The 143,448-nt window shown below is 45.3% G+C and overlaps 2 protein-coding genes and 2 long non-coding RNA genes across 7 annotated transcripts; 2 read left to right on the top strand and 2 right to left on the bottom strand.

The window, feature by feature from the left end:
* The first annotated feature begins 36,247 nt into the window (after positions 1 to 36,247).
* On the top strand, positions 36,248 to 93,357 carry TMEM255A (transmembrane protein 255A). Of its 2 annotated transcripts, XM_030305154.1 has the most exons (10): positions 36,248 to 36,439; positions 43,110 to 43,252; positions 53,353 to 53,415; positions 56,234 to 56,323; positions 62,365 to 62,433; positions 63,721 to 63,792; positions 64,206 to 64,294; positions 74,092 to 74,254; positions 81,446 to 81,589; positions 90,974 to 93,357. In XM_030305154.1, exons 1-10 carry the CDS (start codon positions 36,382 to 36,384, stop codon positions 91,130 to 91,132), a joined length of 1,050 nt encoding a protein of 349 aa, XP_030161014.1. In that variant the 5' UTR covers positions 36,248 to 36,381; the 3' UTR covers positions 91,133 to 93,357. The 2 variants fall into 2 exon arrangements, with proteins under 2 accessions (XP_030161014.1, XP_030161015.1); XM_030305155.1 differs by lacking the exon at positions 63,721 to 63,792.
* On the bottom strand, positions 85,491 to 88,861 carry LOC115507058. Its single transcript, XR_003966547.1, has 2 exons — positions 88,738 to 88,861; positions 85,491 to 85,853 (listed from the first exon to the last, which is right to left on the bottom strand). It is a non-coding gene; the product is annotated as an uncharacterized LOC115507058 (long non-coding RNA).
* Positions 93,358 to 94,214: 857 nt separating the features above from the next.
* Positions 94,215 to 101,851, bottom strand: ZBTB33 (zinc finger and BTB domain containing 33). Its single transcript, XM_030305153.1, has 2 exons — positions 101,668 to 101,851; positions 94,215 to 99,195 (listed from the first exon to the last, which is right to left on the bottom strand). Exon 2 carries the CDS (start codon positions 99,191 to 99,193, stop codon positions 97,175 to 97,177), a length of 2,019 nt encoding a protein of 672 aa, XP_030161013.1. The 5' UTR covers positions 99,194 to 99,195; positions 101,668 to 101,851; the 3' UTR covers positions 94,215 to 97,174.
* A 5,779-nt stretch (positions 101,852 to 107,630) lies between these two features.
* LOC115507377 lies at positions 107,631 to 139,662 on the top strand. 3 transcript variants are annotated; one of them, XR_003966625.1, is made up of 5 exons: positions 107,645 to 108,081; positions 113,082 to 113,183; positions 128,275 to 128,349; positions 129,346 to 129,475; positions 139,418 to 139,662. It is a non-coding gene; the product is annotated as an uncharacterized LOC115507377 (long non-coding RNA). The 3 variants fall into 3 exon arrangements; XR_003966627.1 differs by lacking the exon at positions 139,418 to 139,662 and having other exon boundaries at positions 107,631 to 108,081; positions 129,346 to 129,481; XR_003966626.1 differs by lacking the exon at positions 113,082 to 113,183 and having other exon boundaries at positions 107,659 to 108,081.
* The last annotated feature ends 3,786 nt before the right edge of the window (positions 139,663 to 143,448 follow it).

The raw sequence follows: 143,448 nt of genomic DNA, 5'->3' as shown, positions 1-143,448 counted from the left end.
GAACTTCATCCCTAACTCTCCTTTTAATCATTAGCTCGGCCTCTTTCTTAGTCTAATCCTCTTGATCACGAGTCCGAGACCTTTCCAATGGTATGTCAAGTCTTCTGTCAATGTCCTTCCCCGGGGCAGGGGGCAAATGGCGATCAGCTTCAGGGGAAGGCACGAGGGAAGAGGTCATTACCTGTCAGCTATTGCAACAGGTCAAGGGAACAGAATAACCCTTTGGAGAGAGTGAGATTTGGAAGGAACTTTCAAACATGGCAGCAGGGAGACTCTCACAAGAAGGGAAGAGGAAGAAGCTATGACGACTGCAAACATGAGCCCAGGCACCGTATCTGGCTGTTCACTTCTCAGGACTGGATCCAGGAGGCCTTGGGAAGTCAACAATTCCTAACTTGATTCCAGAGGGGAAGGATGATGTAATGGAAAAGCATAGAATTTGGACTTTGGGGGCACTGGGGTGGCTCAGTCGGTTAAGTGCCTGACTTAGGTTCAGGTCATGACCTCGCAGTTTGTGGGTTCGAGCCCCACAGCAGGCTCTGCACTGACAACTCAGAGCCTGGAGCCTGCTTCAGATTCTGTGTCTCCCTCTCTGCCCCTCCACCACTTGTGTTCTCTCTCTCTCAAAAATAAATAAACATAAATAAATAAATAAATAAATAAATAAAATTTAAAAAAGAATTTGGACACTGACAGTACAGTGTACTTAACTAAGTCTAAAATGAATATATTGACGTGACTCCTAAAAACAGTGAGAAACTTAGAGCACTAGAACTACAGTCACTCCTTTCTAGATACTTCTCCATTTCTAAAAGTTGTGAAATATTCTTACAGATTTTTTTTAACATTTATTTATTTTTGAGACAGAGAGAGACAGAGCATGAACGGGGGAGGGTCAGAGAGAGGGAGACACAGAATCCGAAACAGGCTCCAGGCTCTGAGCTGTCAGCACAGAGCCCGACGTGGGGCTCGAACTCACGGACTGCGAGATCATGACCTGAGCCGAAGTCGGCCGCTCAACCGACTGAGCCACCCAGGCGCCCCTCTTACAGATTTTTAAATAGATTAATTTTTAGGCTCACAGCAAAATTGGATGGAAAATACAGAAAGTTCCCATATATCCCCTGCCCACTCCCCCACTATCAACATCCCACACCACAGCGGTATGTTTGTCACAATCGGTGGACCTACGCTGACATATCATTATCACCCAAAGTCCATGGTTCAGTTTACACTAGGGTTCACTTTTGGTGCTGGACATTCTATGCATTTTGACAAGTGTATAATGCTGTGTATCCACCATTAGGGTATCATGCAAAATAATTTCACTGCCCTAAAAATCCTCTGTCTCCCTCTATTTATCCCCACCCCATCCCTAACACTTGGCAACCACTGACCTTTTCACTGTAGCCATAGTTTCACATTTTCCAGAATGTTACATAGTTGGAATCATACAGTATATAACCTTTTCAGATTGGCACCTCTAAGCACATTCATTCATTTAAGGGTCCTCTTATGGCATGAGAGCTCATTTCTTTTTAGTACTGATGACAAACAAATTTGATACATAGAATATTATTGTGTAGCCTAATGAAAAATGTTAAAAAGCTAACACCATAGGGAAACCACTGTGGTAGGGTCCCCTCCCTATATGGAAAGGAAAAAAAAAAAAACCTCAAGGCAACCTGGTTTTATGCGTACGTGACAACATCCCTCATGACCTTGTAACATGAGACCACTTAATCAGACTGCATGTTTGTATGTTACCATAAATGGGAGACAAGGAAGTAAAACATATATTTAAAAAAACTACGCCAAGTGGCGTTCGGGGCTCAGTTCTTCGGATACAAATCCAACTGAGTGGTGCCGGCACGAATAAAGTTGCTTCCTGGAAAGCAAAGCCTCGGGGTCACGACTCTCTGTGCAAGAACCCTGCTACACCACTGCGGAGGTCAAGAAATAGAAGATTGACAGCACTCAAGAAATAACCTTCTCCCCATGTGAACTTCTAAAAGACACTAGCTGGAATCTTCAAAATATCAATAACAAGAAAAGAAAAGTTGGGAGGTGCCTGGGTAGCTCAGTTGGTTAGGCGTCCGACTCTTGGTTTCGGCTCAGGTCATGATCTCATGGTTTTGTGAGTTCGAGCCCCGAGTCGGGCTCTGCGCTGGTAGCATGGAGCCTGCTTGGGATTCTCTCTCTCTCTGCCCCTCCCCCACTTGCACTGTCTCTGTCTCTCTCTAAATAAATAAATAAATAAAGTTGAAAGGTTTGTTTGAAAATTTTTTAATGTTTATTTATTTTTGAGAGACAGAGAGAGCAGGGGAGGGGCAGAGAGAGAGAGGGAGACACAGAATCCAAAGCAGGCTCCAGACTCTGAGCTCTCAGCCCAGAGTCCGACACAGGGCTTGAACTCACAAACTGTAATTTTCGGTGCCCCGAAAGATTTGTTTTAAATTAAAGAACTCTGGGGCGCCTGGGGTGCTCAGTGGTTAAGCGTTCAACTTCAGCTCAGGTCGTGATCTTGCAGTCCGTGGTTTCGGAGCCCTTATGGGGCTCTGTGCTGACAGCTCAGAGCCTGGAGCCTGCTTCGGATTCTGTATCTCCTTTTCTCTCTCTGCCCCTCCTCCGCTCACACTTGGTCTCTGTCTCTCAAAAATAAACATTAAAAAATTTAAAAATAATAGTAAATTCAAGAAGTCTAAAGGGACAAAGCAACAAAATGCAACATGTGAACCTTGTTTTGTTATTGTCTCTACTCACCCCCCAAAAAAGATTAATAAAAGACATTCTTAGAGAAATTTGAATATGGCATGTTTATTAGGCGATACTATAGAATTATGTTAATTTATTCAAGAATGATAATAGTATTGTCATTATGTAGGAGAATGTCCTCAATTTGGGGAGACGCATGCTGAAGTATTTAGGGATAAAGCTTCCTGATGTCTGCAACTTATTTTGAGATGGCGCAGCAAAAAATATATATAGGCGTTCCACTTCCAGCATGACAATGTGAGGAGCTCTGTGGACCGGCTCTCTGATGAAACTGCGGAAAATTATGGAAAATATACATGCAGTCATTAAATCTCTCTAGAAATGGTCCCAAGGACATACAACAAATTAAGAAGCATCTATTCAAGAAAGTCTACTAAAATTTGGTGAGAACACGGAGTATCTATAGTATTTGAGCCACGACCCATTCCCTCCATCTCCCTTTCTTTTTTTTTAAGTTTATTTATTTATTTTGAGAGAGACAGAGCACACGGTGGTGGGGGGGGGCAGAGAGAGAGGGAGAGAGAAAATCCCAAGCAGGCTCAGCGCTGTCGGCGCAGAGTCCGACGTGGGGCTCGAACTCACAAAAGGGTGAGATCATGACCTGAGCCCAAACCAAGAGTTAGAACCTTAACTGACTGAGCCACCCAGGCGAAGTTTCATCTCCCTTTGTTAGCTCCGTGAGGACAGAACTCCACCCGATTGGTGCAGCTGAGGACATAGGGCTCCCCCTTCTCCTAGTTCCCCGTTGGAGGGCTGTTTTCTCCGGAGGGGCAAGAGGTGAGTGTTTCTCATCTGGCCCTTAGCTACCTGTTGCTGAGGCTAGGATCCAATGAGTGTGGAAAGGTACAGGCTTCCTTCTTCCACCTACCCCCCATGTGTGGGGTGGAGGCCTCTATCTTGGGCATGGTACCACTGAGAAATATGGAGATCCCACTCACCCCTGCGCTGGCTTGTGAGGTGGTGCTTCTGTGCTGGGAAAAGCAAGCCTAGAAAACTTGAGGCTATCGCTCCCCGTTCCACTGAACACTAAGCTTCTAGAATGGAGGTGCCACTCAGAGAAAAGTGCACCATTATCTCCACCCCCAGCTCCAGAGCCGTGGATCAGAGATTTTGCTCGGGGGAGAGAAGCAGGCCATAAACAGAGGGCTCTGAATGTCTTCCCAAAGGAACTGACTTCATTTGCAACAGTGTAGAGAAGTTCTAGTTTGAAGGAGCTCTCAAAGATAGTGGAGGTTGTTGGACCGCCTAGATGGCTCAGGTTGAGACCAGAACAGGAAATGAAAGAAATACGAAACAAGGAACATATAAAGAACTCTTAAAAGTCAATAATACAAAGACAAATAACCCAATTAAAAATTGGGCAAGGGGTTTGAATAAATATTTCTCCAAAGAACAAATACGAATAGCCAATAAACACATTAAAAAGGATGCTTGACATCATGATTGATCAAAGAAATACAAATCGAAACCACAATGAGATGTCACTCATAAAAATGAGGATGACTATACGGAAAACTCAGAGGGGCTCCTGTCGGTTGAGTGTCCAACTTCAGCTCAGGTCACCATCTCGCAGTTTGTGAGTTTGAGCACCACAAGGGGCTTGCTGCCGTCAGCACAGAGCCTACTTCGGATCCTCTGTCCCCTTCTCTCTCTGCCCCTCCCCTGCTTGCACGTTCTCTCTTTCAAAAATAAAATAAAGCAAAACATTTTAAAAAATTAAAAATAAAAAATAAAAGGGCGCCTGGGTGGTTCAGTCAGTTAAGCATCTGTGAGGTCGTGAACTCCCGGCTCATGAGTTCGAGCCCCGAGCTGGGCTCTGTGCTGACAGCTCAGAGCCTGGAGCCTGCTTCTGATTCTGTGTCCCTCTCTCTCTCTCTGCCCCTCCCCTGCTCACATTCTGTCTGTCTCTCTCTCAAAAATAAGTAAACATTTATAAAATTTTTAAATAAAAGTTAAAAAGTCAGATAATAACAATTGTCAAAGAATTGGTAAAACTGGAACACATGTACATTGCTGGTGGGAATGTAAGAGGGTGCAGCCGCTTCAGAAAACAGTCTGACAAAAAAATGGAAAAAGATTCCATGCTCCTGGAGAGGAAGAACAAATATTGTTAAAATGTCAATACTATACAAAGCTATCTACATATTCAATGCAATCCCTATGAAAATAACACCAGCATTCTTCACAGAGCCAGAACAAACAGTCCTAAAATTTGAAAAGACCCCAAATAGCCAAAGCAATCGTGAAAAAGAAAACCAAAGCTGGAGGCATCACAATCCTGGGCTTCGAGCTGTATTACAAAGTTGTAATCATCAAGACAGTATGGTACTGGCACAAGAACAGACAATCAGATCAACGGAACAGAATAGAGAACCCAGAAATGGACCCACAAATGTATGGCCAACTAATCCTTGACAAAGCAGAAAAGAATATCCAACAAAATAAAGACAATCTCTTCAGCAAGTGGTGCTGGGAAAACTGGACAGCAACATGCAGAAGAATGAACCTGGACCACTCTCTTACACAATACACAAAAATAAACTCAAAATGGATGAAAGACCTAAATGCAAGACAGGAAGCCATCAAAATCCTCAAGGAGAGAGCAGGCAAAAACCTCTTTGACCTTGACTGCAGCAACTTCTTACTCAACACGTCTCCAGAGGCAAGGGAAACAAAAGCAAAAATGAACTATTGGGACCTCCTCAAAATAAAAAGCTTCTGCATAGCGAAGGAAACAATCAGCAAAACTAAGATGTAACCAATGGAATGAGAGAAGATATTTTCAAATAACATATCAGATAAAGGGTTAGTATCCAAAATCTATAAAGAACCTGTCAAACTCAACACCCCAAAAAACAAATAATCCAGTGAAGAAATGGGCAAAAGACATGAATAGACACTTTCAGATAAAGGGTCAGTATCCAAAATCTATAAAGAACTTATCAAACTCAACACTCAAAAAAAACCCAAGTAATCCAGTGAAGAAATGGACAAAAGACATGACTATTCATGTGTGACTATTCACACTTCTCCAAAGAAGATATCCAGATGGCCAACCGACACATGAAAAAATATGCAACATCACTCATCATCAGGGAAGTACAGATCAAAACCACGATGAGATACCACCTCACACCTGTCAGAATGGGCAACATTCACAATTCAGGCAACAGCAGATGTTGGCGAGGATGCGGAGAGAGAGGATCTCTTTTGCAATGTTGGTGGGAATGCAAACTGGTACAGCCACTCTGGAAAACAGTATGGAGGTTCCTCAAAAAGCTAAAAATAGAACTACCCTATGACAGCAATTGCACTACTAGGTATTTATCCACGGGATACAGGCAGCTGTTTCAAAGGGGCACATGCACCCCAATGTTTCCAGCGGCACTACCAACAATAGCCAAAGTATGGAAAGAGCCCAAATGTCCATCAACGAATGAATGGATAAAGAAGATGTGGTATATATACACAATAGAGTATTACTCAGCAATCAAAAAAGAATGAAATCTTGCCATTTGCAACTACACGGATGGAACTAGAGGGTATTATGCTAAGGGAAATTAGTCAGAGAAAGACAAATATCATGACTTCACTCATATGAGGACTTTAAGAGACAAAACAGATGAACATAAGGGAAGGGAAGCAAAAATAATACAAAAACAGGGAGGGGGACAAAACATAAGAGACTTTTAAATATGGAGAACAAACAGAGGGTTACTGGGGAGGGGGTTGTGGGAGGGGGGATGGGGTAAATGGGTCAGGGGCACTAAGGAATCTACTCCTGAAATCATTGTTGCACTATATGCTAACTAACTTGGATGTAAATTAAAAAATAATTTTTTTAAAAAAGAAGAGAAAACAGTTTGTCAGTTCCTCAAATGGCTAAACATAGAGTTACCACATGAACCAGCCATTCAACTCCTAGGGATACAACCCGGGAGAAATGAACACACATGTTGACACATAAACTTGTACACCACTGTTTATGGTAGCAGTATTCATAATAGATAAAAGGTGGAAAAAACCCAAATGTCTATCAACTGATGAATAGATACACAAAATGTGATATATCTATATAATGGAATATCATTCAGTCACAAATAGGAATGCTGTACTGTTACAGACTGAATTGTGTCCCCCCAAAAATGTGTATGTTGAAAACCCTGACCTCCAATGGGACTGTATTTGGACACAGAGCCTTTAAGGAGATAATAAAGATTAAATAAGGTCAGAATGGTGGTGCCTTAGTCTGATAGGACTGGCAGCCTTATAAGAAGAGGAAGAGATACCAGAGAAACCTCTCTCTTTCTCTCTCTCTCTCTCTCTCTCTGCAGGCACGCAGAGCAAAGGCCATGTGAGGACCCAGCAAAAATGCAGCCATCTGCAAGCTGAGGAGAGAGGCCTCACCAGAAACCAAACCTGCTGGCACCTTGATCTTGGACCTCCAGTTTCCAGAACTGTTTGAGCCACCCAGTGCGTGGCATTTTGTTATGGCAGCCCAAACAGACTAATGCAAGGTCTGACACATGCTACAACATATATGAAACTTGAAAACATTATTCTAAGCGAAAGAAGCTAATTGCAAAAACAACCACGTATATGATTCCATGTATATGAAATGTCCAGAATAGGCAAATCTACAGAGACAGAAAGTGTATTCGTGCTTGCTTAGGGCTGGGAGGATGGAGGGATGGGGAGTTAATAGCTGAAAGTATGGAATTTATTTCTGACGTGATGAAAATGTCCGAAAATTGAATACGGTGATGGCTGCATGTATCTGTGACGATACTAAAAACCATCGGTTGTAGACTAAAAATGGGCAAACTGTATGGGCTGTTAATTGTGTGTCAATAAAGTTGTTAAAATATATATATGTAGGGGTGCCTGGGTGGCTCGGTCGGTTGAGTGTCCGACTCCTGATTTCGGCTTGGGTCGTGATTCCAGGGTTGTGGGTTTGAGCCCCACATTGGGCTCTGTGCTGAGCGTGGAGCCCGCTTGAGATTCTCTCTCTCTCTCTCTCTCTCTCTCTCTCTCTCTCTCTTTCTTTTGCCCTCTGCCCCTCTACCCACTCATGATCTCTCTCCCTCTCTCTCTTTAAAAATAAAAAAAAAAATAGGGGTGCCTGGGTGGCTTAGTCGGTTAAGCTTCCAACTTCAGCTCAGGTCATGATCTCACGGTCCGTGAGTTTGAGCCCCGCGTTGGGCTCTGTGCTCAGTTTAGAGCCTGGAGCCTGCTTCAGATTCTGTGTCGCCCTCTCTCTCTGCCCCTTCCCCACTCACACTCTGTCTCTCTCTGTGTCTCAAAAAATGAATAAACGTTAACAAAATTTAAAAATGAAAAAAATATATATGCATGTATGTATACACAGAAGGATATAAAACAAATACCAAAATGTTACCAATTATTACATCTAACTGGAGGGTGCGTGAGTATTAATTGTGTTATTTTTTTTTCAATTTTTCCTATGTCTGTGAAAATATCCATAATAAAAAATTGGAAAAAGTAGAAAAAGTCCTCCCATGTGTGCCTTCCTCATTGCTCCCACCTTTCCTCTTCCAAGAAATAACCAACATCCTAGCTTTTGGATTAATCATGCCCTTACTTTGCTTTATAGTTCTACCACCTATATATGATTCCTTAAACAATGTTTTTCAACTTTACTTGTTTTTCAACTATATATACATGGGGTCATACGGTATGTAATATAATTGACCCTTCAACAACACAGGGGTTGGGATGCTGACTCCCTCTGCAGTCAAAAAATCCACCTGTAACTTTTGACTCCTCCAAAACTTAACTACTAATAGCCTACTGTTGGTTGGAAGCCTTATCAATAACCAGAACAGTCGATGAACACATATTTTGTATGTCATGTGAATGATATACTGTCTTCTCATAATTAAGGTAGAGAAAAGAAAATGTTATTAAAGTCATAAGGAAGAGAAAATACACTCACAGTCCTGTACTGTATTTATTGAAAAAATCTGCATAGAAGTGGACCCGTGCAGCTGAAACTCATGTTGTTCAGGGGTCGACTGTATTTGTTCTTATCTTGTTTATATCATTCTTATGTTGTAAGGTTCATTCATGTTGTTGAATGGAACTGTAGTTAGTTAATTTTCATTGCTGAATAGTATTCCATTGTATGGATATATTACAATTTTTCATCTTTTCTACTGCCTGCTGACCAACATTTTGGGTGACTCAAGTGTAAGGTCTGTTAATGCTGCCAAAAAACTCTCGTATGTGCCTTTTGATGAACACATGTACACATTTCTGTTGGGTGTATAACTAGAAGTGAAATTGCTGGGTCACAAAATGTATTCGCTTCAAATCTCCAAGATAGTGGCAAGCTTCTTCAAAGTGTTTCAATCAAATTATATGGCTCAGTCGGTTAAGTGGCTGAATCTTGGTTTCAGCTCAGTTCATGAACTCACGGTTTGTTGTGTTTGAGCCCCATGTCGGCCTCTGAACTGCTTGGGATTCTCTCTCTCCCTCTTTCTCTCTTGCCCTCCCCTGCTTGTGTGCTCTCTCTCTGTCTCGCTCAAAAAGTAAATAAATAAACTTAAAAAAAACATATTTAAAATGTAGCCATTCTAGTGAATGTGTGGTAATATCACATAATGGTTTTAATATGCATTTCCCTGAAAAAGTTGAGGACATTTTTATATGTTTATTGGTCATTTGGATTTCCACTTCTGCAGAATAACTGTGACTTTTGGCCCATTTTTCTCATTTTCTTATTGTTTTCCAGCAATTCTGTAAACGTTCTAGGTCCTCGAACTTTATTTGCTACATATATATTGCAAATACCTTCTGCTACCCTGCGGTTCAGTTTTTAATTCTCTTAATGGTGTCTTTTGATGAACTGTTTAATTTTATTGTGATCAAGGTTATCAATCTTTTCCCTCTATGGCTAGCAGTTGTATGTACTGTGTAAGAAGTTATTCACTATCCCAAAGTTGTCAACATAATCATGTACATTTTATTTTATTTTTTTGAGAGAGAGAGAGAGAGGGCGCAAGTGAGTGAGGGGCAGAGAGGGAATCTCAGGAGGGGCAGAGAGAGAGAGAGAGAGAGAGAGGTAGAGAGAGAGAGAAAGAGAAGCAGTGTTCACCCGAAGCAGGGCTCGAGCTCACCCGATTTGGGACTCGATCTCACAAGCCCTGAGATCATGACCTGAGCTGGAGAAAGATGCTTAACAGCTGAGCCACCCAGGTGCCCCATCATGTACATTTTAAAAGCATAATTGTGCCCTTTAAATTTAGGTGTATAATCTACTTGTAACTAATTTGAGCGTATTAATTGAAGGGCCCAATTTATTTCAGTGTTTCCATGCGGGTACCCAATCATCTCCCCGCCATTTTTGAAAATAACCATCTGTGCCTCTTGGCTATTCTTTGAAGAAGAACTCACCATCCAGCTGCCAAGAGAGCAGTTAGCGGTCAGCCTCAAGCTACAGCCCGTTGGAGATCTGCTAAAGCATTTAAGCAGAAGCCAGGCTCCTCCCAGGCAGCCCCTGGCCAGTGACTGCGTGGGGAGGCATACTAAGACCTGATCCCTTTTGCCCAGTGAGCAATTTCTCTAATGGGTTCTTCCAGATGCCAACACGTTCACAATTCGAGGTTCTCTGTGACCCATCCTCCTTTCTCTTCCTTTTTAAAAAATTTTTTTAAATGTTCATTTATTTTTGAGAGAGAGAGAGAGAGAGAGAGAGAGAGAGAGACAGAGCATGAGTGAGGGAGGGGCAGAGAGAGAGAGAGACGGAGGGAGGGAGGGAGACACAGAGCCCAATGCGGGGCTCGAACCCATGAAGAAGGGGTCCTCTTCTGATTTTCAGACATCTAGCTGTGTCCTCACCTGATAGAAGGGGCTCGGGAGCTCTGTGGGGTCTCTTTTATAAGAGCACCAACTCCATCATGATGGCTCCATTCTCATGACCTAATCACCCTAAAGACCCCACCTTCTAATATCATCACATTGGGCATGAGGATTTCAACATATGAATTGGGGTGGGGGTTATAAACGTTCAGATCATAGCAGCTCCTCAGACAAGCATTGCCAGATTTAGCAAATAAGGATGACAAATAAAAAAATGTTTTGGGGCGGGGTACCCGCGTGGCTCAGTCGGTTGAGCATCTGACTCTTGATTTCGTCTCAGGTCATGATCCCAGGGTCATGGGATCAAGCCCTGAGTTGGGCTCCATGCTGAGCGTGGAGCCTGCTTAAGATTCTCTCCATCTCTCTCTCTCTCTCTCTCTCTCTGTCTCCTTCTGCCCCTCTCCCCAACTCATGTTCTCTCTCTCTCTAAAATAAAAATGAAAAAAGGTTTCATGGGATATACTTCCACTAACAATTTAGCCGAAATTCTAATTTAACTGGGCATCCCACTGATTATCTATACCCCAACCCTGGACCTCTCTGCACCCTTAGAACCTGCACAAGTGCCCCACCCCTTCCCTGACTCGGGGAGTCAAGAGGATCAATACAGTGTGGTCCCTAGGGCGCCTGGGTGGCTTGGCCAGTTAAGCATCTGACTCTTGATTTCTGCTCAGGTCATGACCTCACAGTCGTGAGACAGAGCCCCGTGTTGGGCTTCGTGCTGGATAGGGAGGCTGCTTAAGATTCTCTCTCTCCTTCTGCCATTCCCCTGTGCATGTGCTCGCTCACTCTCAAAAGTAAAAAAATTAAAAGAAATGCAGCATGGTCCTTAGGGCCAAATAGATGGACAGCCAACAAAGAGATAAAAATATTATATATTTATATGTACACAGGAGTCTGAGCAAACTATGATCCCTTGCATCCCGGACCTGAGTCCCTGGACCTGAGTCAGTTTTCAGACCTAGAACCCCTTGTCCGCAGAGGTGGGAAGTTCCCCAGAAGGAAGGACCCTAAATCACTATGGATATTATACACCATGGTCTCAGCTCTTCTCCAAAGGGATCTAGGGCCATATATGTGGGTGACTGTACACTGGAGAAAGGGGAGCCATTTCGAGGACTATTGGACACTAATACTCAGCTCCACTAGACCTGTAGACCTACCAGGTGGTCATTTCTCTGGTCACTGAGTCTTCATTAGGATTGACATACTTAGCAGCTGGAGTAACCTCCACATTAGGTCTTTGTCCTGTGGCATAAGAGCTACGATAGTAGAGAGGCCAAGTCCACGACTCTGAAGCTGCAGCCCACAGCTGAGATAGTAAACCAAAATGAATACTCCATCCCCTGCCCCGGAATGGGGTGTAGCATAGATTGGTGCCACCCTTAAGGATCTCAGTGATGAAGCGATGGTGTTCCCCATTTGATACACCAGTATAGACCCTGAAGAAACTGACTAGGACTTGAACGATAACTGGAGATGACTACAAGTTCAAGCAGGTAGAAGCCAATCACAGCTTCTATGACAGTCATGGTACCTTCACTAGAGCAAATGAATTTGGCTTCAGGTACACGATAGATGGCCATTGATGTGGCAAATGTGTTCTTTGCTATCTCAATCAAGAGAGAGAATCAGAGAGAGCTCGCATTCACGCAGAATGTATAACAATATGCGTTTACAGTTTTGTTCTGGAACATGTTATTTCTCCTGCCTTCTGTCATAACACAGTTCAAAGAGATCCGGCCTCTCTGGACATCCGCAGAACATCACTCTGATCCATTGCATCGGTGACCTCACTGTGCTGATCGAGCGGGATGAGCGAGAGATGGCTAGCACTCTGGAGGCCTTGGTAAGACACATGTGCTCCAGGTTGTAGGAGATAAAGCCTATAAACATTTAATGAAGTTTTTAAGAATCCAGTGGTCAGGAGCACACAGGGAAATCCCTGCCAAAGTAGATGACAAATTGTGGTGTCTTGTAAAACAAAGCACAGCACTAGGACGGACCATTTGGATTTTAGAGCAAACCACTCCATACCTGGGAATACAGATCCACTCACTCGGCGCAGTCAGGGGCATGGAAGTCTACCACTTTTGAGTAAGTCAAAGGGCGGTAAAAGCAGCCCTGATGCTTAACTCGCACGATCCAGCAGACCCCGTGGAGTGGGCAGAGTAAGGCGTGAGAACACACGCACTGGAGAGTTCCTGGCAAGTCCCGGGTACAAAACACGGACTGCTGTTACAGAATACGGACAGGGCGAGATAGGGAGGGAGCTTACGTAACCAATTTGGGCCCTTCTTGGTACTCTTTTGCCTTGCTCCGTTTTAATTGTGAATAGGCGAGTGCAGCAGCCCCAAACTGAGATATGTATGGTTGGTTACTGGGGCTCAGGTTTCTCAGTAATGAGGGTTTTACCCACTTCACCATGTAAGCCGCCGGGACCAGCAGAGGTGATAGCCGGGGGCAGGAGGAATTTAGGATGGAGACAATTAGGGAGGAGATAAGGGATTCCGGTTGTAGTTCTGAGACCACCTGCGGCAGTGGGAGCTGCAGTTTGTTTTCCCCACTAGCCTCTCCCTCTTCTAATTGTCACTCGGGAAGAGAGGCCTATGGGAAAACGACAAAAACTTGTCCCCAAATATGCACAGAGAAACTGATGTGCTCAGCACAAGAGATGGATTGTGGCAGCCACGGAGGACCTCCCCTTGAGAAAGAGCTCGCCATTCAACGCGGAGTGAGTGCTACATCCTGGCAATTCTGCCGGATGTGGGACTCCTCTACCCGGTAATCTTTGCTCTAGAGCTCCCTGTTGCACTGGCCAAAAATTTAGCAAGTCTGAGGCTCCTACTACACAATCCTGCTTCCTTCCCTTTTATCTTTCACAGGTGATACCCACCCCACTCCCAATAAACCTCCTGCATTTCTAGCCCCATTTCAACTTCTGTTTATCAGAGGTCTTAAAACGACACACCATCCTCTCTCCATTTCCCCGCACCATCTCTGTCATACAAGTCTCCATATATATGGATTGTTCTAGGGCTCTCTTTTGTCTCTCTGTGCCGATATTATACCATCCTGTTTACTATAGCTTTATAATGTGTCTGATATTTGGTTAAGTAAGTCCTCTCACTTCTGCCTCTGCTTCTTTAAAAGTGTCTACGATACCTCTTGTATTTTTCTACGCATTTAAAATTTAAGGCGTGCCTGGGTGGCTCAGTCGGTTGAGAGTCACTGCTGTCAGCACAGAGCCTGCTTCGGATCCTCTGTCTCCCTCTCTGCCCTCCCCTGCTTGTGCTCTCTCAAAAATAAATAAACATTTTAGGGGCGCCTGGGTGGCTCAGTCGGTTAAACTCCAACTTTGTCTCAGGTCATGATCTCACTGTTTGTGGGTTCAAGCCCCATGCTGGCCTCTGTGCTGGCAGCTGGGAGCCTAGAGCCTGCTTCAGATTCTGTGTGTGTGTGTGTGTCTCTCTCTCTTTGCCCCTCCCCCGCTCGTGCTCTGTCTCTCTTTCAAAAATAAACATTAAAAAATAAAAAACAAAAATAAATATTTTAAATAAACATTATAAATAAATAAAATTTAGCTTTTAAGTCTCTCTCTCTCTGTCTCTCTTGTCTCTCTCTCTCTCTCTCTCTCTCTCTCTCAAACACATACACACACAACATTGGGGGGGTCGTGACTGCAATTTCATTGAGTCTGTATTTGAGCGAATTAACATCTTTACAATATAAGTTTTCTAATTTATGAATAATGTATATCCCTTCTATATATCTACGATGTCTCTCAGGAAAGTATTATAGTTTTTCATATAGAGGTCTTGCACACATTTATTAGATTTTTTCCTAGGAATTTTTAAAATGTTTTATTTTGAAATAATATCAGTCTTACGGAAAAATTGCACGGGTACACTCTGTACCCTTCACAGACACAGATTGCCCAACTGTTAACGATTTATAACATTTGCTTTCTGTTCCCCTATATATGTTGCTGAAACATTTAAAATTAAGTTGCGGGCTTGATGCTCCTTTACCTCAAAATAGGCATTTCTTATAAACAGAACTTCTCATATATAACTACAGAACAATTATCAAAATCAGAAATTAACATTAATAACAGACTATTATCAAATGTACTCATCTTAAACTTAAATTCACCAATTGTCACACTAGTTATCTTTAGGGCAAAAAGAAAAAAATCTGGTCCAGGATGCAACCTAGGATCACACATTGCATTTAATTGTCTTTTTAGTCTCCTTTTAACCTTGCATAGTTCCTTATTCTTTTTCTGGACCTTGACTTGTTTGTTGAATTTATGTATTTATTTTGAGAGGGAGGGAGGGAGAGGGAGGAAGAGAAAAAGGGAGAGAGAGAGAGAGAGAGAGAGAACCAGTGGGGGAGGGGCAAAGAGAGAGGGGACAGAGGATCTGAAGCAGGCTTTGCACTGACAGCAGACAGCCGGATGCAGGGCTTGAACTCACGAACTGTGAGATCATGATCTGAGCTGAAGTCAGAGACTTAATGGACTGAGCCACCCAGGTGTCCCTGGACCTTGACTTTTTAGAGAGTACAGGCCATTTATCTTATAAAATGTCCCTTAATTTAGATTTTTCTGATGATTTCTCATTATTAGATTTAGGTTATTCATTTTTGGCAGGAATACCAAAGAGTGATGCTGTGTCTTTTATAGTGCATCACATCAGAGATACATGATATTGCTTTGTGCTTTTGCTCATAATGTTAATTAACTTCAACCATTTGGTGAAGGTGGTCCCTCACAGGCTTCTTTAATGTAAAGTTACATTTTATTCTCTGTAATTAATACAGATCTTATGGAAAGATACTTCAATACTATATAGATATTCTTTTTCTGATTATACTCTCATCCATTGATGATTCTTGCCTGAAATAAGCACAGAGCCTGCTTGGGATTCTCTCTCTTCCTCTCTCTATGCCCCTCCCCACTCATGCTCTCTCTCTTTCTCTGTCTCTCTCTAGCTCAAAACAAATAAATGAACTTAATACATTATAAAACAAATGAAATAGAAAGTACAAAGTTAAAAGGGACAATAAGAAAATGACAAATTCAACAAAGGGGCTTGACAACAGAATAGAGCGGGCAGAAGAAAGAATCCATGAATTTGAGAATAAGGCAGTTGAGATTTTTGAATCTGAGGGGCTGAAAGCAAAGTGATCAGAGCCTCTGGGACCCGTTGGACACAACCAAGCATAAACACAATGAGACACCCAGAAGGAGAGGAGAGAGTGAATGGGGCAAGAGGTACAGATGAAGAAATAATGTCAGAAACTTCCTACATTTCGTAAAAAAAGAAAACGTGAATCTACGCACCCAGAAGCCAAACAAAGGAGATTTTCCAAGTAGGAAAAACTCAAACAAGATCCACACCTAAGACACATCATAATCAAACTGTCAAAAGACAAAGACAGAGAGATCATCTTGAAAGCAGCAAGAGAGAAGTGACTCATTAGATAAAAGCGTCACGCAAAGAAGATTAACAGCTAATTTCTCATCAGAAACCAGGGTGCCAGAAGGCAGTTAGATGACTCATTAAAAGTGATGAAAGAAAAAGACTGTCAACTAAGAATTCTATATCCAGCAAAAGTTTTCTTGAAAAATAAAGGAGAAACCAAGACATTCCCAGATAAACAAAAACTAAGAAAATTCATTGCTGGCAGCCCTGACCTATAAGAAATGCTACAGGGAACTTCTCAGGCTTAAGTGAAAGGACACTAACTTGAATCCACATTAAAAGAAAAAAACCTGATAAACTTAATTGCATAGGTAAATATAAAAGACAATGTAAGTGTGGTTTTTTTCTTTGTAACTCCTTGCTTTAATCACCTCCTCTTCAACGCTTTGGTGAAGAATAGATTCCCCAATGTAGAATGATGGGGATGGCCAAACACATGACATCTGACACTGCGTAGATGAGAAAGCCAGTGGTCTACTAGTCACATACGCTCACAGGCCAGGGGAGGAGGGCACCACATGCCGTGCAGGGAAACAAGGTGTTTGCTCTTGAGCACAGAGTGAACAAACAGGGTCTGTGGGAGGCAGACTTTCTAGTGTCAAAAGGGTGAGGTGAATCTTGGTTCCCACAGAAGGGTGTGATTGGCTTTTTTGAATAATTCTATAGGCTGGCAGGAAACTGAGGCCTGCTGGTCAGGGATGAGCAAGAACTAACTGTGCCAGGTCCCCATGATCAGAAGTTGTTTTGTTTTGTTTTGTTGTTTTGGCTAGGGGAACTTATCCATGGAAGCAGAGTGGAGAGGTGAACTTGTGGTTAGTCTATTTGAGGCTCTCCTGATTTTACCAGCTGTCAAGGCAGCACTTAATATTAATTTTAGGACTGGCATCACACATGACCCCTTGAATGTCTTATCGGTTTCAATCTTGGTTATGACTGAGATTTTTAGAGAGTAGATGCCTCCCTAGGAAGTGAAGTAAGTACTTGACCAGGAGGAAAAGGGCCACATGGTGAAATGATAGTTTTCAAAAACTTGAACTTTAGAGATGCCCCCCTTTATGGCCAAAAAAGGCATTTGAGGGACCTGTGTGGCACTAATGCAGGGAGTGCATGTCTCCAGGGGCCATGAATTTAGACTAATCAATGCCTGTAGCAATAGTGACACCCAGTGGGGGGGCCCATTTGCCACTCTGTAACTTAAATAAGAGTTATCTGAGGAGCCCACTATGCCTTTCAATTAAACCAACTTCCTGGATCCTAGAGGGAAAATTCCACTGAAAGTCTTCTTTTTTTAAATGTTTATTTACTTTTGAGAGAGGGAGAGAGAGAGAGAGAGAGAGAGAGAGAGAAAGAAAGAGAGAGAGAGAGAGAGAGAGAGAGAGAGAGAGAGAGAATGAGCAGGAGAGGGGCAGAGAGAGAGGGAGACACAGAACCTGAAGCAGATCATGACCTGAGCCGAAGTTGGATGCTTAACCGACTGAGCCACCCAGATGCCTCTGAAAGCCTTCTTTAAGAGACTTCATTGTGTATTCTGAGAAGTGAAATGAGTGTCCTTGTCACTGGCAATAATGTAACTACAAAGGTGATCAGGAATATCCTGGTAGGGCCTTGTATTGTGTGTGGCCTTAGTATATGTAAGAGACATGTGACCTTCATTCATATTTTGCATATCTGTGAGGCAAGAGATTCCCAGAGTTCTTCACTCCAAAAGAGGGTGACTCTTGGGCAATGGCCCAAGGGTTTCTTAAAAATGTGCAAATGATACTATTTGTTGGCCAGTTTTCCAGTGTTAAAATGACTACCTAAAGTATGTCCAATTGTGCTGACTCTTCAGTGCCATGCTTTTCAGGGACATTCTGGTTAAGGGAGGAAACCCAGCAACATTCTACTGAACTCCATCATGTATGACGGTGCAACGCCATCTATAAAGTGTATGAACTCCCACTGTTGGTCACTCAGTTGATCCTAAAGGGGTCTCTAGGTAGCCAGGGGTCTGGGAGAAGGTTGACCTCCTCGAGCATCATGGCATCTGGCAAGTGACAGAGGATAGAGAAGGTCATCCTTCTGTATGTGGGATCTACTAGAGGGCCCAGGTTTAGCTCTATCCTGTAACAAGGAGGTCTCAGTGGCTGTAATGTGCTTATGGAGTGCTGCTTCCATGACCCAAAGCATAATGGGCAGCTGGGTATAGAAGGCCACAGGCTTAGGGACTGTGACAGCCTTGATTTTCAGGCTCACTATGTGGCCAGCAGTTGTTGCCCTAATAGTACATAGTGCAGGGCTATGAAGGGCAATTTCTTATATTAGAGGCCTATAGACACCACTTATGGTCATCATAGGTGGCCCAGAGATTCCAGGAGGTATGGAAGGACGTTGCTAAAGCTACAGTGACGGAGTCTCTGAGGACACTCTTAGAGTGCTTGTTGATTTCAATTTGGACAGATTCTGGAGCTTTGTGTTGGAGACCGATTCAAGGCAAAATGATTTGCATGTAACAGCATCAGTGAGATTAAGTAAAATCTGTGAATGAAGGCTATGGTCGGGGCACTTGGGTGGTTCAGTTGGTTAAGCATCCAACTCTTGGTTTTGGCTCAGGTCATGATCTCACGGTTTCGTGAGTTCGAGTCCTGCATTGGCAGTGCTCACAGGGCGGAGCCTGCTTAGGATTCTCTCTGTCTCCCTCTCTCTCTGCCTTTCTCCCATTCTCTCTCTCTCTCTCTCTCTCTCTCTCTCAAAATAAATAAATAAATAAACTTAAAAAAAAAAAAAGAAGACTATGGTTTTTCCAAAACAACAACAAAATACTAGAGGATGTTGGACTTGTATTAACATTGTGGGTGCTGAAAGGGTCAGCAGCTGTTTTCTTAACTGCCGGAGATGGAGTAGCCCTCAGTATACCAAAGAGTTTTCAGGAATGTAACAGAGGTGGTGGAGCCTTGACTACGTGTGTGGCAATGGTCTGTCCCCTTTTTGTGAGTTCCTTTACCAGTATTTGCATGTCGTTAATAAATGTGTCACATGAATCTCCTTGGAGGAGGGTGTCATGCATGTCATGTCATATCTGTGTTTCTAGACAGAGGTGGATGCTGTTAGGATCCCGGATCTTGCCGGCAAAGATGGTGCATAATGGCAAGGCTGCTGAGGTATCCCATGGGTAGCCTGGTAAAAGATGTATTGTTTCCTTTCAGAGAGGAAAGCAAACAGCAGTTGAGAGACTGTTGAAACAGACACCGAGCAGGATATATTATTCAAATCTATAATAGCAAAATATCTGCCAGTTGCTGAGTGGATGGAGTCACTAATTCCAATAGTCAGTGTCGGATATGGGGGTCTTAATGGCTGGGACCACAGCACTGACGTACGGTGATTCACTGTGAGGCACCGATCATTCTCCTCAGGTTTAAGACCAGGCCAAACTGGGATGTTAAATGAAGAAGCAGTGGGGATACTCACCCCCTCACTAATTAGATCTCATATCATAACTTTGAATCCTTCAGGGCCCTGTTTTGAGTTACACTGGCCCATTAACTTTTTAAACTGGGGAATCCATGGCATCTCATTTAGTCAAGCCAATTTATAAGGGCCGAAGACTTTATATAATTTTAATTTATTACTCAATTGGGTCAGAATGTTTGTGCCCCCTGGAGGATAGTTTAGGGTCATGGGTGCAATGACCATGGGAAATTTTGGCAAAATACTAATTCTGATCGTTAAGGTGAGGCATACCTATCTGTCCTTTATTTTATATTCAGTAACTCCCTTAAGATTATAGAGAGTACCTTGTTTAAGTTTAATGGGTCCCCAGGTATAACTGTAATTTGAGTCCCACTATTGATCAAGTCCATGTAGGTTTGCCAATTGGTGCATTTAAGCAAATGTGGACGTTAATTCAGAACCTGTGTTGTAGAGGCGCAAAAGTCAATCAGTGCCCTTTAGTCTTTTTGCTGTATAAATTCTTTTAGGAAATTTTGGATTTCCAGTAGTATCAAAGTGCATGCCTTTGTCTTGATTTAAGTTTTTTCCTTGCAACCCTGAGGGGTGAGTTCTTTGTTGCAAAGGAGGCATAGCAGAATGGCATAGCAGGAGAGCACTGGGTCCACAATTCTGGTATGGCCCGACTTTTTTCCCCACAAGGGCTTTCCTTTCCCCCCCTATTTTTCTCTCTGTAAAAATTCTCTCACAGTAATTTAGATTTCCAGCCAAGCAAAGCCTCCAATTTTAGTTTCTGTTTCTGTCCAATCACCCGTGATATGGACCTTCTTGGTGGTTAGGGGGAAAGGTTCAGGGGCCCTGGGGCCTGCCTCATGGGCAGCTGTCTCTTCCTCCAGGGGATGCCAGTCAATCTTTCCAGGGTTGAGGTCCACAACCAATAAAATCATTCTGTCTGTGACCTGAATGGGCTCCATCAAGTCCCATGACTGCAAGATTAGCCCTTGGACCTCCTGGTGGGTGGCAGGGCTAGGCAAAGCTCAGGCACACTGGCTAGGGATTGTGCATGGGGAAAGCAATTAAGTACAAAATACTCCTTCCCATTTGTAAAAGTCATCAGTACCTGGGCCGTGGGTCACCATGGATGTGCACCTCGGTATCTTTGGGGGGGTCAGGAGATCATATGCTACAGTAGCAAGGGAGGTAGCAGCACAAGAGAGAGAAGCAAAGATACTACCCTTGTCTAAACAACAATGACCGTTAGGCAACCGGGGTGCCATGCTTAGTTCTCCCCAGGACGGCAGTCTCCTTCCTTTCCACAAACCTCACAGAGAGGTGTCCCCAGGCCCATCCTGGCAGCGCACAATCATAAACAGGTTTGCACGGCTGCCCAAGCAGCCGGTGACAATAACCAGGCTAGACACAGTAACCAGAGAGCGATAGCTCCACTCTTGGTAGTCAAGTGCCAAGTGATTAGGATACTGTGTGTGCTGTCTTCACGGGCAGGAGGCCCAGCGCCCACCTGCCAAACCCAGACCAAACCCAATGACACGTCAATTAGCAACAATTCTTGTTGTGAGGATTAGAGCATTTAAACTTTTTTAATGTTTATTTATTTTGAGAGAGTGAGAGAGCATGAGAGCGTGCACAAACGGGGGAGGGGCAGAGAGAAGGAGACACAGAATCCCAAGCAGGCTCCACACCATCAGTAGAGCCCGACACAGGGCTCGAACCCATGAACTGTGAGATCATGACCTGAGCCGAGATCAAGAGTCAGACGCTTAACCCACTGAGCCACCCAGGTGCCCCAGGATTAGAACATTTAGAGTAAGAGCTACCGATACGTGGCAAAGACCACACAGTGCCCTGTAAGCCAAAGAGCAAGTCCATTAGCAATTGACAACTCTGTCCCAGACAGCATCCGCCATATCATGGAATCTGTTAATTAGCCATAAGCAGTGAATTAAAACTAACCAGGTGTCCTTGGTCATGGTTGGTCTATCCTCTTCATGATGCCAATTGTTTTGATCACCTCTTCTTCACCCTACTGATGAGGGAGGGATTCCTCCCTAGAATTATGGGGATGACTGAACACCCATCACCCAACACTGGACACGTGAGCTTGGCAGCAGTTTATTACTCGCATATACTGACAGCCTGAGGGAGGAGGAGGACACTGCATGTCACATAGAGCCACAGGCGGTTTGCACTTGGGATCGGGATGTACAACCAAGTGTTGTGAAGGGCAGGCTTTGTAGTATCAAGAAGATGGGGCGATCCCTGGTTCCCATAAGAGGATGTGATTGGCTTGTTGAAGTAATTCTATGGGCTGGCAGGGAACAGAAACCCACTACTCAGGGATAAGCAGGAACTGTGCCTGGTGTCCATGATAAGGAGGGTTGTTCGGCGAGGGGACCTTATCCATGGAAACAGAGTGGGGGAGGAGAATTTGCAGTTAGGCCACTGGAGGCCTTCCCAATTTTACCAGATGTCAAAGCAACATGTAATATTAATTTTAGACTGTGTGCCACGTTCCTTTTTTCCCTTTCTGACTCAAAAGACAACTGCATAAAACAATCATGATAAATCTGTGTACATGGACATACAGCATAAAGATGTAACTTGTATGATAATAACAGCACAAAGGATGGAGGAGGGAATGGAGCTATCTTGGAGCACAGTTCTTACATAATATTGGCATTAATTTCAACTTGATTTTTATAGGTGAATGTATTAATTGCAGTCCTCAGGGAGACCACTAAGAAAATAACTGAAAATATGGTAAAAGAAATGATAAGGTAATCAAAATGGTAGACCAGAAAATAATGCATTTAATACAAAATAAGGCAGTAGTGGAGGATTTGATGAACACAAAAGACATGAAATAGAAAAAACAAATAGCAAAAGAGCAGACGTAAAATTTACCTTTTTGGTAATTAAGTTAAATCCAAATAGATTAAACACTACTATCAAAGGGCAGAGATCGGAAGAATGGATAAAAAAGCATGATCCAATTATATGCTGTCTACAGGAGACGTGCTTTGGATTCAAAGATACAATTAAGTTGAAAGTAAAAGGATGGAAAAGATGTATCATGAAAACGGTAACCAGAAGAGAGTTGGAATGGATAAACTAATACCAGACAAATTAGACTTTAAGACAGAAGTTGTTAGTAGAGGCAAGGAAGAAGATTTGATAATAACAGTGAGGTCAGCAATTCAGGGGGATACAACAATTATAAATATATACACACCTAAAAACAGCCCAGCCCCATATATGTGAAGCAAACTCTGTCAGAATTGCAAGGAGAAATAGACAATTCAACAACAATAGTTGGGGACGTTACCGCCAACATTATAGAGATTTTTTTTTAAAGAAGTGCTATAAACAATTGCATGCCAACAAAATTAGACACACCAGATGAAATGGAGAAATTTGTAGGAAGACACAAGCTGCCAACGCTGACTGAAGGGGAAATAGAAAGTCTGAAAAGACAGGTACAAGCAAAAACATAGAATCAGTGGTCAAAATTCCCACCAGAACAAAGCCCAGGACCAGAAAGCTTCGCTGGTGAATTCAACCAAAAGTTTAAAGAAGAATTAACACAATCCTCCTCTTCTCAAGCCAGAAACCTAGAAACCTTCCTTGATTCTTCCCTTTCCGTCACCCCTCCTCCAAGTCTCCCAAGTGCTTAGCACAATGCTTGGCACACAGTAGGCATGTATTCATCTATTCAATGAATACTGAGCTACCATGTTCCAGGAACTGTTCTAGGCATTGGACCTACAGCAGTGAACAAAATAAGTCCCTGACTTCACGGGCCTTACATCGTAGAGAATGGATGAAGGAGTCAATCTTGTAAAACTTAAATCAGGCACCACTTCACCCATCTCTCCTGCCTGGGTTAGGAAACCCTTCCCAGTCCTTTCTCAGAATCCAGCATACACTTTTACCACTGCATTTAGTTTTCTGTGCTGAAATTATCTTTCTTTCTTTCTTTCTTTCTTTCTTTCTTCTTTCTTTCTTTCTTTCTTCTTTCTTTCTTCTCTTTCTTTCTCTTTCTTTCTTTCTTTCTTTCTTTCTTTCTTTCTTTCTTTTTTTCTTTCTTCCTTTCCAAATCTCTCCCCCCCCACTTAGTTGTGACCTTCTTGAGAGCAGGATCTGAATTTTAATTATTTCTAGCATCTGGCGCATAGCAAGTATTCAACGATGGTTTGTTCTGCGCTATTCAAAGCGTCTTCTAACTTTGGATACCATCTCCACCTCCAGACATCGCCAAACACATACCAACTTAATGTGTCCAGGAACACTGGGCAGTGTTTTGTTTCTCCTGGATCCCAGATTCATTTCATACGTGGGGCCCCCGGGTGGCGCCTCAGGCAAAGTTTAGGAGTCTTTTTTTTTTTTTTTTTTAAGAGCAGAAATCCTTGTTTTATTTTTTTGGCTTCTCCCTTTTTTATTCGAGATGCCCGTCTCTCTGTCCCTCTCTCATTTAATCGCCTGCACACAGGGGAGTGTCCACTCCCCACCCTGCACATTGTCCCACTGGGGAAATCCTTCCCCAGGGCCAAGAGACGGAGGAGACAGGATGGCAGGTGCACTGACCTACCACGAGGGCAGCTTTTAACAAAACAATGTTTAATGTTCATTTATTTGTGGGAGAGAGAGACAGACAGAGAGACAGAGAGAGAGGGAGAGAGAGAGAACGAGTGGGGGAGGCGGGAGGGACAGAGAGAGGAGAGAGAGAGAATCCCAAGCAGGCTTCATGCTGCCAGCACAGAGCCCGATGCTCAGCTCAAACTCACAAACCGTGGGAACATGACCTGAGCCGAAGTCAAGAGTCAGACGCTCAACCTACTGAGCCACCCAGGCGCCCCAATGAGGGCAGCTTTTTACTCCAAATGTGGTGGCAGGGAGGTGGCGCTGACAGTGGCTGTATTTTTCCCACTGCTTCTCCCTTGACCTCTTCCGTTTCCCGTTTCTCGCTCTTCCATCAGGGCCTGGGAGTCATGAAGTACTCCTTTCAGCTGCCCACCGAGAAGAGATGGCTCAGCCCTTTCTCTGAGCTTAGAGAGGGTGGCCGGGGCACTGTCCTTTGGATCCTTTTGGTCCTGAAGGGTCACCCTTTCCAATGTAAGCTGGGACTTCCATGTTTCCAAGCACTGCCCTGGGTCGGATCCCCGTGGCGATGCTACAATACGCTTCGCAGGGGTTTCGTGGACGATTTTCAAGCTCGGGAACAAAGATCCACAAGAAATTGTGCCTGGCTCACCCAGCCTATCCCTACCACTGGGAAAACACCTCACATCACACATCCTGTTGAGGGAGGCCGGGTGCCCATCAGCTTGGGTGTAAAGCGCATTGGGTCATTTGTGGCGGCCGTGGTGACCGTGGCGTGACTGTGGCGGCCACCTCGGGCTCTGACTTCCTTACCTGTTAGAGAACGTAATACTGACTAGGGAATTTTCGCAGGTCGGTATAATAACCCCTGTGCTTCTGATGGAAAAGTAGGCCAAGAAGGGTTAATTAGACCAGGGGACTCCAGTCATTTTGTGAGGAGAGGCCATTTTTCATTCCATTGAAGCCTTGAGAACACCTCTGGGAGGGAGAGGGAGCGGGAGGTGGGGGGGGAGAGGTGCTTGTGCGTCGGTGTGAGTGTGTTGGAGGAGGCTGTCAGTGAAGGCCTTGAAGCCGGGGAGGGGCAGCTAAGAATGATGGGTCTGAGGGACTCCGGGAATGGGTACTCATGATAGGAGGGGGGTTAAGGGAGCAGACCGGAAAGACCCTGGAGGTGAGAGGGAGGCTGACAGTAAAGGTCCTTGGGGTGGGGAGGAGCTGACGATCTGACAGTGATGACCCCACACAGGAGCCGTAGACGGGCTGCTGGTGTTTGCTGCACTCCATGACTAGCTCATCCAGTGTCCCACTCGGGGCCCCCTGGGCCAGACTAATAATGTACGTGCCCCACTACAATGCCAACACATCAAACAAGCCACCATTAGAACAGGATCATTTTCCTCCAGGCAGCTGCTTGCTGCAATCATTCTGCTGATTAAATTTCATTCTGGAAAGTACTGCACAGACATTAATCAGGTGTCACAGCCACTCCATCCTATAGAGCCAAAGCCTCTCTGACCTTTAAAAACACACCAAACAGTTGCTAGAACACATCTCCCTAGGGAGGACAGGTCCTCAGGCCGGCCCTCAGAAATACACGCTGTCCTCGCCCCCTTCCAACCCATCTTCTTCTCCCCTGGAGACAGAAAGGGGTAACCGGGACCTTTCTGACATGTTTGCCTGGGGGACTCTGGTCAGTCTTCAGCCTTGGTGGTGCCAGCAACCCCCTACATCTGTGGATTTGAAGTCTAGAAGGGCTTTCCCACCTCAGAATAGCTTCCCCACTGGCCTACTGCATGGCCTGACATTTTCACTGTAAGAAAGCATTCCTTCCAGTTAAAACACCGTCATCTCCAGAAATCCTCTGTTCAAACAAAAACAAAATAAAACTGGTTTATCCGGAAGAAAGAATCCATAAACAATAATGGCACCTTTTATAATCACGGAGCACTTTTCCTTGCTTTCCATGTATTTGGCCATATGCTATCTCATTTCATCATATATCAGCCCTGTAAGGAAGATACTCTTATTTTCCCCATTTTGCAGCCGTCAAGATGGAGGCTCCGAGACATTAATTGATTTGGTCCAAGGGCCGGGGCTAGAAAATGGTCTTCTGATGCCGGGCCTTAAGCGCTCTCTCTCACCCTGACACAAATGACTCTTGGCAACTGAGAATTCTAAAAAGAGATGTGTTTTGACGGGGAGTGGGGGTGGGGGGGCAATGGTTGAGGTCACCACCAATAGGTCGTCAAAGGAAAAGCCTTCAGGGGCACCCGGGTGGCTCAGCTGGTTAAGCGTCCGACCCTTGATTTCAGCTCAGGTCATGATCTTAGGGTCGTCAGATTGAGTCCCGCGTGGGGCTCCACACTGGGCGTGGAGCGTGCTGGAGATTCTCTCCCTCTTTCTCTCTCTGAAAAAAGAAAGAAAGAAAAAAGAAGGAGCCAGAAGTCATGGTGGGGACAATGAGCCCTTGGATAAGAGGAGGCAGATTGGGGGGCAGGGGGTGAGGTGCAGAAATCAGCCCGGTCTCCTTCAGTTTGGGTGTTAGTATTTGCGCCCCCTCGTTTCTTTCCCTCAAGCCCGTAGGTGGCACATAAAGAAGTGGAGCGAGGCTGGAAGCAAGTGGAGGACGGTAAGTCATGTGTTTCGTTCCCTGGGTTGGGCTGCCCTTGGTGATGGTGATGTGTACCGGCAGTCTGCGGCCGCCCACTCTCTTCAGGCAGGGCTCATTCAAGTCCAGGACATTAGCATTAAGACGGAGCATTATAACACTGTATCAGTAATGTAAGACAGTGCCCTGTCCTTAACGCATAATGTCGTTGAAAATGCAGAGTGTGGCAGACTGCAACTTAATTGGAAAGGATGCCTTGGACCATTCGGGACGCTACAGAACATTTGGCATAGCCATTAAAAACTGTTCTCCAGAGCCCAGGAAACTAATTGCAAATGGTTAGGTAATGCACAGCTGATGGAAATAAGACTTCCCCTGAAATTGATTCCATGGTATATGTACGGGGATGTTTACTGCAGTATTGCTTGTAACCATGAAAAACCAGAACTAAATTCAATGTTCAACCATGGGGGGGAGGGGTTGGTTAAATAAGCCTGAGACATTCACACGATGGAATGTTAGGCAGCTTCGGGGGAAAAAATGAGGTAAATCTATGTATACTGACATGGAAACATGCCCATGAAATAGAATTGTTTTTTTTTTCTTTTAAAATAAGTTGCAGAATAAGAGTTATAGTTTGGTTCCATTTTTGCTCACTACCTATGTGTGTAAATGTGTACGTGTGTACTTATGGGTACTTGTATATGCGTAGGAAAAATGGAGAAGTCTGGGAAAATAATACAGCAGATTTTTAACAGGTTACCTCTTTAAAAAAAATTTTTTTATGTTTATTTATTTTTGAGAGAGAGGGAGAGAGAGAGTGAGCAGGGGAGGGGCAGAGAGAGAGGGAGACACAGAATCCGAAACAGGCTCCAGGCTCTGAGCCGTCAGCCCAGAGCCCGACGCGGGGCTCGAACTCACAAACCGCGAGATCATGACCTGAGCCGAAGTTGGACACTCAGCCGACTGAGCCACCCAGGCGCCCCAGCAGGTTACCTCTTAAGAGTGAAATTGGGAAAAGGGAAAATACTTTCACTTTTTAGTTTATACACTTCCGTGATTGAAATCGAGGCACGTGTTTCATTTCTGCAATTGTTGGCTGTTCGCTAAAGGAAGGCAGGCTTTCTTGGACAACGCTTCCTCATTACAGCAGGATTCTGCGCTCCTGGCAGGGCTGAGAGGCAGGCCTAGAGTTAGGTGCGTTTCATCTTCAACAGAACTTACGGCTCCAGCTGAACCGCAAAGCTGTGTTTCTTCTAAACACGAAGACACTAAAATGCAACCTTACCAAAGGAATCCAACCTAATAAACAAAGACGCTCATTTTCTCTCTCTCTTTACTCTGTCTTTCCCTCAGATTCCACCCACCCACCCCACCCAGGGCTGAGTTCCTTTTATCTTCCCAGACAGGTCAGTGTCTCAGAAAAGCTGTTCCTTTCAGGCAATCCACAGAGTAGACAGCCCCCTACCGGTGTAATTTCAGGGGCATAGAAAGAGCTGGACCAGTAAGAGTACTTGCCCACCTGCCAGCACCAACAAGCTTTAATCACACAAAGAAAGAGAAGTACAAATTCCCTTGAAAGAGGTGACACATTGCCTGAAACTTGCACTCAGACAAGGAAGACTGAAAGCAGAGCTGTGTGTGTGTGTGTGTGTGTGTGAGAGAGAGAGAGAGAGAGCGAGAGACAGAGACAGAGATGGAGAGACAGAGGAAACCAAAGCAAGTGGGTCCTGAGCGGCCGAAGCACATGCTGCAGGGAGGACAGAGTGCAATTTACGAAGCATTCACACGTTTAATTTGTTTATAAAATACAATTTGGAGGGACGCCTGGGTGGCTCAGTCGACTGAGCATCTGACTCTTGATGTTGGCTCAGGTCACGATCTTGAGGTTGGTGAGTTCGAGCCCGGCGTCTGGCTCTGTGCTGACAGTGCTAAGCCTGTTTGGGATTCTGTCTCTGTCTCTCTCTGCCTGTCCCCCACTCGTGCTCTTTCTCTCTCTCTCTCTCTCTCTCTCTCTCTCAAAAATAAATATTTTTAAAAGGTAGAATTTGGAGGGTTTGGGGGGCTATTTTTAATAATACATGCTCACTGGGGCGCCTGGGTGGCTCAGTCAGGTAAGCGTCCGACTTCGGCTCAGGTCATGATCTCACGGTTTGTGAGTTCGAGCCCCGTGTCGGGCTCTGTGCTGACAGCTCAGAGCCTGGAGCCTGCTTCGGATTCTGTGTCTCCCTCTGTTTCTCAGCCTGTCCCCTGCTCGTGCTCTGTCTCTCTCTCTCAAAAATAAAATAAACACTAAAAAAATAATAATACATGCTAACTGAATATATTTGGAAGGTACAGAAAAATATACGAAAGAAGGTAGTCACTTGTAATTCTACTACCCAGCATTGACTACAGTAAATATCTTCACGGTTTTTCCTTCTGGTTATTTTTCTCTACATATATATGCAATTTCAAACAAAATTGGGATCAAACTATACAGCCTACTTTTTCACTCATCATCATGGATATTTCTATGTCCCTAATATTTGAAAACACAATTTTAATTTTTTTTTCAACGTTTATTTATTTCTGGGACAGAGAGAGACAGAGCATGCACGGGGGAGGGGCAGAGAGAGAGGGAGACACAGAATCGGAAGCAGGCTCCAGGCTCCGAGCCGTCAGCCGGGAGCCCGACGCGGGGCTCGAACTCCCGGACCGCGAGATCGTGACCCGGCTGAAGTCGGACGCTTAACCGACCGCGCCACCCAGGCGCCCCTGAAAACACAATTTTAATAGCTATACAACATATGCACCTTTTGGCTGTGGTACCATCTAGTTCATCATACCCTTAATTTGGGACATTTCAGGTCTTTTCCAATTTTGTCCTTATTATAAATGACATTGCCAGGGACATCCTTGCACATAAATCTTAGTCCAGATTTCTCTTTCCTTAGTACAGATTCCCAGAAGTGGAATTACTGGGTCACAGAGCATAAACATTTTGAAAGGCTCCGTGGAGCAGTTTGAACTGGGAGCAAACCTATGGATTCCCAGAAACTACTGAACACAGAAACCCTCTCCAGCGCAAACCTGAACCAAACAGTTGGACACACACACCCCCGCCCGCGACGATGCCACATCTAATTGGGTGTTTAATGGATGTTTTTTGATGGGGATACGGGGAAAGGATGTACTCAGCTCTGTAATTAATCAGAGGAAGGAAACGGGGCAGTTACTGCTTAACTGAATGCTATTCCGCTATCCCCACCAACCGCCATCTCTGGCAGTAAACCAGAACATCCGAACCGTGAGACCCACAGAATGATCCCCTGACCCATTCCTGTGGGCTTAAGGCCACTCACTCCCATCTCCTGCCCTTTCCCCGCCCTGATGAAAAAGAAATAAATGTGGTGAATTTTTCTGTATGGATTTTCCTTCAATAAATAGTTTACTGTATAAAATATGGTAATTATATTTACTCATCGACAGGTTTTGCTCTAACCTTAACATTTGGTGAATATTAACCTCTGTTAAATTTATTCTAAAATTCAAGCAAGCATTATTTAGCCTTTTTGAGTATCAGGATTTCCCTAGTGTGTTCACTGATGCGCGCATTATTGCTCTCTGTTGCTGTTTTATGCCTTCAAATTAGGAACGTGTGAAAATCTGTGGAAAAACAGACTTTGATCTTAGAAAGAAACCCTCCTTTCTGTAGTAAGAAACGGATGTTTTTCTGAGCTTTCCTATCAAGAATTTATTAGGAGCATGTATATATACCTGTAGCATTTGGACGTTTTTGTTAATGTTTCCAAACAATGTACTTTGAAACCAGAACCATTTCTCTGTATTCATTTTCACAGAATTCTCCGGACGCTCTTCATCACACATTAGTGATCAGAAATGAGTCGTAATTTCCATTCCTTGCCCATAAGGGCTAAGTAGGTGTCGTAATATAAGTTGAGGGGAGTTTTATTGTGCAAGAATGAGCTACTGTTGGGTTTGATTGATTGAAGACGGACTTTGATGCAGTGTATTTGAAAGCTACTAAATGCAACTTACAAAGCTTAACAAAACACATTTTATTTTGTATTGCAAAAGTTCACTTTCAAAAAGGAGTATTTCATATTCGAAACAAACAAAAGTAGAAGTATGCACGGAGAAAAAAATCAGGAAAAAAACGCATTTCAACCCGTAAATTGTCATCTCTGGGGAGTAGAGTTGCGGGGGAGAGGGTAATTTGCTGCATCATGTGCCTCGGCAGTTTGGAGAATTTTTACAGTGTCAGGTTTTATTCCAGTAAGCAGGAAAAAAGCAACACATGAAAAGGGCCATCTATTCAACAGGTGTTTAAGCCCCTACTACGTGCGAAGCATAACTAAGTGACCATTACAGAAATTTTGAAAGCTACAAAAAAAGAAGACTTCAGGGCATGTGCAACAGAGAACAATAATGACTACAACAATGAAAACAACTAAGCAGTTGGAGGTTTCTCGGGTTCTTGTGGACTGTGATGCAGTGTTGCCTGCCTACTGGGACTGCTCTCAGCCTCTGGCTCCTAGATCTGTGGTTCTCACCAGATGCCTAGTGCCCAGCTGACCTCCGATCCCGCTTCCTGACTGGTCCTTCCCCTCACGGGCTGTAACCGGGTGTGTCTCAAGTGCTAAAACATCTCCTTTGCAAGGTAAAGCCGAGAGAGTGTGAGGATCCAGGCATGTGCTGATATTGGGAAGGGACTTTGCTACAAATACTTTGGAGGACAATTTGGCCATATGTATTAAAAGCCTGAAGAATATTCAGACTTGATGATAAAAATCAGGATGGTGGTTGCTTCTAGGAGGGTTATTGGCCAAGAGCGGGTTCAAGGGAGCCATCCAGGATGTTGGAAAGGTTCATCATCTTGATCTGGGTGGGGGCTACAAGAGTATGTATGTGAAAATTTATTGTTATGTGTACTTAATACCTGTGTATCTTACTGTATGCATGGTGCTAAAAATGTTTTGTTAGGAAATATATGTGTGAAAAAAAATTAAAAGGAGCGCCTGGGTGGCTCAGTCGGTTGAGCATCTGACACTTGATTTAGGTTCAGGTTGTGATCCCAGGGTGGTGGGATTGAGCCCCATGTAGAGCTCTGCACCGACAGCACAGAGCCTGCTTGGGATTCTCTCTCCTCTCTCTTTCTCTCTGCCCCTCCCCCCTACCCTACTCCCACTCACTCGCACGCACTTGCTCTGTCTCTCTCTCTCTCTCCCAAAATAAATAAGTAAACATTAGGAGCATCTGGGTGGCTCAGTTGGGTAAGCATCTGACTTCGGTTCAGGTCATGATCTCGAGGTTTGTGAGTTCAAGCCCGGTGTCGGGCCCTCTGCTGTCAACACAGAGCCTGCTTCAGACAATCTGTTTCCCTCTCTCTCTGCCTCTCCCCTGATCGCTCATTGTCTCTCTCAAAATAAATAAATAAACTTTAAAAAATAAACATAAAACAATTAAAAATAACATAAATTTTAAAAAAGAAAATATATATGTGAAACTTTCGAGCCAATGATTCTGCTATAACATTATATCCTACAGTAACAAAAATGCAAATGTTTAGTTCATTGTGTTCCTTATAAATGTTAAAAAACTGGAAACCTCTGAAGTATCTGATAGCAGGGAGTGGTGAATAAGTGTTATTCCATTCATTTAAAATCATGTTATCAAAACGTTCTTACTAGTATTGAAAAACACTTTTAGTGTGTGGTAACTATTGTGTTTGGTCACTAGGATAGGAAGAAATCAACGGCAAAGTAAATACAGGTACCAGCGTTGTTCCCTGGTGCTGTGGTGATTGTCTTGGTACCCAAAGAAAATGACCAGCTGATGATGGGAACCAGTCAAGCTTCGGGGGCGAAATCACAACATCAACCATGGTTCTCCTCAGTGAAGATTCAAACAGCTGAATGCCAATACCTTAGGCATTGACCTAAGGTAGTCTGGTGGGTCCAACTCCAACCTCAGTTAAGGATGTTTGGACTCTCTGAGGTTCTCCATTATTCCGAAGCTTCTCTCTGCCCTTAGTCAACTCAAGTCTGGGAGCTGAGTGGTGGGTGGTGATAATCAGGGTGGAGAGAGAATGGCTGGGATGTATCTATGTCTGTGTGCATTTGTGAATACTTGTGTGGCCACCATCCCAAGTATGTGCGAATGCATTTATGTGTATGTAGCTGTGTGCACGTGACTCCTCTAGTTCACGTTTCCCAAATATGGAATCAGGAAGGCCCTACAGTAATTTAGTGAAACTGATCATCAAAATAAGGAGGTGATAGAGTAATACGGCTATTCCCAGGGTAAATGTGTTAGAGACACAGAACCATCTGGTATTTTTCTAGTGGTCCAAAGGCTCCTGGGGAACGCTCTCACCATTGGTTTGAAGAAGATGGAAATAAGCAGGCTGCGGCCCCACCGGCAAACGTTTCCTCATGCTATGAAACAGTTTGCAACCTAGGGCAACTGTACACTTGATTAAGCTTGCAATGAAAAGGATTTATTTTAAACCATTTTAATGATCTCTTGTTTATCAGAAGCTAACCAAGCAGTTTTATGGTAGCCTTCGCTGCCATGAGAGACCCGTTCCTTCATCTAGGTGGCTTTCCTATTGGTAAATTTTACTGTGAGCCTATTACTGTATAAAATCTACACGTGTTTTGACATGAGAAAAATCAGGATGGAGCCCATGCAAAATTGCCTCTTGCTTTTTAATTGTCCAGCTCATTCTGAGTAAAATAAACTTTTTCTTTTTTGGCGGAAAGGGGGTCTTTGTGCCAGGCTTGGTTGAAATGTGGGTTGCTTTTTTTCTTTTCCAAGCTCCCATTCTAGTCCCTCCCCTTATCCCAGATCCTCTGTCCAAATAAGCACACCATCTCCAGGGACAAGACCGCTACTGCTCTCTGAGCTGTGGCGGCTGCCATTGTCACTGCTACTGGTCTCAAAGTCATCTTTAACTTGACTGAGAGCCTGCTGTGTTCCAAGTCCCATAAGGTTCCCCAAGAGACCGTATGAAGGAAATACACAGTGTGCAAGTTCTTTTAAGTAGCTACCTCCTCTAGTACTTTTTAAAATAGCTTTTAATTTTCACGCAGGCTTCGGGAATACAGATGTGGATAAAGCAAGCTCCCCCGCCTTAAGGGTACCTCACTCATTTCTGGCTTTGATTATAAAGGTCAATTGATGGGCAGTGCACTAAAGTGAAAAGGCCTCAGTCTGTCCATCGAAACCAGCAAGGTGACAAGTTTCTACTTGGCTTCTTTAGGGATCTCCAGCTGTGTGGTTGCCATAGGGGAGCCAAAATCTCTAGAGAATGTGCAAAGCCGTCTTTTCCAGCCCGTATAAACCCTCTTTTCTTCAAGGCTACTTTCACAGAAACAAAATCAGTTAGTTATGAAGTACTCCTGAGAAACCAATGCTGGTTGCAGGAGACCTTCACATGTAATGTATGAGATACTTAGAGCGAAGGGGGTGGGGAGAGGTAAGTAAACACAACTGAGGACAAACATGGCAAGAGTATAAACACAGGGCTTCTCCTCTCTCTGCCTTTGTGGAGCATATGGAGATTGACACAAGCCAAGCATGCCTAAGACACACACCTCTACACCAGTGGGCATCTTGTCTCTATCTGGGACATATCTCACACATTTCTAAACCACATCTATAGCCTAAGGCTGCTAATAATACCTGACACGGCATTCAGCCTGGCCCCTGGGGTGCCCAAGTTCTTTACAAAGGGCTTCCTTTTTAACCTTCAGGAAGTGTCTTTTCTTCCTTTGGAAGACGGGAAAGGGCAAGGGCCCTTGGTTCCATTTGGTGGATAAGGAAAGAAGGCCTCGCAGTGGATTAGCAAGCCAGAGCTGGAAAGAACCAAGTTCTCTTCTTCATCCCATCTCTCAGGAAGAGTTTTTTACTTGTTTGTTTGTTTGTTTGTTTGTTTGTTTGTTTTGGCGGGAGGACCTGGAAAGAGTGTTGTCACAATCATCAGGGGAGGTGGTTGGAAGGAGGCCTGGCGATCAGAACCTGGGAGCTCTCACGGGGACAGAATGGATGCCTTCAAACGGGAAAACAGATAAATTCCATAAGAGGCCAGACCCACGGGGGTCTACTTGCCACTGTTATCGTCTTCTTCACTTTCTGGCCTCATTCTGTTCTGCTGCTGTTTTGAGACCTCAAAACCGCCCTCTGGGCTGACAACATAGTGACTGGGGTCTAGTGGGGTCTGGAAGGACTGGTTGGGAAGGACTTTGCTGTCCTCCAAGATCAGGGCCATTCACACTTCACCCTCAGTTTCCCTTAGGACCCCCCCCCCCCCGTGGATTCTGGCAGGCATGGCTTGTTCATTCTTTCCAAAGTTCCTTGTGTTTTCATCCTGTTGCCCTTCTTAGGGCTAATGAGTTACTTAGGTTTCCAATATGCTATACAGAGTAATATTTCTTTTCAGCTGCCACCATAGGAAGAACACTAACCTGGGAGTCCAACAGATCTATGTTCAAATCCCACCTCTGCCACTTACTGGCCTAGTGGCTGCAGGAAGTGTTCATCCCTTCTCGGAGATGCAGTTTCTTCATCTGTAGAATGGGAGTATTGATACTTCCTCTTCCTGCCTTGCATGGCTCTTGTGATGAGAAAATGAGATCATCGACATAAAAGCATCTTGACCAGAAGCACAAACCGGGGTGGTGCTGATGCCGAGTCATATTTGCTTTAGCTGAAACTCCTTCTAGCTCTTAGGGGGCTGTTGGTTCTAGAATTCTCAGATCTGGTGAATAAGGCTGTGTTCCCTCTCTCCATCTCTGCATAATTTTATACACGCTGGTCACATCCCTTCCCAGCCTTCATCTTTCTAGACTAAAGAGTCTGCGTTTGTTTAATCTATCTTCATATGGCAGCCCCCTCTACCCTCCCCCATCCCCTTGATTGTAGAGTGGCCCTTCTCTGGATCATCTCCAGCTCCATTATGTCATTCTGGAAGCACTAAGACCAAACCTGCACAAATGTGTGTGTGTGTGTGTGTGTGCGTGCGCGCGCGCGCGCGTGAATGTGTGTGTGTGTGTGTGTGTGTGTGTGTGTGTGTGTATTCATCAGCCCTGAACCTCTGACTCTGCCCCCTCCACAGTTATAAATCCTAGAACAGGATGCTTGCCCAAGACCCTCTCTCCAAACTACAGAGAAGGCCGGTTGGCCCCAGGCTGTAGCCTCCCCCTCTTTCTCTGCGCAGCCCTGGCCCCAAGGGGCTAAAACGGCTCCCTGTCTGGCTTGGGAGGCTGGGAGGTGGATAACTAGGATGGGGGGGCCGAGGGGGAGGGGTGGGGGGGTCTTGCGCAAGCGCACGCCGCCGCTCGGACCGCCAATGCTGCTGCCTCCCGGAGCAGAGGGAGGCAGAAGAGGAGGGAGGGAGAAGAGGGGAAGGGAGGGGGAGGCGGCACTTGGGCTGCAGCTCGCAACCAGAGGCAGTCTCTCTCTGCTCTCTGGAGGGACGGGGAGCGGCAGCCGCGGAGTAGGATGCTCTGCGGGGCGCCCTGAGCCGGGGGCGCGTGAAGCAGCTTCGGGGGCCGGGGCCACAGGGCAGCTTTCACCATGCATCAGTCCCTGACTCAGCAGCGGTCCAGCGACATGTCCCTGCCCGATTCCATGGGTAAGTCCAGCCGCCCTTCCTAGGGGCGGCGGCAGCTTGGGGTGAGTGCGCTGCCCTCTGGACCACAAGCGCCCCGGCCGCTCCCGAGAGCCGGGGAGCGGGAAGCGGGGCCAGGTAGGGGGTCCGAGCTCCCCTGCGTCTGGGTCGCCGACCAGAGCCCCAGGGGAGCGGCCCGGCGGGGGCGGGGGCGACGCGCGGAGACTGGAGCGCCAAGCTTGCGTCGGAGTATCCCTGCCCCGGAGTGCGGGTGTGTGCGTGTTTGTGTGCGGGCGCCGACAGACTTGCAGCTGGTGGTAAATTCCAGCTGTCTGGAGATCCAAACACTTCCCTGCAACCTGCGCCCTCGCTTTCCATTCGACGCTCCCTCTTTGCAAAGTCCCCGTCACTTCTAAGAGCTCACGACTAACGACAATTAGGAGAAGCAGAGTCCTCGCCCCCTCCCAACTCTGTCGAAGCTGCCCAGAAATTCAGAGCTGCAGTGGTGTTGGTGGGGGCAGACTTGCACCTCGCTGGTGGGGGGGTTTGCGCAACCCTGGGGGATGGGCGGGGGGGGGGGAGGGGGGTTCGCGGGAGGGGAATTCCTAAGGAATCACTCAAGACAGCCCAGCCCTGCAGTCTGCAGCGGCAGGATCAACATTCCTTGAATTTGATTCCTGTTCTGCTCCAAATGCACGGAATGTGCGTGAGTGTGAAAAAAGAGGTTGGGGGGGGGGGGAGAGACGAGTGAGAGCGCGAGAAAGAAAGAGCGAGCGCGAGCCCGCGCATCTTCTGAAGTAGCGCTTTCCCTCTCGGGGTGGAGTGGAGGGGGGGGGGGAGACCCACTAGCCTGATTTGGTTCAACACTTTTCCTCATCAAACCTGGGGGACAGCTGATCAAATCAGGCACCAACTTGGCTGCCCCTCGAAGCTGCTTTTTGGTAGTTACAAACAAAACACAAACCCAGTCCCCCTCAGCTGTTAGGCACCTTCCCAAGCCCTATGATTTCACTGGGCGGAGAAATTAATTTGGAGCCCAGGAGAACGGGAGGAGATTGTCAAACCATGATCCCACCTAATCTTAAAATTCGCCTCGGGTACACTTTAACATAATCGAATTATCTCTTGCCAACATACTTTACATTCTGCAAATTTCCTCCGTCCCGAATTCCTGCCATCCAATCTGCTCAGGTCTTCTCCGATGAATTTGCGGGAACATCTCAAAAGGAGGGGGCGGGGAGAGGGTTGAACCCCCTGTGTGAGCTCCTTACTGCCTGCAGAAGGCCCGGTCTCCACAGAATTCGTTCACCGGAGGGACCCCAGAAAGTGTCATCTCCTAGATGGTGAGAAGATTAGTATTTTCAATGGTTTTGCATATGCAGTATGAGAATTTGCTCTTTTTTATTTTTAAGGGTGTAGTCATTTGCAACGTGGTCCAAATGAGGCCAAGGACTTGGGTCCGAATCCAGAACCCAGCAGTACCAGACTCCCCCCAGCTGTCTTTCTAACACGACACACACACACACACGCACACGCACACGCACACACACACACACACACGCACGCGCACACAGGCACACAGAATGCACTCCTCACCTTGGCCAGCTGTGGCGCCAGCGCAGCCCCTGGCTCCCCGACGCCAGACTGTTGCGCCAGGGAGGGCCGGGTGGAAGAGTGCGAGGGCCCGCAGCGCCCATTCCCGCAGTGGGCCACAACCACCTGCAAAGCCCGCCCCCGCGTCTGGCCGTCTGCCAGTGGGGGAGTGGGCAGGTTAGGGGCCCGGGGCTTAAAACGTTGCTACTTGGCACATGGCTCTGTGGGCTGGGAAACAAGATGAAGAGAGTTCTTTCTTGGGCTCCCGGGGGCCCTCAGCCAATCTTGGCGTTTCCCGAAAGGTCTGCGCAACAAGAAGCTGAGTGGGCTTCTCCCAGCCCAGACTCTACACTGCGGGCAAAAGAATCCTAGATGCCTCATAGACGCGCGAGCCTGCTCCACGCATCCCGCTTTGTAAAGTCTGCAGACCCAGGGCACTAGCAAATTCCTGAGTCGAGTGGTAACCCTGGATTTCCAGTTTGGACAGGGGAGCCTCCCCGGAGTTCCCTGGCTCGGGTCCCGCACAACCCAGGCCTGAATCAGCGTCTAGGCTATTTAGGAGCTACTCCCACTTAACTCAGCTCTGGCAACGCCACCTTCCCTTGCATGGGGGGTGGGGGGGGGTGGAAGTGGGGGGGTTGTGTTTCAGCCCCCAAGGGGCAGCATTTCTGAGGGGATTCCCTCTGCAGGCAAGACACAACTGCAGCCCAAACAGTAAAATTTAAGACACACACTGCACCAAGGTGCCTGCATCTACGTTTGCTGGCTGCCTGGGGATGAGCGGTTAGTACAAGGCTTGGAGCGGAGCAGGCGCTTGGCAATATGAAGATGGTAATTTGACTCCGGCGCCCCTGCATCCCCTTCCAGCAAACCCCCTTCTCCCTTTTGGCAACACCGCCCCCAGGCGCTAAGGCACCTCTACTACAGCGGGCACTCCGCTCCCAAATAACACATTTGTAATTCACCAGTGACCTGGGACATCTCTGATCAAAGAACTGCCAGAGGCGGGGTGGGGGCGGGGGGGGGGGGACGCAGGATATCAGCACCCTTAAGAAAATGTTTGGGAGATTGACGGCCTTGAGGCTCTTGCGTGGGCAGGCACCTGTTTCCACCGATGTGCAAGGCTGGGACTTCCTGGGACCCTCCCTGTGTGGCAAAGCTGACTCAGGTAAGCAAATCCTAACTGGTTCAAAAGATGAGCCCTCCAAATTAGCCAGTCGTCAACAACATGGTGTATAGGACAGGCTACTGGGCCCCTGTCCTTGCTGCACGCCGATAGCGATTACACACCCTGTAATCAAGGGGGTCATCAAGAGCTCGTACAGGTAAAACAGGAGTAAGCAGAGACAATCATCCCACCTTCTGGCAACCCACATCTTCGTTCCTGTCATATACACCATCTTGGACCTGGATTTATCATATGACTTGTGTGCCAGACCCCCAATTTACAAGGGTAATCAATTTACCATTGATATATGTATTGAGTAAGGTATACAGGAATTCAGGGACATGAAATAATGAGCGATTAGAATAGAGTGAGCTTGGTAAGAAAACTTTTGGAGGAGGTTAGTTTTGAGCAGGTTTTAGGGGAAGGGAGGGACTCAGATTCAAAGACCGCAGTGCAGGTGGGGGATCTGACCAGGGGGGAAACCAGGCTGTATCTGGAAGGGTGGAGGCAGCAAATAATTGGGCGCTTCTAGAGCTGAGTATCCTGGTCGTCACGAATCTGGGGTGGAGGTGGGGCACTGCAGAGAGGGAGGGCCGCAGTAGCTCTGCAGGGAAGCTGCTGGGGGCGGAAGGGGGGCAGGCAATGCCCATGACGGGATTTCAGACTCTCCCACTGCTCTTGGTTGCAGGGGTGGTTGTCGTTGTTCAAACAGAAATCTACTGGGCGCCAAGTCGTCGGGCTAGTGAGAGACATTGGGGTTTTGTGACATTAGTTGACCAGAGGCTTTTAGTTCTGGTGACCCGTCAGGTATACCCTAATTTAAAAAATCAATCCTATGAACACAGCTTATATTTATTCACACAATTCCCCGCACGCCTTTTTGATTAGAAGGGAAGACATTCTGATATGTTGCCTCTGGTTTATTCAACAAGTATTGACTGCTCTCTAAGTATCAACCACTACGGTAGGCACTGTTTTCTGGTACCTCCTGCTTTATTTAAGTACCTCCTGGTATCCGAAGTTTTTTGATATGTTGATTAACTAAACAAAGTCGGAATCAGATGTTCCTGTGTTCGCGGGAACATCTAGGGCAGGCCCCAAAACTGTACCCTAATAAGAATAGGGCTTCCTTCTAAGATGAAACAACCACCAGGAATATGTCCTTCCTAAACGGAAACAGTTTACCTTTAGTAGCCTGGACCACATGTTCAGAGAACGTTCATCTGCTCTAAGCAGATGTGACTTTTAAGTCAAATTGACACTAAAGATAAATGGAGAGGTGACTCTTCACTTTTCAAAAGCATTCGCCCCGCAGTTCCTTATGATGGTCAACTCCCCAAGTACAACTAGAAATAATTTCATCTTCCACAATTATAGTCCTTATAGTGTAAAGTAGGGAGTGACTTGGGGGAGGGTGTGGGGGGGGGACAGAGAATAGATATTCAACCTAGTGATGAGAGAGTTTTCATGGGACTTTTCAAAACAAATCCTATTTGGAGGCAAGGCCCCTGGAAATCTGTAGGATCTTTGCCTGGGTTTCTCAACCAACTGGATTTTCAATTCAGGTTCTCAAGCAGGAGAAAAAAAAAAATAGATTTTCAAATGACACCATGTGGTTTGCTGAGTCACTTTTCTGACCTGGCTCCTGTGCTTTTAAGAGCTAGAGTGATATTTGCAAAGGAGACCCAAGAGCTGTGAATAGGATTTAAAGCCACTTGGCAGGGAAGGAGTGGGCAGGCGAGTGATACCAAAAAAATTAGAAAGACCATACACACACTCCCTCAATTTAGTCTCTAAAGTTATATGTTTTCTGTGTGAGGTGTTGAGACACTTTTCGTGCGTCACAAAGATACCCCTGGCGGCTCCAGATGTTTCCTCACTGCGTTTTGCTAATTTGAGGCAGGGGAGGGCTCAGATGGGGTGAGCGACAAGAAGGCAGACAGAATGGAAGGCGAGGTAGGTAGGTTTATGTTAGAGCCCCTCTGTTCACCGGGAAGCATCTATCAACAAACAGACTCAAGGACCCTGGTTTAGACACTCATTTAAAGGAACCCCTCGAGATCCAGACGGAGGCTAACTAACCTCCGGGCGAACAGAAAATAAATCCTGCCCCCCTCACCCCACCCCCCACCCCCCCCCCCCCCCCCCCCCGCAGTCCGCAGCTCTGCTCTCGGTGTTTCCACCAGTCAGCCCGCCATTTGCATCCCAAATAGCCCTCTCTCACGAAGGGCCCTGATGTCACAGGTGTCCCCAGTGGTCCTTTATGCTCTTCCCCGTGGAGGCTGGACTCGGGCCCCACTGGAGAGGAGCCTTCATCTCCCAAGTCTCCCTGCCTCGCCTCCCAGGGCGAGATCGGGGTGCCTACAAGCGCTCCAGCCCCTTCTACATCGCAATGTGTCTTAGAGCGGGATCGCATTAGAAATGACCCTGATGAGTCACGTCGCTCACTTTCCAGGCTGACGTCAGGGGAGACCGCCGGCCCCTCCCACCTCCCTTGGGGCCCTCGGCGGGGACGGCCCCGGGGAAGACAAGATGGACGGTGGAGCGAACCCGGGGTGGCGCGCTCCGTCCACCCGGGAGGGCGGATCTGCTGGGGGCTGCGCGGGCCCGGCCGCAGCCCTGCCCTCTGCCCTCCTGGCCTCGGGGTCTCGCTGCTTGTCTCGCCTCCCTCCCCCGTCCTTCGTCCCCGCTCCTCTCCCTCCCAGTGGTGCGGTCTGGGCGGCTTCAGAGGCGGCTGCTGCCCTGAGGCCGAAGTGAGGCCTCCCGGGACGGTGGGGTCCTGGGAGCGGCTTCTGGGGGCCTCTTTGGGCCCCTAAACGCCAGCCAAGCCACATGGGTGGGTGACCCCCATCGTAAGGCTCCCCGCCGCTTCATCCGTCTCACTAGAGAACTGGACGCCCCTACCATTCCCCCACTCGCTTGGTTTCCCGGAACGCAGAGGTGAGAACTCATCCCCGGTGGTCCCCGTGGGGAGTCCCTTCCCCTCGCTGGGGAAACAACGGCGGCGCGCGGAGCGGTGCTCGATTCCTTTCCCAAAAAATTATATTCAAAAGCGAGTCTCGATACCATTTTTCTATCTGACTTAATAAGCCTGTTTTCGGGAAAAAAAAATATTGGTTTGCGCTATCGTGTCTGATAAGCACTGAGTAGGAGAACGGGTTTCTTGTCATTTATAATATTTATGTCACCCTCACATAGGCCTAAATGTGTGTAAGTTATAATCTTCCCCATCTACCTCCCCCGATACATATCTTTGTGGACTAATGACCTCCAAACACTCACTTTATTACACACATTTGTTATGTGACAAATCTTGCCAACACACCATTTTAAAGTTTATACGCGAGGTGGCAAATGTCAGAAATAAGTGAAAAAAAGAATCCCAGTAACTGGCTTGGTTGTGATATTTACACTGAAAATGAAATTTCATATCTCCGGCTTATAAAAAATAACCCTTCTTAGTTGCATTTTGGCTTTAAAATATTTTCATTTAATGCCTCCATGCGTACACTTCCCATTTATCATAGGCCTTGTAATTTGGCCTTAAAAAACACTCTACTAAGTGGGTACGACACATCTTTCATGGAATGGCAAAAGCACAAAATTTGTTGTGGGGTTTTTTTTAATGTAACTGCTAAGATGCCGTCTGTTCATTTTCAAACCGGATATATATATATATATATACATATATATATATATGTATATATATATATATATATATATATATATATATATATTTCTTCTTGTAAACGTGGCACCTGATGATTGCAAAATACCGGAAGCTCCATCCCTTCCCCATAATTCCCCTCCCCAGAGATAACCCCAGCTACCAGTTGGGGTAGGAAAGGAAGACCTTCCCAGTGATTTTTCCCTTTAAGTCCGTGCCCTTCTCCGGCCAAAATGAACCACTTCAGTTTCTCTGTGTGCTTTCAGGAGCCTTCAATCGAAGGAAACGAAACTCCATCTATGTCACCGTGACTCTGCTTATTGTGTCGGTGTTGATTCTCACGGTGGGCCTTGCCGCAACCACCAGGACCCAGAATGTGACCGTCGGAGGTTATTACCCGGGAGTTATTGTAAGTATAAAAGGCCTAGGTAGGTCTCAGGGGCTTGCTGGCTGCGGTCTTTCGGGTTCTACTCGGAGGGTTTTTGACTGTCTGAGTTTCCAGTGTTTGCTCAGGTTTCCTCCTGTATATTTCTCTGTATGTGTACAGAGAGGAAAGTCTGGGCCCGTTAAGAAGAGCACTGGACTGCGAGTCAGAGGAATCCCAGCTGTGTCCCTAATTAGCAGTGCGCTGCCGAGCAAGTCGCCTCGCCCTTTAGGCCCGTGGTTTTCTGGTCTACGAGGTGTCACCAACCAGCAGGGTTAGCTTTAGGCTAAGGTCCCTTTCTCTCTGGGCACCTGCTTTCCCACGTATAACAGGCGTCACCTGACCCTACGTGAAACCTGACGACGGCTTGACACTCTGACTGTCAGCGCTGACCTCCAAAGTGAGCCTGCATTCCTATCAGGAAACACATGTGGAACATTTACTTCTAAGATAGGTATATTTATCCATTTACAGGTTTTATACATGTTGCTAAAACATACAGACATGGAAATTCAAGAATTAGATTCAAAAGAAATAACTTTTATTATCCTCATGCTAACTTCAAAGAATGACATACACTTCGCACGAAGCCGGTCATCAAAGGTAGTGGCTATGAATCCTTATTTCCAGTAGCCCGCTAGATCACTTTGAACGGTTCTGGCTGACTTATCAGGTACAATTAGGGTACCGTGGGCATCATTTTTGGAAATTTTCAAATTGGGGTAGAGTCGGCACACAATATCACACTACTTTCTGGTGTGCGACATGGTGAGTCCACATCTCTCCACGTTATGCTGTGCTCACCGCAAGCGTAGCCGCCGTCTGTCACCATACAGCGTGGCGTCATTGTTTTTTTAATGTCGATCCCACTGCGTAGCCGACAAAAAGCTCATCCCGAGACAAGTGTCAACTGTGCCATTTTCTTGTGGCTCGCTTCTGCTTACTTACATTGTTAGGGTCATCTTCAATTTGCGGTTTCTCAACAGGAGCCTTTCCAAACCACCTGTCCATTTGATAGGGACCAGTTTAGTTAAAGCTAGATAACGCAATCCGGGCGCACGTCAAAAGCCCCGCCATCAACTGGTTGCTGCTGGGATCTTGCCTTTTCCTCCCTGCAAGACGGGCTGACCTTGTTATCTGACATTCACACCGGGGGAGGGCGCCGGTGACAGTCTGTTCATTGAATATTTGCACCGCTTAATTTCCCTTACTAGTTTAGATAAACAATAAATAGGAAATAAGAGTTCGAATGGTTTCTTAGTGTTCGTCAGTGGATTGTTGTATCCGTCACCGGGGTGCGTGGGATCCGCTCTGGAAACCACTGAACTCTTGACATACAAAGCCTCATTTTATAGCAAATCATCGTGTCGTATACGTGACATAGATACACTTTCTTTTGTCATTTATACTTCAATAAATCTGGGGAAAAGAAGAGGAGAGAGAAACGAAAACAAACATGAGCCTCATTTGGATCGACACACACACGGCTGCTGATCCCAAAAGCCTAACCCTAGAGGTAGGGTCATATTTTCACCATCAATTATATAACTTGTCAGTTGTAAGTGATTGTAGAGAACAGGGAGGAAGTTTGGAAGTTTAGGATGGTTCTTTTATGTACAGTTAGTACGGCAAAGAGGTCAGATGTGTTTGTGTTGTTGTTGTGTTTCTTTTTTCCTTTTTTGAAGAGGTGGGGTTGGAGAGAGAAGCCAAGGGAGAGGAAAGGATTAAAGATGGATGTCTTTGACAAGCCCAAGCTGCTGCGAGTGACCAAGCCTGACGAGGGTTGCCTAGGCCACGGATTCCACAGTCAGCCTCCTCAATAGCCCTAGCCGGCTGGCGCCAGACGTGCCTCCCACCTCCCACAGGCTGCCTGGGAAGTTCCTTCGCTCTTGGGCAGGCAGGGCTCCCTCCAGCCAAGGGCAGGTGTCCCACGGACACCCGTTTGGTGCCCTCTGTTAAATGTGTGATGTGAGAACTCGCCCGGTCCACTTCCTGTGGTGAGGCAAGAAAACCAGTTGTCAGCAGAATTGGGTTTTATTTTTAAGCACAAGCGAGGGGGGCGAGGAGGAAGGGGGACGTAAGATTGCATTTTGGTGGCTTGGGAAAGCAATTTATAGGGTCTGTGTGACTTTGTGTGCTTCAGGTAGCTGCGTTTTGTAAAATATTTCTCACGGATGAACAGATGCTCAAAGCCGAGAGTCAGACTCCCCATGGGTGAGGCAAAGGTATTTTCCCTGTCATTTAAGAGTAGGAACTCCTATTCTAGAACAGTGGCTATGAACCTGCTCTGTAGAATAGCTGCCTGTGGGTGGCTAGGCTGGAATGCATGAACAAAGGAAGGAGGGCGCATGGTTGTTGGTATTCGAGTACCTGATGTTCAGCAAGCTCGGGAAGTTGAAGGGGTGCGTGCCTGTGTGTGTGTGTGTTTCACTAAAAGCTAATATGGAAATGTTAAGAGGAGAACCATCCCTAACAGACAGTGTGCCCCATGGTTTACCCTTTAAAAATGTGCTCTTAGAGTTCCTGTAGATTTGTTTCTTTAAAATGGGTTGTTTTTTTTTTTTTTTTTTCAACGTTTATTTTATTTTTGGGACAGAGAGAGACAGAGCATGAACGGGCGAGGGGCAGAGAGAGAGGGGGACACAGAATCGGAAACAGGCTCCAGGCTCTGAGCCATCAGCCCAGAGCCCGACGCGGGGCTCGAACTCCCGGACCGCGAGATCGTGACCTGGCTGAAGTCGGACGCTTAACCGACTGCGCCACCCAGGCGCCCCTAAAATGGGTTTTAATTATAGAAAGTGAATGGGGAAGATTGCAGATTGAAAGGCAGAAAAATCCATTTGGGTTTAGAGGTCAAATCATGTTGTAACAAATTCAGTGACGACTCAGGCCTCTGAAACAGCGTGTGCCTGACAGTCCAGATTTATCCGGGAGTGGGATGCTTTCGCTCATTGACCCGTTTGGTTATTAGAGAGGTAGGTACTGTATAAACTCTAAGCCAGTGGTTTCCCTACTTTGGTGTGCAGAAGAATGACCAGATGAAGCTGTGGGAAATGCAGACCTCAGGTCCCTACCCCCACAGATTCTGGTTTGGTAGGTTCTGTATGGCCCAGGAACCTGAATTTCCTTTTGATGAGCTAATTTTGATTGGAAAAGTAATACAAATTGAATCTGCATTTTACTAAATACCCCAGGGGAGCCTAACTCAAATGAACCGGCAACCACTTGGAGGACTAAAACCCGATAAATAAAATACGCTCAGCAATAAACCCAGGCGTTTTAAGATTCCATACTGGCAAATTGGTCACTCTGAATATAAATGATCAGTGTATAGCAATGTGAAAAATTTCAGGCTACTTGGAACTCTGATGTTTTGGGGTTAGCTCTGCTGGTTAAATGCTTTAACAATAAATGAGAATTCAAAATTTCAAAACAGACAAATTAGGGAGCAGTTATTACATTAAAAGAAGGCTTGTTATACATACGACTCACTTAAATATGGAGACTCGGGCATTTTAAAATATAATTACATTTGTACAGCTCAAACTCACACGAAACTTTTCTGGGGCATATTCATTTTGCCAAGCGAGGTGCCCTTGTACAGCAAGGTGCATTAGAATAGGTCATGAGCTACTTGATCTGAGCTAGAATGTGGTGCCAGCATCCTAAGACACACATGCATGTATGCATCTTTAAAGGTGCTAATCTGTCCAAGCGGAACTGCGCGGTTTTTTTAAAAACTTAAAACCGATGAAGAAAGACAAACTGGTTTAGGATTTTTACTATCCACCAATGTTCCAGACATTCCATTCCAGAAGAGTTCAGTGAGCTTTCTACACCAGAGGCCTAAAAAAGGCAAGAGGCTCACTTGTTGTATAAAGCTGAAAAGGGCAGGGGAGAGAGCGCGCTCCTTGTCTGCAACACTTTAACCTTCGATCCGGGAGAATGAAGCCTTTAAATGTGTTTCCCAAGCAACCCACAAGATGGGGTTGGCCACCTGATCAGCATGGAAATCTTTCATTCTTGTACCCTCTCCCCAGTTGTTGTACTGCTAAGACCCATGCCAGCCTGGGTTTTCTTTAGGAGAAAAAAAATAGGAGTTTCAGCCCCGTTCACAAGGTGGGGGTGTGTGTGTGTGAGTTAATGGAAAAATTATATCAGAGTTACCGTGGGATAGTAGGAAACTGAGACAGCAGGGATCATTCAAAATAATGGCCCAGAAACTTTCTTTAGGCAGATGTGGCTTCAGCTTCACATGTAAAGACTCTTGATAAATCCAACAAAGTTTAGACTAAAGCATGCTAAGGAAACATACTGAGCTCTGGATGGTGGAAGTTTGTAGTTTATTGTGAATTAGGGAGAAATTTGTCCACCTCTTGTTGAAAATGTCTCAAAAATATAAAATCATTCTAAAATAAAGTTCCTACCCCTAAGGTACATTTCAAAGATGGGTCTTGAATCTGGATTTGCTAAGTAAGACTTGTAATGCCGTAAAGTTCTAACCTTCATTGGCTCCCTGTTCCCTCCTTAGTTTTGTCATTCACAGCACTCCAAAGATCCTTTTGGTCTGGTCTCCCATTCCCCCCTCTTTTGCCAAAACTGTCAGTTCATGGCCCTGAACGCAACTTGGATTTTTCTGCCTTGCTGCTGTCATTTTCATTGTTCCCCCGGTCTGGAATGTCCTCCCTGCGTTTCCTTTCTGTTTATCCAAATGCTCTGTTCTATCCCAACTTAAAGACAAGGCAGGACATTTTTCAACCGCGGGGGTCCACGGTGGCGTCTGCCATCTTTGAACTCCTTACCATAGATTTCTCCTACTCATGGTTCCTGGAAAATACATCCTGCTTTATGGCATCTGTAGGGCCATAGTCTCAGTTTTGTTTTTACAGGTCCCCGATCCCTTATCTGAATCCTTGGGCCAGATGTGTTGGAGAATTTAGATTTCTTTCTTTCTTTTTTTTAATATTTTTTAAAAAAAAATTTAACGTTTATTTACTATTGAGAGACAGAGAGACACAGAGCGTGAGCAGGGGAGGGGTGGGTGGGGGGAGACAGAATCCGAAGCAGGCTCCAGGCTCTGAGCCGTCAGCACAGAGCCCTACGCGGGGCTCGAACTCACAGACTGAGAGATCATGACCTGAGCTGAAGTCGGATGCTCAGCCGACTGAGCCACCCAGGCGCCCCTCTTTTTTTAATATTTATTTTTTGGCGATGGAGAGCACAAGTGAGGGAGGGGCAGAGAGAGGGGGACAGAGGATCCGAAGCGGGCCTTGCACTGACAGGCTGACAGCAGCGAGCCCGGTGTGGGGCTCGAACCCATGAACCGTGAGATCATGACCTGAGCCGAAGTCAGATGCTCAATGGACTGAGCCATCCAGGTGCCCCTAGATTTCTTTTTTATTTTAGAAGGATAATACAGTGCATATATTATATTATCTAACATCCCAGGGGGGTTGAGAAAAACCCCATAATCAAGCACTTTCATATTCCTCTAATAAACCGAGTTTTTATACTAAGTGGATAAAGATTGTAAAATAATCTCACATCAGTTCAAGGTTTTGCCACCAAGTTAGTTACGAAAAAAAACAACCTTTCGTTTTTAAGAGCTTTGTGGATTTCAGGATTATGGGAAGGAATTGTGGACCAGTTTACCTAATTATAGCTCCTTGAGGGTGAGTCTCATTGGTTGTAGTATCATATCCCCCCGCTCCTACTTCTGGCCTCCAAATCACAGATATAGCACGGTGCCTGCCACAGAGTAATGTCCAATTAACATGTATTGAATGACTAATCCTTCTGAGCCTCGGTGCAGTGAATGGGAATCGGCCCAGTCCAAAAAGAGCCGTTAAATCTGACTTTGATGTCTAACGATTTGTGTTTTCCTTCAACGAGTGGAGGGCAGCCAAATCAAAGCAAATTGGTTATTTATTCAGGTAATGGGGAATCAAGATGTAGGTCCAAAGGCCTACACTTGCCATGATTCCCTGCAGTTCTCGAGGGATAGCCAAAGAGCTTACCTTTCTGGGGTCTCAGGAAAGTAAACAGTCGATTAGAAGTAGCTGCCCACTTTCAGGAAATTCTGTTGATTTTCCCCTTTTTATTTTCAACCCCCCAGCTCTTCCTCAGATAGGATTTTTCACTCCATCCTTGCAGGGAACCTCTTTCCTGGAGAGGGAGGGGAAGTGACGAAAGTCACTATTCTACTGACACACCACAAATGCAGCACAGTGTGGCTGAAAGAACACCAGCTGTTGGTCAGGGCACCTGTGGACTCCTGGCCCTGTCAGTAACTTGCTATAAGAGGGGATGAGTCCATACAATTCTCTAGGCCACCATTTTCTTATCTATCAAATGGGAATCGTATCAGCTCCACCCAACTCCATAGCGTTACTGTGACCAAAATAGAGGGCACATGTTGCTTTAAGTTAAAATGCTTTTCAAATGTACGGTAGTTTTTGCAACACTGGTGAGTTCATCAGCCTGTCATCCAGGTGAGTGAATTCTTCCAGCATGACTCAAAAGACAGTAGTTCCCTGCCTGGTGATCTCCACCTATCTTTGACCCCATGTTAAAATGTCTCCTCCTCTGTGAAATCTTAGACTTAACATTTATTTAGCACCCTACCTCATGCAAGCCACACCACGTACTTTGTTAAAAAAGGTTTTCTTTTATTTGAGTATAGTTGACACAATGCTGTGCTAGTTTCAGGTGTATGACATAGAGATTCAACCATTGTGCTGTGCTCACCACGAGGATAGCTACCATCTGTCACCGTACAACGTTATTATAATATTATTGACTGTATTCCCTATGCTGTGCATTTTGTTCCCATGATTTATTCATTCCATAACTGGAAGCCTGTGTCTCTCACTCCCCTGCACCTATTTTGCTCATCCTCCACACCCCCGCCCCCTTCCCTCTGGGAACCACCAGTTTGTTTTCTGTATCTATAGGTCTGACCCTGCTTTTTGTGTGTTTATTCATGTGTTCTGTTTTTCAGATTTTGCATATGATGAAATCATATGGTATCTGTCTTTCTCTGACTTACTTCACTTAGCATAACACCCTCCAGGTCCGTCCAGGTTGTCACAAATGGCAAGATCTCACCCTTTTATGGCTGCGTATACATACCACATCTTCCCTTATCTCTTCGTCTATCAGGGGACACTTAGATTGCCTCCATATCTTGGCTATTGTAAATAATGCTGCAATAAATGGAGGGCTGCATGTATCTTTTTGAATTAGTGTTTTTGTTTTCTTTGGGTATATACCTAGTAGAAGTCACACTACACACTTTATCTCATTTAATCCTCACAGCAGCCCTGTGTGGTAGTTACCATCATGGTTTGCATTTTATAAGTGAGGTACCTGAAGCACAGAGTGGTTAAGGGACTAGCCCAAGGTCACACAGTTTACAAATAGCAGAGCCAAGGATATAATACAAAATGAATGATTCTCTTCTCCTGTAGCACTATGTTTATATGTTGCCTGCGGTCCTTAACCCACAGTTTGTCTCTCCTTCACTGGACTAGGAGCCCCTGGAGGGCAGGGACCACATCCTGTTTATCTGGCACAAGTGCTTAGTGAATATTGGAAAGTTGAATGAATCGGAGTGGATTAGAATGGAATGGAAAGAAAAAAAGGGAACTGGATAAAGTAACTGTCTAACCTGGGACTTCGGTCCCAAGTGCCTTGTCTTTCCAGTCAATTCCATAAGGCTTCAGCCCACCTCTTCCTGGCCACTACCATCAGAGTTATTTGAGAGTGCCAGGAATGACGAGGTTTTTTGCTTCCTGTCTGAAGGTCAAGACTGCTTTTGGGGTCCAGGAGACCATTAAGTGAATATCTGTGGAAACTGATAAGCTGCTCAAAGGACTTATTTTCCATGTAAGAGACTGCCTCTGATTTTCTCACAGTCTCCACAAGTGGTCCAGAGTGCCATGAACACAAACTATTCATGGAATTCTTCCTAAAAAATAAAAGCTGTGGAATATATTGGAGGTGTGGATAAGAGAAAACATGAAGCTGTGTTATGAAATACAGCAAGCAACGATAAGATTTTCCAGCTCAAATTGGGTTAGAGTTGCTCAGAAACTAAATGTCTTCAAAAATGATACTAATCAGGGGCGCCTGGGTGGCTCAGTCAGTTAAGCGTCCAACTTCGACTCAGGTCATGATCTCACAGCTCGTGAGATGGAGCCCCGTGTTGGGCTCTGTGCTGATAGCTCAGAGCCTGGAGCCTGCTTGGGATTCCAGGTCTCCCTCTCTCTGCCTCCCTGGCTCGTGCTCTGTCTCTCTCTCTTTCTCAAACATAAATAAACATTAGAAAAAGTTTTTAATGGTAATAATCACTAGAACAATAATTAATATTTCCTGAGTACTTACTGTGTGCCAAGCACTGTGCTAAGTTCTTTCAATGTATCATCCTGGTTTGTGCTTGCAAAAGCCCTACGGGATAGCCACCACTCTAGTCCCCATTTTCCAGATTCGGAGACTGAGGTTTAGAGAAGCCAATCGGTTTGTTCAAGATCCCACAAACAAAGGTGGGAGAGCTGGGGCAGGAAGCCAGGCTGGTGTGAGAACCAGGTTTTAATCAGTATACTGTATGAAACAACACATTTCAATTACATTTAAACTAAGAGCAGGTGTTGGGGCGCCTGGGTGGCTCAGTCAGTTAAGCGTCCCACTCTTGATTTCGGCTCAGGTCACGATCTCATGGTGGTTTGTGAGATCCAGCCCCGCATCGGGCTCTGTGCTGACCATGAGGAGCCTGCTTGAGAGTTTCTCTCTCTGCCTCTCCCCCACTCTCTCCCTCTCTAAACAAACAAACAAATAAATAAGAACAGGTGGGAGATGGGCGTAGTTTACCTGTTGAGTGAGGATGTTCTCAGTAGAGTCTTGGATGGCACATGATATACTCTTCATACACTTCGGCTTCTATTTCCCAAGAGGGGTTGCTGGCTGAGTGGCCCTGAAGAATGAGTCCTTGGAAACTCGTATTCATTCCTTCCCTTCATTCCGTTTCATCCTTGGGTTTCTGAGACAGCGACCCAGCCCCCCCAGGCAGCCCACCACATTCCTGCCTCGCCCTCCGGGCCATTAGATTTCCAACCACAGGTGTAAGGCTTGGGGGGGGCCTCAGACTGAAATAGATGCCCCTGTTAGCCATGGTAAGGCTGCAGATGGAAACCGGGACCATTAGTGAGGTTAAGAGACTCGCAACTACATTGCTGAGCTTGTGTTAAGATTTATTGGCCCATGCTCACCACTCTTTACTTCTTCCGTTTTTACCCCTATCGGCAGCCTTCGTTAGTGATCGTGTTCAGCTTAGACGGGCCACCTCAGTCCGCTAATGGCAGAAGTGAGAGGAAAGTGGGACCCGCTACACTGAGCCATCATCCTATCCACTTAGACAGGGAAATTGTTTCGCAGGGTTTTACGCTGCCATTTCTGTTCACCCTCTAATGAATGCTTTCTGTCCATAAATGAAGCAGAGATGGAAGAAGAGGTGAATAAGTGCTAACATAAATTGCAGTGGGTCAGCCACAAATACAAGCTTTCAAAAAATAGGGTTGGTTTTTTTTTTTTTTAAGTCTAGGTTAAGGTGCTTGCTGATTTCTAAAGTACTTCCTGGGTTTGATTAGTGTGCCGGATGCATCGAAAATTGCTATTTCAAATCTTCATTTTGTAATCCATGCATCAGAGTAGAAGGCCTCTTTTCAAAAAAAAAAAAGATTCAGATCAGAATATAATGTGTGCTTTTCACCGTTACATGTCTCTTACTGACTCACCAGTCACGCGCTAGGTAATGGATATTGACATTGAGATAGGCAGGCTCCGAAACGCTCTGGTTGACCTTTACTCGTAGCTTTTAGGTATGATTTATTTCTATGAGGAAAAAATTTGCAAATAGTGGGGGAGGCACTTTTATTGAACACCTTGTATCTGTGTAACAATTGCATGTGGCTTTAGCATCTATACCCCAGTTCTTTTCCGTTGTCCTGAATCATATCCAGGAGCTGCAACGATCGTGTGGCCAGGCTGGCCACCTTCCCACATGCTATGTTTGCCATCTTGCTTTGCAGCTCGGCTTTGGATCGTTCCTTGGAATCATCGGATCAAACCTTGTCGAGAACAAACGGCAGATGGTAAGTCTGCATCGCTATAGAATTACACTCTTTGTCTGAAAAAGCTGAATATGTTTATGAATTAAATAACACACTTCTTAAGGTTGCCCACATTGGGCCACAAAAGTAACTGCTCCTTTGCCTTTTCTCCTCAGCCTCCAGGGAACTTGTTCGAAAGTGACCCTGTGGTATGGGACTTGTTCTCATCTTGCCCGATGCTCCCTCAGTGCCCTAGTTGGTCTCCTTAAGTGAAAGAGATAGAATATTCTGGATCTTGCCCTTTGCTCTCCTCCTCCCTCTCAGATGCATAACCTTTGGGGAAGGTTTTTGCAGAGGGCTCCTGCCTTTTAGGGTATTACAATCTAGGAGACTTAGATCAAGAGGACAAGTCACACTTGGGGCACACAAAAGACAAAATTATGAAGCCAACCTAAAGTATTCCCACGACTCATACTTCAAAGCTAAGTGTGTCGTAATGTTCAAAGGAAGAAGGAACATGTAACAGGAGGTAAAACTTAGAAAGTTTTATGTCCTAACAGGGGCCACAAGGGCAAGCTGTTGGGTTTCCTGGTATGGACCGAATTGCAAGCATATTGTAGTTTTATTGGCTTGTAAATCAAGATGCCTGGTGAGTGGTCAGATGGTGGACTGATTAGGCTCCCCCAGTACAAGCCTCTGTGGCATCTAGACTTTGATAATGGGGTCTATTTAACAGCAAGTTTAATCAGATAACGTCATAGCTCCAGGGACAGAGAACTCTAACCATATGTTCTCATGTGAATCGCCCTCAAGGGAGAGCTCATAGTTCTCTTCTTTTTAAAATTTTTTTTTTCAACGTTTATTTATTTTTTGGGACAGAGAGAGACAGAGCATGAACGGGGAAGGGGCAGAGAGAGAGGGGGACACAGAATCGGAAGCAGGCTCCAGGCTCTGAGCCATCAGCCCAGAGCCTGATGCGGGGCTCGAACTCACGGACCGTGAGATCGTGACCTGGCTGAAGTCGGACGCTTAACCGACTGCGCCACCCAGGCGCCCCTATAGTTCTCTTCTTCCATTTCACCTGGACTCCCCGCCTCCCCTGCCAGTTGTGTTTGCACTTGGGGCTTACATTATTCAAAATAACGGGAGAGTTTTAATTGTAGAGCTGATCATAGCATAGCTGATAATGCCAATTTCATGACATCGTTCATCCATTATTTACCAATTCTCTGTAGCGCTGTGAAGTGAGATTTATGGGGAGAGGCTTCTGAACAACTCCTGAAGGAGATGAGTATTTCCTCCTGGCCTGTAGAGGAGGGAGAACCTTAGGGTGGCCTTGACTTTGACTTGATTTTGCCCGGGAGAGCAGTTTAATGCCAAGCTATTTCCCCCCTCTTTGCCCCCAAACACCCGAAGAAAGCAAAACACTGATTCCGTCTAGTTCTGAGGGTCAACACGGGCAGACGGTAGGCTTAGGCAGCGCCTGCCCCTGCCCCTGTAAGCACCTTCCCCCGCATTGGGTTGTAGTATCACCCTTGTAGTGGAAGACGAATTATTAGGAAAACTTGTCATTTAACATAATCATATAACATGATATAACATTTATATATACACTCATATACATATATACGCATATACATATGCATATATACTCATCATATAACATGTTGAGTATAGGGCGGTCTGGTTCAAGCAAACATTTTCTTACTTAAAAATTTTGGGGGGGGGGGCGCCTGGGTGGCGTAGTCGGTTAAGCGTCCGACTTCAGCCAGGTCACGATCTCGCGGTCCGTGGGTTCGAGCCCCGCGTCAGGCTCTGGGCTGATGGCTCAGAGCCTGGAGCCTGTTTCCGATTCTGTGTCTCCCTCTCTCTCTGCCCCTCCCCCGTTCATGCTCTGTCTCTCTCTGTCCCAAAAATAAATAAACGTTGAAAAAAAAAAAAATTTTGGGGGGTGCCTGGGTGGCTCAGTCAGCTCAGCGTCCGACTTTGGCTCAGGTCATGCTCTCCAGATTTGTGAATTCTAGCCTTGGGTCGGGCTGTGTGCTGACGGCCCAGAGCCTGGAGCCCACTTCGGATTCTGTGTCTCCCTCTCTCTCCCTGCCCCTCCCCCTCTCGCACTCTGTCTCTCCCTCTCTCAAAAAGAAATAAGCATTTGAAAAATTTTTAAGAAAAAAATAAATAAATACTAAAAAGAAAAAAGAAAACTTTTTGTGTATATTACGCAGAGTTAGTTGATGAGTTCCAGAGACTTCAACCCTTGTCAAATGTCTTTGGTATTTACTTTGGTATTTGTCTTTGGTATTTACATCTTACTAAGTTGACTGTTCTTTCTTCAACAATGCAGAAGGCCATGCAGGGTTGTGTGGGGCCTCAGAACCATCCTTGTCTTCATCAGTGCCCACTGCGAGGGGTTGAGAAGAACACTGGACTAGGAGTTGGTGGGCACCAGACCGGATGGTGGCCCCGGGCACACCACTTCCCCTCCTTGAGCCTCCAATCCACCAGTAAATAAAATAGGGGGTTGGACCACATGATGTCAAAGGTCCGACATCTTCCTGAGTCTGAGCCTGCAAGAGCCACACGCGTTCCTCCTTGGACAATAGGCTGGATGTTCATTTGGTGCTGACAGACTCACTGAATGAGTTTCTTAGCTTGCCCTGAACATGGGGAACGTGCTTCAGTGGCCCCTTCCCTGCCTCCCTCGGCTCCCATTCATCCTGGATGATTGAAGAAAGCACCCTCATGGGGTGGCCGGCCAGAGTTCTGCATTGGCTAGCATTCTCTTGGGGACCATCTAGTCTCCAGAAGCAGCAAGAGTGGAAGGCTAACAGACACTTTTGTTTCCCCCTCACCCTCGCAGCTGGTGGCCTCCATCGTCTTTATCAGCTTTGGGGTGATTGCGGCCTTCTGTTGTGCCATCGTCGACGGGGTCTTTGCTGCGAGACACATTGTGAGTACTTTCAGTCCTGGGTTCAAGCCATTGTACGATACAGCAAAGTTGAGTGTGTGCTGAGGTGTGTGCCGAGTGCTGTGAGGGGTACAGAAGAGGGAGAAAACAAGATCTGTGTCTCAGGTTGCCGACAGTCGAGGACACCACGGGACACACGGTCATCTAGAGAACAGGGGCTGAGCCGGGGGTATAAACTCTAAGTACCAGAGCGGTTTATCCTGGACTCCAGTGGCCAGGATAGGCTTCCCCGTGGTGGTGGGAGCTAAGCCTTTGACACGTAACTGAGATTTGGAAAGGCAGAGGGAAGGGCTTTGGGGCCGGGGGAATGACTCGGAGGTGACGTTGGGAGCGAGGAGGCAGGGAAGAGCAGGGGGGCCGATGACTTGAGAGCCTTGGAGGCTTCAGCAGCCACAAGAACAGACCATGAGGACAGAGTCACCTTTTCTCAGATACCTGAACTTTGCTGTCCCTACAACCATGGTTGGCGTTTAGTGATAGGATTGGGCTCCAGAGAAGGCCCCAGAGCTAGAAGCCTCCACTCAGAGCCCAGTCCTGGAGTGCGGATGCCAAATCCTTCCTCCTCTGGAGAAGCTGCACCTTGAGAAAGGCCATTTTACTCCTGAAACCCGGACCTGTGCTCTTGTTTGAGGAAGCCTGGGATTCAGGGCATTCCTGTGTGGCTGTCGACAAGAGCCCTCGCCCCTCTTTCAGTACTTTCCATTCCATAGTGTTCCAGACTATTCTGCTAGGGCTGACTTCTCCATCAGGCACAATAGGCACAATGCCTGTGGCCCATAGGACTTTCAGGGTTTCAGTAAAATATTAGCATTTCTTTTCAAATCTGTAGAAACATGATAAGCTTTTAGGTCAAGAAAAAGTTTTCCCATATAATATAAATATATTTGTCTTTATACCAGTGCAGTCATTAGATACAATTAAAATAAAGAAGGGGCGCCTGGGTGGCTCAGTCAGTTAAGCATTTGACTCTTGATTCAGCTCAGGTCATGATCTCACAGTTCGTGAGCTTGACCCCTGTGTCGGGCTCCATGCTGACAGTGCAGGGCCTGCTTGGGATTCTCTCTCTCCCTCTTTCTCTGCCCTTCCCCCACTAGCGCGCTCTCTCTCAAAATAAACCTTTAAAAAAAATAAAGAAAATATAATTTTCAATATTTTTTAACGGGGAGACGGACCCACAAAAGCAAAAGTGCCTAGGTCCCAGGGAGGCTGTAACATAGCCCTGATCCAGCCCACAAACCCAAATCAAAAGCGAGCCACAGCAACTTACTGGGCCCCCACAACCAACACAAGTACTCCTTTCATTCCTACTGAATCAGCAGGGAGAATGAAAACACCTCGTGAACTAGTTGGAACTGTTTTGCTTTCCAAAACAACTGAATTGGAGCAAAATTGTATTACCAGAATCTTCTGTGGATCAATGGCACTTTATTCCATTTCAATCACTGGCTAATAGTGCAGGTCATGTTGAGGGAGCCTCATGGGTATGGTTGGATCTGGGGAAGGATGATCTGTGACATTATTATTTCAATTCCAACTTGCTCTTGGACCCTCCTCTCAGGAGTAAGAGTCAGTCCATCATTTGCCAAGATTGGAGGGACTCATGTGGTTGGTGCTTCCCCACAAGCAGTCTCCGAATTGATGTCTCAGGAGAGGATTTCTGGGCAGAGGGCAGAGTAAGGGGTGAGAGAGAGAGGGTCTTTACCCGATTTTCTTTCCGGGCCGAGAATTTAAACGTAGGCCCCTCTATCAGACCCATCCCTTCTGATTTTAGATGAGAACAGCCATCTTCTTCATCTTTTTCTTCTTAAAAAGGCCAGTGATACATGGGGAACTTGTAACATCCACAAGCCCACCACCCTAACTTAGCAATCCTTATCATTTTTGCATATGACCCTCTGAGTAAGCACCCAGTTGTGTGGCTGTGTGTAGCATGGTTGCAGCCAGTCATGGCATGCGTGCTATTGGTATGCAACAGGAGCCATCTTAATAACAATAATGCCTTGTTTTTGTGTAGCGTATTTAGCTTTTAAATGTGCCTTCACATCTATTGTCTCATTGGAGACCCACAGCAATCCTGTGAGATATGTAGGGCAAGCATTATTATCCCCATTTGACAAGCAGTATTCACTCTGAGGCAGTCTCCATGGTAACAGAGGCCTAGTGGCCAAGAAGCCTGCAGTAGATTTTGATGGCATCATGAGCTAAAATGGCTTCCTCTTTTTCCCTCCTCCTCCCACTCCTAGTGTGGTTTTTTTTTAACAGCTTTATTGACATGTAGTTCACATCCCATATAATTCACCCACTTAAAGTGTACAATTCAGTGGTTTTCAGTATCCTCACTGTTACGTGGAAACCACCACCACATCAATTTTAGAAGATCTTCATCATCCCCCAAAAGAAGCCCCATGCTCTTGACTCTCACCTCCCTTTACCCCTAGTCGCCTCAGCCCTAGGCAGCTACTAGTCTACTTGTTTTTTTCTTGATAGATTTCCCTATGCTAATTAACCGTTCATATTAATGGAATCATAGAATATCATGGTCTTTTGAGACCTGACTTCTTTCACTTAGTGTGCTATCCTCAGGGCTCACCCATGTCGTAGCATGTATCAGTGCTTCATAGCTTTTAATGGCCTAATAATATTCCACCATATGGATATACCACATGTTGTTTGTCCATTCAGTGGCCGATGGGCATTTGGGTTGTTTCCAGCTTGTGGCTTTTATTAATAATGCTGCTCTAAACATGCATGTACCATGTGGCCATATGTTTTTGTTTTCCTTGGGTATATACCTAGGAGTGGAATTGCCTGGCTATATGGTAACCACGTTTACCCTTTTGAGGACCTACTGGACAGTTTCCGAAAAGAGCCGCACCATTTTCCATTCCCACCAGAAGTGTATGTGGGAGAGTTCCAATTTCTCTGCATCCTTGCCGACTCTTATGATCTGACTTTTTGACTCTAGTATCCCACTAACCATCCTAGTGGGAATCAAGTGGTATCTCAGTGTGGTTTTGATTTGCGTTTCCTTGACACTCCTAAATGTTTTTGAGCACTGGCCTCTGTCAAAGGCAATGGAGAAAAATCCAAGTTATACTTACTGGAAGTTTCCTCTAACGACCACCTACGTGTCTCTGACTCTAGGGCCTCTGTACTTCCTACAGTTAGTGGCCTGCAGCAAAGTGTTTGATTCGTAGATTTGGGTTAAGGCTGGATGAGTCTTTTAGAAAAACTTTCTGCTTACACTGCACCTGTCCTAAGACATCTGCCAGCCCTCACTGACACCCAGAGAGTTTTGAGAAAGGAGGCTTTGTTAATGTATGGCAATATCCGTTGGCTAGTTTAACGAAAGGCCCTTTTGGATCCTAGCACTGCTTGGGTGGGCTAAAGCCAGGCTTTCTTTTTATAAACAATGAATTTTTTAAAAGATTTTATATTTAAGTCATCTCTACACCCAACGTGGGGCTCGAAGTCACAACCTCGAGATTAAGAGTCACGTGCTCCTCTGAGCCAGCCGGGTGCCCCTAAAGCCAGCCTTTCTTGTTGTTGAAATCTCTCAGCACTATCTTGCCCTGTCCTTTGGCTTGGGAATGTGTGAGCTACCTCTCAAGACCTACCTTCTTACACGCCCCTCTAAATATGTCTTCTTCCTTCTCTCTCGTCTCCTAGTTCTTTCCTTCCCCGCCCCCAACATGGCCTTTAACCATCTGGGAAGGTCATTTTGCCTTCTTGTAACAGTTTCCCCCTCTTCCAAATGGATGTAAGAGTAACCTACCTCTCAGGCTCAACCTGAGTGTGATATGAAGTAATGGGTGCAAACGGGGCCTGGCACAGAGTAGGCACTCAACATAAAGCAATGTCCATTTCCATCTCTTCGCTCCAGAGTCGGAAGCCCTTCGGATTTGAAAGGTCACCGAGCCCTCACGAAGTGACTTTTTCCTACCTCCCAGTTGCCAGGGCTTATTCCTTCTCCGGGGTCTCAATGCACAATAGCAGCCAGAGGCAGCAAAGGGGCAACCGTCACACACGTCTGTCTTCATCTGGGGCAGTTGGCGGCTGAATGCTTTTTGCAGAACCAGGAGGTCGGGAGGGCTGTGACCAGCGTATCAAGCCTCCCTTTCCACAAGATAATAGTGGTCTCTGCTATTGTGCAAACACGGAAAATAAACCCTGCTGCGTGTGAACATGAGAACCCTCGCTCCTTTCCCCCCTAACTCCAGCCTCAGCCAACAGGGCAATGTACTTTCAGAACAGTGAACAAACAAGAGGTCCCTGTAGAAGCAACTGATGGGAAGTCTTAGGTGCTCGATGGGGCTGGGAGGCAGGAGGCACTGGGGTGTCAGGATCAGGAGATGTTAAAAAAATTTTTTTTCAACGTTTATTTATTTGTGGGACAGAGAGAGACAGAGAGAGACAGAGCATGAACGGGGGAGGGGCAGAGAGAGAGGGAGACACAGAATCGGAAACAGGCTCCAGGCTCTGAGCCATCAGCCCAGAGCCTGACGCGGGGCTCGAACTCACGGACCACGAGATCGTGACCTGGCTGAAGTCGGACGCTTAACCGACTGCGCCACCCAGGCGCCCCTAGGAGATGTTAAATCATCCGTGGGAAAAGCAGCCACTGGGATTTGAAAATGGCGAGTGGGGGCAGGAGGGAAGGTGCTTGGCCACGCCCCCAGGTCAGTTTGCATGAACTTCTTGTCCCGTCCTACCCTGCTTTTGGCCAGAGCTCCACCACCACTCAGGAGATGTTTAGCATCACCCCAGAAGTGAACAGCATCCCCTGCCTGCAAGTTTCCAGGCAGCCCTGGATGGTGCCTGTCTGCTCTACCCCAACCCCCGTGCCTGGGAGTTCCCTCAGCAGGAAGCTGGCCAAGCCAGGAGGGTAAACCAGCTGCCCTTGAGCCCCATGTTAGTTTTCTGGGCTTTAGCTGTGTGTTTGGAGTTCACTGTCTTTACCCAGTATCCCTAGTATCTGTGTAGTTGAGTGAAAACGGCTCATAGTGTAGTTGAGTTAAACTCTACAGCAGTCTCAGGACACCCAGGTGGCTCAGTCGGCTAAGTGTCCAGCTCTCGGTTTCAGCTCAGGTCATGATCTCATGGTTTTGTGAGTTCGAGCCCTGCATCAGACTCTGTATTGACAGTGCAGGGCCCTGCATGGGATTCTCTGTCTCCCTCTCTCTCTGCTCCTCTCCCACTCATGTTCTCTCTGTCTCTCTCAAAATAAATAAATAAACTTAAAGAATTTTTTAAAGAGGGCCACCTGGGTGGCTCAGTCGGTTGCGTGTCCGACTTCGGCTCAGGTCACGATCTCACGGTCTGCGAGTTTGAGCCCCGCGTCGGGCTCTGTGCTGACAGCCCATAGCCTGGAGCCTGATTCGGATTCTGTGTCTCCCTCTCTCTCTGCCCCTAACCCACTCGCATTCTGCCTCTGTCTCTCTCAAAAATAAATAAACATTAAAAAAAATTTTTTTAAAGAAATCTACAGTAGTCTCAGTAGCTGCTCAGCCCCCTGGGGCTTGCTTCCTGAGCTCTTCCTTCTGGAAAAGCTGTGGCAATGACAGCAGGGAGCACATGTCAGCCAGCCCGTGTCCTGTCCTCAGGTGATGATGAGAACTCATTGATGGAGTTGGGCTCCCTCCTTTTGAGAGTATGGTGTTGTAAGAATTTTGAATCTTGTTCCCTGGGGACTCTTTGGAAGAAGACAAAGACTGGAAATAAAAGAAAACCAGACAGGAAATTTCAAGAAACCCATTTCTTAGTCAGTTTCCGAATTTCTCATTAACCAAGTGGCCCAACAGAAAGCAGTTATTAGAACATCTTAATCTAATCCTCAGATTCTCAGGGTCCATAGAGGGGCCGCTTTCAGAAATTAACCCAACCCACTGCCTACTCGTGTGTGTGTGTCTGTGTGTGTGCGTGTGTGTGCGTGTGTGTGTTCAAATCTTTTATTACCCATCAGAGCACTTGCTGCTTTATTTTCCAAAACCAACACTTCTTTGGTTTGGTGTTTCCCTTTCCAGGATCTGAAACCACTCTATGCTAACCGGTGCCACTATGTCCCCAAGACATCCCAGAAGGAGGCTGAGGAGGTGAGCCAGAATGAGGCTGCATGTCTTACTTTTGGGGAAAGTCTTCCGTTCTGCCTGAAACCCCCTTCCTTGTACTCCTTTTCACGGGCCTAAGGCTTGCTGTTAGGTGTCTGTAGCTGATTTGTTCAGTGGGTCAGAGCACAGTGCTAATGAGGCCACGGTCATAGGTTGGAGTCTCAAGAGGCCTAATCAGATTTACTTTGCTCTGTGGCCACAGGCTGCCCCTCTGACCCCAGCAGGCAGCCTCTCCGTGTGTGGCTTTGATCCCAAGAGGGACAGATGAGTACAGAGGCCACAGGGCAGGCCACTCCCCCAGCTCTGTGGATGGCGGTTTGGTCGCCCGGACTCGGTGCCCAGCTGGAGGGAAAGCAGGAGCCTCACCAGAGCACTGGGCCTGGACCAGGGAGGCAGAGCCTGGGTCTCACACGCAGGAGGGGTCAGGAAGCCAAACGAGGGTAATCGAGAAGCCCGGTCCACTCTAAGTCTCTGAGAAGGCCTGGACTGTGGGCCTGGCCCCTCTCACGACACCCCAAGAGGCCAGTCAGCTAATGCACGACGACTTCTCTCGCTTGCCCTACGCAGCTCTCCTCGTGTTCCACGCCGCCTTGCGCGGAACTAGAGGCAGCGGGCAGTGAGGTGAAGCACGACTCCGGGCCACTTTCAGAAATTAACGCAACCCCACTGCCTGCTTGTGTGTGTGCACAATAATTGCCCCCCAGCCCAGAGATTCCTTTGATGTGAAACTACCATTCGACATAAAATACAATGTGAATGGTGCCCTTGGAGTTAGGCGGGGCGATGGCTCTCCTCCCAACGCATCAGGGCAGATATTTCTATTGTGGCTCTGCCTTTCACTTCTCCCCCTACTTTGCACCCAATCCCAAATTTACTGTTTTTCTAACTACCCATGGGTTCAAAGGGAGGAGTAGAAATGTTCACGTGCCAACAGCTTATCAGAAAGGCAGTGAGCATTTGGATGGAGGACCCGATATAGAAAAAGCGCCTGTTTACTACAAATATTCTCTATAACACAGTGAAACACATTCACAAGCACTTCCTTGCATCCATAAAGGACGAGAGTCTGGAATATTTCTTCCCAACAGAAGACGGTAAATGGAAATGGATCTTTTACATGTTTTGCAAACTCGAGATGTGTGAAATGTCATCGCTGTTCTGATTTCGTGGTGATCGCTTTCTTGTGTTAACTTGGTGACTGTAAAAATATTAATGACTTCCATAGGTTCACTTGTAACCCTGGTCCCCCTAACCCTATTTTTCCTATATAAGGTCATAAGTTCCTCAACCAAAAATTCTCCTTCCGCGAGGGTTCTGAGGAACCTTACCCAGGCAGCTAGAGAGGTACTATTGTACTTCAAAGTGCATGTGACAGCCTTTCTGTCTTCCTCCCCATCTGATCCCCCGCCCCTTGTCCCCCTCCCCGCCATTCCCCTTCCCCACCTACTTTCATTTCCTGCTGTCATTTGTTCTTCCGCCTGTCCTTCCATCCGTCCTTCCTCCTCTGCATCTCTGCCCTTCAGGGATGGGGCACTGAGGGCTGTGGCTGAGGCTGGACGGACCCCAGCTACACGGCGGCTCGTGTCAAGCACAGGTCAGCCAGCCCCGTGCCCAGCCCCATCCCTCTCCTGCGTTGGTGTGTTCATTTCACAGCCATCCTTACCGTCTCCATCAGTCACTAACTCATATTTCCAGTCCCAGAGGGTCCTGCCTCCCATCCAGTGCCAGCCCATCTCTTCACTGTTGTGTGCCCTCAGGTGAACTGCCCTCACCTCAGCCGTGGATTCTGCACGCCTCGCATCCGGGGCAACACCTGCTTCTGCTGTGATCTCTACAACTGTGGCAAGTAAGTGCTGAGCGCCCCGGCACAGGAATGATGGTTTGACCACAGTGGGCACTAGGAGGGCTGAGGCGGGGCGGGGGGTGGGGGGAGCGCAAGGGCACACGGTAGGGATCAGAGAAATGGAAGATGTTGGTCTGTCAACAGATTTCAGCTAGTAAGCATTACCTCCCTTATCCGTGCCAGGCATCACGCTAAGTGCTTTGGAATACTTGATCTCATTTTGTTCTTACCTGTGATGTATGTAGGATTATTCTCTCCATTTTACAGATGGTGAGAGTGAGGCTCAGAGGAGGCAGACACCTGGCCCAAGGTCACCCAGAACTTGAAAACAGTAGAGGTAGAGTTCAAACCCAGTTCTGTCTTAAGTCCAAGTTCAACAACATTCAACAAACAGTTACTGAGCACTTTCTCTGGGCTTGGGCCTGTTCTAGACACTGCTGACTCAGCAGCAAACAAAATAAAAGTCCTTGCCCTTATGAAGCTTGTATTTTAATAGGGAAGACAGATGGAAACCAATTTGTCAATAAATTTCATATATATAAAAAAAATCATTAAGGAAAAAAAAAATAAAGTCTTTCCAAAAAAAAAAAATAGGGAAGACAGTCAATAATACATGGATATAAAATATGCCAGGTGGTGATCAGAGCTCTGAGAAAAAAATGAAGCAGGAGAGGTAGATAGGTAGGTGAGGGTGAGGGTGCTGTGTGAGACAGAGGAGCCAGGGAAGGTCTTTTTGAGGAGGCGACATTTGTGCAGAGACCGGAACAAAGCGAGAGAGCAACCCAAGTAGATACCTGGGGAAAGAGTGTTTTCAAGCAGCAAGGACAGCAAGTGCAAAGGCCCTGAGGCAGGAGCAGGCTCAGTGCTAGTCTTGTTTCGTCACTCGGCTCTCTGCCCTCTAATTGAAAAAACGTCACTTATTCTTTTTTTCAAAACATATTTAGGGGTGCCTGGGTGGCTCAATCAGTTGAGCATCTGACATCAGCTCAGGTCATGATCTCACAGTTCATCGAGTTCTAGCCCTGCATCAGGCTCTGTGCTAACAGCTCAGGGCCTGGAGCCTGCTTCAGATTCTATGTCTCCCTCTCTCTCTGCCCTCCCCCTCTTGCGTTCTCTCTCTCTCTTTCTCAAAAATAAATAAACATTAAAATAATAAAAAAAAACATATTTAGGTGGTGGGAATACAGAGTCTATACCTCTGAGGAACTTACAGACTCGTAAGGAAGACAGACATGAGAACAATTGAGTACACACAACAGAGTGTGATAGGTACAGTGGGGACCAGTGGATATACTGGGGACCCTGATGACCCAAATGACTGAAAGTCAGAGCTTCTGGGGGAGTGTCAAGGAGGAGGTGACATGGGAGCTGAAATGTAAAGGGGAGGGAAGGAGTGGGGAAAGAAACCAGAAGGGGGTAGAGGTGGGGAAGGTATTCCCAGCAGTTGTGGGGGTGGGGAGAGTTCTACAGGGGGTAGGAGGTAAGGGCGGAGCTGTAGTCCGAAGCCAGATCATGGAGGGCTCACTGGCCACAGGAGTGACGTTGGACTTGACCCTGTAAGCAATTTGGACTTGACCCCATAAGCCACTGAATGGTATTGCATGAAAGATGGAGTGCTGAGGGCCTGGAGACAGAGGGGGAAGGGAGGAGTTGGCAGAGCCCCACCCCCTACCCTTGGTATTGGGGGGCCCATTTCTGCCGTTTGGGGGTTAAGGCCTGACTGACTGGAGGTAGGGCGGAGAGGTGGGGAGACTGGCACCAGCCTTTTACCTTCTTCCCTTGCACCAGCCTCATTTCGTTCAAAGGTTTGGCGGCGGAGGAAGAGAAACTTAAAGACTCAAATGAGGTTTGGGGATTATCTGGGAGGTTCAATTATTCACGTTGTAATAATAACTAACACTTGTAAAGGACTTCCCTCCTCAGCAGCAGTGATGGCTATAATTATACTTCCTGAGCTCATCCTTCCAAAAATGATCAAAGGAATGTAAAATAGGTCCTAGGGGAATTGGGGTTATTTTGCTATCTTTCCTTTGGCCTCCCCTGATGCCCCCCTCCCTGCCGCTGTCCTTCCTTCTCCTTTCCCCCCTCCCTCGCCCAGCTCGCTGCTCTCCTCCCTCCTCTGGCCTGCCCCCCCTCCTTTCTCACTTCCTGGCCTCCTGGTGGGGGCTGCCGGGAGCAGGCTCACACCTGGGGGCCCAGGATGGAGAGGAGCGGAGGCCCCCTGGGAGGCTGCGAAGTGATTCCTTGCAGGCGCGCCTTTCTCTCTGAATTTAGGTGTGTTTCTGGAAAAGGTTTGAATAAACTAAATCCTACTCTAAATTCCATTCAGTTGAGTCCTTAGGTGCATTTTTTTTTTCAAAAGTGGAGACTAAGCCCAGTTTATCTTCCTGTCAATCTGAACTTCATAATAACTGACTTTCTTACTTTTTTAAGAAAATGTTTCTTTTATGTTTGAGAGAGAGAGAGAGAGAGAGAGCTTGAGCAGGGAAGGGGCAGAGGTGGGGGGGACAGAGGATCTGAAGCGGGCTCTGGGCTGACAGCAGCGAGCCCGACGTGGGGCTTAAACTCACAAACTAAGTAGATTGTGACCTGAGCCAAAGTCAGATGCTTAACGGACTGAGCCACCCAGGCGCCCCTGACTTTCTTACTTTCTTAAAGCAAGTTATGCAGTATTGTCTTCAAGGCTCTCAAGGAACTTTATGAGGAGTGGTGCTAAACTCTGGGTTCTCTGGAGGCAGGGACCATGACTTCATCTTATCTCTATCCCCGGTCCCTGGCACAGGACCGGGCATGAGTAAAGGCCTAATGAAACAGGAGTGACATTTGTTGGAAAGTACCAAAAAGAAGAACGCCCTTTTCACCAGGAAGATAAAATGTTGAACTAGGCAACGAAGAGGGGTCACGGGGACGTGGTCCTTAAGCCTGGAAATGGTTTTCGCCTACCTGGGGCCCGGACCCCAGCCCCGGGCATCAGTCAAGGCCCTGTCTGTGGTGCTAAGTTTCCAAGGGCAAAGCCACCAGGAAAAGACTTTACTGAACTTTCCATCAGGAAACAGTCCCACTAGGGTCATAAACCAGGGCCACGAGACTTAAGAGGTAATGATCCTACAATAGAGGGAAAAGGTTTTCCTTGACCTGAGGCTTTTTCCAGCCAGCGCCAAAGAGACCTGAACTCCAGGCCTAAATATAGCTAGCAGCAAGCATTTGGAGAGATGCGGGGACTTTAATTTTGCAGAGCCTGTATTTGTTTTCCTCACACAAAACCTATTTTTAATCAATTGCCAGCTCCTCCAGTCCATTTCCTGGAAAGGAGGCCAAGAAAAAAAAAAAGTGGGAACAAAAACATCAGGCAGTCATTTGTACAGTGCTATGGAAACAGAGTTTCTACTGTCCCCTCAAACCCACAGACCTTCTTTGACGTCAAGGCAGTCAGGTTTTAATACCAAACATAGATGATTCCATTTAGCCTTATGCAGGAAGGTGGCTTTCTCTAGGACACAGCTCTTCAGCAGCTGCCTTTCAGAGCACTTCGCTCAGCTTTGGAGAGGTCAAGTCAATATCACTGGTTCTCAGTGTGTAACCTAAAGGAAATGGAAGGAAATGGGGGTGGTTTGGTGAACTGCTTCAGCTGGCAATAACATGGAAGAAGACAGCTTACTTTCATTCATTCCCCCGCTTCAACAAAGTTGTATTGAGCCCCTACTATGTGCCAGGGACTGTTCGAGAAGAATAGGTATGGGGAAAGCATAATCTTACCCTTCAGGAACTCGGCTTACCAGAGGGGCTGGGGGGAGGGCAGCTTAGACCCATACACAGAATACATGCAGTGAGAGATGCACAAGCTTGTCCATTGGCATTGCCTGTCCACCGAGAGTTGGTGGATGGTTCCAGGCGCCTATGGAAGAGCAGAAGGAGGCCCTTCTGCTTTAGCCAAGATCTGTTGCCTCCTGCTTTGTTAAGTGGGGATGGAAACAGAGAGGTTCTCTTTTTCTCCAGGCACACCCAGCAAGTTGAGAGCAAGAGGGTGAAAGCCCGTATTGGGCAATCAACCTCATGATCAATGCCACAATCAGGCTTTGAACTCAGTTACTCATTCACAGACATTTATTGATGACTTGCGGTGTTTCTGCCACTGTGCTAGACAGCGAGGGAGACACAAAAGAAGTGTAAGAGATGCCCCTCGCCCTCAAGAGGTTACAATTGAGACGGAGGCGCTACGTCTACCTTGGTTGTAGCTTCAGCACCCAGCACCGTACTCGGCGCTGAGTAGGCTGTCAATAAACATTAGACGAAGTGACTAACTGAATTATTGACATACGCAAAGTGCCAAACTAAGAGGAACAGACTGTCTGAGGCTATGGGAGTCCAGGGGAAAAGCTAATGAATGGGCACCGGAGTCCTTGAAGAAGACACTAGAGACATGGCCGTGGAAGCTTTGAGCGGTGGGAAAGGCTAGGACAGGCAGAGAACAGAAGGCAGTGCCTTCCGTGCAGGGAGACAGATCTGAGCACAGGTTCGGAAGAAGTACCCAGCATGGCCAGTTTGGGGTTTCTCAGGGCTCTGGCCTAGCTGGAGACTGGACTCCATTTTGGAGCCGGATTGTGGCCAACTGAGGCATTTGGATCCTTCTTCCTGAAGGTAATGGGGAGCCATGGGAGGATTTTGATTAAATGGATGATTTAGTTTTAAGAATGTTTGAGGAAGCTTAATGAAGCAGTGGTAGGGTCTGGTAGGCGGGCCTCGCAGGCATGGACGCTGAACCAAGTGGAATCATGAATCTCCAACAGCAACAAACCGCATGAATTTGTTAAACCCTGAACCAGACCTAAATACTAATGTTCTTTTGCTTCATGGTTAAGTAAAAAAAAAAAAAAAAAAAATTTCAATAGCTGCCGAACCTGCTCAAACCGGAACCAAACATATAGTATCTAAAATAATTGAGTATTTTTTTTTAAATTTTTTTTTCAACGTTTATTTATTTTTGGGACAGAGAGAGACAGAGCATGAACGGGGGAGGGGCAGAGAGAGAGGGAGACACAGAATCAGAAACAGGCTCCAGGCTCCGAGCCATCAGCCCAGAGCCTGACGCGGGGCTTGAACTCACGGACCGCGAGATCGTGACCTGGCTGAAGTCGGACGCTCAACCGACTGCGCCACCCAGGCGCCCCTATAATTGAGTATTTTTAAACAGACTGGTACCCTGTGCACCATGGTGTGGTCTGTGCCTTTAAAGTGTCAATGCTTTTATTTTTTTTCATTTTCAAAAACAGCTTATTTTTGAGAGAAAGAGAGAGACAGAGAGACCGCGCGCGCACGTGTATGGGGGAGGGGCAGAGAGCGAGAGGGAGACACAGAATCCGAACCAGGCTCCAGGCTCTGAACTGTCAGCACAGAGCCTGTCGTGGGGCTTGAACCCAGAACCCATGAACTGCGAGATCATGACCGGAGCCGAAGTCGGACGCTTAACCGACTGAGCCATCCAGGCGCCCCAAGGTGTCAATGCTTTTAAGAACAAGATTCAGGGGCTCCTGGGTGGCTCAGTCGGTTAAGCGTCCGACTTCAGCTCCGGTCATGATCTCATGGTCTGTGAGTTCGAGCCCCACATCGGGCTCTGTGCTGACAGCTCGGAGCCTGGAGCTTGCTTTGGATTTCAGGTCTCCCTCTCTCTCTGCCCCTCCCCCACTTGCACTCTGTGTGTGTGTGTGTGTCTCTCTCTCTCTCTCAAAAATGAGATAAAAACATTTAAAACTTTTTTTAAAAAAAGAACAAGATTCAAAGATTCCTTGCCAGAGGCTGGCTCTTAGAAGGGAAAAACAACAACAAAGCTACATGTTTTGTGGGGGGCTCTTATTATGTGCTGGAGTGCTGCTTTCTTGCATTGTCTCCTGAAATCCCCCAGGTTAAGAAAGTTGCTCAGCAAATAAGGGACAGAGCTGGGACCCAGATGCAGTTCGACTCCAGAGTGCTGCCTGTCTGTGCGCACTCCCAGCCCAGCCTGCCCTCCCTGTGTTGGGAGGTAGACAAAGATCATTCAGGAAAGTCAGAAGCTCACTGTCAAGCCCTCCAACCCCACACTCACCCTTACTCACAGGCCTGCCTTTTTACAGCTCTTGTACGGCTATGCCTTTTCGTGGCAGTAAGCAATTTTCTTCTCACTGCATAAATCTCTTTATTAATATATGATACCGATGAGAGTAATGCTTTAAAATCCCAATAAACATGGGATATGTTAATATTTTATATCCGAAGCGAGAATTTTTTTTAAAGGATAATGAAATATGTCTTCTTTCTTGATCCCTCTTTAATGGATCATTTCTTCATCCAGTGTCTAATATCCTGGGTGCCAATGTTATGGTTCATGGTTTTCTTCTAGGTTCGGTGAAGAATAAAAGATATGTGCAAGTAATCTGAAAAAATGTAGCATGAAATATAAATCTGATTTTTCGATTATAATTCATAATGATAGAGTAACAGAATTCAACAATGATTTATGTCAGTGGGGCTCCGTTTTGATTTTGAGAGGCAGGAAATTGTCATGGTAAAGTATAAACTCAAGGCCAGCGTGTCTGGGTTCAAAGCTCACCTCCACTACTTAATTAATTTCTTTCTCTGCTTTGATTTTCTCATCTGTAGGTAACAGGGATAAAAATAGCCCCTACCACATAGGGTTATTCTAAAGATTACGTGAGTTCGTGTTTGCACACTGCTTCGAATAGTACCAGGTGGGGGTGTCTGGGTGGCTCAATCAGTTAAGCGTCTGTCTCTTGATTTCAGCTCAAGTCACGATCTCATGGTGGGATCGAGCCCCGGTCAGGCTCTGTGCTGACAGTGTGGAGCCTGCTTGAGATTCTCTCTCTCTCCTTCTCTCTCTGCCCTCTGCCGCTTGCATGCATGCACTCTTTCTCTCTCAAAATAAATAAATAAATTCAAAACCAAAGAATAGTACCAGGTAATAGTAAGTACTCTATAGAACTTTTTGTTATTATAATTGCATTAGTTTTTCAAAATCACAGATTTGACCTACATCTATGATGGTAGATAGCTATACATATTCTTACTTAATATCAGAAAGAAAATATTCTACCTGCCAAGAGTAATAATTACTTGGGAGTTACTGTGTTCCCTGATGTATGCAGAGAGCCACTGGTAGTGGGATTAAGCTTTCTGTGTGTCCGCCTTGCTTGTGGGTGGTCTCCAGTTATAGTCTTGAAAATACTGAAATCTGGTTCAAATTCGGACGAATTAAGACACCTTTAAAATTTCAGTATGGAAGCTTACTATTTAAAACCGTGGGTTTCACGGCGCCTGGCTGGCTCAGTCGGGTGGAGCATGTGACTCTTGGTCTCAGGGTTGTGACTTGGAGCCCCACGTTGGGGGCAGAGTTTACCTAACACATAAAAAATAAATAAAACAGTGGCTTTCAAACATCAGCGAGCTCATGAACACAGATTCCCAAGGCTCACCCTAAGATTTTCTGCCGGATTCTGTGGGACTGGGGCTGGGCCTAGCAACCTGTGTGTTTAAGCATCTGTTTCTCAAAGACACATGCGCACACAGACATGCAAACAGCACGCTGATACACAGGCAGGCACATGTACACACAAACACACCAATGGTTCCGATGCAGTCTGTCCCGTAACCACACTGATTTCAGTTCCTCAGAAAAACACTGATTTTAAAGGATCCTGAGATAAAATAAAATCACCTGTAAAGTTTAAAAGTCTTTTCTTGTGTGAATAATCCCTCCCTGATTGCCTTTGGAGGTTAACCTTTCATTTTTGTCCTTTTTCACATCCAGTGTTCTTACAACAGGGGAGTCACACGTAATAACCATCCTGATGCCAGGGCACTTGGTTGTGATTTTAAGAACCACAATGTTGGAGATTCATTAGCGATTCCAGCGGCCAAGTTGTAAACTAGTCTGCAACATCCCAGAAGACAGGAACTTTCACTTAATCAATTCAACACAGATTTATGTAGCACCCACTAGGTGTCAGGGAGAGCAGCAAACAAAAGGAACTGAGTCCCTGCCATCACGGAGCTCACATTCAAGTTGAAGAGATAGACAGTAATGAGTGAGTGCTAGAGAGCAGCTCAAGAAGGCTAACGTGTCAGCTCTGCCTGCCATAATAAAATACCATAGACTAGGTGGCTTAAACAACAGACATTCACTCTTGCATAGACCTGGAAGCTCGGGGTCTGAGATCAGGGAGCCAGCATGGCCGGGTTCTGGTGGGGGCTCTCTTCCTGGCTTGCAGATGGCCACCTTCTCACTGTGTCCTCACGCAGCCTTTCCTCAGCGCCTACAGATGGAGAGAACTTGCTCTCTCTCTCTCTTCCTTTTTATAAAGCCATCAGTCCTATCGGATTAAGGTTCTGCCCTTCTGACTTCATTTAACCTTAATTACTTCCGAAAAGCCCTGTGTCCAAATACAATCATTTTGGGAGTTAGGTGTTCCACTTAGGAATTTTGGAGGGGGATACATTTCAGTCTGTAGCAACTAATGTGATAGACAGTGACTGAGCTGAGCGGGGGTGTCTTTGGACAGAGTGGTCAGGGAAGGCCTCCACAAGGAGGTGAGAATCAGGTTTTGTGCAGCAACTTGGCTTTCGTTCTTTACTGGGACATTGTTTTGTGTTTGTTGATGTTTTGTTTTGAAAGAGGAGAAACGGTGAAATCTTTGAAGCTTGAATTCAGATCCCAGCTTTTTCACTTATGACTCGGGCGAGTTCCTGACTTCTCTCTGCTTTAGTTTGTTCGTCAGGAAAATGGGAATGGTGATAGTACCTACCTCATAGAATATCATAAGGATTTGCAGTGCTGTCTAATAGAACCTTCTGCAGTGACAGAAATGTAATCCGCTCTGTCCAGAGCAGTAGCCAGCCACTAGTGTGGCTCTTAGAAGTGTAGCTAGGGGGCCCCTGGGCGGCTCAGTCGGTTAAGCCTCTGACTCTTGATTTCGGCTCAGGTCATGGTCTCAAAGTTTGTGCGATCGAGCTCTGCATTGGTCTCTGCGCTACAGCGAGGAGCCAACTTGGGATTCCCTGTCTCCCCATCTCTTTGCCCCTCCCTCCATCTCAGAACTAAATAAATGAATACGTTGAAAAAAACGTTGTAAGAAGTGTGGCTATTGAGCACTTGAAATGTGGCTGGTGAGCCTGAAGAACTGAATTTTTTAATTTTTTTTTCATGTTTATTTATCTTTGAGAGAGAAAGAGACAGAGCTTGAGCGGGGGAGGCGCAGAGAGAGAGGGAGACACAGAATCCGAAGCAGGCTCCGGGCTCTGAGCTGTCAGCACAGAGCCCCATGCGGGGCTTGGACTCACGAACTGTAAGCTCATGACCTGAGCGGAAGTCAGACGCTTTACCAACTGAGGCCCCCGGGCGCCCCTGAATTTTTTGTTTTACTTAATTTTAACTCATTTGCATTTCAACAGTGACTAGTAGCTACCGTCTTAGACAGCACAGATTTAATGAATTCACGTATGTAAAATGCTTAGCGCTGTGCCTGGCACGTAGTAAACGTGAATGTGCGCTGTCTAGGATTCGTGTCGGTGACGGCAACAAGTGTTTGTCTGGTAGGTAGGAGGTGAGTTTTTCAATTTATTTTTTGCCTAAGCAGCACTCGCACTTCGATTTATTATGGTGCCTTGCTCCCCAGTGCGTTCATGGCTATGACGTCCCTTACCATAGCTCCCCACCTATTCACCTGTCTTTTCGCTGAGCTGCATAGTAGCCAAAGCCCTAGGGGACAGCCAGCTCCCGGGAGACTGACGGGTGTGTGCTTCTCCCTGTCCAGCCGGGTGGAGATCACCGGTGGGTACTACGAATACATCGACGTCAGCAGCTGCCAGGACATCATCCACCTCTACCACCTGCTCTGGTCCGCCACCATCCTCAACATTGTCGGCCTGTTCCTGGGCATCATCACTGCCGCTGTTCTTGGAGGCTTTAAGGACATGGTAAGGAAGGAAGCGGCTTCTTATCCCAGAGGCCCCTGTCAGGGGCCAGGGTGGAGGCTAGGAGGTTGGAGGCAAGGGGGACCCACGTTTCAAAGGGAGGACTCCGAAGCAATTGCTTCAAGGATATAGCTGCCTTCAAACATCTCAAACTGAAGGAGACAGGCGATGTCATTAGTGGGCAAAAATTTCTTGTTAACATGAGTTGCCTGTGTTCTTGAGGTACATCCTGGGGGCGGGGATGAAGAGCCAGTGTCCTCAATTCTCCCGTTCATGCTGGTTATATAAACACAGCCTTTCATGCTCACGCCCCCCCCCCCCCACACACACACAAACACACACTTTTAGTAGAAACCTTTCTGGGCAGTTTTTCCCCTAACTGACTTCGGGAGAAATAGAAGCAAAGAGGTTTTTAGCTCAGGTAAGAGTAATGCTGGTCTCCCCGTCCCCAGGAATTTCATCCTGGAGTTTCTCCAGAAAGAGCATCTGGGCTCTTCTCTCTCCATCTGAAGGGCCACCCCTGGGCTAAGCTGCTTGCCGGGTCTTGTCCTCAACCTCAGCCTCCCCAAGTTCCTTATCCTCCCTCTCAACTCCTTTCTGTATTTGTGTGTGTGTGCGTGCGTGTGTGTGCACGCGCGCGCACGCGCCAAGTCACAGGGGACTCAACACTCAGTAAGTTCCCTGTAAGAGTGGGCTTCCTCCCTCCTTTGCTTTTAAAGCATTACTAAGCATTTATCTGCTTATTTAACAAACTTTGATCTCTAATTATGGAGAGAATAGTTTTAGAGCTATGGTTGTCAACCTGGCTTCCTTTTAGAATAGAATCACCTGAGGGGCTCAAGAAGCCCAGATGCCTGGGGATGCCTGTGTGCACCCGGGTGGCTCAGTTGGTTAAACGTCAAACTCTTGATCTCGGCTCACGTCATGATCTCACAGTTTGTTGGTTCAAGCCCCACATCGGGCTCTGCGTTGATGGTACGGAGCCTGCTTGAGATTCTGTCTCTCCTCTCTGCCCTTCCCCTGCTTGTTCTCTGTCTCTCAATCTCTCTCAGAATTAAAAAAAAAAACTTTAAAAAATAGCTTAGATGCCTGGACCTCTCCACCAAAGATTCTAAGTTAATTGGTCTAAACTGAAGCCCAGCCATCAATATTTTAAAAATTTGTTAATGTTTATTTATTTTTGAGAGAGAGTGCACAGGCAGGGGAAGGGCAGAGAGAGAGGGAGACACAGAATCTGAAGCAGGCTCCGGGCTCTGAGCTGTCAGCCCAGAGTCCAATGCGGGGCTTGAACCCACGAACCGTGAGATCATGACCTGAGCCGAAGTCGGACACTCAACTTACTGAGCCACCCAGGCGCCCCAAGCATCAATATATTTTTTTAATGTTTATTTATTTTTGAGACACAGAGAGAGTGTGAGCCAGAGAGGGGTAGAAGAAGAGGGAGAGAGGGGTCCCAAGCGGTCTCCTCTCTATCAGCACACAGAGCCCGATGTGGGGCTTGAACTTATGAACCATGAAGTAATGCCCTGAGCTGAAACCAAGAGTCAGAGGCTTAACTGAGCTGCCCAGGCGCCCCAGGCCTCAGTGTTTTTTAAAAATTCCACAGGTGGTTCTGCTCCGCAGCCAGGATTGAGTGCCTCCGCTTTAAAGAAGCGTCCCACATATGTTTAGGGAATTATTTTGTGTTTAAAAGGGTTCTCCTTTGACCCCAGAAATGAGTCAGATAGCCCCTAAGCCCCTGGGTGTTTCTGTCCCATTCTGGGGTCCCTGAGGAACGGGAACCTGAAAGATAGTTTGTAATTTGACCTTGGCCTGTCAAAAGGCTAAACAATGGAAAGGGAAAGGTAGGATAAGACGGGGGGGGGGGGGGGGGGGGGGAGAAAACACTGCAGCAGAAGCAGGTTGACAGGAAGTTATTGAGTGTTCCCGCTGGTGACTGGAAGTCAAGAGAATTCCATCCCTACTCACGTCCAGTCTGTCTGTCTGTCTGTCTCTTTTTTTCTCTCCCTCTCTCATACACGCATTTCTCATTCCCACACCCCGCCCCCCACTGGGGAATGCCCAAGCACTAAGGAGTGGGGGGCACACCAGCAGAGGTGCGACCCTCGGAGGGAGGAGGCCCTGTAGGTTTGGGCCTGAGGGAACTTTGGGGCGGGAGGGCTTCAGAAAAGCTGTTTGTGGGTTGAACAAAGGATGCTCTGTGTTCTTGGAGACCTTCCCCAGGGGGCCGGTGAAAGTGGAGGCGCTGAGTAGAATGGGAGCCGCTCTTGCTGGAAGGAAGCTCCGGAGGTCGGGGGTTCAGGAGATCGCACATCAGGATGGATGTTAAGGGTTATCTGGATCGTTCCTAGTGCTTTCAGACCCAGGGGGCCGAGCTACCCTGATGCGCAAATGCAGTGGGTGGTGGGCGACTACTCAGTAGGCTCCGTGGGGTTCCTGCAAGGAATCAGTGGATCGTTGATGTACAGGTTTATTTTTGGACTCTTCATTTCACTGTGACCTTTGATCTTTAGGGGAAAGGGGGGTTTGTTGAGGGTCTGTCCTGACAGGTAGAATCACGAGCCTCTACTTTCCACAGAGGGCTTTTGCGCAATTAACTTCCTTCGCTCCTCCCCGCTATTACTACCTTATGAGGTAAGTATTACTGCCCCCATTTAACAGATGAGGAAATAGGCCAACAGAGGTCAAGTGACTTGCCCAGAACTAAATAGCAGAGCTGGGACTGGAGCCCAGGTTTGTCAGATGCCAGAGCTTTGCTCTTTCTACTGAGTCCCAGCTGCCCGGACCGACATTTGGATAGCCCTTTCCGGTTCTCCAAGTGTTTTACCACACATTACCTCCTTTGTTTAGTTGCTTTAATTTAGAACAATTAAAAGCGAGTTGTTTCCAACTGTCCGCAGCTTCTTTAAGAGGAAACGAGGAGGAGGGCAAGGGAAATACAAATGCCGGGCCTGGGAACTCAAATGGAGGACCAATGGGGAAAACGAAAGATGAAAACAAAGATCAGGGGCAGGGCATCCGATTCATGAGATGGGAGAGTAAGTGGGAATGTTCAGATGGAGTGCCAAGAAGGAGCCATTACTTCGATCGCTTTATTTTTTTTAAGTTTATTTCTTTATTTTGAGAGAGAACAGGGGAGGGGCAGAGAGAGATGGGGAGACAGAGAAGCTCAAGCAGGCTCCGCACTGTCATCGCAGAGCCTGATGCGGGGCTCAGGGAGATCATGACCTGAGCTGAAATCAAGAGTCGGACGCTTAACCGCTTAACTGACTGAGCCACCCAGGTGCCCCACTTCAGTCACTCTGAGACGTGGTGTAGACAAACCTGGAACATCAACAGGTGAACCTCAATAAAATCCTCGACCTGGGTCCAAACGCAGTTGGTGACTTGTGGTGTGCCCCCCCCCGCCCCCGTGAGTGGAATGCCCTGGGATCCGCAGGGAGGCCCAGGGGTGCTGGCTGGTGAAAGCCATTCCCAGGGAGTGAGGACAGGAGCCAAGGGCTAGCTGGCAGCTGTCAACGGGATTAGCCAGGAGCTGCCATTTGCAGAATGTGGTGCCTTGAGAGGAACAAGGATGTCTTCATTCCCTGACCAGAGGAGGCTTGGGGCAAAGGAGCTTTTTTTTTTTTTAATGTTTTTAATTTATTTTTGAGAGAGAGAGAACAAGTGGGGGTCGGGGGCAGAGGAGAGACAAACACACAGAATCCAAAGCAGGCTCCAGGCTCTGAGCTGTCAGCACAGAGCCCGACATGGGGCTCGGACCCAGGAGCCTCGAGATCATGACCTGAGCGGAAGTCGGACGCTTAACCGACTGAGCCACCCAGGTGCCCCGGGGCAAAGGAGCTTTGAGAAATGTTTGATGAAGTGTTTGTTGACCAAAGATACAAGAATTTGAGATGAGTCTTCCAAAAGTGACTATATCTTGCCATTTTCTCCTAATTGGTGTCTATGGTTTGGAGTAAAGTGGGGAGGAATGAAAGTGGCCCTCTTTAAAAAGTCCACAATCATTGCCTCAGAATAAAGTCAGTTTTGTCCAGGCAAGATTGCTTTCACCATTTCCTGTGCTTCCTAGTAACCTTTTGTTTCCCCGGAGCTCAGAATGTTACTGATCAGTAATGGGGGTGTCATAACTTCCGAGCCCCAGAATTTTATTTATTTATTTTTTAAAGTTTATTTATTTTTGAGAAAGAAAGGGGAGAGAGAGAGAGAGCACACGCAGGTGGGGGAGGGTCCGAGAGAGAGAGGGAGAGAGAGAATCCCAGGCAGACTCCACATGGTCGGCGAGGGGCCCAAGGCAGGGCTGGAACTCACGAACCTCGAGATCATGACCTGAGCCGAAGTGGGTCGCTTAACCGACTGAGCCACCCAGGTACACCAGGAGCCCCAGAATTTTAACGGAAACACACACCATTCTCTCTGCACCCTCTACCCTTGACTCTCCTGTCTTCTGTGGCTTTCCTGGGCTTATTCAATCTTCCTCTTGTGTTGCTTTCTCTGTAATAGTGAACTTCCTTTCAGAGATTAGCCTGGGCCCCCAGCCTCGCTGAGCACACAACAATTTTTATAGATAACGTTTACATTGCGTGATTGTTTCTCTATAGCTAGGCTTAGTTTATTTGCATAGATGAACTGATTTCATCTTGCGAGAGCTGGAGGGCGTGTTTTTAACTAACAGAAGGCCAAGGGAACATGACTTCTGGGACCTCCTCAGGGATGAGATTTCTTCTTAGAATTCTGGTGGCGAAGTCAAGGCGTTTCTGAGCACTCTTTCTCTAGAAAGCGAGCCAGCCCTTGGAGTTGGTCAAGGACCTCAGCCCCCTCCCACCCATGGGAGGGGCTGACAGACATTTCTCTCTGCTTGTCCGTGAGCTGCATTGTGATGCCTGAGGTTTGTAGCTCTTCAAAGCTCCCAGAGATGTAAACAGTAACCCACTCCAAGGAAGAGAGCAGTAGAACTGTGTTGAAACTTGCTATAAGGGAAGAGTCCTCTGCCAACACCCCAACGTGGCTGCCCGTGGCCACTGCCAAAGCCTGCCCACACATTTTCATCGCTTGAGAGGAAGCGTCTGCTCTCCGTTAACGTGGAGTAGATACGTACCAGAACGAAGACACTGATTTTGCAGACAGCCCTTGGCTATCCACACGAATGGAAGCCGTGTCAATGCCATGGAACACGGGAAAAACATTTACCCCACGCCTTGACCCACGCGGCACGTCAGGTCCTGCTTGGGACAGCCCTACTTGGGCACTAATGAGCTGTGACTTCCTTTAGCAGTGTTTCGGCCCTGTTGAGAGCAGGAACTCCCCATCCTGGACAAGATCAGCTTTAACCCTTGAAGGGCTACACGCACCATCATGTTATCAAAATGGCATTAAATTCTTTCAGCGCCGTTTTGTGTGCCAAAAACAAAAGGGGATCGATATACTCTGCTTGGTCCTTCATGGGTTTTTGTACTGCTAGGGTGTTGCCTTCCGCCGGCAGGGCCGGTGAGAAACACAGAAACACGTACCCTTCACGTGTGCATGAGAGCTCCTTAGCAAGCTTGCAACCTGCAGGAATCCTCACGACTTTTACAAATCCTTTGTGATTCGTCACATTTCTATCACAGCAAGCGCAGTAGCCTGCTCAGCCTTGTCGATGTGACATGTTGTATTTCGGGCCTTATTCTTGTCTTTGTCTTTTTGGTTTTTGAAAACCACATAAATAAGTGATTTCAACTTTTCTATAGGTTTGAATGTTTCAAAATAATAAATTGGGGGGGAATGACACAAGTAATATACTATAAAAAAAAAAATAGAAGGGTGCCTGGGTGGCTCAGTCGGTTAAGTGCCCGACTCTGGATTTCAGCTCAGGTCATGATCTCACGGTTCGTGAGCCTGCTTGGCTCCCAAAACCTGCTTGCGATTCTCTCTCCCTCTCTCTGCCCCTCCCCCGCTCATGATCTCAAGGGGGTGCACTCTCTCCCAAAATAAATAAATTTTTAAAAAACTCAAAAACAAATAGAGTGAAGGGTCCCCATATACCTCCTGATACTACTCCCCTCCCCAGAGATAACCACAGTTGACAGTCTATTTTGAATCTTTCCAGATGAATTTCTTTTCATTTACAATTGCACATAGGTACATAGCTGTTTGGGTCTTTGTTTTTACATAAATTGGGAATCATGCTATATTAATATAATAGTGGCTTTTTGAAGACTTGTTTTTTTCTGAGCAGTTTTAGGTTCACAACAAAATTAAGAGGAAGGTCCTCCCTGCCCCCACCCCCCGCATAGCCTCCCCCATTAACTACATCCCCAGCAGAGTGGTACATTTGTTATCAAGGACGAACTTCCCTACATTGACAAGTCATTATCACCCAAAGCCCATAGTTTCCCTTAGGGTTCACTCTTGGCGTGGTAATGCTATGGGTTTGGACATACGTATAATGACATGTATCCATAATTGTAATATCATACAGACTGGCTTCACTGCCCTAAAAATCCTCTGTGCTCTGCCTATTCATCCCCCCAACCACAACCCCTGGCAACCACTGATCTTCCTACTGTGACCTTAGTTTTGCCAGTGACTTTTTAAAAAAATTTTTTTGACGTTTGTTCATTTTTGAGAGGACAGAGTGCGAGTGGGGGAGGGGCAGAGAGAGAGGGAGACACAGCATCTGAAGCAGGCTCCAGGCTCCGAGCTGTCAGCACAGAGCCCGACGTGGGGCTCGAACTCACTAACTGTGAGATCATGACCTGAGCAAAAGTCAGAGGCTTAACCAACTGAGCCACCCAGGCACCCCTGCCAGTGACTTTTTTTTTAATGTTTATTTTTTATTTTTGAGAGAGAGAGAGAGAGAGAGAGAGCTAGTGGGGGAGGGGCATGGAGAGAGGGAGACACAGAATCCGAAGCAGGCTCCAGGCTCTGAGCTGTCAGCACAGAGCCCGACTCGGGGCTTGAACCCATGAACCTTGAGATCATGACCCGAGCTTAACCGACTGAGCCACTCAGCCGCCCCGCCAGTGGTTTTTTTTTTTTTTTTTAATTTAACAATATACCCTGGACAACTTTCTCTGTCACTAAACATAGGTCCACATCATTGTCTGTTTATCAATAGCTGCATGTTATTCCACGGGCTAGATGTGCCAGTTTATTTAATCACTCTCCTGCTAACGAACGTTTATGTTGTTTCTAATTTGTGTTTTTCTACAGAACCCAACTCTGCCAGCACTGAACTGTTCTGTTGAAAATGCCCATCCAACTGTTTCTTACTATGCTCGTCCTCAAGTAGCATCGTATAATACCTACTACCATAGCCCTCCTCACCTGCCACCATACTCTGCGTATGACTTTCAGGTATGCTTGGAGAAAAAAAGAACTCTCCATTATTCTTGCTGCCGTTCATGCTCTCTTGTGGTCTCCCTAATTATGGAAGCTCCCTAATATGTACGAGGTAGCCGGGCTCTGACCCTGATGGCCTTCAGCAGCCTGTGGGGTACCAGCTTAAAGACAGCAGCAAGGTGAGATGGGAAAGACGGGGCGAGGAGGAGCTGGGATCAAGGTGTCCCAGATTGCCTTGACCGGCACCCAGGAGAAGATGATACTCATTAATGTGTCCATATGGACCCCGGTCCAGCCGCGCATGGCTCTTCTCATTCCTCTGCCAGATAGAGAGACCTAGTCTGTTCTTTAGCACAAGGGACTCTGGCCACACAAGGGATTGAATGAAATCTGTAATGAGGAAGAAGTTCCTTGTTTTTCTCCAGACTTCCTAACTAGGACTATACAGAGAAAGGTTTTGTTTTGGGGTTTGTTGTTGTTGTTGTTTTTAGTAACACTCCTCGCCCCTTTTTTGCCTTGTTATTACATGGGTCAGAAATAGAGTTACCAAATTTGCGCTTTCCCCTTTCCCATTTGAGCTGAGGCTAAGCACAGAAAAACAGAACCAAGAAAGGCACTTAATTAAAAGGGATTCATTATGTGCTGAGCACTGGACTAGGCACTTCAGGAAAACAAGCAAAATGGTCTTTTAAACATTTACAGTGATTGTAAACCCTTGACCATAGAAGAAGGGGATTACATTGAAATCTGGTTAATTAAAAATTTGAGGACCAAAGGAAATACCTTTGAAAGGAGAGAAGCCCGTAATGAATTTGCTTCCACTGACTGAGGGTCCCTGAATGCTCCAAGGGGACATAAAAGCATGAATGTTTGGGGGTGCTTCCAATTAAGCAGCCAGTTTGCAAATACAAAGCCCTCGGGCAACCTAATTTCAGCTTTCGATTAACAAAATAATTGAAACTAGAAAACCCCATTTTGTTGAATAAAGTGTACTTTTGTTTGGTTTAGATACTGTCGTGGGGGTCTAGGACTCTATTGCAATAGCAATAGATAATGTGAGCCTCGATGTGTTCGCTGTTACAAAACGCGGTACGAGAACAAGGTGGTGTCCCTTAAAGCTTGCGGAAAAAAATTATGTTAGAACTTGTTCTAAAGCCTACAGTATTTACAGGTTAGACAACTGAGGGCACTTGTTACCCAGATAGGATACAGACTGGGAAACACAAATATGTTCAAAAAGGGCAGTGGGGCCCTGGGTGGCTAAGTCGGTTAAGCGTCCAACTTGTGCTCGGGTCATGATCTCCAGGTTCATGAGTTTGAGCCCTGCATGGGGCTCTCTGCTGTCAGCACGGAGCCCGCTTCAGACCTTCAGTCTCCCTCTCTCTCTGCCCCTCCCCCGCTTGCGTGCACTTGCACTCTCTCTCTCAAAAATAAATAAACTTAAAAAAAATGTTAAGGGTATAGATCATTTCAGTAGTGATGGAGGCAAAAAGAGTCTTTTAAGAGAATACAGGGATGTGGACATTAACGCAGGAAGAAAAAGTAATAAAAAGTCATCCCAGGGGGTGCCCAGCTGCTCAGTCGGTACAGTGCGCAGGTCTTGATCCCAAGGTTGTGAGTTCAAGCCTCACGTTGGGCGTAGAGCATACTTTAAAAAAATAAAGTCATCCTGGCATAGAGGGGCCACAGACACATAAGTTCAGCCCAAGAGGCTGCCTCCATTTATTTTATATCGAGGTAAATTATGTTCATTACATTGACTTTAAGAATTTTCACTTTATAACGTACCCCTGAAGTAGGAACATTAATCTCCCTGGTTATGGTTGCTGCAAAAAAAACAAGAGAGAGAGAGAGAGAGAGAGAGAGAGATGGGAAGACTCTCTTTAGGGTATGGAGACATTTCTCTGTCCCTCCTTCCTTATTCAAATACTACCCCAGGGATGAAAACAAGATCGACAATGCCAGTGGTGACTCAGGCTGTTGGCTTCATTTCAATCAGGGTTTACTCTGTGTTCCCATGTGCCAGGCACTGTGCTAGGAGCTGTGGATATAAAGATTGATTGCATTAAGAGATCAGTTTTGGGGGGGGGGGGGCGCCTGGGTGGCTCAGTCTGTTAGGCGTCCGACTTCAGCTCAGGTCATGATCTCAGGGTTCGTGAGTTCGAGCCCTGTGTCGGGCTCTTTGCTGCTAGCAAGGAGGCTGGAGCCTGCTTCACATTCTGTGTCTCCCTCTCTCTCTGCCCCTCCTCTGCTCATGTTCCCTTGCTCTCAAAAATAAAATAAACATTTTTTTTAATCTTAAAAAAAAGAGATCAGTCTAGGGACTTGATGGGGGGGGTCAGGGGACAGCAGTGGAGACAAAAAATGTAAATAGACTGTTACCCAGAGTGCGATGGAAACCCAGAAACAGGGTCCCTAACCCAGCGAAGGGATCCAAATCTAGCCACCTAAGCCAAACCTACACGTGGGCTTATAGCACAGACGTCAGGGATTTGTGGAAGCCTCTGCTTTTTTATTTTTAATTTTTTAAAGTTGATTTATTTATTTTTGACAGACAGAGAGAGCAAGCAGGGCAGGGGCAGAGAGAGAGAGGAAGAGAGAGAATTTCAAGCAGGCGCCACACTGTCAGCACGGAGCCTGATGTGGGGCTCGAACACACACACTGTGAGCTCATGACCTGAGCTGAAACCAAGAGTCGGACGCTTAACCGACTGAGCCACCCGGGTGCCCCACGAAGCCTCTGCTTTTTAGTAACAGCTCCTACTCATTGAGCACTGGTTATGCACCAAGCATTGTGTTGAGTGCTTTACAAGGGTCATCTTATTTAATCCTTTGAGGGAAAGACTTTTGTCATTACCAGTGTCTTGTCCTTGGAGTCTGTCTGACTCTACAATTGGCTTCAAGAATTCTTTGGAGAAGCTATATATCTGAGCACAGCATAGATCTTTTCCCTGGTTAATTTTAGGATATTTATATTTTTTACTGACTTAAATTATGGGCTTCCTAATCATGACTCAGAAAGGGTCTCTAAAGAGTAAACTCTCTCTGATTAATTATGAAATTGCTCCTCCCTCCAGGGGCTGCTGGAATACCTCTTACACCTCTCTCGGTTCTTTTTCTAGATTCGAGCTGTCTTCGTGTTTCCTTTTTGGAGACCGTAGAGTTGTGTGGTGTGGGTTCTGAGTGATGTGTTTTTAAGCGATTTGTTTCTCTCTAGAACTTTTTAAAAAAATGATGGGGCACATGGGTGGCTCAGCTGATTAAGCGTCCAACTGTGGCTCAGGTCATGATCTCACTGCTCATGGGTTCAAGTCCCGCATAGGGTTCTGTGCTGACAGCTCAGAGCCTGGAGCCTGCTTCTGATTCTGTGTCTCCCTCTCTCTCTGTCCCTCCCCTACTCACTCTCTCTCTCTCTCAAAAAAAGGAGACATTTTTAAAATGTTTATTTATTTATTTTAAGAAAGAAAGAGAGCGAGCAGGGGAGGGGCAGAGAGAGAGAATCCCAAGCAGGCTCCACACTGTCAGCGTATATCCCGACTTCGGGCTCAATCTCATGACCGTGAGATCATGACCTGAGCCGAGGTGGAGTCGGGTGCTTAACCTACTGGGCCACCCAGGTGCCCCTCCCTCTAAAACTTAAATGGTGTGTTGGGATTGAGTTTTCTTTTGTTCACCAAGTTTAATTCCCTTATAGTTTCATAGGAGGAAATACCAGTCTCTACCCAGGAAGGCCAAGAGGATGGGGGAACATCTGCTTGGGCTCCCAGATAAATAGAAAGCAGCCAGCAAAACGCACACCGGCTCTGACGATAAAACCATCAGCAGCACGGACCCGCCCCTCCCCCCACCACACGCCAGAACACCAGAGGTCCCTTCTGATCTTCTCAGATTGGAAAAGGGCCCAGAGTACAGCAGGAAAAGTGAACTTTCTAGACTTTTCTTCTGAATGACTTCCCTATTCTGGTCGTTTCCAAATAGGACTATATGTGACTTTGCGTTTGTTCCTTTTCACCCCAAGGCTGATGGAAGGGAGAGGAAAGAGACGCATAGGGTTTTGTTTTAACCCCTCAAAGTCATACCCTTATGAGGTGGCTGTCCAGTTAGAAAGCTTGGGAAACATTCCTTGTGGTCAGATGACTTCGCTCTGGTCGGATGGCCCCGAGGATGCTGTGAGTGCTGAGCTTGCAGAAGCAGGACTCTTGCAAACATTGGCCTCCAAGGTGTCCTTGCTGCTGCTTCTTTCCTCCTTCTCCCCCTCCTCCTCCTCCTCCTTCGTCTTCTTTTTGAGAGAGAGAGAGAGAGAGAAAGCATGAGCAGGGGAGGGGCAGGGAGAGAGAAGGAGAGAGAGGATCAAAAGCAGGCTCTGTGCTGACAGTTGCGAGTCTGATGAGGGGCTTAAACTCACGAACCCTGAGATCATGACCTGAGCCGAAGTCGGACGCTCAACTGACTGAGCCACCCAGGCGCCCCTAAGTTGTCCTGGCTTCTAATGAACTCCCCATCTCCCAAGGCAGGAAGGATAGAAGTTGAAACTACCTTTGCCTCTTAGCTAATCTTCCTAATACTCACTTCTGTTGTCCCCCCCCCCCCCCGCCCCAGTTCATTTCCCTACTACGCGTAACCTCAGTTTCAGCCAAGTAGTCCACATTCCATAGGGTGTAAAGCATCAGTTTCTACTCCTGCTGGGAAATTCAACCCAGCGTAGCTTTATGTAAACCCTTAAGGATTCCAGCCATACTTCCCAGTCTGGCCTACTGGGCCAGCCCCCCTGCTTCACTCTAACCGTGGACTGGTTCCTCTCCCGTCCACTTGTGTGTTGCCAAGTTTAGCCCAAAACAAAAGTCTCAGCCTGTGCAAAATGCAAATGCCTCTGTTTCTGCTCTTTATGAAATCACATGGGGGTCCATGAGATTTCATCTCAGCCACCAAACTGACCCACTAGAAATTGGGCCCGTTTAGTTTTTTATTTTTAGAGAGAGAGAGAGTGTGCAAGTGTGTGTGTGTGGGGGGAGAGACACAGAGAGACAGAGACAGAGACAGAGAGAGAGAGAGACAGAATCTTAAGCAGGTTCCACACTCAGAGAGGAGCCCGATGTGGGGCTCGATCCCACAACCCCAGCATCACTACCTGAGCTGAAATCAAGAGTCGGACACTCAACTGACTGAGCCACCCAGGCACCCCAAAACTAGGCCCATTTGCTGAAAGGATTGCTTGGTCCAGGGGGAGGGGGGACAGCGTACGGCCCAGGTGGCCGAGAGCCTCAGAAGGTGGTAGCGGCTGCCACTCAACTGTTCTCTTTATTTCCCCTCTCCTACCAACTTTGTCCCTCTCTCTCTCTCTCTCTCTCTCTCTCTGTTTCTGACCCATCCCCTTTTTTCTTCCTCTTGCTTTTATCCACTCTTCTCTCCATCTCCCCTGGCCTTGCTTTCTGGGGCAGCAACAGAAACCTAGGGGGCATGTAAAGAATCAAGAAAGCCTGGATTTTACCCTGGGGACACAGCATCTTCCGCTGTGACCTTGGTCACCTGGCCTGGGTACAGGGCTCTCTTCAGAGTCACTGCCTCCCAGTGCTCCCGAAGAGAGAGAAGCACGCGCGACAGAAGGGCACGCTCGCTCGTCCTGGAGAGTGTGGGTCCGCCACCCGGCAGACAGGGGGCAGGCTAGGGTGGGAGAGGAGAGCCGTGTGTGTGTCCTGACAGGGTGGCCCTCTTCTGGAAGCACCACCAGCCCGTGCCTCGCCTCCCCTGCTTCGGGAAGCTTGAATGCACCGACGTAGGCCCCGCAGTAGGCTATTTAGATGCTTTTCATGCTTTGTGGCTACAAGGGCTCAGAGCTCTGTTCTTCTGAGCTGCCCGTCCCATTAGTGGAGTCGACTCCTAGGCAGGAGCCCAAATGCACCAGGCCAGCTCCCCAGCTGCAACAGAGCCAAATCCTTCCCAAGGTGCCTGCCTGTTGCTAGGAAACGACGCGCTGGTACTGTGGGCCCCACCCCCAGCCCCAAGGGTGTGTGGACCGCAGCCAGTTAGCTCCCCAGTCCTCCCATGTTATCCTTAAGAAGACTCCCGGCGCCGCCGCCAAAGCCAAGCGAGAACCATCCCACCCCCGTCCGCTTGAATACTTCCCAGCCGCGAAAGTGAGAAGTGAAAACCAAAGGCTGTCGTGCCGCCCCCTTCTACTACCACCGCGTGCAACTGCCGCCCGCGGTGGCCTGTGCCTACCTCCCGGGACACAGCCGCCTCCTAGCCGCGCGGTGGGGAGCTTGCGCCTCCCGCCTGGGGCTGGCAGCGCCTAAAACCGGCCTGTAGCGGCATCCAGAAGGGCAGAGGACCGCGTCCCCGCGCGTGGGGACTCTTGTCCCCGCTGGGTTTTGCCCTCCTCTCCGGCTGAGAGGACAGTGCTCTTGGTTGAAGATGAGGGAGGGGGAAAAGGAGAGAGTTCTGTAGCGCAGAATGGAAGACGAGGCAGTCACCATACGAATGTCTTGGTTTTTTTTTTAAGTTTATTTGTTTGGAAAGAGGGACAGGGCACACGGGTGGGAGAGGGGCAGAGACAGAGGGAGAGAGAGAGCATCCCAGGCAGCCTCCACGCTCAGCACAGAGCCCGACGCAGGGCTCCGAACCCACGAACTGTGAGATCATGACCTGAGCTGAAATCAAGAGTCAGGCCCTTGGGGCACCTGGGTGGCTCAGTCTGTTAAGCGTCCGACTTCGGCTCAGGTCATGATCTTGCGGTTTGTGAGTTCGAACCCTGTGTCCGACTCTGTGCTGACAGCTCAGAGCCTGGAGCCTGCTTCGGATTCTGTGTCCCCCTCTCTCTCTGCCCCCTGCTTGCACTCTCTCTCTCTCTCTCTCTCTCGAAAAATTAATAAATACTAAAAGAAGAAAAAATTATAAAAAATAGATGCTTAGCCGGCTGAGCCACCCAGGTGCCCCAAGTTGTTTTGTCTTTAAAGGCTCTGCAGTTTCTATGACCTTTGACGTTCCTTCACTCAGGGTGAAATAATAGATGGGGTGGGGGAGGTGGAGGGAATAATGGCACCTACATCTCTTGTCGGTCCCAGCGTTATGTGGACAGGTATTTCGGTGTCTCAAGCAACACCTAGAAACCTGGACATCCCTTTCTAAGGAGTGCAGGGGTGAGGACTGGGGATAAGGAGACTCACCCAGATGGTCTCAGGCTCCAGATATCTCATGTCAGCGGGTCGCCTCAGGGGTCCAGTCGGTTAAGCGTCTGACTCTTGATCTCCCCTCAGGTCATGATCTCACGGTTCATCAGTTCGAGCCCCGAATCAGGCTCTGCGCTGAGAGTGCGGAGACTGCTTGGGATCCTGTCTTTCCGTGTCTCTGCCCCTCACCTGCTTGTGCTCTCTGTCAAAATAAATAAATAAACTTTAAAAAAGAAAAAGAGGGGCGCCTGGGTGGCTCGGTCGGATGAGCATCCGACTTCAGCTCAGGTTATGATCTCGTGGTTCATGAGTTTGAGCCCCGCGTCGGGCCCTGTGCTCACAGCTCAGAGCCTGGAGCCTGCTTCGGATTCTGGGTCTCCCTCGCTCTCTGCCCCTCCCCCACTCATGCTCTGTGTCTGTCTCTCAAAAATGAATAAACATTAACAAAATTTTTAAAAAGAAATAAATAAAAAGAAATCTCATGTGGAGGCTGACTCTAGATTGCCCCAGGCCTGGAAAAATGACATGATCCACTCAGACTCTGGCCAGGTGAACAAAGTAAAGGAACGACCATCCCAAACTGCACTTGAACTCTTGAGAAATTTTGGTGTAAGTGGGTCTTCCTAGAGCTAAGCCGCGCCCGAAAACTGCAGTTCTCCACCCTGTCCATTGGTTTATTATGTGCACTCTTCCTGGGAGCCTAGAACTGGCCTCTGGCCTCCCGCCATCCCCGTACCGCCCTCCGGCCTTCACGCCTCAGCCACGTCCCGCCGCTGGAGCAAGGCGGCGATACCTACAAGATGTGACTGTATTCTTTGAAAATGGATTTTATTTTTAAAACACATGCCAAGTTCATCTTCTGTAGTCCTGAGGATACAGTCACTCATTCAACATTTATTGAGTACCTGCTACTTGCCAAGCACTGTTGTCAGCTCTGGGGGATACAGCAATGAACAAAACAGGCCAACTCTCCTTGAGCAGGAAAACCGTTCGGGTCAGGGGTCTATATATACATGGGCCAGGGAAAGAGAAGTAGCAAATGACTCCTCATGAGTTAATTCACTGTTTTTTTTTTTTTAACATTTATTCATTTTTGAGAATAAGAGAGACAGAGCATGAGCGGTGGAGGGGCAGAGAGTGAGGGAGACACAGAATCCGAAACAGGCTCCAGGCTCTGAGCGGTCAGCACAGAGCCCGACGTGGGGCTCGAACTCACAGACCACGAGCTCATGACCTGAGCCGAAGTCAGACGCTCAACCGACTGAGCCACCCAGGCGCCCCACTGTGTGTTTTTTTTTTTTTTAAATCTATATCCTCTCTCTTCCCAAAGACAACACAAAGTCACATTGAATCCTGTGTCTCTGCAACCTGACAAATTGCTCCTTGTGCTCGCCATTGGTAGTCTCACCTCCATGCCCCCGTGTTCCTCTGCCCTCCCCTGAACTTGGAGGTGGTGGGCCACGAGTAAGATGAAACAGAAATTGCTGGACTTAAAAGAGCCCAGGTCCAAGACACCATTTAACCTCTCTGACCTTAGTTTCTGTTTTGGGTTTTGGTCTGCGAGATGGGCTCCGTGATATATTCTGGTAGCAAAGACTTTCCCAGGTGTTACTGGCTTAACCTCAGATGTTCTTTTAAGTTTTCTTTATTTTTAAGATTATCTCTGAGAGAGTGAGAGAGCATGGGAGGGGCAGAGGGAGAGAGAGTGAATCCCAAGCAGGCTCTGCACTGTCATCGCGGAGCCCCATGCCGGGCTTGAACTGAGATCGTGACCTGAGCCGAAATCAAGAGTCGGACGCTTAACCGGCTGAGCCACCCAGGCGTCCCACCTCAGATGTTCTTAAGGCCCGGAGCACCTTTGTTTCGGAGACTTAGCTGGGATGCTGTTGCTGTAGCTCGAGGGAGGGGTAGCGAAGGCTTGGGTTGTGAACGTGGAAAAGGGAGTGGCGGGTTGGAGGGACGACACAGAAGCAGGAGCGACAAGAATCGGGAACTGGATGCAGGGCTCAAGGGGCCGGGAAGGAGGATGCCGTGCTGTCTGTGCGGGAGCTTTGTAGCGTGACTGGGAGAGAGTGGGGACCAGCCCCCGCCCCTCGTGATCTTTGCGAGGTGTGGGAGCGCTCTGTGCTTCCAAACAGAAGCAAACGCGGTCCAAATGCGTTTTTAAATAACATGCACTTCGGAGGACTTGCCACCTGGCTGCCTAACCTGATGTTCTGTTTTTATCACACAGCATTCGGGTGTCTTTCCGTCCTCCCCTCCCTCCGGACTTTCTGATGAGCCCCAGTCCGCCTCGCCTTCGCCCAGCTACATGTGGTCCTCGAGTGCACCACCCCGCTACTCTCCACCCTATTACCCGCCTTTTGAAAAACCACCACCTTACAGCCCCTAAAGAGGAATGCCTGTTGGCTATCGAGATTATTGTGGCTTTTGTATTTCTGCTTTAGTGGAAGTGTGTAGGGTACAACGTTTAAGGTGTGATTCTTACGCATACGGTTTTACGGAGGCTTGCCGAGCCAGGGAAAGATAGGGATGAAGCTTCTGCGTCATCAGTGCAGAGCAGGGGTGGCTAGGCTGAACCCAGTGCTTCCAAGAAGGGCAGCAACACACTCTTTAAGCAAGGCTGCGGAGCCGTCCCAGCAAGAGGCGTGTCCCGCGGGGACCTGCATTTCCCACAGGCTTGGCGTCTGCGCTCTGCAGAAGCGCGGTCACCGCCTGTTTCACTCTGTGTAAATGCAGGGGCCTCTTCGGATGCTTGTAGATTGCCACCCTAGCACCTTGGTTGAAGCACCTGGCTTACGGGCCCTATCTTTCCCTACCGCCAATGTCGGTCCCTAAGGAAAATTTCCCAGATCATGGAGCTACGCAGTGGTTCCAACACAGAGCGTTCCGGCTAAGATTTTGTTTGCTTTTGTCTGGATGTTGAAAAACGCTGCCCGTATCTTGTACTCCTTTTCTTCTCCGTGAGTATTGTAAAAATGGCTGTTGTGATCATTCAGCTCAAGCTTTTGTTATCAGTACCTCCCAAAGGGAAAAGTGCAATATTCCCTCGACTAGCGGGAACAGGGTTGATTGTTTAGGAAGCACTGAAATACAAAGAGCGACATGTGAAGTGCTGTGAGTAGATCTCAGTTCTACATCCGGTAACTTAGGAGACCGCGGTTCCACTGCAGGACGCGGTACTACAAAAGACATTTGCTACGGGAGATAGAAATCTGACGGTTAAAAATGCCAGATTAGGTTCTTGGGTGGTGATAGGAATTGTTACTAATCTTTGTGACTATTTAATCTCCAAATATTGTGCTTCGATCCCAGCAGACCGCACGTATCCTGCACCCCACCCCGAAAGAATCATCCTTTTTTGTGTGGAGACCAATCACGACAGTGTTCAAGATTATGAAAGTGTCACAATGCCGCTTTAAGTCTGCAAAACCTCAAAAGTCGCCGACCTGACAAATTCTTAAGTGTTACCGTAGATTTAAAAATCCATCTGGCACATTGTGGTAGGTGTTTGTACAGTTCTTTTAATTACACATAGCTTTAAACCATCAACCTGACGAATTTAACACTCTGGCACCCATGCCTTCAACTTCAGAATGAACACTTTCACTGCGATCTTACGCTAACCTGAGGATTGACTGATTTAAAGGCAGGCTGCTAATCCTACACTTGTATAATGTAAAAATACAGGGGCTACAGGAGGGTACCTAATTAGACAGTTCTGCAAACACAGAACACATACTGGAAAATTTTCCAGCCAATTTCGCTACCTCCCGACTTGATGGATTCGAGGTAGCAGGCAAATGCTGGTGCTCCCATCTACCTTGTAGACACCCAGCCATCGAGAATTAGCAAGGCACGACAAGTGCACCCGTTGTTCGCAAATCAATGTTTGCAAAGCATTCAGTTTAACTTCCAGCACCATGAATGATGTCTCATCCAGAGTTCAAATCGGGAAAACGAAAATGATCCTTTTGTGTTACGTAGAATTACTATTATTTTCTACACTTCTGAGCATATTAAATTCTATTGGATTTCAAAAAGGGACTAGTAACCAATTGACTTACTATACAAATACCAACTTGTAATACTCAATGACATTTTTTGCCATTTACACTTTACCTTTTGCTTTAGTGAACGTGTATGAGTATTTGATTTTTTAAAAGGCACCAGTACACAGTATATCCTACATTTATCACATTTCTTAAAGTGTTAAGACTCTGACTCATTTCTATGTATTTTTCTTACTTTACAAAATAACTTGAAACAGAATAGATTTTGTAACACTTAATTTGAGCAGCTTCTTTTTTTATTACATTGAATTCTATACAGTGCATGTTACCTTAGAAAAATTAATATTTGCTGCTTTACTCTTTTGCAATACATTTGCTGTAATGAAGGAATTTCTATTTCCAATATGGACCTTGACTGCATTTTGTAATATTTACTGCTTTATTCCTAATTCTGCTTTAAAGTATTGAACTGGGCATGAAACATTAAAATATTAATCCAGAACCTGTATAAACTGGATGTTGCTTAAAATCTGTATCACTGCCATGTTGGGAACCCAGACTGCTTTTGTGATGTTTCAGATTAATAAAACCGTCCTCCTCCTTATTCACTTATGTGCGTCTTCATGGAACGTACAAAAGTATCACAGACACCCCAAAGCCAGTGACAGACAACAGCCTACTCACTTCGGACTAATGTGGCTCAAGATACCACAAGGATGCAATTAACCCACAAGCGAAACCTGTTAGAAGGTGGGGGGGGGGCGCGGGTGGCAGTAAAGTGTCATCCAGACTGAGAAGGCATCTTGAGACCAAACCAGGAAGCAGCAAGCCACTCCATTCGGTTTGGCTTCCAGAGTTTCCCTCCTGGGCAACTTACTGGCTGGGGCGGGGGTGGGGGATGGAGCGGAGGACAACCCAGGTGCTGCGAAGCTATTCTCCACAAAGTGCGGGTCTCAATCCACAGATTTTACAGAGCGTGGTGGTGAGGTCAAAGTGTAGTTTTATCTAAAGTGGTGCCATCTGTGTGCCAGAGGGGAGGGGAAGAAATGGTTAGCTCTGCTAGGTGTTTAAACAAGTTTAGGAAAGATCAAAACAAGCCTTCCTGCATTCTGGTCAGGACATACATTAACCTCCAAGGAGCCTGGCCCATGTAGCCCCAAGGGAGGTCATCGCACAGACATGACTAAGATGGAGAGCCAAAGATGGAGTCGGTATTGTCAGCACTCCTACAAACCTAGTAGTTTTGTTATGCTGCCGTCAGAAATACCCCCAGTCTCCTACTACAAAAACTGAAAAACAACAGAAGAGTAAAGTCTATACAATTTCCTTTTCTTAAGTAAGCTCTATGGCCAATGTGGGGCTTGAAGACCCCCGGCATGCTCTACCGACTGAAGCCAGCCAGGCGCCCCAAGTCTATGTAATTTCTGAAAGATAATCTCGTAAAAAATACGCTCAAAAAAATCAGAATTATAACATTTTATTTTTGCCATAAGAAGCTCTATGAACTAATACCAGGTAATGGTTAATGAAAAGAACTTAAAGTCATATGACAGGGAAGATTGTACACGTATGAACATTACAGTATTGGGTAGAGTCAGATGATGGACAGGTGAGGAAGCCAGTGCTGTTGAATTAACATTTAATCCTTTAGAATATGCATGCCTTGACAATACAAAATACCTTGACCATTTTTAACCATTTATCTTTTTGGTACAATGGAAAAAATACAACATCAATTCCTCGCAGTAGTTGTATGGGGGGATCATTACCACCGAAACGATAATGATCATTTTGAATACATTTTAAAGTAAATCTTGCAAGATTCTTATGGCATTTTAAAATCTTTGCTTACTTTGAGCATTTCATTTTCTATCATCTCTTTTAACAAAATGCTATTTCAAACAGTTTCTATCCAGAACATTTACAGGTAATTTAGCACAGGAGCAAACTTGAAGCCAACTTAAAAGAAAAAAAGAAGGGATCTAATAGCCAGAAAACTAAATATTAAATAGGAAAACACCATGTTAAGTTTTAAACAGAATCTTGCTACAGATTTCCAACCCAATGAATCCTAGGGGTGAATGGTTTCAGCCCCGAACGAGTATGCCACACGAATTCTGAACTTTGGATATAGAAACTTCTTGAAGACCCTGGCATACATCGCAGGGAAGAGTCTTCTGGCAAAAATACAAGTTAATTTTCCAGTTTTCCTTCTCCCAAGAAACTCTAGAAGATACCTTCATTAGGCACAGAGTTTAAGTTTTATATTCAGAATTTACATAGAGCACAGCAGCAGCAAATAGTTAGATCCGTATTACTCAAAATGGAGAGTTTTCCATTACAGAACTGGTTTGTCATAATAGCCTTGTAGAAACTCTCAAGTTTTGTTACGATCAACTCGTTTTCTTAGCAGTTGAGTTTGAAAGTGCTGGAAGTTCTGCTGGCATCGGTATCATTCACACTTGCTGAAGTAATTATGTCTAACTGGTAAAACAACATTAATGAAACTCAAACAAATTTCCACTGAAAATATTTCCGAGTGCACCGTATAGTCAAAGAGTAATGTTGTCAATATCCACACAGAAATTAAACAGATATTGTGATTCCGGAGATCACAGTCTTAAATTGTAAGGTAACTTAAAAATCTTCCAAGGATTAGCTTACAAAATGGTTTGAAGGTCTAGACTCACAGAACAGGAAACAGTCAGATGCACATCACTCTAGCCCTCTGTAAGCAAACCATTATAATATTTTTCTTTCTTCTTGTATTATTGCAAATACGGAGGCCTGAGACCCTCCACTGCCAACTGAAACACTGAAACCATTATCTTCAAATCTAGCTCACCATCAGAAGAATGATGCATACATGAGAAATTATGATTAAAGCTTTAAGTTCCGAGTCAAGAAATAGACTATTTTTAAAAATACGTGGTTAAAGAGAAGAAAATATCTATGTTGAATTAAGAAATATTTAAGCAAGGTTACAAATGACTAACAACTATGCACAACAATCTTTTTTAGTATCTATTAATTTTTTTCCTTTGCAAAAAGTAATTTACAGAAGTTCAACAAGTTAATCCTGTTACAAAGGCTAGGCTATACATTTGTTCCAACCTGCTTCCTTTTAGTACTAGCACTTCAGTGAGTTTTGACTTTATTTTCTAAGTGTTTAAATAGGTGTCATTTTAAAAGGAAGAAAGGTATACTTATTGTTCTCAAGAGAAATGGGAATCAACAAGCCTCTAGAACATTCCATATACAGTTTCTGATTGCTATAATATTGCAGCACTTCGCAGATGGAATGGAACTTAACTTCAGAAGGGGTAACAACCTAAAAGGTCTTGCCGAAAGGAAAATACTAGATCACGGATTCAACTATTTCAAACAAAAACTTCCTATTAGAAATTCTAAGTAATATGAACATTTAAAAATATATACCAGTAGCCTCCCGCCTAAAATATGTAGGAGTCTCATTTATGGAATCTATCATTTATAAAGATTTATACATAATGAAAGATTTATTTGGTGGCTTTCAAATTCAAACTTTGAAATTTCCCAAGGGAATATTTTTAACCATAGGAACAAAAAGGAAATCACCATTCACCTCCGCTCTCTATCACGTAAGAACACAGAATTCAAAACAAACCAACAGAACTCTTCCTCTCCTCCAGTCTGCAATACAGAGATTTGTTTTCCGTGAACACTTTCGCCCACGGAGACCACACTGCAAAGGTATATATATACAGTAGTCCAGCCACCAAAGTCCTTTCCAGACAATGGCAAGAAAAGTGAAACTTACAACTTAACTCTAATGAACTAAAAACTCTTTCTTCAGATGAGACACTTGTCTGCATGGCCATCTTCATGGCGGGAGGGAGGCAGGAGGTTGCTATCCATTTGGACTAGCAGAATACACAACCAAGCAGAGACTTATTCTGAAATTTTCCAGAACAACTTTAGAAGTTCTTGTTTACTTTTTATGCCATATCCAAAACACAACACACATTTATAGTCTCAATATTAACAAAATTGAGAATTCAGCAGTAAAGTGCTAACATGGAAGGGGAAAGTTGGAAGATATACTAGGGTAAGCTAATAACTCCAGTTATTTTTAAAGAACATTCAGACTGCTTCAAAATTCTATTCAGGAAACTATCTCTCCAAGCTTTTGTTGTTTGCCTCTTAAAAATGAGCTGAAAGAGAACTATATAAACAGATACTTGGGAGGGGGGGAAACTTCTCAATCTCTACTCAAACTTTCGGAACGATTTGCTTCTAAAAATTATCAACAAATAATCCAAGTAGACTGCCTTCAGATGGCGTGGCAGATCAAATTAACTCGTTTTCACCTTAATTTGTGTTACAGGTTTTCTGAAACCCTTGCCCCTTAATGCAAACCAGAGTTTCTGATACTTCCAAATTCAGTAAGATTCAGGTATTATAAATTCAAACTCAGTACTGCCATCTGTTACATTCTGTTTAAAAATGGAATCATTTTCCTGCTGAATAAAAATATCTTCCCAGGTCATTGGCTTGTTCTGAGGAGTAGATGCGGCCCCTACGGCAGGTTCTTTCCCATCATCAACCTTATACCCAATACCATCATCCTTCATTACAGGCATAGAGCCTGACCTATCAGAAAGATACGCATATTGTCTGATCTGTAAGGACCTGCACGGATGTAAACGATAAAGCTTTGCGTCCCCGGAAGGGTCCTGACTATGAACTGACTTTATGTGTGAAGACATAAACTGATAGTTGATGAAAGATTTGCCACAGGCCAAACACTGATACCTTCGCTCCCCCGTGTGATGGATTTCATGTTTTGTGCGATATTCTGCCAGAGGAAATACCTTCTCACAGTAACGGCAAGGATACTTCTTCTCCCAAGAATGAATGTTAAAATGTCTCCGCAAGCTTGTCAGACAGACATAGGACCTCTTGCACACAATACAGATATAATAGACCCTCCCATCTACTATTAACTCATAGTGATCATCGTGTTTTACTTTCATACGCTTGTTTGCCGTCTCACCGCTAGATGTTTTTGGTATCTCATTCTCAAGTCTGGCCTCCCCTTCATCAGGGTCATCTTTGACTGGGATCACTATGTCATAAGTATCTTCACCGATATTTGCATAAACCTTGCAACCCGTTGACAAGCCTTCAATCTCAGTGGCTGTATCTAAAGTAATGATCTTCTGACCCTCCATTAGATGCTTTGATCCTAAACCTGCATCGTTAGTGTTTCTGGTAATTATATCTGAAATCTTTAAAGAATTAGAAAGTGGCTCTTGCAGAAGTGTAGGAACCTGCATCTTCTGTATCAATGGTCCATCAAAAGTGGCATTCGGGGGGATTTCAGCCTGTGGGACCAAAGATGTGTTACTGACGGCCGAATCTGGACTGGAGCTAATAGTGTCATCATCATCATCTATAATTTCCTCCTCCTCCTCTTCATTGGCCTTGCTTCCTGTTAAAATAGCACTGTTTGGTGTCTGCGGATTCTGCACAAGTAAATTGATCGAAGGAGACATATGATTTGGAAGTGAAGAACTGACATTTGGTGGTGTAGTAAGTGGTGTCTGATTTAACAGAATAATGTTGGGAGTCAGATGTGTCGGGGCTGAAGACACCAGCAATTTTTCACTTCCTTGTGTCTGGCTCAGAGTTGCCTGATTCACAGCAGTAGGAAGTTTCTGAGTAGGTGTGACATTTGGTAAAGGGGGAGAGTTATTACTAGCACCGGGAGCAACATCTGAAATAGCAACGGAACCTGGGTTAGGCTGGACCTGTGTCACTGCATTGGTACTCGGCAAAGTCTCCTTTGCAGGCAGAATCTCAGAGCAGAAAATGACATCATCGTCATCATCGTCTGAATCGGTAACAATAATTTTTTTTGTCTCATAATCTTCAGCAGATAAGGAAAAAGACTCTGTTATAATAGGCATTATAGTGGCCCCGTTATCTTGGGCTTCATCTTTTGATTTTGGCATTTCAAGGTTCTTGTCACCAGAACCAGGTGGTAAGGTCTCTGCATTACCATCCTGAGCTGTACCTGAGATGCTTTTAACCTGTGACAATGGGACACCAAGCTCTGCTATAAATTTAACCCCTAACAACTGTCCTGATTTAATCAGCTCATCAAGTAAATCTGATCTAACACGAACGATTTTAGAACTATAGATATAATTGAGAATTTCTGCAAAGATCTCTGCTCTTATAAAGCTCAGTTCAACAACTTGCCCAGCAACCGAGAAGAGCTGATGGAAGTAAGTACTAGAAGCTGAGAGAATATTCCTGTGGGCCCGGAATTTTCGGTCTTCCACGATGACGGTAACATCACAGAAGAGTCCACGGCCACGCTGCTCATTCAAGGAGTTCAGCAGACTGCCAGAGTATTGAATGTCTGTAGCCGAAATCAGTTTTCTACTCTCCATGCCTATAAGAGAAAGGGAGGAGGAGGGGGTGGGAGAAGATTAGAAAAGAAAAACAAAAGTACTTTATCATTCCGAATGTAAGCTACAGCACGGCGTCGCCGGGCATCAGGTTTTAACTGAAGGCTGGCCTAACTTTTTGGCTTGTATATAAATTGTTCACGCAGGCTGGTTTCTGGACCACGCAACAAATCTCATGACTTCCCCCCGAGAAGAGACAAGCAAGTTTTTAACTGATCTACAGATTTGAATAGTAATATCTCTTCCTCTGAATCTCAGATACATGCATCACCACTGAGAATTTCTTAAGATTAGAATGAATTTTCTTGGTTCCAGTTTTTGGGTTTTGTCCTCAAGAAGAGTTAAGAGTTCATTTTTAACGGTCTTAAAACTTTATGAAGTCTTCGTCGTGAACACACAGAAGTTATTTCACCTGTAAATGAATGACTTCAGTGTCAGAGGAGCTTGGTGTGTGCAATATCCATTCTATACTTTCTAAATTTTAACTCATCTTTAAGAACATATTCAAAAGCTACTCCCTGCAGCGAGAAACTGAATTAGTGTTTATCAACCCTGACAATCATTACCTCTAGACTGCCCATTATTTTTCTGTTCTTATTTAAATTGGAGTGCCACATCTAGATAAACTATGAAACACTATTTTTTTTTTTACCTTTTCCCCTCTCCTCATCCTCCTTGCCCCTTCCCCTCACCTCTCTACTCTTACAATCTCCAGAGGTGACTTGTAAAGAGTTTCAAGTGAAGTCAACAGATGCCTCGGTGAAAAAATAAGACTAAGGACAAGTCACCATTTCTTAATGCTTATTTGCATGAAAACACAAAACATTTCAATTTGTTGGTAAAGAATTATGGGCAGCGGTAGGAGAACTTTTTTATACCTGATGTGTTAGTGACAATGAAAACATAAACTTACTGGAACAGAGCGGACAGTTACTCTAGAAAAAGGGAGCGGGATGTCAGTAAAGAGCAATGCTGTGTACCACCCCCCAAGCATTCTTTTTTTGCATGTTCCAGAACATACTCCTGGTAATAAGGATGCGGAGTTGTTTAAAATGCATACATGTATTAAATATATTATGTAGCTTTTATGTATTTATCTTTCATATATTTTATGTATGTACAATTAGCTGATAAGTACTTTAGGTAAACACACACACACACACACACACACACACACACACACACACTTTTATTGCTAATATTCTTTCCCTTTAAAGTTACCAAAACACTACCACTGTCATCACAGTGCTTAAGTTATATACACGTGGAGGGCAGGGCATCTCAAGCCTCTTCGAAATTTTCAAAATTACAGCTTAAAAACAAAAAGTAGGCAAAAAGCCTAGAAATGAGGATTTCAAACACCATCCGTTATAAGGCGTTGCTCGTTTAACAGTACCAAGGATTTCCAGGTGACCATAAAGGCATTCATCAGAGAGGGTGACCTTTGGACAGCGAGCCAGCAACCAGGGCTTCCGAAATATGGGGATTTCGACAGAAGTCGCTGCTAAGTGGGTAGACAGGTTTTTCGGAATCCGATTTTTGTCGTTTGCAAACGGGTTCCTGGAACGGGGTAATGCATCGAACGTACGTGTCCAGGTGACACTGGGGACTGGTTTCATTTTGTGTGGCTTTCCTCCCGCTTCTCCCCGTCAGGGTGGGCCCGGGAACCGCACAAATCGCTCTGAACCCTCCCCACGAGCTGCGAGCTGCCCAAGGAAAAGCCATTCCGCGTCACTGTGAGGCAAACCCCGGACCGAGGGCAGGTGAAGGTGGAAAAGCGAGAAACGCCATCCGCGAGGGAGTCAAGCCGACACGCGGCTCCCTGCGGCAGCTGCACCCCATCTTCCTTACTCCACCCCCTCTTCCCCATTTGCGCCCGGCCGGCTGCAACCGACGTTTTTCACCCCAATTCACGCGAAAAGGCAGCGTCCCGGAAATCCAGGAGGAGCTACGACCGGCACGGCGAGGGCAGGGGTCCTCCGGCGAGCCGGGGAAAGTGGAAGGTGGCGAACGCGAGGGTGGGGTGTTGGGAGGGGATGAGGCCAAGCGGGCGGCATTGTTATGCCCCGGGAAGGGGACGGAAGGGGAGGATGGGCCGGGCAGAAAAGCTCTAAATCAAAGTAGGGGCTAGGAGGAGAAAAAGCAGGCACAAAAAGCCAGGCGGAGGGCGAGGGAAAAGCCAAGTGGGTCCCCGCGGCGGGCTCCCCACGCGCCGGGCCTACCCGGGGAACCGGCAGCCCCCCGGCCCCTGACGGCGGAGGGGACCGCGCCGCGGCCCTCCGGGCTCGTCCCCTCCTTCACTCCCGGGCCCACACAAAGAAAGGGCCGGAGGAGCGGAGCCTCCGACTCCGCCGCTTCCTGGTTCAAGTGAGGAGAATGCAAACGCAGGCGCGGCCCGGCGACGGAGGCAGCGGGCGCGCTCCCTCGCCTCTCCCGGCGCCCGGCCGGGTCCTCACCTGCTTCCCGGCGCCGCCGCTTCTCCTCGTCGGGCCGCGCGGACGGGTGGGAACCCTCCAACAACCAGAAGCCGGACTCCGTGGCGATTCGGCTGCTTCTTCAAACGTCGCTCCAGTCTTGGTCGACGTCGACGCGGCTGCCGCCACCGCTGCTACAGCTGCCCCACGCCGCCGACAGAGGGCACAGCGCGGGGGCGCCTTCCACTTCGGCGCCCTCCTCCTCCGAACGCGGTTCGGGCCTTTCCGGAAGGGCCCGAGCTCCCGGCGGCCGCGCTTCGGCGGCCGCGCGTCGGCGTCCCGCTCTGCCTTCGGCTCCTTCCGCAGGGGGCGGAGTGAGACTGGGAAGCTCTGGGAGCGTTCGGCCCTTTCCGGAGGGCGAAAGGGTGGGAAAAAAGGAAGGGAAAGATGGGGTCATGCCGGCACCCGCGTGGGATGGGAGGGAAGCGAGTCGCTTTCACCTAAATTCGGCGCCAGCCTTTTAAAAGTAAAAACTTGTAGAGACTGTACGAGTTTGCGAGTTGGAAGCTGCTCGATCAGCCCGTTTCTTGGATGCTAAGCCACCTTGAAATACAATCTGAATAAATATGATAAAATCAAATGGATCGACTCAGGATGATTCAGGTTTCTAGGATAACAAGTTGATAACGACATCACAGTACTATTTTTAAGAAATAAATCTAGTGTTTGGACCCCAGGCTGTCTTCGTAATTTAATACTAAATGAAGCAGTACTATCTTAAATTCCTTCGTTTCAGCTATCGTTTACTGACCACCTGTCTGAGCTATACCAAACCTCAGGTTGCGTGGAATACAAAAATGAGTAGGCCAAGGTCTCCCTTTCCAAAGAGCTCAGTAGATGGGTACACAAACATCGACAGAAGTATTTGTGCAACGTACAGAACACAGAGAAGGAAACAGCAACTAAATATTCCTGTTTGAGCTGTATATCTTGAAAGACGAATAAATTAATACTTGCATTGTTAATTTATTATTTTTACTTACATAGCATTTCCTCCTCAGAGGGTTTTAGTGTCTGACACATAGTCGGGTGTTCAATAATTGTTTAATGAATAAATGCATGAATGAGTTGTAATTTTTTAAAACTCTCCGGTAATACATTTCTGAGTACCATGATGAATGAAGAAACAGAATGGGTGTTTGTAGAGCAAAATATTTCCCTTTAAGCTGATTATTGATCGTATCCAACTAAGGAGCCAAAATAGTGGCTTTTTTCTTCAACAATTAAGGCCATTCACTACCTTCATTTTCTTTTTTAAAAAATATGTATAGGAGGGGGCCTGGGTGGCTCAGTCGGTTAGTCCAACTTCGACTCAGGTCGTGATCTCACTGTTGGTGATCTCTCTGATGGTGTGGAGCCATATATGTTTATTTTTGAGGGATATATATATGTATATGGTAATATTGTAACCATTCCTCAAAACTTGAATTTGCACCTATTTACCTTTCAGTCAGAATCCCTGTGCTTCCTTGCTACAAATTGTCTTGCTGAAAATGTCAGCATATTCCAGGATGAAAACAAATCTAACTGTATCTAATTTTCTTTAACATGAAATTGGACAAGAATGTCACCATCGATCCATCCCTAATCTATTCTACATTCTCCTCAATAAAGTAAAGCCACATAATAAAATATAAAAGTGGTGTATCAAAAAAAACCCCTAAGGGGCGCCTGGGTGGCTCAGTCGGTTAAGCATCCGACTTCAGCCCGGGTCACGATCTTGCGGTCCGTGAGTTCGAGCCCCGCGTCGGGCTCTGGGCTGATGGCTCAGAGCCTGGAGCCTGCTTCTGATTCTGTGTCTCCCTCTCTCTCTGCCCCTCCCCTGTTCATGCTCTGTCTCTCTCTGTCTCAAAAATAAATAAACGTTAAAAATAAAAATAAAAAAAAAACCCTAAGTGGTGTATTAGAGTTGTATTTTCGCATGGAAACAAGAAATTCACATGAAATTCCTTACGCTCTTCCAGATTTTGAAATGTGAGAAACTAATGTGAGAATTACTGCATTATTGGTTTTTTATTTTAATTAGGACTTAAAATTATGAGTTCCATTGTTTAATATAAAGACATTTCACAGGAAATAGGAGTCCACTGTTATAAAGGAAACTAAAGCAGAAGGTAGTATTTTCCTGGAATTGAGTACTTAACAAAATGAGTTAGCAGATTTAACAAACTAGTTAGCAGATTAATGACCATTTTCCTGAGTCATCCTCTCCCAAAATTCAGTAGCAAAAAAAAAAATGTTTTTAGGAACTAGGACAAAGTACTTCTTGAAAATTTAGGACCTATTTACCTTTCAGTAGCTTAGTTGACAAAAAACTAAAATGAGACATATATTTGAAATACGGATCACAGTGGCAGTAGGTGCGGTCTTCATACCAAGTGTCGGTTGGTTACCTCTCAGTAAACTGGAAGATGCAACATAGTTTCTTTTGCAACAGCATTAATAGCACCAAGGCCACCAGAAGAACTGCCTTGCCTTTCCCCCTTTCCTGAAAGGGCTTTAAAAATGTGGAGCCCACATAGGAAACCTCTTCTCTTCTGGCCGTGTCCCTCACCACACACCCCTCACCAGCCCAGAAAAAAAAGCTAAACTAAAATTTAAAAGCTACTGGGGTGACTTGGTGGCTACCTCGGCTAGGTGTCCGATGTTAGCTCAGGTCATGATCTCATGGTTTGTGAGCCCAAGCCCCTTATTGGGCTCTATGCTGACAGTGCAGAGCCTGCTTGGGATTCTGTCTCTCTCCTTCTCTCTCTGCCCCTCCTGCACTCTCTCTTAAAATAAAATAAAATAAAATAAAATAAAATAAAATAAAGCAAAACAAAATCTACCTATAACTAAAGGGGTTTCAATGATCAGGAAAGGAAGTTCCTTGTAGGAAAGCAGAGCAGACCAAGAAATTTGAGTGCCCTTAATAATTGCGTTTCAGACAAGGTAATTGGAAAGTTTAGTTAATTTTCTGTTTCTTGACAAGTTATTTCACCTTTCACTTCCTTTATATCTACAGGCTTAATCCTGCTTGAGATGACCCAGGAGATTTTAAAGAACAGATTTGGAGGTTATCAACTGCTTCACATTCCAGAAAGGTTTTTGGTTGGCTGATTATGGACTCAGTTAGGGCGTATACCCACATTGTCAGTGTTTGCCTTGTTTGAACTTGATTAGGAATTCCAGGAGGACAGCAACTGTCCTCTCCTGTGTCAAAATGCTGAGAATCTTGTGGGTGCTTAATATATATTCTGTTGATGATGCTAAAAGATTTTTAAAATGGCATTCATCAAGTCCTAGAGCCTTTCCTCGGAGTTTGCTTAGCTTCACAGAGTTAGAAAGCTCACTGCACAAGTAGAAGAAACCACAGTAAGGTAGAGCAGGAAAACGAAGACTAGAGGAGCAGATGTGAATGGGTTAGGATTCTGATACGGCCACTCAATAGCTGTGTGACCTTGAGCCTGATTATTCATCTGTAAAACAGAGATAATAATACCTTCCCACAGAATTGTTTTGAGTTTCAGTTTCCAAAATATGACATGCTGTTTACCGCTTCCATGTCTGTGCCTAGAACCCTGCACTTGGAGTAACCATCCCTTTCATAGCCACACACTTTGCCCCTCCTGTTATTTGGCAAGTGCCTGGTCTTCCAGAAAGATGCAACTCAAGCAGTAACTTTCTTGTGGAGCCGCCCTGGATCTAATAAATGGTAGATAGATATGGCTACTTAATGTTGAATGAAGGAGTGTCAGGTACCCAGTAAGTGCTAAATATACATTTGCTTGTTCATCTGTATCCCCTTTTCTGCTTAATCCTAACAATTTTCTCTTTAAGTGACATGTTTGATATTGCTGGTTCTCTCATTCTTCTTAAAACCTGTTGAAGTCAATTGGATAGGGATAGATAACCCTCCTACTCAGAAAGAGGAAGTGGACAATTGCTGACAATAATACAACCTACCAAAACAAAACAACCATCACCACCACCAGGTAGCATATTTCAAATACGAAAAAAAAAAAATTGAGGGAATATACTCCCCATGAGTTCTTTGTGAAAAATTACTCAGCAACGTGAAATCAAATCAAGTAAGACATGTGTCAAAATAAAAAAATTAAGAACAGACATTTTGCAGCAAGCCAATCTAAACAGAGGACTAAGACCAAACGACAAGGTTGATGATGAATATGTGACAAAATGAAACCGTTCTAAACCCTGACACAATAAAAATCCATTCGTTCATATGTTCGTTCAATACATATCATTTAATACCCACTCTGTGCCAGGCAATGTGGTAGGCAGTGTGGATATAGTCTTCAAGACGAAGTCCCAGTCTTCATGAAACTTAGATTCTAATGGGAAAGACATACCATAGATGTTTGTGTCTGTATCATCTAAATGTATAATATCAGATAGCAATGTGACATGTGAGGAAAAATAAACAGCATAAAGGGATGGAGAACTTTGAGGGCGCTATTGTAAATAGTGTGGTCGGGGAAGACTTCTCTGAAAAGATGATGTATGAGCAAACAACAGAATGAACTAAGGGGAAAGAGCTATGAAAATATCCGAGGAAGAACATTCTAGGCAGTGGAACGCGTCAATGCCCTTCAATCAAAGATCACTGGGCACATGCCCATAGTTGACAAGTTGAGTTCATTATTCTTTGCAGGGAGGGAGAAGGCACACCATAGGCAAGTGTGGGGTGTTTCAGTAAAAGGACATTAGAAAGAACCCATTGTATTATTTGGGCGACTTAGGGGGATGATCTAAGGAAGAGGGAGTTCACTCTAGATCAGTTGCTGTCAGGATGCAGGGGCAATTGTACCATTGGGCACTTCAGTACATCTTAACTCTAGGGAGGGCAGAAGAGAACAGGAATAAAGCTGTAATTGATAAAGTAGCAGTCACCCATTTTGGCTAAGAGAGGGGGGTGTTTGGTGTTTTCTGAGTGGCACAGTGACCTTTTCTAGCTATGATTAGACAAAATTATCAATTGCTTTGTTTTGTCTCACTTCATCAATCTCCTAGTGACTTCTTCTTAAGTTAATGTTGTGTGAGTTTATGTCCAACAGAAGATCATGGCCTGAGCGTTCTGCTACCTTGCAGATACCAGGGGCGGCCTCCCCCTTCCCCTTCTGAAACAGAAAATGAAAAACTTATAAGGAATAAAATTAAGAGGTGGTGGTGGAGGTACAATAGTGACCTTCTCTGCAACAAAAATTAGCCATTTAATACTGTATTATTATTGTATGGGACATACTTAAACTAAAACATTGTTCGTTGTTTATCTGAAATTCAAATGTAAGTGGGCCTACTGTATTTTTTCTCTTTGCTAAATATGACAAGACTAAGATAAACACACTGTCAGCTGCGTAGAAATACTTTGAATACTTTGTGCTTTTTCTTCCCATTCCCCATTTAGTTTTGTTTTGTTTTGTTTTTAATTCAGGATATCCTCAGGGAAAAAATATGTAATTCCATTTGAGCCATTCCGAAATATTATACATGCATATGTATACACACATATCTATGCATATATTATGTATACATCCATATATACACTTGCACATATGAGACACACTAAGCGCCCAGTATTATAAAATGTTACATACACGTATGCACAGAAAGCATCTGAAACAAGCAGAATCGACTGTGTTGTTGATATGGCCATTCTGTGAAATGTATCCTGTGGTCCGTCATCCTCCCCTTCGGTTATTTCAAGTATAAGGCTGAGGAAGACTTGGTCTCCTAACCAAATGAGACGGGGTGCGGGGGAGGGGGTTCGGGGTCGGGGAAGAGAGACTGCTGCGGAACTGGAAAGATGGGCGCTCGGAGCCGGTGGCAGCGGCGGCTTATTTACACGGATACACCACCCCTTTCACTTAGGCTGGACGCCACGTAGCCCTGGGGAAGGGTTTTGCCGACGTACCCGGAACGAATTCTAAGTTTTTCTCAGCTTTGGGAGGTTGCGCAGGTGGCTTCTGGGAGCCAAGGCAACTGACGTTTTCCCAGGCTCCTTGAGAGAGTGCCCTATTTCCCCGGCAGCAGTAGCTCCAGGGTCCCGCTCTGCAGTCCGTAATGAGAGGCCTCGGGCTCCGCGGGGAAGCGTCGCAGTTGGTGGAAGAGTCCCGAGCAGCAGCAAATCCGCTCGCTCCCCGCGGGGCCGCCACTCTCGCTCGCACTCTTGCTCTCGGTCCGGGAACCGGAATGGCCTGGGCCCCCAGCGGAGTGGCCTCAGCCTGGCCTCCCGGAACCAGCCCTGCCGACCCGTTCGCGGTCACGTTCTCCGGAGCGGCCCCCTGCGCCGCGGGGCACCCCCTTCGCCTCTGCCTCCTCGTCCGCCCGTCGCGGCCGCTCCCCGCGCCCCTCCGGGACCGATAAGCCACGGGTCTCTGGGACAAGGAGAGGGAGGTGAGTGAGACGGACCCACCTTCGCGGTGAGGAGCCACCTGTGTTGAGAGTCCCTTCATCGTTCATCTCGCTTCTTAGCGTTTGCGCTTTTCTCCCTTCTCCCATCCTTGTGCCCGTTTTCTTCTTCAGTCTGTCCACGGCCGCCCCTTATTCGCCCCTTTCCTCCCTTAATTCTCACTCATCCTTGGGCCCCCTCCTGCAGTGCCCTGGTCTCCCACCACCTCCTTCCACCTCTGGTCTGGTAGCGGACATGGCCAAAGGTCGCAGATTTCTGTGCTCAGCATTGATTTGTGTTGTGTTATCATTCATGTGCATGTTTTTATTCTACACTAGACTGAGTTCGTGGAAAGGAGGATTTTATTCATTACAGAATTCAGTGTTTAGCACTTAGTAAGAGCACAGCCATTGTGTGTTGAATGAGCAGATCGGTTTGACATGATAACAGGGTATGTAAATAGAAATTCTTTGTAGGGACTTGGGAAGGGTTGCGCTTTTTTTTTTTTTTTTTTTAAGTAATCACTATGCCCAATGTAGGGCTCCAACTCACAACCCCAAGATCAAGAGTTGCATGCTCTACCGACTGAGCCAGCCAGGCGCCTGGAGATTACAGGTTTAAATTGGAAAGTAGAAAAACCTTCCTCCCAAGACATGATTGGATGAATGTAGAAAAAGTAGTGTGCTAACCTGAGATGAGGCTACCTAAAAGGCCTTGTTAAAAGTGGTCTTGGGGGCGCCTGGGTGGCTCAGGCACTTAAGCGTAGGACTTTGGCTTAGGTCATGATCTCGCTGTTTGTGGGTTTGAGCCCCGCCTCGGGCTCTGTGCTGACAGCTGGAGCCTGGAGCCCGCTTCCGATTCTGTGTCTCCCTCTCTCTCTGCCCCTCCCCTGCTCGTGCTTTCTCACTCTCTCAAAAATAAATAAACATTAAAAAAAAATTAAAAAGTAATAAAAGTGGTCTTGGTCTTGACCTTGAGAAATGATGGGAGGGTGAGATGAGTTTTCCTTTAATGAAAGTGAATGGAAAAGTAGTTTAAGAAGGAGAAGGAAAAGAGTTTTCATTATTGCCGTGTAAATATTCATATCTAATGTTTATGGAATGTGTCAGGTACCATACTAAGGGCTTTGAATGTGTTAAAAAAATTAAAAATTTGGGGTACCTGGGTGGCTCAGTGGGTTAAGCCTCCAACTTCTGCTCAGGTCATGATCTCACGGTCCTTGGGTTTGAACTCTGTGCTGACAGCCTGGAGCCTGCTTCGGATTCTGTGTCACTGTCGCTCTCTGCCCCTCCCCCACTCGTGCTCTGTCTCTCTCAAAAATAAATAAACTTAAAAATGTTTTTTTTTTAAATTTTTTTTTCAACGTTTATTTATTTTTGGGACAGAGAGAGACAGAGCATGAACGGGGGAGGGGCAGAGAGAGAGGGAGACACAGAATCGGAAACAGGCTCCAGGCTCTGAGCCATCAGCCCAGAGCCTGACGCGGGGCTCGAACTCACGGACCGCGAGATCGTGACCTGGCTGAAGTCGGACGCCCAACCGACTGCGCCACCCAGGCGCCCCAACTTAAAAATGTTTTAATTGAATTAAAAAATTAAAAAACATTACAGACATTGAGAGCTAGGTTGACATTACAACAGTTGGGCAATGTCTTGATGATTCTTTTTCTTCCAGCAGTGGGAGGTGAGTGAGGATAGTCCCTGGATTCAGACTGCCTGGGTTTGAAGCCCTGCTTTGCCACTTAATACCTGTGTGGCCTTGAGTGTCTAGAGTTTAGCTAAGCTACTCCATGGTACTGCTGCCTGGGCATCCGTTTGGTTTGGCCAGGTGGCCTCTAGGCACTTTAAACTTACACCAGCCCCCTCTTGCAAGCACATGCCCTGGGTAGCCCACAGAGAGTCACAAGAAAGTAAGTTCCTGATAGGACTTCCCCAGTAGCCCTTGTGATCAACTATCTCTGCCTCCCGGTGCCTGTAGGCCCTACAGGTCCTTTAGATAAGATCCCTGTGGGGCTTACCCAAACCCCACTCTTCTAGTTTAAATGACCGATCTGGTCCTAACCTGGGAACTCCAAAACAATACAGACCCTAATAAAAGCACACGCCCCAGGTCCTGTCTCTCCATCTGTACTCTGCCTTGACTGCCTTGTGTGGCCTCTGGAGTCATGCTGTGTGTACTTCCTCCAGGCCTTATGAGTAATCAACTGTTCTATTTGAATTTCTCTTGTGGTCTGTTGTTGAACTTTGACTCACCATCCAGGGGAGTCCTATGCTCCACTTAACAAATGTTAATTTAACAATGTCAAAACATCAGGCAAGTTACTTAACCTCTCTACCTTCATTTATTCACCTGTAGAAAGGGGATAAAAATAGTGCTGATATTTTTAGGGCTGTTGTAATGACTGAGTGCCTGGAACATAATGTACGTTCCTGTTAGCTATTAGGGTTTCATGCCTGGGAGCAGAAAGAGTAAAAACAGTCCTGAGTACACTAGAGACCTGCCTCTAGGGGTTAAATGTTTCAGAAAGGTGCCGCCGGTCTGTGCCAGTCAAACCAGCTTCTTTTTTTTTTTTAATTTTTTTAATGTTTTTATCTTATTTTTGAGACAGAGAGAGAGCATGAGCAGGGGAGGGGCAGAGAGGGGAGACACAGAATCCAAAGCAGGCTCCAGGCTCTGAGCTGTCAGCACAGAGCCTGACGCGGGGCTTGAACTCACGGGCTGTGAGATCATGACCTGAGCTGAAGTCGGATGCCCAACCGACTGAGCCACCCAGGCACCCCAAACCAGCTTCTTATTTTAGAATTCTAAGTAAGAGATATAAGAACAGCTTGGATGATGGGGCGCCTGGGTGGCTCAGTCGGTTGAGCGTCCGACTTCAGCTCAGGTCACGATCTCGCAGTCCGTGAGTTCGAGCCCCGCGTCGGGCTCTGGGCTGATGGCTCAGAGCCTGGAGCCTGCTTCCGATTCTGTGTCTCCCTCTCTCTCTGCCCCTCCCCCGTTCATGCTCTGTCTCTCTCTGTCTCAAAAATAAATAAATGTTAAAAAAAATTTTTTTTTTAAAAAAAAGAACAGCTTGGATGAAATTTGCATTTGTGCGTGTGGAAGATAAATAATTTATCTTACTAGTACAGATGCAACCAGGCAGCAGTTATGGACTGTTTTGATGGTGGCCTATTCACCGTGTTGGTGAAGGAGGGATTTCCTTCCCAGGATTATGGGGAGGTGGAACACAGAATACCTGATATTGGACAGATGAACTCCATCGGCTGGCAGAGTACTGAGACCCACTCAGGGATACTCAGGGATAATCTGGAACTGGGCCTGTTCCCTTGTCCTAGAGACGGTTGTTTGGCTAGGGGACCTTACCTGCAGAAGCAGAGTGGGGAGGGGAATTTGCAGTTAGGACATTGGAGGCCCTACTGGTTTTCCCAGATGTCAAGGCAGTACCTAATAATGAGCCTTAATTTTAGGCTTTATAGCACAAGAACTGTGTGTCTTTGCATTGGCCCCTATCCTCATATATTCCAAGAGCTGTTATTTGTATGTTTATTTTTAGATTGTCTGCTTCTTGAAGTGGGAGAACGTCTGAGTCCAACTCTGCGTAGTAACAATACCTTTTCCACTGAATAAAGAAATAAAAATTTATTCAAACAATGAAACCAAATATATTAATTTTGTAAGGATTTTTTTTGAAAAATCAAATAGAGACATAAACGCTAAATTTTAGGGAATTGCACCCCTGTTATTCTTTTCAGTTTATGCAAAACAGCAAAAATCAAAACCGAAGAAATGACAAACATTATAATAAAATTAAAAGTGTTTTTACTGTCCTCCAAAGAGCAGACAGACAATGTACTCCTTTTCCAAAAAGGAACTAAAGGGAAAACATAGAGTTGGAAGAAACTCTGAATCTCCTTGAGTACAATGTTTGTGACATGGAACTTTTCAGGGCTCCCTTTAGTGTCATCTATTTCTAATGCTTCCTTTTTTTATTTTTTTATTTAAAAAAATTTTTTTAACGTTTTATTTATTTTTGAGAGAGAGAGACAGAGCATGAACGGGGGAGGGGCAGAGAGAGAGGGAAACACAGAATCGGAAGCAGGCTCCAGGCTCCGAGCCATCAGCCCAGAGCCCGACTCGGGGCTCGAACTCACGGACCGTGAGATCGTGACCTGAACCGAAGTCGGACGCCCAACCGACTGAGCCACCCAGGCGCCCCATAATGCTTCCTTTTTTTAAATTGTCTTCACTGATTCTCAGGTTTCTGCAAACTAAAGTTTTAACCAAGTTGAAACAGACTTCTTTTTCTTTTCATAAATATGTATAAACAAATGAAGCTATTTCTGAATGTAAAACTGTTTGTGTCACATATTGCAGAAGATCAAATGAGCAGTGAGGAGCTATGTCATGCATGAGGCAGAAGGGATGCACTTGACAGCCTCCCAGGCTGCATTTCTAGCCCGGCTGCTCAGGCTGGCTGTTGTCTGTACCATTTGAACTTTCAGAACATCAGCTCCTAAGTGTTGAGTTTACATTTATGCCGAGTTTTTGTCAATTTAAAGTTTAAAATGTAAAGGGAAAATAGGACTTAACTGGACCTCTCGAATTTGAGATACACACACACACACACACACACACACACACACATACACATACACATACATATACATACATACATATAACACAATTTAGTCATTGAGTTGTAATTTGCATGCCTATATCTTCTGGGAGATTAAAGTGAGAGAGGATTGCAGATTTGGGAGCTAAGTATGAAGACTTTCTCCAGAGAATCCTTGTTATAGACTGAATTGTGTCCCGCCCTACCCCCAATTCAAATGTTGAAGCCCTAATTCTCAAAGTGACTATATTTAGCAGTAAAGCCTTTAAGAGGGTAATTAAAGGTTAAATGAGGTCATCAGGATGGAGCCCTGATTCAGTAGGACTGGTATCCTTAGAAGAGGAAGTGACACCAGATATCTCCACCCCCCTTCTCTTGTGTGCACAGAGGAAAGGCCATGTAAGGACACAGGGAGAAGGCACCAGTCTGCAAGCCAGGAAATTTCTACCAGAAATCAGTCCTGATCTTGGACTACTAACCTCCAGTATGGTGAGAAAATAAATTTCTGTTGTTTAATCCACCCACTATGTGATATTTTATCATGGTAGCCACAGCTGACTAATACAATCCTGAAGCAGGTTGTTTAAAAATATAATTTTAAAATAAGTATAACATTTGTTAAATCTGGAGTCTGTTGTCAATTTTTTAAAAAAATTTCTTAATGTTTTATTTATTTTTGAAAGAGAGAGAGAGCATGAGCAGGGGAGGGGCAGAGAAAGAGGGAGATACAAAATCTGAAGCAGGCTCCAGGCTCTGAGCTGTCATCACAGAGCCCGACATGGGTCTCGAACCCACGAACCACAGGATCATGACCTGAGCTGAAGTCAGATGCTTAACCGACGGAGCCACCCAGGCACCCCGTCAAATTTTTTTTGAAGATAGTATTCACCCATTTTTATTTTAATATCTTATTATTTATTTATTCATTTATTTAGTAGGCTCCATACCCAAAGTGGGGCTTGAGCTCACAGTCCTAAGATCAAGATTTGCATGCTGTCCTCACTGAGCCAGCCAGGCACCCCTGTTGTCAAGTTTTTTATTAAGTAAAGAACTTTAAATACGTTTTAAATTTTTCTTCTTTCTTGTGATTTATCCTCTTATATCCTTTATGTTTTAAAAACGCCTGGCTGGCTCAGTTGGTGAAGTGTGTGACTCTTAATCTTGGGGTCATGAGTTCAAGTCCCATGTTGGGCATAGAGATTACTTTATAAAAAATAGAAAAAATAGTTTTAAAAATAAAAACATGGAACATATGTAAGAATTGAAACATGTTGCCAGTATATTTTAGGATGCTAAATGTTCTCTTTAAATTATAATTCGGGGGGGGCACCTGGGTGGCTCAGTCGGTGGAGTATCTGACTCTTGATTTTGGCTCAGGTCACGATCTCAGTTTGTGAGATCAAGCCCATCGTTGCTTGGGATTCTCTCTCTCCCTTTCCCTCTCTGCCCCTCCCCAACTCATGCGTGTGCTCACATGCTCTCTCTCAAAATAATAAACTTAAAATTATAATTCATTATAATTATAATTTATAATGCTAATCTCTTATTCATAGAAGGGTTCAGTGTAATGATACGTTTATATTATTTTGAATTTCTGTTCTCAGCTAACCCAGTAGCAGATTGCTTGCCAGATTTTAGCATTACAAAGGGATTTAAAAATGAATATACTAGCATGGTTTGGTCTAGTTCAATTTCCTAAAGTCAGTACTCTCTGAAGGCTTAATGCTTCTTTTTCCTTATTTCTTTCCTCTTTGGTGCTATTCATAAGCAGCTTCTTCCCTCTCATCTCTTTCTTTTTTTTTCCCCCAGTGATCTCTACACCCACCATGGGGCTCAAACTCACAACCCTGAGATCAAGAGACATGTGCTGTACCAATTGACCCAGCCAGGCACCCCACCTCTCATCTGCTTCCATGTTTACTTTAGGTTGAGTTCAGACAATGTGCTTTGGTGGGTAAACTTTGTAATTGTGACAGGGTGATAAAGCGTTATCAGAAACTTGTTCTTAAGGGACGCCTCAGTCAGTGGAGCTTGCGACTCTTGATCTCTGGGTCGTGAGTTCAAGCCCCATACTGGGCATAGAAATAACTTAAAAATAAAATCTTTAAAAACAAACAAAACAGATACTCGTTCTTAATAGAAATGCTTACAAGAATTGGAAATCATAGAATTAGGGTTGGAAGGAACCCTAAAAATAATATTCTAGGCAATACCTTAAATTATTCCAGACATCATCTCCAGAGGAAAAAATTATATGATATGGAAATTCCCCTTTTAACCTAGTGTAGGATTTTAACAATATTCAGTTTCAGAATTCTCTACCACAGAATGAAATCTCTTTATATTGTAGTGTGTTAGGTTCTTCTTGCTTTGGGGACAGAGAGTAGTTGCTGCTCTGCCGTATGTCCTTTATATACATAGAATCAAATCGTGAGGTCTTTCCTCAGCCTTCTTGTCTCTAGTTTTTTCTTCTTATAGTTCCCTACATTTGCCCTGTGGTTTCTTCTGAAAATATAAATCACATCAGTGAGCCTACACCAATACATCATAATCACCCACAGTCCATAGTTTACATTAGGATTCGCTCTTGGTGTTGCACATTCTGTGGGGTTGGAACAGACATATCATGACGTGTACTCACAATTATACTGTCATACGCAGGAGTTTCATTGCCCTAAAAAATGTTCCGTGCTCTGACTGTTCATCTCTCCCTCCCCTCCAACCACTGATCTTTTCACTGTCTTCATAGTTTTGCCTTTAGTAGGATGCCATATAGTAGGTATGTAGCCTTTTCAGATTGGCTTCTTTTACTTAGCAATATGTATTTTGCTAAACAAGATTCTTCCGTGTGTTTTTTAACTCAAGTGTAATTAACATGGTATTATGTTAGTTTCATATGGTATTATGTGCACTATAATGATTCAACAATTCTATACATTATTCAGTGCTCATGTCAATGAATGTACTCCTAATCCTCTTTATCTATTTCATCCATTTCCTCCCCTACCTCCCCTCTGGCAACTACCAGTTCTGTGTAATTTTTTTTTAATTTTTTTAATGTTTATTTATTTTTGAGACAGAGAGAGACAGAGCATGAATGGGGGAGGGGCAGAGAGAGAGGGAGACACAGGATCGGAAGCAGGCTCCAGGCTCTGAGCCGTCAGCCCAGAGCCCGACGCGGGGCTCGAACTCACGAACCGTGAGATCGTGACCTGAGCCGAAGTCGGACGCTCAACCGACTGAGCCACCCAGGCGCCCCAAAGATTTTATTTTTAAGTAATTTCTACATCCAGTGTGCATCTCGGACTTACAACCCTGAGATCCAGAGTCGGATGCTCTACTGACTGGGCCAGCCAGGCACCCTTGTTCTCTGTATTTAAGAGTCTAGTTTTTTGGTCTCTTTTTTCCTTTGTTCACTTTATTTCTTAAATTCCACATATGAGTGAAATCATATGGTATTTGTCTTTCTCTGACTTAATTTCACTTAGCATCATATACTCTAGGTCAGTCCATGTTGCAAATGGCAAGATTTCATTCTCTCTTGGGGTGCCTGGGTGGCTCAGTTGGTTGAGTGTCTGACTCTTGATTTTGGCTCAAAAATTTCTATTTGGGTCCTTTGCCCATTTTTAAAATGTTTATTTATTTTTGAGAGTGACAGAGCACGACGAGCAGGGGAGGGACAGAGAGAGAGAAAGAGAGGAGACGAGACACAGACTCTGAAGCAGTCTCCAGGCTCCGAGCTGTCAGCACAGCCTGATGCGGGGCTTGAACTCACAAACTGCGAGATCATGACCTGAGCTGAAGTCGGACACTTAACTGACTGAGTCACCCAGGCGCTCCGCTTTGCCCATTTTTTAATTGGATTATTTGATTTTTTTGGTGTTGAGTTGTATGAGTTCTTTTGTTTTTAAAGATTTAATTTTTTTACTTTTATTATTTTAAGTTTATTCATTTTGAGAGAGAGAGCACATAAGCAGGGGAGGGGCAGACAGAGAGGGAGGGATAGAGAGAGAGAATCCCACGCAGGCTCTGCACTGACAGTGTGGAGCTTGACACGTGGCTCCAACTACCGAACCATGAGATCATGACCTGAGCCGAAATGAAGAGTTGGACACTTAACTGACAGAGCCACCCAGGTGTCCCAAGATTTTATTTTATTTTAAAAAACTTTTTTAAAGTTTTATTTATTTATTTTTGAGAGAGACAGAGCATGAGCAGGGAAGGGGCAGCAAGAGAGGGAGAGACAGAATCCCAAGCAGGCTTCACCCCATCAGCACAGAACCTGGTGTAGGGCTAGAACCCACGAAACTGTGAGAGCATGACCTGAGCCAAAATCAAGTCAGACACTTAACCCACTGAGCCACCCAGGCGCCCCCTGCTCCAAGATTTTATTTTTAAGTAACCTCTACACCCAGTTTGGAGTTCAGACTTACAACCCCTGAGATGAAGAGTCACATGCTGTACTGACTGAGCCAACCAGGTGCCCCGAGTTGTGTGAGTTCTTTATATATTTTGGATAATTTTTAAGTTTATTTATTTATTTTGAGAGAGAGCATGAGCAGGGTAGGGGCAGAGAGAGAGAGAGAGAATATGAATCTGAAGCAGGCTCTGTACTGTTAGCACAGAGCCGGATGCAGGGCCTGACCCCATGGACCGTGAGATCATGATCTGAGCCAAAACCAAGAGTAGGACACTTAACCGACTGAGCCACCCAAGTGCCCCTATTTTGGGTACTTTTTCAAGTTTATTTATTTATTTTGAGAGAGAGTGCGCATGCGTGAGTTAGGGAGGGGCAGAGAGAAGGAGAGAGAATCCCAAGCAGGCTCCACACTGTCAGCACAGAGCCCGAGGTGGGGCCCAATCCCATGAATTGGGAGATCATGTCCTGAGCCAAAATCAAGAGTTAGACACATAACTGACTGAACCACACAGGCACCTGTATAAATTTTGGATATTAACCTCTTATATATCATTTGCTGATGTCAAAGAGGTTCCTACCTGTGTTCTCTGCTAGGATTTTTATGGTTTCAGAAAGGTCTCCCATTTAGGTCCTTAATCCATTTTGAGTTTACTTTTGTGTATGGTGTAAGAAAGTGGTCCAGTTTTGTTGTTTTGCATGTAGCTAACCAGTTTTCCCAAGACCATTTCTTGAAGAGACTGTCATTCCCCATTGTATATTTTTGCCCACTTTGTCATAGACTAATTGACCATCGAAGTGTATGTAGGTTTATTTCTGGACTCTCTATCCTCTTCTATTGATCCGTGTGTCTGTTTTTGTGTCAGTACCATACTATTTTGATTACTATATCCCTGTAGTATATTTTGAAATATGGGATTGTGATACCTCTGGCTTTGTTCTTTTTCAAGGTTGCTTTGCCTGTTTGGGATTTTTTTGTGGTTCCCTACAAATTTTAGGATTACTTGTTCTAGTTTTGTGAAAAATGCTGTTGATATTTTGATTGGGATGGTATTAAATCTGTAGATTGCTTTGGGTACTATGGACATTTTAACACTGTTTCTTCTTCCAGTCCATGAGCATGGAATATCTTTCCATTTATTTGTGTCTTCTTTAATTTCTTTTATCAGTGTTTTATAGTTTTCAGAGGATAGGTCTTTCACCTCCTTGGTAAAGTTTGTTATTAGGTATTTTATTCTTATTTTCTTAATTTCTCTTTCTACTGCTTCATTGTTAGTGTATAGGCATGTAACACATTTCTGTATATTAATTTTTTAAGTATATTTATTTTGAGGGAGAGAGAGAGAGTGTGTGTGTGCACCCCAGCCAGGGAGAGGCAGAGAGAGAGGGAGAGAGAATCCCAAGTAGGCTCTATGCAGAGCCTGATGGCGGGGCTCAGACTCACAAACTGTGAGCTCATGACCTGAGCTGAAACCAAGAGTCAGACACTTAACTGACTGAGCCACCCAGGTGCCCCTGTAAATTAATTTTGCATCCGGCAGCATTACTGAGTTCATGTGTCAGTTCTAGTAGTTTTTTGGTAGAGTCTTTAGGGTTTTCTATATATACTATCTTGTCATCTGCAAATAGTGAAAATTTTACTTCTTCCTTACCAGTTTGGATGCCTTTATTTCTTTTTGTTGTCTGCTGAGGCTAGGACTTCCAGTACTATGTTGAATAAAGTGATGAGAGTGGACATCCTTGTCTCATTCCTGACCTCAGGGTAAAAGCTCTCAGTTTTCCACCATTGAGTACTATGTTAGCTGTGGGTTTTTCATATAAGGCTGTTATTATGTTGGGGTATGTTCCCTCTAAACCTATTTTGTTGAGGATTTTTATCATGCTGTACTTTGTCCAATGCTTTTTCTGAATCTATTAAAATGATCATATTGTTTTATTCCTTTCTCTTGTTAATGCATCATGTTCATTGGTTTGCAAATTTTGAAACACTTTTGCATCCCTGAAATAAATCCCACTTGATCATGGTGAATGACTTTTTTTTAATGTATTGTTGGATTTAGTTTGCTAGTATTTTGTTGAGGATTTTTGCATCTGTGTTCATGAGAGATATTGGCCTGTCATTTTTTTTCTTTTTTCTTTTCTTTCTTTTTTTTTTTTAAGAGAGCGAGAGCACGTGAAGAGGGAGAGGGACAGAGGGAGAAAGAGAATCTCGAGGAGGTTCCATGCTGAGTGTGGAGCCTGATACAAGGCTTGATCCCAGGACCCTGGGATCATGACTTGAGCTGAAGTCAGGAGTCAGATGCACAACCAACTGAGCCACCCAGGAGCCTCTGTAGTTTTCTTTTTTTGTAGTGTCTTTATCCGATTTTGGTATCAGAGTAATGCTGGCCTCAGAATGAGTTTGGAAGCTTTCCTTCCTTTTCTGTTTTTTGGAATAGTTTGAGAAGAAGAGGGGTTAACTCTTCTTTAAATGTTTGGTAGAATTCACGTCTGAAGCCATCAGGTCCTGGACTTTATTGGGAGATTTGTTTGTTTGTTTGTTTACTGGGAGTTTTTGAGTATTGATTCAGTTTCATTACTAGTGATCAGTGTCTTCAGATTTTCTTTTTTTAATGTTTATTTGAGAGAGAGAGAGAGAGAGCGTGCGTGCGAGCAGGGGAGGGGCAGAGGGAGGGAGACAGAAAATCCCAAGCAGGCTAGTGTGGAGCCCAACAGGGGGCTCAATCCCACAAACCATGAGATCATGACCTGAACTGAAATCAAGAGTTGGACGCTTAACTGACTGCACCACTCAGGCGCCCCAATCTGTTCAGATTTTCTACTCCTGATTCAGTTTTGGAAGGTTATGTTTCTAAGAATTTATCCGTTTCTTCTAGGATGTTCAATTTGTTGGCATAAAATTTTTCATAATATTCTTATAATCCTTTGTATTTCTGTGATACTGGTTATTTCTCCTTCATTTCTGAATTTGAGTTCCCCTCCCCCCTCTTTTAATGAGCCTGGCTAAAGGTTTATAAATTCTGTTGATTTTTCCAAAGAACTAGCTCCTGGTTTCATTGATCTGTTCTATTGTGTGTTTTTGTTTTTTTGTTTTTTTTTTTTTTAGTTTCTATAAGATTTATTTCTGCTATCATCTTTTTTTGTTTTTTCTTGTTTTTTTTAATATATGAAATTTATTGTCAAATTGGTTTCCATACAACACCCAGTGCTCATCCCAAAAGATGCCCTCTTCAATACCCATCACCCACCCTCCCCTCCCTCCCACCCCCCATCAACGCTCAGTTTGTTCTCAGTTTTTAAGAGTCTCTTATGCTTTGGTTCTCTCCCACTCTAACCTCTTTTTTTTTTTTCCCTTCCCCTCCCCCATGGGTTTCTGTTAAGTTTCTCAGGATCCACATAAGGGTGAAAACGTATGGTATCTGTCTTTCTCTGTATGGCTTATTTCACTTAGCATAACACTCTCCAGTTCCATCCACATTGCTACAAAGGGCCATATTTCATTCTTTCTCATTGCCACGTAGTACTCCATTGTGTATATAAACCACAATTTCTTTATCCATTCATCAGTTGATGGACATTTAGGCTCTTTCCATAATTTGGCTATTGTTGAGAGTGCTGCTGTGTAAACATTGGGGTACAAGTGCCCCTGTGCATCGGTACTCCTGTATCCCTTGAGTAAATTCCTAGCAGTGCTACTGCTGGGTCATAGGGAAGGTCTATTTTTAATTTTTGAGGAACCTCCACACTGTTTTCCAGATAGGCTGCACCAGTTTGCATTCCCACCAACAGTGTAAGAGGGTTCCCATTTCTCCACATCCTCTCCAGCATCTATAGTCTCCTGATTTGTTCATTTTGGCCACTCTGACTGGCGTGAGGTGATATCTGAGTGTGGTTTTGATTTGTATTTCCCTGATGAGGAGCGATGTTGAGCATCTTCTCATGTGCCTGTTGGCCATCTGGATGTCTTCTTTAGAGAAGTGTCTATTCATGTTTTCTGCCCATTTCTTCACTGGATTATTTGTTTTTCGGGTGTGGAGTTTGGTGAGCTCTTTATAGATTTTGGATACTAGCCCTTTGTCCGATATGTCATTTGCAAATATCTTTTCCCATTCCGTTGGTTGCCTTTTAGTTTTGTTGATTGTTTCCTTTGCTGTGCAGAAGCTTTTTATCTTCATGACGTCCCAATAATTCATTTTTGCTTTACTTCCCTTGCCTTTGGGGATGTGTCAAGTAAGAAATTGCTGCGGCTGAGGTCAGAGAGGTCTTTTCCTGCTTTCTCCTCTAGGGTTTTGATGGTTTCCTGTCTCACATTCAGGTCCTTTATCCATTTTAACTTTATTTTTGTGAATGGTGTAAGAATGTGGTCTAGTTTCAACCTTCTGCATCTTGCTGTCCAGTTCTCCTAGCACCATTTGTTAAAGAGACTGTTTTTTTTCCATTGGATGTTCTTTCCTGCTTTGTCAAAGATTAGTTGGCCATACTTTTGTGGGTCTAGTTCTGGGGTTTCTATTCTATTCCATTGGTGTATGTGTCTGTTTTTGTTCCAATACCATGCTGTCTTGATGATTACAGCTCTGTAGTAGAGGCTAAAGTGTGGGATTGTGATGCCTCCTGCTTTGGTCTTCTTCAAAATTACTTTGGCTATTCGGGGCCTTTTGTGGTTCCATATGAATTTTAGGATTGCTTGTTCTAGCTTCGAGAAGAATGCTGGTGCAATTAGATTGGGATTGCATTGAATGTGTAGATAGCTTTGGGTAGTATTGACATTTTAACAGTATTTATTCTTCCAACCCATGAGCACGGAATGTCTTTCCATTTCTTTATATCTTCTTCAATTTCCTTCATAAGCTTTCTATAGTTTTCAGCATACAGATCTTTTACATCTTTGGTTAGATTTATTCCTAGGTATTTTATGCTTCTTGGTGCAATTGTGAATGGGATCAGTTTCTTTATTTGTCTTTCTGTTGCTTTATTATTAGTGTATAAGAATGCAACTGATTTCTGTACATTGATTTTGTATCCTGCAACTTTGCTAAATTCATGTATCAGTTCTAGCAGACTTTTGGTGGAGTCTATCGGATTTTCCATGTATAATACCATGTCATCTGCAAAAAGTGAAAGCTTAACTTCATCTTGGCCAATTTTGATGCCTTTGATTTACTTTTGTTGTCTGATTGCTGATGCTAGAACTTCCAACACTGTTAAACAACAGCGGTGAGAGTGGACATCCCTGTTGTGTTCCTGATCTCAGGGAAAAAGCTCTCAGTTTTTCCCCATTGAGGATGATGTTAGCTGTGGGCTTTTCATAAATGGCTTTTATGATGTTTAAGTATGTTCCTTGTATCCCAACTTTCTCTAGGGCTTTTATTAAGAAAGGTTGCTGAATTTTGTCAAATGCCTTTTCTGCATCGATTGACAGGATCATATGGTTCTTCTCTTTTCTTTTATTAATGTGATGTATCACGTTGATTGATTTGCGAATGTTGAACCAGCCCTGCATCCCAGGAATGAATCCCACTTGATCATGGTGAATAATTCTTTTTATATGCTGTTGAATTCGATTGCCTAGTATCTTATTGAGAATTTTTGCATCCATATTCATCAGGGATATTGGCCTGTAGTTCTCTTTTTTTACTAGTTCTCTGTCTGGTTTAGGAATCAAAGTAATGCTGTCTAGAATGAGTCTGGAAGTTTTCCTTCCCTTTCTATTTTTTGGAATAGCTTGAGAAGGATAGGTTTTATCTCTGCTTTAAACGTCTGGTAGAACTCCCCTGGGAAGCCATCTGGTCCTGGTCTCTTATTTGTTGGGAGATTTTTGATGACTGATTCAATTTATTCGCTGGTTATAGGTCTGTTCAAGCTTTCTATTTCCTCCTGATTGAGTTTTGGAAGCATGTGGGTGTTTAGGAATTTGTCCATTTCTTCCAGGTTGTCCAGTTTGTTGGCATATAATTTTTCATAGTATTCCCTGATAATTGCTTCTATTTCTGAGGGATTGGTTGTAATAATTCCATTTTCATTCATGATTTTATCTATTTGGGTCATCTCCCTTTTCTTTTTGAGAAGCCTGGCTAGAGGTTTGTCAATTTTGTTTATTTTTTGAAAAAACAACTCTTGGTTCATTGACCTGCTCTACAGTTTTTTTAGATTCCATATTGTTTATTTCTGCTCTGATCTTTATTTCTTTTCTTCTGCTGGGTTTAGGCTGTCTTTGCTGTTCTGCTTCTATTTCCTTTAGGTGTGCTGTTAGATTTTGTATTTGGGATTTTTCTTGTTTCTTGAGATAGGCCTGGATTGCAATGTATTTTCCTCTCAGGACTGCCTTCACTGCAACCCAAAGCATTTGGATTGTTGTATTTTCATTTTCATTTGTTTCCATACATTTTTTAATTTCTTCTCTAATTGTCTGGTTGACCCATTCATTCTTTAGTAGGGTGTTCTTTAACCTCCATGCTTTTGGAGGTTTTCCAGACTTTTTCCTGTGGTTGATTTCAAGCTTCATAGCATTGTGGTCTGAAAGTATGCATGGTATGATCTCAATTCTTGTATACTTAGGAAGGGCTGTTTTGTGACCCAGTATGTGATCTATCTTGGAGAATGTTCCATGTGCACTCGAGAAGAAAGTATATTCTGTTGCTTTGGGATGCAGAGGTCTAAATGTATCTGTCAAGTCCATCTGATCCAATGTATCATTCAGGGCCCTTATGCTGAATGTTTCTTTATTGACCATGTGTCTAGATGATCTATCCATTGTTGTGAGTGGAGTATTAAAGTCCCCTGCAATTACCACGTTCTTATCAATAAGGTTGCTTATGTTTGTGAGTAATTGTTTTATATATTTGGGAGCTCCCGTATTCGGCGCGTAGACATTTATAATTGTTAGCTCTTCCTGATAGATAGACCCTGTAATTATTATATAATGCCCTTCTTCATCTCTTGTTACAGCCTTTAATTTAAAGTCTAGTTTGTCTGATATAAGTATGGCTACTCCAGCTTTTTTTTTTTTTTAATTTTTTTTTTCAACGTTTATTTATTTTTTGGGACAGAGAGAGACAGAGCATGAACGGGGGAGGGGCAGAGAGAGAGGGAGACACAGAATCGGAAACAGGCTCCAGGCTCTGAGCAGTCAGCACAGAGCCCGATGCGGGGCTCGAACTCACGGACCGCGAGATCGTGACCTGGCTGAAGTCGGACGCTTAACCGACTGCGCCACCCAGGCGCCCCTCCAGCTTTCTTTTGACTTCCAGTAGCATGATAAATAGTTCTCCATCCCCTCACTTTCAATCTGAAGGTGCCCTCAGGTCCAAAATGAGTCTCTTGTAGACAGCAAATAGATGGGTCTTGTTTTTTTATCCATTATGATACCCTATGTCTTTTGGTTGGCGCATTTAGTCCATTTACATTCAGTGTTATTATAGAAAGATACGGGTTTAGAGTCATTGTGATGTCCGTAGGTTTCATGCTTGTAGTGATGTCTCTGGTACCTTGTCTCACAGGATCCCCCTTAGGATGTCTTGTAGGGCTGGTTTAGTGGTGATGAATTCCTTCAGTTTTTGTTTGTTTGGGAAGACCTTTATCTCTCCTTCTATTCTAAATGACAGATTTGCTGGATAAAGGATTCTCAGTTGCATATTTTTCTGTTCATCACATTGAAGATTTCCTGCCATTCCTTTCTTGCCTGCCACGTTTCAGTAGAGAGATCCGTCACGAGTCTTATCGGTCTCCCTTTATATGTTAGAGCACGTTTATCCCTGACTGCTTTCAGAATTTTCTCTTTATCCTTATATTTTGCCAGTTTCACTATGATATGTCATGCAGAAGATAGATTCAAATTATGTCTGAAGGGAGTTCTCTGTGCCTCTTGGATTTCAATGCCTTTTTCCTTCCCCAGATCAGGGAAGTTCTCAGCTATGATTTCTTCAAGTACACCTTCAGCACCTTTCCCTCTCTCTTCCTCGTCTGGAATCCCAATTATGCGTATGTTATTACGTTTAATTGTGTCACTTAGTTCTATAATTCTCCCCCTCATACTCCTGGATTTTTTTATCTCTTTCTCAGCTTCCTCTTTTTCCATAATTTTATCTTCTAGTTCACCTATTCTCTCCTCTGCCTCTTCAATCCAAGCTGTGGTCACCTCCATTTGATTTTACAGCTCATTTATAGCAATTTTTAGCTCCTCCTGGCTGTTTCTTAGTCCCTTGATCTCTGTAGCAATAGATTCTCTGCTGTCCTCTATACTGTTTTCAAGCCCAGCGATTAATTTTATGACTATTATTTTAAATTCACTTTGTTATATTGTTTAAATCGTTTTTGATCAGTTTGTTAGCTGTCGCTACTTCGTGGAGTTTCTTTTGAGGGGAATTCTTCCCTTTCGTCATTTTGGATAGTCCCTGGAGTGGTGCGGAACTGCAGGGCACTTCCCCTGTGCTACCTTGAATAACTTGCGTTGGTGGGCGGGGCCACAGTCAGACCTGATGTCTGCCCCCAGCCCACCGCTGGGGCCACAGTCAGACTGGTGTGTGCCTTCTCTTCCCCTCTCCTAGGGGAGGGATTCACTGTGGGGTGGCGTGGCCCATCTGGGCTACTTGCACACTGCCAGGCTTGTGGTGCTGAGGATCTGGTGTAATAGCTGGGGTGGATTGGCAAGGTGCACAGGGGCGGGAGGGGCAGGCTCAGCTCGCTTTTCCTTCGGTGATCCGCTTTGGGAGGAGCCCCTCTTCCGTGGGCTTCTTGTCTACACTTGGCTCCGGAGAATCCGTCTGCTAGTCTTCTGGCGGTTTTCTGGGATATTTAGGCAGGTGTGGGTGGAATCTAAGTGATCAACAGGACGCGGTGAGCCCAGCGTCCTCATATGCCGCCGTCCACTACTTGGCTTCTTCAGAGGGTGGTGTTTGCCCGGCCCCTGCAGGTCACAAGTGTGGAGGAGCCACTGGGCTGGGAGGGAAGGAGAGACAGCTCCTGACCTCCCCAAGGTTTCGTCTTCAATCTGTTATAATATTTATTATATCCTTCCTTCTGCTGGCTTTAGGCTTCAGGCTTGATTTGTTGTTCTTTTTCTAGCTCCTTAGGTGTAAAGTTCAGTTGTTTATTTGAGATTTTTCTTGCATCTTAAGCTAGGCCTGTATCGCTAAAATAATCTTAGATACAGCCTTTGCTGTATCCCAAAGATGTGTTTTCATTTTCATTGTGTTTTCATTTTCATTTGTGTCCATGTATGTTTTTTTATTTCCCTTTTGATTTCTTGGTTGACCCATTCATTGTTTAGTAGCTTGGTATTTAGTCTCCATGTATTTGTGTTCTTTCCAAATTTTTTCTTGTGATTGATCTTTAGTTTTATAATGTGGTTAGAAAAGGTGCATGATATGATTTCAGTCTTTTTTACTTTATTGAGACTTGTGTTGTGGACTAACATATGATCTATTCTAAAGAATGTTCTGCGTACACTTGAAAAGAATATGTATTCTGGGGCACCTGGGTGGCTCAGTTGGTGAAGCGTCTGACTTCTGCTCAGGTCATGATCTCGCGGTCTGTGAGTTTGAGCCCCGTGTCGGGCTCTGTGCTGACAGCTCAGAGCCTGGAGCCTGCTTCAGATTCTTGTTTCCCGCCCCCCTCTCTGCCCCTCCCATGCTTATGCTCTGTCTCTCTCTGTCTCAAAAATAAATAAAAACATTAAAAAATTTTAAAAGAAAAGAATATGTATTCTGTTTGGGGATGGAATGTTCTGAATATATCTGTTAGGTCCACCTGATCCATCTGTCCGTCAAAGCCACCGTTTTCCTTGTTGATTTTCTGTCTGGATGATCTATCCGTTGATGTTAGTGGGGTGTTAACGCCCCCTACTATTACTATATTATTGTCAATTTCTTCCTTTGTGTCTGTTAATAGTAATTCAGGTAGTATAGTATTCACTATTAGGTGCTACCATGTTGAGTGCATAAATATTTACAGTTGTAATATCCTCTTGTTGGATTATTACCTTTATCATTATGTAGTGTCCTTCTTTGTGTCTTGTTAGTCTTTTTTTTTTTAAGTAATCTCTATTCCCAATGTGGGGCTCAAACTTATGACCCCAAGATCAAGAGTTGCACACTCTACCGACTAAGCCAGGCGCTCCAGACAAAATAGACTTTTTTTAAGTTTATTTATTTTGGTACAGAGTGAGCAAGCTGGGGAGGGGCACTTAAAAAAAATTTTTTTTAATGTTTATTTTTTTGAGAGAGAGACAGAATGCAAGTGGGTTAGGGGCAGAGAGAGAGGGAGACACAGAATCCGAAGCAGGCTCCAGGCTCCAAGCTGTCAGCACAGAGCCCGACGCAGGGCTTGAACTCATGAGCTGTGAGATCATGACCTGAGCCGGAGTCGGACACTCAACCGACTGAGCCACCCAGGTGGCGGAGGGGCACTTTTTAAAAAATAGACTTAAAAATGATAACTAACAGGGGCCCTGGCTGGCTCAGTCCATAGGCCATGTGACTCTTGATCTCGGGGTGATGAGTTCAAGCCCCATGTTGGGCATATAGATCACTAAAAATAAAAAATAAATAAAAATAAAACAATAAAGTCTGTTTTGCCTGGTAGAATTATTGCTATCCCAGCTTTCTTTTCGCTTCCATTTTCATGATACAGGTTTTTCCATCCCTTCACTTTCAGTGTGGATGCCTTCAGTTCTGACGTGAGTATCTTGTAGGCAGCATTGAAAGTATAAATCTTACATGTTGCTTTCAGTTTGAATAGCACTTTGTAAACTCCAAGGCTTTATGCAAACCTAAGTGATTATTATATTATTATGAAGATGGTAGACCCTTGAACAAAATTTTTTCAGTGTTTGCTTTTAAAAAATTTTTTTTAAGTTTATTTATTTTGAAAGAGAGCGGGAGCATGTGCATACAAGTGGGGGAGGGGCAGAGGAAAGGAGAGACAGAATCCCAAGCAGGCTCCGCACCATCAGCACAGAGCCTGATGAACTGTGAGATCATGACCTGAGCCGAGATCAAGAGTCGGACGCCAAACTAAATGCACCAGCCAGCCCCCCCTCCCCCCCATTTGCTTTTAGTGGTTCTTGGACAATCAGTGTCATTACTGAAAATTTTTAATTCCATATTTTTAATACTCTATGGTTCATATTCTATCACTTTTCTGATTGTTACAACCATCTTCTTTCAGTTCAGCTTTGATGAACACACACCAGTAGAGATGAAGAGCCGAAGAAAAGCACCACTTCTGCTTCTACTTCAAAAGGTACATATTTTTGTAGTATGAGCCAAATGCAGGAGACATGGGGCTTTTATTTGGTTCTTTTTTATGTTTATTTATTTTTGAGAGAGAGAGAGAGCATGCAAGCAGGGGAAGGGCAGAGAGAGGGGGGACAGAGGATCTGAAGCAGGCTCTGCGTGCTGACAGCAAAGAGCCTGATGTGGGGCTCGAACTCACAAATGTGAGATAATGACCTGAGCCGGTCAGACACTGACCCAGCTGAGCCACCCAGGTGCCACCAAAAGGTATTTTAAAAATACTACAGAGCTTTTTTTATTAAGAAGTTGAAAAAAAAATGTTCATAAGTTGTTGAACAATAGACTTTACCTTTACTCAAATTGCTTGTCCTCTGTTCTTTTTCAGTATTTCAAATACAATAAAACTGATACTCAGAAATCTTGTTTAGAAGTTAATTTTGTGGGGCACTGGCACGGTTCAATCAGTTGAACATATCTGACACTTAGTTTTGGCTCAGGTCATGATCTTCGTGGGTTGAGCCCCACATCAGGCTCCGCTCTGACATGTAGAGTCTGCTTGGTATTCTCTCTCTCCCTCTCCCTCTGCCCCTCCCCTGCTTGCTCTGTCTCCCTCAAAATAAATAAACTTTAAAAAAAGTTAATTTTGTATATTAAAAAGTTTAAGTCTATTTACTTAGAGAGTGGGTGAGGGGCAGAGAGAGAGAGAGAGAGGGAGAGAGAGAATCCCAAGCAAGCTCTGCGCTCAGCACTGTCTGCAGAGCCCAACGTGGAGTTCTATCCCATGAACAAAATTTGAACCAAAATCAGGAGTCAGACGTTTAACTGACTGAGCCACCCAGGTGCCCCAGAAGATAATTTTATATTTAAAAAAATTTTTTAAGTAATCTCTACAGCCACAATTTGTGGGGCTCAAACTCACAACCTGAGGTCGAGTTGCATGCTCCACTGACTGACCCAGCCAGGTGCCCTGAAGTTAATTTTATACTTGTATTTTATGTCAAAGAAGAAGAAGAGGAAGTCTAGTCATTGAAAAGAAAGGTCCAAGAAAAAGAGAAAGAAAAAATCATCTAAAAGAAAACGCAAGAAGTATTCTGACAGCAACAGTGACTCTGACTCTGAAACGGACTCCAGTGGTAAGAAGGCCAGCATCGCTCTGCAAGCCTGGCTTCACGACTCATTCTACTTAGAATTTATTTCCGAAGAAGGTTCTTAAACGCAATAACGGCAGCCAAGAGTTGTGGAACACTCGCTGCCTCCGTGCCAGGCACCCTGCCTAGCGCTCGGTGTTCGTTGTCGCTGCTTGCCCCGCGGGGTAACTGTAGAATGTGTCCTAGAGCCAGGGACGCGGGGCCCAGAGCAGCTGGTAAGCGCGGCACTCAGGGTCGCACAGCTGGGATTCAAGCCTGAGCAGCGTGGCTCTCGACTGGCTGTGTGTGGCTGCACAAGGAGTGTGGCAGCGAACCGGGGCGAGGTTGGGCTGGGAGACATGTGGCAGTGAGCAAGCCATAGGGCCGCGTCGGCCCTGAGGAGCGACCCTTGTGTGTCATCCTCACGCTCGGTGGGCACCTCGGTGCCGTTGTCAAAAAGGTACATCATAGGGGCGCCTGGGGGGCTCAGTCGGTTAAGCGTCTGACTTCGGCCCAGGTCATGATCTCGCGGTTCGTGAGTTCGAGCCCCGTGTCGGGCTCTGGGCTGACAGCTCAGAGCCTGGAGCCCGCTTTAGATTCTGTGTTTCCCTCTGTCTGCCCCTCCACTGCTTGCACTCTGTCTCTCGCATTGTCTCAAAAATAAATAAACATTAAAAAATATATATTTAAAAAAAAAACACAAAAAGGCACATCATAGGGGCACCTGAGTGGCTCAGTCAGTTAAGCATCTGAGTTCGGCTCAGGTCATGATCTTGTGGTTCATGAGTTCAAGCCCCGCGTCGGGCTCTATGCTAATAGCTCGGAGCCCGGAGCCTGCTTCAGATTCCGTATCTCCTTCTCTCTCTGCCCCCCCTCCGCTCATACTCCATCTCTCTCTCTCTCTCTCTCTCTCAAAAATAAATAAACATTAAAAAAAATTAAAAATAAATAAATAAATAAAAAGGCACATCATAAAGGACCCTTTCGGGCCAGCAGCTGGTTTATGGAAGACACCCCCTGTGGGGTGGTGCCTCTCAAAAAGCCACCTTTTTGTGTCCTCTCCTGGCTGATGATTGACAGAGGGTGCCACTTCTGGGGACACATGACATGAAGGTGTCTTTTCCTCTGATGTCACCTGGGTTTCCTGGCCCCCGTTGTCACTTTTCTTCCTCACTGCTGGAAGAGCGAACTTCCTTAGAGCACAAGTGTGAGCGTGTCTGTCCCCTGCTTACAATCCTTCAGTGGCTCTCTGTGGCCTTCAGGGTAAAGTTTGGACCCTGCTGGCTCCCTGTCTAATCACACGTGCCCTGTCACTCTTGCAGCATCCTCTGTAGCCTGAGACGTGCTTTCCGTCTCCTCAGTAGTCCGTGTTCTTTCTCTCGCTTCTGTTACTTGGTACAGAAGTCCATCTGCCTGTGATGCCAGTCTCTCCCTGCATGCGGCGTGCCTTCCTCACTTCAACAGCGGGCATGCAGTGCTTTTGTAATAAAACTGACTTTACTTATTTAAAAAAAATTTTAATGTTTATTTTTGAGAGAGAGACAGAGAGGCAGGCAGAGACAGAGCACAGGAGGGGCAGAGAGAGATGGAAACACAGAATCTGTAGCAGGCTCTGGGCTCTGAGCCGTCAGCACAGAGCCCAACGGAGGGCTCAGACTCACGATCCGTGAGATCATGACTTGAGCTGAAGTTGGAGGCTTAACTGACTGAGCCATCCAGGCACCCCTCTGATGTTTTTTAAACATAAATGTTTACTTATGTAAAAAAACTGATTTTAGAACCAGCTTAAGAGCCCCCCTTTCCTGGTCATCCATTCCTTAATCACCCGCCCCAAGTCAGCCTGCTTTTGACACTTCTCTGTATGCCCAGAGTACCCCATGCTTCCCTGTATCATTCCAGATTCTATTTTTCTCTTTACCTCCGTCACCTCCATTAGACTGAGCTCCTAGAGGGGCGCCTGGGTGGCTCAGTCGGTTAAGCGTCCGACTTCGGCTCAGGTCACGATCTGGCAGTATGTGAGTTCGAGCCCCGCATTGGACTCTGTGCTGACTGCTCAGAGCCTGGAGCCTGTTTCAGATTCTGTGTCTCCCTCTCTCTCTGACCCTCCCCCGTTCATGCTCTGTCTCTCTCTGCCTCAAAAATAAATAAACGTTAAAAAAAAATTAAAAAATAATAGACTGAGCTCCTAGAAAGTGTGCCCCCTGCCCTAAACACATGGGGTTTACCTCCCTTTTTATTATGAATATATTTCATTATGAATATATCCTTTTCATTATGAGGATAATTAATACCATATACTTGCCACTCAGGTTTAACATCTGTTAGCATTTTTACGTATTTGTTTTAAATATGGGTTTTTTGCTGAGTTATCCAAGGTAAATTACAAATATCATACTTTGATGTTAAATATCTCTGCAGCTCTTTTTTTTATTTTTTTTTAACGCTTATTTATTTTTGAGACAGAGAGAGACAGAGCATGAACGGGGGAGGGTCAGAGAGAGAGGGAGACACAGAATCCGAAACAGGCTCCAGGCTCTGAGCTGTCAGCACAGGGCCCGACGCAGGGCTGGAACTCACGGACCGCGAGATCATGACCTGAGCCGAAGTCGGACGCTCAACCGACTGAGCCACCCAGGCGCCCCTCTGCAGCTCTTTAAAAAACATTTTTGGGGCACCTGGGTGGCTCAGTCGGTTGAGTGTCCCGACTTCGGCTCAGGTCATGATCTCATGGTTCATGAGCCCTGCATCAGGCTCTGTGCTGACAGCTCGGAGCCTGGAGCCTGGAGCCTGCTTTAGATTCTGTCTCCTCTCTATCTGCTCCCCTCCCCACCGCTCACACTCTGTCTCTTTCAAAAATAAACATAAAAATTTTTTTTAAAAAGACAGTTTGGGGCGCCTGGGTGGCTCAGTCAGTTGAGCATCCTAACTCTTTTTTTTAATTTACTTATAATTTACATCCAAGTCAGTTAGCATATAATGCAATAATGATTCCAGGAGTAGAATCCAGTGATTCATCCCCTACATATAATACCAAGTTTTCATCCCAGTGAGTGTTCTCCTTAATACCCCTTGCCCATTTACCCATTTAGTCCATTCCCCCACCCACGACCCCTCCAGCAACCCTCAGTTTTTTCTTTATGTTTAAGAGTCTCTTGAGTTTTGTCCCCCTCCCTGTTTTTATACTGTTTTTGCTTCCCTTCCCTTATGTTCATCTGTTTTGTATCTTAAATTCCACATATGAGTGAAGTCATATGATATTTGTCTTTCTCTGACTAATTTCGCTTAGCATAATACCCTCTAGTTCCATCCATGTTGTTGCAAATGGCAAGATTTCATTCTTTTTGATTGCCAAGTAATACTCCAGTCTGTGTGTGTGTGTGTGTGTGTGTGTGTGTGTGTGTGTGTACACAGACACACACATCTTCTTTATCCATTCATCAGTTGATGGGACATTTGGGCTCTTTCCATATTTTGGCTATTGTTGATAGTGCTGCTATAAACATGGGGTGCATGCACCCCTTTGAAACAGCTGCCTGTATCCCTTGGATAAATACCTAGTAGTGCAATTGCTGGGTCATTGGGTAGTTCTAGTTTTAATTTTTTTGAGAAACCTCCATACTGTTTTACAGAGTGGCTGCACCAGTTTGCATTCCCACCAGCAATGCAACAGCATCCCTCTTTCTCCGCATCCTTGCCAACATCTGTCGTTGCCTGAGTTGTTAATGTTAGCCATCCTGACAGGTGTGAGGTGGTATCTCATTGTGGTTTTGATTTGTATTTGGCTATTCAGGGTCTTTTCTGGTTCCATACAAATTTTAGGATTGTTTTTTCTAGCTCTATGAATAATGCTGGTGTTATTTTGATAGGGATTGCATTGAATATGTGGATTGCTTTGGGTAGTATCGACATTTTAACGATATTTGTTCTTCCAATCCATGAGCATGGAATCTTTTTCCTTTTTTGTGTCTCTTCTTCAGTTACTTTCATGAGCTTTTTATAGTTTTCAGTGTATAGATTTTTCACCTCTTTGGTTAGGTTTATTCCTATGTATTTTACGGTTTTTGATGCAATTGTAAATGGGATCAATTCCTTGATTTCTCTTTTTACTGCTTCATTATTGGTATATAGATATGCAACCGATTTCTGTGCATTGATATTATATCCTGCAACTTTGCTGAACTCATGGATCAGTTCTAGCAGTTTTTTGGTAGAATCTTTTGGGTTTCCCATATTGATTATCATGCCATCTGTGAAGAGTGAAAGTTTGACTTCCTCCTGGCTGATTAGGATGCCTTTTATTTCTTTGTGTTGTCTGATTGCTGAGGCTAAGACTTCCAATACTATGTTGAATAACAGTGGTGAGAATGGACACCCCTGTCGTCTTCCTGGCCTTAGGAGGAAAGCTCTCAGTCTTTCCCCATTGAGAATGAAATTAACGGTGGGTCTTTCATATATGGCTTTTATGATCTTGAGGTATGATCCTTCTATCCCTACTTTCTTGAGGGTCTTTATCAAGAAAGGATGCTGTATTTTGTCAAATGCTTTCTCTGCATCTATTGAGAGGATCATGTGGTTCTTATTCTTTCTTTTATTGATGTGGTGAATCACATTGATTTTTTTGCAGATATTGAACCAGCCCTGCATCCCAGGTATAACAATCCCACTTGTTGTGGTGAATAATTTTTTAATGTACTGTTGGATCCGGTTGGCTAGTATCTTCGTGAGAATTTTTGCATCCATGTTCATCAGGGCAATTGGTCTATAGTTTCCTTTTTGTGAGGTCTTTGTCTGGTTTTGGAATCAAGGTAATGCTGGCCTTGTAGAATGAGTTTGGAAGTTTTTCTTTCATTTCTATTCTTTGGAACAGCTTCAAAAGAATATGTGTTAACTCTTTTTTAAATGTTTGGTAGAATTCCCCTGGAAAGCCATCTGACCTTGGACTCTTGTTTTTTGGGAGATTTTTGATTACTAATTCACTTTCTTTACCGATTATGGATCTGTTCATATTTTCTATTTCTTCCTGTTTCAGTTTTGGTAGTTTATATGTTTCTAGGAATTTGTCCATTTCTTCCAGATTGCCCATTTTATTGGCGTATAATAGCTCATAATATTCTCTTATCATTGTTTGTATTTCTGCTGTGTTGGTTGTGATCTCTCCCATTTCGTTCTTGATTTTATTTATTTGAGTCCTTTCCTTTTTCTTTTTGATCAAACTGGCTAGGGGTTTTATCAATTTTGTTAATTCTTTCAAAGAACCAGTTCCTGGTTTCATTGATCTGTTTTTTTTTTTTTTTCTCGATAGAATTGATTTCTGCTCTAATTTTTATTATTTCCTGTCTTCTGCTAGTTTTGGGTTGTATTTGCTCTTCTTTTTCCAGGTCTTTTAGGTGTAAGGTTAGGTTGTGTGTTCGAGACTTTTTTTCCTTCTTTAGTAAGGCCTGGATTGCTATATACTTCCCTCTTATGACTGCCTTTGCTGCATCCCAGAGGTTTGGGGCTGTCGTGGTTTCATTTTCATTGGCTTCCATGTACTTTTTAATGTCCTCTTTAACTTCTTGGTTAGCCCATTCATTCTTTAGTAGGATGTTCTTTAATCTCCTTATTTGTTGTCTTTCCAGATTTTTTCTTGTGGTTGATACCAAGTTTCATTTGATTGCAAGTTTCATAGCGTTGTGGTCTGAAAATATTCACAGTATGATTTCAATCTTTTTGTACTTGTTGAGGGCTGATTTGTGTCCTAGCGTGTGATCTATTTTGGAGAATGTTCCATATGCACTCGAGAAGTTTGTGTATTCCGCTGCTTTAGTATGAAATGTTCAGAATGTACCTGTGAAGTACATCCGGTCCAGTGTGTTATTCAAAGCCATTGTGTTCTTGTTGATTTTCTGCTTAGATGATCTGTCTGTTACTCTAAGTGGGGTGTTGAGGTCCCCTACCATTATGGTATTATTATCAATGAGTTTCTTTATATTTGTGATTAATTGATTTATATATTTGGGTTCTGCCACATGGGAGGCATAAATGTTTACAATTGTTAGATCCTCTTGGTGGATAGACCCTTTAATTATGATATAATGCCCTTCTTCATCTCTTGTTACAGTCTTTATTTTACAATCTGGATTGTCTGATATAATTATGGCTACTCCGGTTTTCTTTTGGTGACCATTAGCATGATAGATGTTTCTCTATCCCCTTACTTAAAGTCTGAAGGTGTGTTTAGGTCTGAAATTAGTCTGTTGGAGCACTTGGGTGGCTCAGTCGGTTAAGTGACTTTGGTTCAGGTCATGATCTCACGGTTTGTGGGTTCAAGCCCTGCATTGGGCTCTGAGCGGACAGCTCAGAGCCTAGAGCCTGCTTCGGATTCAGTGTCTCCCTCTCTCTCTGCTCCCTCCCCTGCTCATGCTGTCACTCCGTCTCTCAAAAATAAATGTAAAAAAATTAAAAAAAAAATAAAATGAATCTCTTGTAGGGGCACCTAGGTGGCTCAGTCGGTAGGGCATCCAACTTCAGCTCAGGTCATGATCTTGCTTTCTGTGTATTCGAGCCCCGTGTGGGGCTGTGTGCTGACAGCTCAGAGCCTGGAGCCTGATTCAGATTCTGTGTCTCCCTCTCTCTCTGCCCCTCCCCCACTCACACTCTTTCAAAATTAACTAAACATTAAAAAAATCAGTCTCTTGTAAGCAGCATATAGATGGATCTTGTTTTCTTATCCATTCTGTTACTCTTTGTGTTTTATTGGAGTTTAGTCAATTGACATTTAGATGGAATCCTGAAAGATATGAATTCATTGCCATTATGTTGCATGTAGGGTTGGAGTTTCTGGTGGTGTTCTCTGGTCCTTTCTAGTCTTTTTTTGCTTTTGGTCTTTTTTTCTCTGTCTTTTCTCCCCTCTGAGAGTCCCCCTTAAAATTTCTTGCAGGGCTGGTTTAGTAGTCATGAACTCCTTTACTTTCTGTTCGGGAAACTCTTTCTCCTTTCTTCTATTCGGAATGACAGCTTTGCTGGATAAACTACTCTTGGCTGCGTATTTTTTCTGATTCAGCATGTTGAATATATCCTGTCACTCCTTTCTGGCCTGCCAAGCTTCTGTGGATAGGTCTACTGTTAACCTGATCTGTCTTCCCTTATAGGTTAAGGACTTTTTTTCCTTTGATGCTTTCATAACTCTATCCTTGTCTGTGTATTTTGTGCATTTGACTATGATATGTCTTGTTGATGGTCGGTTTTTGTTGAATCTAATAGGAGTTCTCTGTGCTTCTTGGATTTTTGATGTCTGTATGTTCCCCAGGTTAGGAAAGTTTTCCGCTGTGATTTGCTCACGTAAACTTTCTACCCCTTTTTCTCTATTCATCTTCTGGGACTCTTATGATTTGGATGTTATTCGTTTTCAATAAGTCACTGAGTTTTCTAATTCTTGTGTTGTGCTTTTTTGCCTTAGTTACCGTCTCTTTTACTGTTTCATTATTCTCTATCATTTTGTCTTCTATATCACTGAGTCACTGCTCTGCTTCGTCCATCCTTGCTGCCATGGCATCCATTTGAGATTTGCATCTCGGTTATAGCATTGTTCATTTTGTTCTGACTAGATTTTACTTCTTTTATCTCCACAGAAGGGGATTGTATGCTTTTTTCAATCCCAGCTAGTATTCTTATTATCATGATCCTAAATTCTAGTTTAGACATCTTGCTTATATCTGTGTCGCTTAAGTTCCTGGCTGTCATTTCTTCCTGTTCTTTCTTTTGGGGTGAATTCCTTTGTTTTGTCATTTTGGAGAAAGAAAAAGAATTAATAAAATAGAATATTAAAATTAAAAAAAACAACACGAAAAAATCAAATAAAGGAAGCTAGATCCTAGGTGTTTTGGTCTTGTTGGAAGAAACTTGATAAAATAGAGAAAAAAGGGAAAAAAAGGAAAAGAAAAAAAGAAAATGTTTAAACCTTAAAAAGATGTATACAATAAAATAGAATAAAATGAAGTAAAACAGAATAAAAAAATTTACAAGAAATAAACAACACAGTAAAAAAATTAAAAAAATGTTAATGGAAAATAAAAATAATTTTTTTCTCTTTCTGTACCCAAGAATGCGAAAAGAATAAGAAATGAAAAAAATAGATGGACCAACAAACGGAATGAAATCCGAATGAAATTACATCCATTTCCCTAGAAGTCTAACTATGAAGCACTTTATAGTTCCTACACTAAGCAGGAGGAGAGATGTGTGGTGAGGCTGGTTGGCGCAGTTGCGCGGTGCTTGGTGTAATAGCTCCGTTCTCCACTAGGTGGCACCGCATAATTTGCTGGGGTGGATTGGTATGGTGCAGTGTATATGCATGTGCAGGAGAGGTGAAAATGGCATCACCCAGCTCCCCGGTCTGGTATTAGAAATCTGTGCTCTCACTGACCAGAAGTCAAGCACCCTTTTTTTGTCTCCGGCTTCTGTCCACTCCCCGCTTCCACACTGTCCATGTTGTCCAAGCCATCAGCCCGCCAGGCAGCACTTCCCTCCTGAATTATATCTCAGATGGGGCTGTGTTTCCAGACCCCTCACCTCAGAGAGCCCTGCAACTTGGACCCACTCCGTCCCTCTGGGGGAGGGTCTCGCCATGCAGTGGCCAGGTGCCAGCTGCCCCCCGGGAACGTTCGTGCGGTTGTGTTGTTGCAGAGGCTCAGCGATTGTGTCTGGGTGCCGGCTTGCCCCAAGGAATGTTCGTGGGATCCCGAAACAGCAGAGGTTTAGAGATTATGGCAAATCACAACACACAGCCAGTGCCAGGTTTCACCACCCCCTGGCATTTTTGTTCCAGTACCAGCAAACGTGGCTGTTCTCTGGGGTCCGCTGGGACCTTTGCCTGTGGGGAGGCTATAGGGCCTCTACCAAATGTCCTCCCAGCAGGGGAATTGCCTCTCCCTGTGTAGCCTGCAGACCCCTCAGACCTTGCTGCCTGCAAGGTGATTCGCCCTTCCCACCAGAGCACCACCAGGTATTGAGCTGCGGAATTTCCGACACTGCTTTCCCCTGTTTATAGAGTCCTGGTGGTGTTGACACTCTCTCCTTTCTCCATTCTCCCTTGAAAGTTCCATCACTTGTGGGTGTTCCCACTCTCTTTCTCTCCAGCTACTTGTGTGGGGAGTGCTTTTCCTCTACTCTCCCCCCTTTCTCTGTCCTCTCTCTGCAAATACAGCTCCTTACCCTCCAGGGCTTCTCTCTCCCCCAGCTCACCTCTGTGCCATGTATCTGCTTCCATGCTGCTGTACCATCTCGACCCTTTTCCGAGTGTCCAACTCTTGATTTCAGTTTGGGTCATGATTTCACGGTCATGAGATTGAGCTTCGCATCGGGCTCTGTGCTGAGTGTGGAGCCTGCTTGGGATTCTCTCTCTCTCCCTCTGCCCCTCTCCCCTGCTCACATGCTCTGTCTCTAAAATAATTTTTTTTTAATCATTTTCTTACTTAAACACAATACCATTATCTCACCCAATAGATTAGCCGTGGGTGTTCTGGGCTGCAGGGGCACCAGAAGAACCCCTCTCGATTTGGGCTCCAGAAGAAAATAGCATTACAGGGCGCATGTAAGATTATGACGGAAAGGTGACCCATGGCAACGGGGACATATTTCTGAGAATTAAAACCCTCTGATGTCGCCAGCACTTGGCCCTCGTATTCTTGAACCAAACCTTCAGTCAGAGAGAAAAAAGGGATTGGTTTAGTATATTGAAAAATTACTGTCTTAATAGAAAAACACAACGTACCAGTCTATATGCTATTGAGATTTTAAACCACAATGGGAGAAATTTCATTATTGCTAAAATATCTTCGGAAAGTTAATACTGCACTCCCTCTGTTCAGCTCACTCTTCGTGAGCATGAACTTTGTGCCAAGCTCTGGTCTAGGCTCATTGCTTTGCTTTTATTCTCCCCCCTTTAAATGTTCTTTAATGATTTTCCAGGTCTTGGATGCAAGACTAGTGAACCGCATGGTGTCCTTGCTGTTATGCTTTGCCTGCTAACAGCATAAAGCAGTGTTATCGTCTTGACAGCAGACCATCAGCCATCCAGATGCTCTGCCCCCTCCTCGTTAGAGCTACCTGCTGATGGGCAGAGCTGAGCATGGTAAAAAGCAGGTCCTTTTGAAAGTCAGTCTGAGGGAGGGGTGCCTGGGCGGCTCAGTCGCGTCTGACTCTTGATTTCAGCTCGGGTCATGACCTCATAGTCATGAGATTGAGCCCTGTGTCAGGTTCTGCGTGGAGCGTGGAGCCTGCTTGGGATATGTGTTGTCTGTCTGTCTGTCTCTCTCTCTCTCAAATAAAATAAAAGCCCCTTATTTGTAAAGCCCATCTTCAGTCTGAGGTAGCTAATCAGTAGGTGCACATTAAATTTTTAGAAGGTTTCTTTAAGGACGACTAAAGAGTCATCCTCTGAAACCTCATGAGAGTTAAAAAGGTGGTCTGGGATGGGGGCGCCTGGGTGGCTCAGTCACTTGAGCATCCGACTTCAGCTCAGGTCGTGATCTCACGGTTCGTGAGTTCAAGCCCCATGTCGGGCTCTGTGCTGACAGCTCAGAGCCTGGAGCCTGCTTCGGATTCTTTCTCTGTCTCTCTTTGTCTCTTCTCTCTCAAAAATAAACGTTAAAAAAAAAGGTGGTCTGGTAAGGAGGCTAAGGAAGCTTGTGGCTCCTCTAGCTGGAATATGAGACTTGCTGAAGCTCTGGACACTGTCTCGGTATTTTAGCCTTTAATGCTAAGCCGAACTAAGTTCAAATTCATTACAGCTCCATTTCTGCCCTGTCAGCAGTTTGGAGGGAAAGCGGCATGCCATCATCAATTCTGCATGTGCCAGCCTGCCCCCACCCTTCACCGTTCCTGGGTTCAGGACCCTGTCAACTGACCTGATTCTAGCCCCCGCTTTAGGATTCTGGGTGGAAGGTGGTGTTGCCCAGAGTGGTGGAGCACCCTGGGTCCTGCTGGCTCTTCTCCGTCACGAGGAGACCCCAGTTCCCATCACCAGTTCCTATGGCAGGAGAGTGGCGTTAGGCATTTTAGAATCAGGTCGACGGGTGGCACCCCCACGTTCACTGCAGAATTATTTACAGTAGCCAAGATACGGAAACAACCTAAGCGTCCATCAGTGGATGAATGGATCAAGAAAATGTCCTGTGTGTACACGTACACACACAATGGAGTATTATCCAGCCGTAAAAGAGAGTGAAATCTTGCCATTTGCGACAACATGGATGGACCTCAAGGACATTGTGCTAAATTAGAGAAAGACAAACATGGTATGATCTTACACGTGGAAGCTAACACACACACACACACACACACACACACACGTACAAAAGAAACCAAACTCAGAGAACAGACTCGCATTTGCCAGAGGTGGGGAGGGGGTGGGAGAAATGGGTGAAGGGGGTTAAAAGGTACAAACTTTTGGTTATAAAATAAGTCATGGGGATGTAATGTACAGCATGGTGACTATAGTTATTAACGATGCATTGCGGGGCGCCTGGGTGGCTCAGTTGGTTGAGCATCAGACTCTTGGTTTCGGCTCAGGTCATCATCTCATGGTCGTGAGATTGAGCCTCATATCAGGCTTCATGCTGAGCATGGAGCCTGCTTAAGATTCGCTCTTTCCTCCTCTTCCCCACTCGCACTCTCTGTCTCTCTAAAATAATAATTAAAAAGATAATACTACTTTGCATATTTGAAAGTTGCTAAGAGGGTAGACCTTCAAGCTGTCAGCACAAGAAAAAAATTTTTGTAACTGATGACAGATGTTAACTAGACTTAACTGTGATCATTTTGCAGTGTATACAGATCACTATGTTGTACACGTGAAACTAATGTTATATGTTATGTCTCAATAAAATTAATTTTAAAAACTGTCAGTTGACCTCACTGTCCATTTCAGCACCCTGGTTAATGGAATTTACATTGTATTTAATCCTTTTGGAAGTCTCCCAACTATAAATTGTGACACTGTGGGTCTCCTCTCCCTGTCTGACTCCTCACTTGTGCTCTCAGATTCAGGATCTAGGATCCTTCCTCCGCATGAATGTATAACCTTAAGGCCAGTGTAATAGAGCTCATTTGGGGGAGATTCAAATGTACCAGTGGTCAAACCCATAAACAGCCAGAGGCCACAGCAGGCTGTCATCTGGGCCAATTTATTGGGTCTCTATTCCCAGTACTGGTTCGTAAAACGAGTCTCTTACATTTGCAAAAGAGAAAGGGAAAAGCATACATTAAGAGTTTGAAAGTAGATGAGAACATTTTCTTCCCTTTTTCTTTCTTGTGGCTCTTCTTTCAGAACTCCATTAAGAGACCAGTATGTAAACCCAGTGAAAGCAAGTCAGCAACTTTTTTCGTTTTCTCTGAGTTTGCTTTGCCTGTTTGAGAAAGCAGAGAGGCCTGGCCTCCCAAGCCCTGACCAGACTGGTGAGGCCAGCTGTGGCCTCACGTGGCCTGCTTTGTTGAGCTGCTTTTCAGACACCCCATCACTAGTTCTACAGCCTGTTTCCAACAGTGCACTCACACACGCTCTGCAGAAAAGCCGGCGATAAGCTCCTCCTGGTGTTCCCCCTACCAACACTTCTGTGATACAACTTCCGGTTTTCTATCATCTCAAGCAGTCGCTTTTTGATCCCATGACCTACAAGTCATCACCACTTGGGAAAATGAAAAAGTGTTTCAAATTAACACAGGTACAGATCTGCCCCACCCCCCAGCAAGTTCCACAAAACCCACTTGTTCATAATTGTACTGCCAAAAGGGGAAAAAAATCCTTAGATGTTAGAAATTCTTTAAGAGAATATTCACTTCTGCCTTTGGTAGTTTCATAACATCGAACTTGTGTGGTATCTGCAATGTGTAGATCAGAACTGCCATTTTCACCCTTTTTAGGTCAGTGGACGCTCATTCGTAGTTCCTTGTTTTGTTTTAGACAAATTTAGGGATGCCACTTCCTACATTGCTTTACTGAATGCTTAAAAGCAACAATAGGAGGACTTGGACTTGAAGCTCTCTTCCTCCTTCAGTTTCAACATAACTAAGCAGACATTAGGCACTCCTGGCCTGTATTCTGTGAACGAATTACTCCCTTGCACCAGCGCCAACATACTTACAAAAATTACTCCTTTTAGTTCAGAGGTTCTGCTTGGTTTTAAACATTTTAAAGAATTGAGTACAATTGAACTCTTCTAACCCAGCTCCTCAGTGCATTAATGTAAATACTTCTGGGGCAGATGGAGTCCCAACATGACTACACAGGAGACAGAAATATTCCTTTATGGAGGGTTACCATCCATCCCAAAGGATTGCTGTTAGGAATTGAGCTTTGTTGCAAAAAAAGAAAAATACGTGCATGTATAGTACAGGTGTGGGAAAAATCTTTTTTTTTTTTTTTTCCTCTAGGAACTCACGTTTCCACTGGTAATGGGCAGTTTCCATAAACTGGAATTTATCCCATTTTCTATCCCTTAAAGTCCCCAAATTCAAAACTTATATTCCAGTAATGGAAAAAAGCAATAGAAACAAACCAACATGAGAATGTCCAGGACAAAAGCCCCGAAGCACGTTTTAGAATGGCTGTCTGGCCCAAGTGCTTTTTTCAGATGGACTCACCTGCACCCTGGCTTCATTCACACCCATGCTTATTGCAAGCTCCTTTCTGAGAGGAGAAAATCACCAGTGTTTTGGTCTTCAGAGATGTGGATTAAATATACGGATGTTATTTCATGCTTGTTTTAAAATTTCTATCCCCTTCATACCCCTCCCCCTACCCCAGGACACTTTTCTGTAATACCCAGTTTGAGGCTGGCTTTAGGGGACAGTTTTGGGTCCCATGCAAAATTTAATGTGGGGCCAAGTAAATCCGCAATCAACATACATGTTTTAATGCAGTATTTAACATGAACAAGTTATTGCAAAAATAACTCATGACTTAAACATTATCAAAATTTATTTATTTACTTTTGAGAGGC

Source organism: Lynx canadensis, chromosome X (genome assembly GCF_007474595.2).
Source record: "Lynx canadensis isolate LIC74 chromosome X, mLynCan4.pri.v2, whole genome shotgun sequence".
NCBI classification, from domain to species: domain Eukaryota; kingdom Metazoa; phylum Chordata; class Mammalia; order Carnivora; family Felidae; genus Lynx; species Lynx canadensis.
The sequence above is the reverse complement of the archived record's forward strand: the minus strand, read 5'-3'. Positions and strand labels throughout refer to the sequence as shown.

Bases quoted from the DNA above. Each gene is read 5' to 3' on its own strand.
- TMEM255A (XM_030305154.1), top strand. From the start codon at position 36,382: ATGCATCAGTCCCTGACTCAGCAGCGGTCCAGCGACATGTCCCTGCCC. The intron at 36,440-43,109 runs GTAAGTCCAGCC...GTGTGCTTTCAG, and splicing joins GTCCCTGCCCGATTCCATGG to GAGCCTTCAATCGAAGGAAA. The intron at 63,793-64,205 runs GTACTATTGTAC...GTGTGCCCTCAG, and splicing joins TTACCCAGGCAGCTAGAGAG to GTGAACTGCCCTCACCTCAG.
- ZBTB33 (XM_030305153.1), bottom strand. From the start codon at position 99,193: ATGGAGAGTAGAAAACTGATTTCGGCTACAGACATTCAATACTCTGGC.